The sequence below is a fragment of the Erpetoichthys calabaricus genome, chromosome 2, assembly GCF_900747795.2.
Source record: "Erpetoichthys calabaricus chromosome 2, fErpCal1.3, whole genome shotgun sequence".
In the NCBI taxonomy this organism is placed as follows: domain Eukaryota; kingdom Metazoa; phylum Chordata; class Cladistia; order Polypteriformes; family Polypteridae; genus Erpetoichthys; species Erpetoichthys calabaricus.
The window spans coordinates 30,513,071-30,653,870 of NC_041395.2; the positions used below are offsets into that span (position 1 = coordinate 30,513,071).

The window sequence follows — 140,800 nt, forward strand, 5'->3', positions numbered from 1 at the left end:
AGTGCAGACTTTAAGAAACCTGAGCCTTGGGAGAGGATTTGCAATGACCTCCCAAGCCTAAAGCCAAAGCTACATTGGAACGGCCTAAAAACAGAGTGGCCAGACATCAACCCAAATGGGAATTTGTGGCTGGACTTAAAAATCTGTGTGCAAAGACTCAAGGCTGTCATGTCTACCAAAGATGCATTTAGTAAATACTGACTTGCAGGAGGTAACTACTTAAGTGATCGGTTTTTTGTGTTTTGCATTTGTAATTAATTTAGAGCAGTTTGCAGAGATTTATTTTCTCTTTGAAATGAAACAGTTTTTCTGTTGGGTCAAAAAGTCAAATTAAATGCATAGTGATTCAATATTGTATATTGTTAAAATGTGAAAATTTCCAAGTTTATACGCACTATAGTTTTTAAATAAAGTATTATGCATTACAGTTGGCTAGCAAGTATCATCATCTTTAACAAGAGTTCAGTGTTTAGATAGGCAGAAATACACCAACTTGTAAATTCATTTAACGATACCTCATGCCACAGATGTGAATAATCTTTGAAGAACTAATAAAACAAAGAAACCGTATATTACACAAAAACAGCAAACTCATGGCTACATAAACCTTCCTGCTGCCAGGTAATTTGCTGAGGAAACACTTTTGTATTTCTTTAATATATTTACCTAATTTTCTGGAACAGTAAACTGAAATATATGATGCACTGTACTGACATAAACAGTTAAGGTTTAAAGAGAAATATTCATTTTAATTTAAACTTAAATATAACTAAACACTTAAGATTAATTGTGAAGGTTGAATAGTTGTGCTTTGTGTTATTAGTTTCTAACATTAGTTTATACTAAAATAAATAATCGATTTTTACGAGGACATACATTAGGTTTATTATTGCTGGTAGTAATATACTACTTTTACACATCATGATACTGTAAAATGAACAAGCATAGAATAAGGATAGACTGCATTGAGTACTTCAGATCAACAACAACAGCAACACTTATATCTATAATACTGTAGCGTCCCGGCCGGGGTGAAGCCAGGAGAAGAGGTGGCTGTTGGGTGTAACATGGAGGGCGGAGAGCAGCGCGGAGGACTGACAGCGAAAAGGAAGGAAAGGGGAGGTACCCTGAACAGAGGGGCTGGGAATGGAGGTGGGGATTTCTAGATGGTTCGGGTGTGGGTTAGATAGACAAGGGTTGAGCTCAGGACTTGAGGTTGGTTATGTGCATTGAATCGGAGTTTCTTTTGACAGCTTCTCTTATGGACGTAATATTGACAGGTTCATAGATGATTGTAAATAGTTTAAGTTCAAGTTCTTTTGTTTGGGTTTTTACATTCGTGTATTCTTTTTTTTTTTTTGACTGTTGACTGAGTAAAATGTTCTGGAAGCACGTCCTTTCCCTGCTCTGTTTTCCTTTTCAAACCTGTTACAGTGGGGTTGTTAAAATGCATTTTCCTACAAGGGATTTAGGTCAAAGTGCTTTACAAGATGAAAAAAAAAATAACAATACTAGGAAAACACATTAGAAACCGATAAAAAATAAGGAAGAATAAATGGCATACCAAAAATAATAGATAAGAATAAATCAGTACAAGTGTAAGTGTGAGAGAGAACGATAAAAGAGAAATACAGATATTTTGATGGAAAGGAAAAGAAGATGTAACTTTTTTGTCCCCAGTGGAAATTTGGCTTTTTACAGAAACTCTTTAAATAAATTAATAAATAAATAGATATAACCATCCATCCATCCATCCATTTTCCAACCCGCTGAATCCGAACACAGGGTCACGGGGGTCTGCTGGAGCCAATCCCAGCCAACACAGGGCACAAGGCAGGAACCAATCACGGGCAGGGTGCCAACCCACCGCAGAGATATAACCATAATCTATATATATAAAATCCCTTTGTGTGTCCAGGTGTCCGTGTGTGTGTGTCTTCTGGTGAAGTGCGCATGCGCGGGGCACGGTGCTATGCGCGATATTACTGTCAGAGAAAGTTACAGGCATTTTACGGAAATACAAACCAGTATTACTGCGAGAGGAAATTAAAGGTACACAATACAGTGACGCATATTACAGCCACATACAAGCCAGTATTACTGTCAGAGGAGATTAAAGGCATATTACCGACGCGCACGCCTGTATTACCGCCAGAGAAAATTAAACGTATATTATGGACGTACAAGATGGTATCCTTCAATAAGGACGCGCACAAAAAGGCGAGCCTAAAAAGGACGACCTCAATTGGGCGCAGCAAATAAAGGCGCGCGTAAATAAAGATCTGCACCTGTTGCTCTTCACATATTCCAGAGCCATTTGAACTAAATTATCTACGCGCCCTTATTGAATAGAACCGTACAAGACAGTATTACTGTCACAGAAAATTAAAGACACACAATACACGGCGGCAGCCCACGAAGAACGGTCAGCTCAGCAAGTAAACATCAACAAAAGAAAGGCTGAAAGAAAGAAAAATACGACCAACAAAAAGAATGAGGTCAAAGTCACTTGCCATTTAATATAGACTTCCTACTAATGTTTATGTACTATTGTTCTAGTGCCCGTTATTGTAACGGGCTAAATGACTAGTAATAATATAATATTAATCTCTCTATTATATTAAAAAAGTTTTCCGCCGTGTCCATGTTATTCAGCCTTGACCACTCCTCTCCACAACGCTCACCCAATCCTTACTTCTACTGCGCACATCCTCTCTCCAGACCACCCCGTGACACTCTCAGTGCTAACTCACCCTTCAAAGCAGTCAGTTATAATGCCAAGCAGAAAAGCAGATTATCTACTCAAGAACATTGAATTTTAGATCTTGACAGAAAAAGGGCAGCAAGAGCTGAGAATGAACTGATTGTCTACCTATGATAACTAAGGACCAAACCGTCTTCCTTCACATGCCCTGCATACTCTTCTATCTACCATCTCTTTAAGTACAATCTCTTTCTCTAATGGTTGAGCCCCCCTGATGCCCTTTAAATGACTCAGCCCCAAGATAACGGGCACCCAGAGGATGCCCCTGGGAGTTGGCGAGTGAGGCAAACTGGGGGCGTAGCCCCCTACTATTACTACTACTACTACTAATAATAATAATAAATAATTTATATTTAGATTTCACTTTTCTCACTACTCACATCACTTTATAGCAAGTGGGGAGTCACTTCAACCAGACCAGAATGTCTAATAAGTAAGAAAATGAAAAAGAAAGAAAGCTTCTGACTTGGTGGTCCAAGTCACAGTGAGATGTTTATTATGCAGATGTATTGCTGTTGGCATAAATGAGCCCCCATTGTGTTTCTTGACACACTTCTGCTGAACGATTTGTTGCCTGAAATTCCTCAGCTTCAGTGTGTCAGAAAGAGGATGTGCAGCATTGTTCATAATGGCACTCAGTATTGTTTTAATTCTCTCCTTTACTACGACCTCCATGGGGTCCAGAGTGTGTCCCATAGCTGAGCCCGCCCTTTTAATTAGCTTGTTAATTTGGTCGGCCCCTGATGTTACCAGCCCAGCACACCACAGATTGGCCATCACAGAGTTGAAGAAGATGTCAAGGATGTCACTTCACACTTTAAAGGAACACAGTCTCCTGAGGAAGAAGGGTCTGCTCTGCCTTTTCTTATTGTGTTCCTCTGTGTTCTGAGACCAGTCCAACCTGTCATTAATATGGACCCCCAAGTACTTGTTGGAGTGCACCACCTCTACATCCACCCCCTGAGCAGTGACAAAACAAGGGTCCTTGCTGCTCTTTGCTAAGTGGTATTACAAGCAGAAATAGTTGTCATTTAACTGTCTAGTGAGACAACATAATATTCCATTACTTATGAAAAGTATTCTCTACCCTCCACAATCCCAAATACACAAAACAGAATTACAGAACCACCTTTTTATAGTAGGAGACCTGGTCATCATCTCATGGTTTTGGATAAAACACAAATGGGTGAGTGTCTGCATGAAGCTCTAGCTATAAAGTGTTGATCAAGATCTTTATTTTGTTAAATTCCACTATGCTTATAACTATTATGCTTCTCAAAGAAAGCATTCCTTATAAGACTGCCTGTCTTTCTGAAGTAAGAAAAGACACCACCATCTTTTAACTGCAGCCTGTATTTATAAGAAAGGCAAACCAAGCAGTTACAATTGTAATTAATTTCTTCTTGAAAGAAACGAACCCTAGAATTAAACCAGTGATCTGGATGAAATGTTTTTTTTATTTTCAGAGGCTATGTAGAGGCCATAAAATAAAACAAACCAAGCTATTATTTTCAATCATTATGACCATTTAATTTTATTACTGGTGTAATGCCCTCAAATTACAATAAGCATAAAGATCCCACAGTCCAAGCTGTTAATTTGCTTGTGAAGATTTAAAGGGCTGATTAACAAAGGAGCTTTGGGATTTTTCCTATCGCAGAAGCAAAAAGATATTGAGCCGTATCCATTACCTTGTTCTGTGGCACTTTCCAACGGTACTTGCTAAACAACAACAACAACATTTATTTCTATAGCACATTTTCATACAAAAAAATGTAGCTCAAAGTGCTTTACATGATGAAGAAAGAGAAAAAAGACAAAGTAAGAATTAAAATAAGACAACACTACTTAACATAGAATAAAAGTAAGGTCCGATGGCCAGGGAGGACAGAAAAAACAAAAAAAAACTCCAGAAGGCTGGGGAAAAAAATCAAATCTGCAGGGGTTCTGAGGCCACGAGACCACCCAGCCCCTTCTAGGCGTTCTACCTAACATTAATGACCTCAATCATTCCTGTATTCTGGGTTCTCATGGACTTCTGGCCTTTAATCCATCAATGTAAGAACATCACGGTGCTTTAATCAGGTGGTGGTGGCGCAGGTCGCCACAACAGAAAACCGGAAAAAGAACAGAAGAGAGAGTAGGGGTTAGTACGGATTTTGGAGCCACCATGAATAGTAATGATAATTAATTGAATATGCAGAGCATCAGGATTAAACTAAATTGAAGTTATGAGAAGGCCATGTTAAAGTAATGTGTTTTCAGCAGTTTTTTAAAGTGCTCCACCGTATCAGCCTGACGAATTCCTACTGGCAGGCTATTCCAGATTTTAGGTGCATAACAGCAGAAGGCCGCCTCACCACTTCTTTTAAGTTTACCTCTTGGAATTCTAAGCAGACACTCATTTGAAGATCTAAGGTTACGATTTTGAATATAAGATGTCAGACACTCCGATATATAAACCCGGCTTAACTCCATCATGATGTTTTCTACTCAGTAAACTAACAGACTTCTCCTATAAACTGACAAGTTGTTAATTCAGTTTCAGTTAATGATGACAATGGGCATAACAGACCTGTTGGAAGTGACATCGGTGGATGCAGGCTGCATCTATTGTTTTTCTATATTGTGCATATAATTCCATATTTCTTTTATGTTTATATTTCACTGTCATTGTTTAGAATAATTATTACAGTTTAATCATGCTATTGTTTCTTTAGTTCAGTTCTTTGTCCATGTTTCATTTGAACAGTTCTGAAAGCCGAGTCATGTGGTACATTTGGTGACATTGATCATATTTGAGAAAAGTGGTATCTGAATAGATTAGATTTGTGAGCCACTAATATTCATTTTCATATGTCCATGCTTTGGAAGACAAAGAAATATAAATCTACCTGATGGTCTTACTGTTACTACTCTACACTCCTCTTCTTCTCAGATTCCCCCTCCTGCAAAAGACATCTGCAGCTTATTCAAACAGCAAAATATTTAAAAAGCTGCAGGTCCGGACCTTATTTCTCCTTCCACACTCAGGCACTGTGCAGACCATTTGTCTACAGTATTTGCTGACATTTTCAACCAATCTCTGGATCTGTCCCCTGTTCTTGACTTCTTCAAGACCTCCACCAACATTTCAAGATCAAAAACAATTCCCTAATTCAAAGGTCACTGTTGCATTTTAACACTTAAACTAACAGTAAACTAGTATATTATTAAAGACAGACACAAATGCAGCAATTATCAAACTTCCATCATTTTATGTGTGTAACAAGTTCCAGCAGTAACCTGCGCCTTAATACCAAGGTGCAGGCACATCACACATTCAATGCAATTATTTGTAACATTAAATAGACCTTATATTTAGTCTTAAATTCTTAAATATACATAACAGTCACAGACCTAAATGAATACAGACAACCACTGTGGTAATGAAGACCTTTGAATGTCTTATTCTGAATTACCTCATAAGTGCTACAAAAGACTTTCTGGACCCATTTCAGTTTGAATACAGGGCCAACAGGTCTGTGGATGATGCAGTGAATTTAGATCTGAGCTTTATTTACCAACACCTTCATAAGCCTGGGACAGATATGAGGGCCTTATTTGTGGGCTTTAGCTCTTGTGAAAGAAGTCACCCTCGGACACACAAAAAGATTTGGGGCAGCCACCCATATATTGGACCTAGCTTCAAAGGTTAATTGAAATTGCACAGATGTGATCAAGACAAGATCTCAACGTGAACTGATGAGTAGGGACAAAGATGGCGGTTTTAAAGGCCATCAAAGGAAGTGGAACCGGAAGTAACATCACTCTTCAGGCTGGAAACCGGAAGTAACGTCTTTTTTAGGCCTGGAACCGAAAGCGACATCTTATTGGGATTCGGAACAGAAAGTGACATCACTCTTGGCACCGGAACCAGAAGTGATGTCTTGTATGAGAAATCAGGCCGGTTTTCCCGTGCGTGGTCTAAAGAGAAAATAGAAAAAGGTTTAGTGCACCCCTGGCCTGGCTTGGAATTGCCTTCTTTCAGTCCACTCAGCTTCCTCCTACTCGCACTTGTGTGACACTCTGCTTTCAAAAAAATCATCCCAGAACTCCTAGAAAAGAAACTCACCTTTTTAACATTTAACATTTTATTGAATTTATTCAAATTAAATAACATTCATTCAAGCAAGTCACATTTTATAAAACTAGGTTCAAGTCAAGTCACAGACTTTCTTACAGATAAGAAACAGTAGTGTGGTTGAGCACATACATGTCTGGCCCATTAACTCTTAGTACTGGTGCATCGCAGAGATGTGTTCTTTCCCTGCTACTCTTCTCACTTTATACAAATGACTGGACCTCTGGTGATTTGTCTGTCAAACATCTTAAATTTGCAGATGACATAACACTAATGGGCCCCATTTCAAACAATGATGAGTCCATATACGGACAAGAGGTGGAAAATCTGACATTGTGGTTCAGCCATAATAATTTGGACCTTAACATTCAAAAAACTCAGGCCATTGGAGTGACAGAATCATTTAAGTTTCTGGACACTCTGCCGTCACAAAACCTTAAGTAGGACAATAACATCACAGGCATTATTAGGAAAACCCATCAGAGAATGTTCATTTAGCGCCAGCTGAGGAAAGTCGATCTCCCACAAGCAATATTGGTCCAATTCTATACAGCCATCATCGAGTCCATTCTGACCTCATCTATAACTGTCTCGTTTGGTGCTACCTCTGTTCAGACTAAGGCCAATCTGCAACAACAACAACAACAACATTTATTTTTGTAGCACATTTTCATACAAACAATGTAGGTCAAAGTGCTTTACGTGATGAAGAAAGAGAAAAAAGACAAAATAAATAATTAAAATTAGGGAACACTAATTAACATGGAATAAAAGTAAGGTCTGACGGCCAGTGAAGACAGAAAAAACAAAAAAAACTCCAGACGGCTGGAGAAAAAAATAAAATCTGTAGGATTTCCTAGGCCACGAGACCACCCGGCCCCCTCTAGGCATTCTACCTAACATAAATGACCTCAATCATCAAAGTCTGTGAAAGGATCATAGGCTGTAACTTACCGCCCACTGAAGTCCTATATGAGCCCTGTGTAAGGAAGAGGGCCACACAAATCATTACTGATCTGACTCACCCAGGGCATCACCTGTTCCAAAGACTTCACCCTGCAAACGTCTTTGTAAAAGCTAAAACAACCCGCCACCTTTTTTCCATTCTTACTAATCAGGTCTGAGCTTCTACTCAGTATCTGTGTATACCTGCACACCAGACAGCCTAAGCATTTTAATCCTACTGTCTGTTTATTTTTTTGTATTGCCCTTGTGTGCTGCATATTTTATCATTTTATATTTTATCTTTTGTATTCCGTGTTGTTCTTGAATGTGTGATAAGCTGCCCGGACACAGACAGACGGACACCATATTCAAGTCCACCACACGTTTATTTACACTAATATACAATTCAATAAAGTGCACCAACCCAGTGCCAAAGCACCAATCTCCCCCAAAGTCCAGGCTCTCACACTCTCTCTCTGCCTGCTCGTCAGGTCACCTCCTCTCTCCTGCCTCCAAACCTTGTCCACTCCTCACCCGACTCCAGTCCTTCTCTGCAGGGAGGCGGCCCCTTTTATAAGTGCCCGGATGGGCTCCAGGTGATCCCCGACACTCCCTAGACACTCCCTTGTGTGGCAGAAGTGCCGGCTGTGTTCCCGGAAACCCTCCGGGTGTTCCCAAACTTCTTCCCCCCAGTACTTCCTGGTGTGGCGGAAGTGTTGGGGTTCCGGGTCCTTCAGGCATGGGGGCGCCCCCTGGCGGAGACCACGGGCCCCTACAGGGTTGGGCTTCCAAGCCCTGCACCCGTGGCCCTCAAAGGAACCAGGGCGGCCGCCCCCTCGTGGTCCGGAGGAGGAATGAGCCCTCCTCCTGTCCTCCTGGGCATCCCGGCTGGGCACCACCCCCAGCCACGTGCCACAAATGTTGCACCAATACTGTCAAGATAAATTCCTAGTACACATTAGTGTGCCAGCCCAGTAAAGTGGATTCTGATGTCCACTGTTTGTTCACATACAGTGCATCCGGAAAGTATTCACAGCGCATCACTTTTTCCACATTTTGTTATTTTACAGCCTTATTCCAAAATGGATTAATTTCATTTTCCATCCATCCATCCATTTTCCAGCCCGCTGAATTCCGAACACAGGGTCACGGGGGTCTGCTGGAGCCAATCCCAGCCAACACAGGGCACAAGGCAGGAACCAATCCCGGACAGGATGCCAACCCACCGCAGGACACACACAAACACACCCACACACCAAGCACACACTAGGGCCAATTTAGAATCGCCAATCCACCTAACCTGCATGTCTTTAGACTGTGGGAGGAAACCCACGCAGACACGGGGAGAACATGCAAACTCCACGCAGGTCCCCAGATCTCCCAACTGCGAGGCAGCAGCGCTACCCACTGCGCCACCGTGCCGCCATTAATTTCATTTTTTTTCCTCAGAATTCTACACACAACACCCCATAATGACAACGTGAAAAAAGTTTACTTGAGGTTTTTGCAAATTTATTAAAAATAAAAAAAACTGAGAAATCCCATGTACATAAGTATTCACAGCCTTTGCTCAATACTTTGTTGATGCACCTTTGGCACAATTACAGCCTCAAGTCTTTTTGAATATGATGCCACAAGCTTGGCACACCTATCCTTGGCCAGTTTCACCCATTCCTCTTTGCAGCATCTCTCAAGCTCCATCAGGTTGGATGGGAAGCGTCGGTGCACAGCCATTTTAAGATCTCTCCAGAGATGTTCAATCAGATTCAAGTCTGGGCTCTGGCTGGGCCACTCAAGGACATTCACAGAGTTGTCCTGAAGCCACTCCTTTCGTATCTTGGCTGTGTGCTTAGGGTCGTTGTCCTGCTGAAAGATGAACCGTCGCCCCAGTCTGAGGTCAAGAGCGCTCTGGAGCAGGTTTTCATCCAGGATGTCTCTGTACATTGCTGCAGTCATCTTTCCCTTTATCCTGACTAGTCTCCCAGTTTCTGCTGCTGAAAAACATCCCCACAGCATGATGCTGCCACCACCATGCTTCACTGTAGGGATGGTGCCAGGTTTCCTCCAAATGTGACGCCTGGCATTCACACCAAAGAGTTCAATCTTTGTCTCATCAGACCAGAGAATTTTCTCTCTCATTGTCTGAGAGTCCTTCAGGTGCCTTTTGGCAAATTCCAGGCGACTGCCATGTGCCTTTTACTAAGGAGTGGCTTCCGTCTGGCCACTCTACCATACAGGCCTGATTGGTGGATTGCTGCAGAGATGGTTGTCCTTCTGGAAGGTTCTCCTCTCTCCACAGAGGACCTCTGGAGCTCTGACAGAGTGACCATCAGGTTCTTGGTCACCTCCCTGACTAAGGCCCTTCTCCCCCGATCGCTCAGTTTAGATGGCTGGCCAGCTCTAGGAAGAGTCCTGGTGGTTTCGAACTTCTTCCACTTATGGATGATGGAGGCCACTGTGGTCATTGGGACCTTCAAAGCAGCAGAAATTTTTCTGTAACCTTCCCCAGATATGTGCATCGAGACAATCCTGTCTCGGGAGGTCTACAGACAATTCCTTTGACTTCATGCTTGGTTTGTGCTCTGACATGAACTGTCAACTGTGGGACCTTATATAGACAGGTGTGTGCCTTTCCAAATCATGTCCAGTCAACTGAATTTACCACAAGTGGACTCCAATGAAGCTGCAGAAACATCTCAAGGATGATCAGGGGAATCAGGATGCACCTGAGCTCAATTTTAAGCTTCATGGCAAAGGCTGTGAATACTTATTTACATGTGCTTTCTCAGTTTTTTTATTTTTAATAAATTTGCAAAAATCTCAAGTAAACATTTTTCACGTTGTCATTATGGGGTGTTGTGTGTAGAATTCTGAGGGAAAAAATGAATTTAATCCATTTTGGAATAAGGCTGTAACATAACAAAATGTGGAAAAAGTGATGCGCTGGGAATACTTTCCGGATGCACTGTAAAACCCTCATCTACTAACCTATGTCATAGCATGATCATCTTGTTTTCAAACCAGCTTATTCATCACGCTTTTAAAAGAATATCAATTTCTTGTTTTATTTATAAATATAGTGTTTAGGCTGTGCTCTGGGCGGCACGGTGGTGCAGTGGTAGCGCTGCTGCCTCACAGTTAGGAGACCTGTGTGGAATTTGCGTGTTCTTCACGTGTCTGCGTGGGTTTCCTCCGGGTGCTCCGGTTTCCTCTCACAGTCCAAAGACATGCAGGTTAAGTGCATTGGCGATCCTAAATTGTCCCTGGGCTGGCGCCTTGCCCGGGGTTTGTTTCCTGCCTTGCGCCCTGTGCTGGCTGGGATTGGCTCCAGCAGACCCCCATGACCCTGTAGTTAGGATATAGCGGGTTGTATAATGGATGGATGGGCTGCACTCTGCTTATATTTCTAGAAATTATTATAATGAGAACTGAGATGGAAAACAGAATTAACACACGGAATTGATAGTTCAGCCCTTCCTCGGTTAAATGAGAGTGTTCCTCAACCTCTAGACTTCTACATGAACATCCCTGCTGGTAGTGCTATGGTCAAAATGGTTCTAAACAACCACAGGAAAGCATTCCATCTGAACGTCTTTACTGACTTAACACTGTGGAAGGAGATGTCCGAGGAAGATGGGAGTAGTTCAATCAATCAGCTTTTATTCAGTCACAGATGAGTACATGGATTCATGCTTTGCAAAGTAGAAGAGCATCTTACTTTTCAGTTAGCTTATTTTATATTGTCTTACCTTCCTCCCACCTCCTTCTCCTTACTTACTAAACAGCATAATATTGTTTATCTAAGCATTTCATCTTATCTTGCAGAAAATCGACCATCTGTTTCTTTTTTTGTGTACTTGTCCTAATAGACACACTCCTAATGTTTGGAAATTACCCTACAGTATGTCAACTTACTTCACCATGTCTTATGACAGGCGCCCGTATAAATAACCTTTTACTATAGCAAAACAGCTTTGTTCAGCTTTTAACCCTTCATAGCTTGCAAGTCATTTTTCTTTCACAACACATTCAACGGTTCTTCAAACTTGCAGTCTCTCTCCCATTAAACCAGTCAGCGTCATTAAGCAGTTCTCTCTTGTAGGATATCATAATGCCAGACTTTTTGTAATCGACACCAATACCAGTGAATATTCATGACACTTGATAATCTGTTCAATACCAAAGCAATAACAGGGGTGTGGAAATCAATTTTTTTTCTACTTGTCCACGGACAAGTAAACTTAAAAAATCCTCTTGTCCGCCAGTTAAATTCACTTGCCCATAAACAAATAACAAAAGTGAAAAATAGTGTATTTTTTCTGATCTCTTTTATTGATACCAAAACTGCCTTCCATTTTAAAACTGAAAAAAGTTCTTTCAGGGAGTAGTATTTTACCATCTTGCTCTAGAACATTATATAAAAGATTCCCTTATTATTTTAACTCACTAATAAACAATGCCTTCATTATAGCTACACTAGTTCTGTTTCACATACTACAGTTACAGTGAAGATTTTTATAGATATTTCATAACATTTGGAAACCGTTAGAATGTTTTCTTCTTTATTTTTAATAAACTGACAAGCGCGAAACTAACTTGTTTTATATGAAACATTCTCTAATCAAAAACGATCTATTGACAGCTCATCAAAATTGATGTTGTCACGCAATAAATTTCTTAACTCCTCAATATATCACAACCTACACAAAATCGCAAATTTCAGGAAAGATTAACTACCTAACAAGCTTTGTTATGTGGTGAAAACATTTGCATTGTAAGTAAAATGACTGCATTTTTATGTAGAAACAATGAATTTTATAAATCTTCTTCTATAATACGCTACCGTGGCTGTTCATTTGTCTGTCCAGGATTTTAAATCACCTGTAGCTTGCAAACCATTTCACTTTTTGACTTGAAATTTGGTACACATATACTACGTGACGTCTACTATCCGCTTTCGGGATGATGATATGTATTACTCTTTATTTTTATTTTATTTTATTGTTGAATCAACTCTCGGCACCGTGCAGCACGGCGGGCGTGCGGCACATACGTATGGGCGCCGTTCTCGTTCCCCACCACCTTCGCTAATCATTCTTGAGGCAGACTGAAGACTTAAGTGCCAGCTTAAGTGAAAAATTAAAGAAAACGTACTAAGTAATTGCAACCCAAAAACTAACTTAATCAGTTTTAATGCGAAAAGATAAAAGAGAAGCAGCGGGCCGCTAGGGTGGAGAAAAGAAGAGCTGCTCAGTAAGCAGCAAGCACATCAAACTCTGAGCAAACGAATGATAAACATAACAACAACAACAACAACATTTATTTATATAGCACATTTTCATACTAAAAGTAGCTCAAAGTGCTTTACATAATGAAGAAAAGAAAAATAAAAGACAAAATAAGAAATTTAAATAAGACATCATTAGTTAACATAGAAAAGGAGTAAGGTCCGATGGCCAGGGTGGACAGAAAAAAAAAAAAAAAAAACTCCAGAAAGCTGGAGAAAAAAAATAAAATCTGTAGGGGTTCCAGGCCACGAGACCACCCAGTCCCCTCTGGGCATTCTACCTAACATAAATGAAATAGTCCTCTTTGTAGTTAGGGTTCTCACGGAGTCACTTGATGCTGATGGTCATACAGACTTCTGGCTTTTAATCCATCCATCATTGTTGGAACATCATGGTACTTTGGGCAGATGGTGGTGGTGCAAACCACCACCAAAAAGACACCGAAAAAGGAAACAGAAGAGAGAGTAGGGGTTAGTACAGATTTTAGAGCCACCATGAATAGTTATTATAATGAATTGGATATACAGAGTATCAGGATTAAATTACAGTGAAGTTATGAGAAGGCCATGTTAAAGTAATGTGTTTTCAGTAGTTTTTTAAAGTGCTCCACTGTATTAGCCTGGCGAATTCCTACTGGCAGGCTATTCCAGATTTTAGGTGCATAACAGCAGAAGGCCACCTCAACCACTACTTTTAAGTTTTGCTCTTGGAATTTTCAGGAGACACTCAGTTGAGGATCTGAGGTTACGATTTGGAATATAAGATGTCAGACATTCCGATATATAAGACGGGGCGAGATTATTTAAAGCTTTATAAACCATAAGCAAAATTTTAAAGTCAATCCTGAATGACACAGGTAACCAGTGTAGTGACATCAAAACTGGAGAGATGTGCTCAGATTTTCTTTTCCTGGTTGGGATTCTAGCAGCTGCATTCTGCACTCGTTGCAAACGATTTATGTCTTTTTTGGGTAGTCCTGAGAGGATTGCGTTACAGTAATCTAGTCGACTGAAAACAAACGCGTGAACTAATTGCTCAGCATCTTTCAATGATATAAGAGGTCTAACTTTTACTATGTTTCTTAAGTGAAAAAATGCTGTCCTAGTGATCTGATTAATATGCGATTTAAAATTTAGATTACAGTCAACAGTTACCCCTAAGCTTTTTACCTCCGTTTTGACTTTTAATCCTAATGCTTCCAGTTTATTTCTAATAGCCTCATTGTATCCATTATTGCCAATCACTAAGATTTCGTTTTTTTCTTTGTTTAACTTGAGAAGGTTACTATTCATCCATTCTGAAATACAAGTTAGACATTGTGTTAGCGAATCAAGAGATTTGGGGTCATCAGATGCAATTGATAAATACAGTTGTGTGTCATCAGCATAGCTGTGGTAGCTCACGTTGTGCCCTGAGATAATCTGACCTAACGGAAGCATGTAGATTGAGAAGAGCAGCGGACCCAGGATAGAGCCTAGTGGAACACCAAATAGGATATCATACAGAGAAAGAGGATGAAAACTGGAAATGATCAAGTCAAGTGTATTCACTGTATGTTATCGTGCAGTACGCCGTTACTGGTAATATATAAAAGTTATTGATTATAATGAAAAATCATCAGATTACATCGTAATGGTGGCATGAAAAAAATGACCGCATCTCCAAGCGTGTAAATATTAGGGTAAAATACTTATGTAAGACCGTAAGAGTGCTTCCCCTTTGAAAAACCAGCTGTCATTTTATAAACAATATTGAAGACCAATTTGAGACATGAAGAACATGCCTAAGTAGACTGTTTCCGCACTAAGTACGTACCCAAATGTGTAAAACTTGAAATTAGTGGTAAAAATGTGCCCTGCACAGCACATATAATTCTTTTTTCTCCAGAAAATTGCACTTGTCCGCGGACAACTGAAACAGAAAAACACGCTTGTCCGACGGTCAATTTACCCGTGTCGGACGAGTCGGGCGTTGGATTTCCAAACCCCTGAATAACATAAAAATTCCATTTATCTCATTAAAAGTACTGTAGCTGTCGCAAAATATAGCATATGTGTGTGCATAATTGTAAAATATATTTTGTAAATTATATTGTAGGCTATATCATAATAGTTGTGGTGCAGTCTTATTGTTGATATTAATTGCTTTTCTAATTGGAATTTTATTGATTTTATAATCTCAATGTATTTGTACATAAGTTTACAAAGTTTGTCTGAACAGAAGGGCGCAGTGGTCACATGATAAGGTTCATTGGTGGAGCGGAAATGCACATAGTGACACGCTTAATGGACGCTGAGCTGTTTAGTTTTAATAAAATAGTAAGAAGTGAAGTAAGAGAGACTGTAATAGAGACTTCTGAATTTCTGGTCAGAAGTCACACACGGTATGTTTTAATTTTGTTATCCTTACACCTGTGTAATTCATTAATTGTTTAATTTACTAGCTTTATTTTATTTTAGTTTTTCACGGTGTTTGAGAGCTGTAAAAGAGAGAGAGAGAACATAAATACTCTTCAAACATCAGTCGGAGCGTGGTTTCATCTGTACCAGGAGAAAACTTTCAGGACCAGCTTCAAGTACTTCTATTATTCAAGTGAACATTACAGTTCCTTTTTCTATAACAGAATATAAAATTCATAAATACTAAGAGCCCTGAGGTGGGCTGGTGCCCTGCCCGGGGTTTGTTTCCTGCCTTGAGCCCTGTGTTGGCTGGGATTGGCTCCAGCAGAGCCCCGTGACCCTGTAGTTAGGATATAGCGGTTTGGAAAATGGATGGATGGATGGATGGATGGATAAATACTAACAGTAACAGCAACTTTAAAATATTGATATATCCATCAAGTAGTTACCCAACTATCATTTAAGTAGTGGGGAGTATTAGTATTAGCAATCGTAAAGATCAAAATACAATACAAGGCTTGAATTTAATTTGTGATAGACTTGGTGATTCCGTCAGTGTAATAACAAGTGGGAGGATGTTATTTATGTTGTGGGATTTTTCCATATAAGATTTATAAAGAACAATATGATCACAAAGGACTACCTGATTTATCTTACAAAGTGCACATTCTAAATTTATTCTCTGACATTTGGTTTCCAGTAACTGGAAAATACTGATTAAAATAAATAAACATTCAAACATTATTATATGTGTACTGCTGAATTAGTTTCAATATAATGTAGGATATTTCGTTTTAAACAAACTCTTTAAAGCCACTTTTGTAGCACCATGCTTGTTAATTCTGGTTTGTCAGCTAATTACTCTATTAGGCTTGTAACCCTTGCTATTGTAATATTTACATGTGTGTCTTTAGCAGGTTAAAAGACTTACTGAGTAATATTTAATGGATAAGTCAAATTAATTCAAATGTCTCAGACTCCTGGTGCTGTAATTGTCCAAATCTCTACTTCCTTTTTTATATTTGTTCCAACTTCCTGTGTGAAATCAAGCTTGTCAGTTTTACATTAATCCGTTATTTCAGAACTCCTATAAACAGCATGTGTTGTGCTGTTTTCAAGGCGTCTTACATGAGTGCTGGATTTTGCTACTGCTTTGCCAGTGTACAAGTCGAGAATTATAATATTAACTGGACTGAAATTGCCTGTAGTTGATTAATCGTAACTGAGGGACTGCTCTACGTTCAATAACGCACCATTCAGAAGTGTGACACGTGCTTCCATTTCATTGGTCACATGTTAGGTGGTAACACAATGAAATTTAATTTGCCTTCAGAAATCAAATGACTAACAGTAATTTTCTGCTTCTTGATTTGTTCATCCATTAAGTATGCTATTTTGTCTGACCTCTTAAGTCAGTGTTTTGCCGATTATGCATTTCTTTTAACAGAGTACATGTTATAATAATAAGGAGATGTGCTTTGTGATCTGAAGCATTGAAAAACTAAATATGTTTTATTTTGGCATTAACAAATAGACCAACTCATTTCATTGCTGGTGTAGATAATCCAAACAGCCGCTTGGTTTGAAAATTGCCTGGATTTTTACTTGCTACAACATATCAGTGGATGCATGCTTGTTTCCTCTGCGACCCTGAGCTGTTTACATAGTTAGAAAATTGACAGATGCTTGCAGGACGGACCTTTGCTGACATTCTCAATGTAATCAGAGAGTGAAGGCAAACTCTCTGTTCATTTATCAGGTCTGCGCAAGACACTGTATTAAAACGTGATTAATCTCACCATCCCCGTGACCCTGTAGTTAGGTTACAGCGGGTTGGATATTGGATGGATGGATAATCTCACCATCATTTCATCTCCTCTTAGAAATTTACAAATTAAACAATTACAGCTCACATTTACTTGGTCAATCAGTACACTCTCAGAGTATGCACAAATCATATTCTAAGCTAACTCCATAATAATAAAATAATAATAATAATGATGATGATGATGAAATGACAGACAGACAGACAGACAGACAGACAGACAGACAGACAGACAGACAGACAGACAGACAGACAGACAGACAGATAGATAGATAGATAGATAGATAGATAGATAGATAGATAGATAGATAGATAGATAGATAGATAGATAGATAGATAGATAGATAGATACTTTATTAATCCCAAGGGGAAATTCACATACTCCAGCAGCAGCATACTGATAACAATATTAAATTAAAGAGTGATAACAATGCAGGTATACAGACAGACAATAACTTTGTATAATGTTAACATTTACCCCCCCCAGGTGGAATTGAAGAGTCGCATAGTGTGGGGGAGGAATGATCTCCTTAGTCTGTCAGTGGAGCAGGACGGTGACAGCAGTCTGTTGCTGAAGCTGCTCCTCTGTCTGGAGATGATACTGTTCAGTGGATGCAGTGGATTCTCCATGATTGACAGGAGCCTGTTCAGTGCCCGTCGCTCTGCCATGGATGTCAAGCTGTCCAGCTCCATGCCTACAATAGAGCCTGCCTTCCTCACCAGTTTGTCCAGGCGTGAGGCGTCCCTCTTCTTTATGCTGCCTCACCAGCACACCACCGCGTAGAAGAGGGCGCTCGCCACAACCGTCTGATAGAACATCTGCAGTATCTTATTGCAGATGTTGAAGGACGCCAGCCTTCTAAGGAAGTATAGTCTGCTCTGTCTTTTCTTACACAGAGCATCAGTATTGGCAGTCCAGTCCAATTTATCATCCAGCTGCACTCCCAGGTATTTATAGGTCTGCACCCTCTGCACACAGTCACCTCTGATGATCACGAGGTTCATGAGAGGCCTGGTCCTCCTAAAATCCACCACCAGCTCCTTGGTTTTGCTGGTGTTCAGGTGTAGGTGGTTTGAGTCGCACCATTTAACAAAGTCCTTGATTAGGTTCCTATACTCCTCCTGCCCATTCCTGATGCAGCCCATGATAGCAGTGTCGTCAGCAAACTTTTGCAAGTGGCAGGACTCTGAGTTGTATTGGAAGTCCGATGTATATAGGCTGAACAGGACCGGAGAAATTACAGTCCCCTGCGGCGCTCCTGTGTTGCTGACCATAATGTCAGACCTGCAGTTCCCGAGATGCACATACTGAGGTCTGTCTTTAAGATAGTCCACTATCCATGCCCCTAGGTATGAATCTACTCCCATCTCTGTCAGCTTGTCCATAAGGAGCAGAGGTTGGATGGTTTTGAAGGCGCTAGAGAAGTCTAGAAACATAATTCTTACAGCGCCACTGCCTCTGTCCAAGTGGGAGAGGGATCGGTGTAGCATGTAGATGATGGCATCCTCTGCTTCCACCTTCTCCTGGTGAACGAACTGCAGAGGGTCGAGGGCGTGACGGACCTGTGGCCTCAGTTGGTGAAGCAACAGCCGCTCCATGGTTTTCATCACATGCGACGTCAGAAATGGTCCTTAGTCAAAAACACTTCACAAAAAACAGCTTTAAAACGTTTAGAACAGTACAATGAGTAATGTCTGCAATGAAGGGAATAAGATCTGTCAAGGCCATGTCTTTGTTTAGTCATGTCCTTCTCGTGCCATCATTTTCTTTCCTTGTGTGTTTTATTATTTGATTTTGTGATAAATAAAATATTGTTACATAAATCATAAATGACTTCTGTCCATCTTTGGTTGTGGCTTTGTGCCCATTACTGCTGACAGAAGCTCTGGCTTTCTACTACTTTTGATTAAGTGACTGAAGAAATGGATGGATAGTCATGACCTTATAGCCCCTGAGGGATCTATTGAAAATCCTAAGGAGAAAGGCAGATCGCCAACATTCACAAACTAATTCATTTCACACCTGTTGTTTTTCTCTTCAAAATTTTATACCGGGTTTGATCATTCTCATTGAAGTCCATCTTTCAAATGTAAAGTGTATGTTTACTCAGCTGACGGTCTTCTGTTTTCCTTTATGTCTCAGTGCCTCTGAAGAGTATTTCAGTGGAGATTTGGGCCAAGGACTTTATCGCGGATGTTGTATCATCTCTCGACTATGAGAACACACAGTCAAACCCTGTGGAGGCTGAGTTTATCTTTCCCATCGAATTTGGAGCTTCTATCTACGACTTGCATGTAGACATTGGCGACACACAGATCAAGGCCACAATCAAAGAGAAGCAAGAGGTAAGACTGAAATGCTGGCGTTTGTAACCATATTTATTTTGCATAACTTTTAAAAATGAAACAATAAAACACATGTAAGGAGGAACACTTCCACAAAAACTTATTTAAGCTCAAGCTCTAACTTTATTTTCAACTGTACTCAGTACAATAAAAGTCTTGCCAGCATATCTTCTCAGTAGACAATAATGCATTATCAACAGACATACACACATATTAAAAAAATATAACTAGTATGCAACATATAGATATATTTTCCTTAAGATAAGATTCCTAACTAGCTTAATATTCTTTCCCTAAATAACTAGTTGCTCACAAAGATTTAATTGATTCTGAAAATCAACCTTGGATGAGGAATGCTGGCTGTTGCCATTCTCGAATAGTCACCGGCGGAGGACATCACACATAAGTTGTGACTCTTGTAACCCAAAACGAAATGCAAACACTGCAGCACAGTAACATCACAAACAAACTGAAAAATAACTTTCACAACTCCCCAGATTTCCCGAAGTGACATTAGTGAAACGAATGCAAAAGCCTAGGGGTATGAATATCTAAATGGAACCACCAATAATCCAAAGAAAATTCTGAGGAACCTTTGCTGGCATGAATTCAACTTCTTTTGAATTTCATATTCTAGTTTATCATTCACTTCAGCTGGTGAGGATGGTACAATATTCCTACAAAATGGACTAAAATGAATTACTTTTAATATCTAAACATTTAAAGTAGGATTTGTTTTTAAAATGCAGGGAGGGCCAAATGGAAAATAACCACATCAATATTATCTGTTGACATGAAATTCTGGGGCAGTTGTTCTTTTGCAGTCTTTTCAGAAGTGCATTCTATTTTCAGGTTATTCCTTACTAGTTTCCAAGTAGCTCTTACATTGGTGAGATACTCCATTAAAGTCAGAATGGATGAGCCTATTAAATGTAGTACAATCACGGTTTAAAATCATATAGGCAGGCACTTAAATGGTGGTATATGTAATGAACAAGAACAGAATTGTACTCAATCTTGAAATATTTTTACTGTGCATTGAAGAAACTTCTAAATCTTTGTTAACTCATTCTGTTTAAAGATTTAACTCTGCTTGATAACCTAATGGAAACTTTAAACTGCAACTAATTTTAGAACAAAGGAATTGCTTAAAATATAAAACATATTGTAGTCCACAATCATAGCAAAGCTATTGAAATGAAAGCCCTTTTTAATAAATACACCAGCAAGTTCTTCTGATTGTGATAATTTGGAATGGTCTACAGCAGAGGTCCCCAACTCCCGTCCTGGAGGGCCCCAATGGCTGCAGGTTTTCTTAATTAGCTACCTGTTTTTGCTGCTAACGTCTTTTGAATTAATTTTAATTGAATTGTTTTTTTAAGATTAGTTAAAAAATGTCTTCATCGTTCCTCTGAATTGCTTCATTTCTTTCATTAATTGACACCCAAACAGAAATGAAATGTGAACTGAGTGAGCCAACAGAAGTCAGGGCCTCAAACTCCAGACAATTTCACTCCACCCAGTTTCTTAATTAGGTGCAGGGTCTTGTTGTTAATTGAACTCGTTCTTTAATTCTGTGGGTCTCATTGTGCAATAGCAGACATTTCTGAAATTGTTGATTTTCTCTTTTCTAAGCACACTGTTCAAATGTTTTTTATGGGACTTGAGCAGATCAGCATTCCTGAGACCTTCGCCTTTCTTTATTTTCAGATATTGTATGATCAACACAGTTTGCTTGTCATGTTTTGGTTCATTTTGTATCTCATTATTGTTTGTTTGCTAATTAAGGAAAAAGAAACAATTAAGGGGTCTGGGCGAAAATGGAGACCAGCAGCAGAGGCAATATCTTCTCTCAAATATGCTGACATTGTGGGGAATGTTCAGCATTGAAGAGGAGGCCTTGGCCATACAACTAGCCGCCCAGCCTGGAATAAAGCCACTGCTCTAGCACAGAGGAGGATGGTGGTGGAGGAAGTACGTCGTCAGGAGGAGGCTGCAAGGTGGGTGAAGGCAGTCTCCCTTGGCAGACAGGGGCAGTGGACACGGTGGGACAGTGTCGAAAGGAGGAAGCTTAGCTGGAACGATGTGTGGGCCATGGAGATGAGGAGTCTGAGCTTTACCATCAGAGCCACTTATGATGTCCTGCCAACACCAACCAATCTCCATCAGTGGATTGGTGAAGATTCACGGTGTGCCCTTTGCTCCAGGCCAGCCTCCCTCCGACATATACTCAACAGGGTGTAAGACCAGTCTCACCCAAGGGCGATACACTTGGCGCCACAACCAGGTCATAAAGAGCCTTGCATCCACAATGGAGGAAAAACGATCTTTCATCAATGCCCTTTCACCACCAATATCTAATCACCCATGGACGATTGCCTTTGTCCAAGAAGGTGCTACAGTTACCAGGAGCAACTCCACACCATCGGAGAGAGGTTAGCTGTGCTTAGCACGTGACTGGAAACTGCTGGTAGATATTGGCCAACACTTGGTGTTTCCTCCAGAGATTGCCACTACTACCTTGAGACCTGACATGGTGCTCTGGTCGTTACATTATCGAGCTCACCGTACCCTGGGAAGATTCCGTGGATGAGGCATATGAGCGGAAATATCTACGCTATGCTGAGTTAGCTGCTGAAGCGCAACATCGTGACTGGACCATGGAAGTTCACCCAGTGGAAGTTGGATGCAGAGTGTTTGTGGCAACATCTACCATCAAACTGCTGAGAGACCTAGAAATTAGGGGCCAGAGCCAGCGTGCAGCCATCAAAGCTGCATCAGAGGCAGCGGAGAGAAGTAGCCAGTGGCTTTGGATGAAGAGGAATGTCCCCTGCTGGGCCCCCAAGTAACAAGCTTAGGCTGCCATACATAGGTTCATGAGATGTCAGTCATTTGACACCAAAGCGATTCTCATGACTAATTGGGAATGGGACGCCCAATAGCTGGCTGCCTCTGTTGAGGGTGTATAGTATGAAAGGCCGAAACACCCAATGAGCCAGAGGAACACTACTGATGATGCGTCCCAATATTCTACAAACTTCTCCAAGTCTACCATTCACCATTCACCGACAAGTGTAACTGAACCTATTGTACGTGCTTGCACAAGGATAGTAACATCTCATTCTGTGTTTTGTAATCTGAGTTTTCAAGAACAGGTCAATTAAAATGAATTCAAAAGAAGTTAATTAGCAGCAAAATGAGGCAACTTGTTAAGAAAAGGGTTAGAATGAAAACCTGCAGACACTGCGGCCCTCCAGGACCCCTGGTCTACAGCCACTAAAATTATAGTGAAACCTTAAGAAGACAGTAAATCCAGAATGAAATCCATGGTGACCATTTTCAAGGGGCAATTGAGAGGAGGAATAGGTTAGAGAAGCCCCTTAGGGTAACCTTGACTGGGCTTAGCTCTATTGCATATCTTGCATGCCAAGACAAAATTGTTTATGTCCTTGTTCATCATTTCCCACCAGATATGGGGGGTATTTTCCGTACGTCGCTTAAATCATCCGAGATCAGATGCCTCATCTTGGATAAGTTAATGCCGGTAACACTCACCCGGGATAGGTCGGTTTTTCAAACGCAGTCGTGTATTAGATTAGTCTAGCTGGATCTAATCATACGAGATGAATGCGTGCGCCCGCGCTGAGTGAAAAGCCCATATATATTGAGTCTAGAAAACATGATCAGTATGTCTTTGATAGGCTGTAACAAAATGACGAAAGAACGGGCGCATTTTTTTTTCACACACGCGGCGCAAGACCTTTTATTCGAAGGACATGAAGAATTTCAAGATTTAATATGCACAAGGGGTAACACTGCAAAAGCAGCCCAGACCAGAAAAGAAGGCTGGCAAAAAAGTGGCCGTCAAATTAAACGCTAAGTAATGTGCATTGTACTTACTGAATGCAGCGTTTCATTTCCTATGTGTCAGATTAATTATTATTTAATATGTCATAATTCCAGATCAAATGTGAGCACAAGGAGAATATGGGAACAAGTTAAAGTGAAGTACAAGAATATACTTCAGACAGGTAAATATTAGATATATAACTATTTAAAGAATTGTTGACATAAAGAATCATATATAATATAAAAAACACTAATTTTAAAGCTAATAAGGAGGCAGACAAGCAAAAAACAGGTGGAGGTCCACGCGGCCCAGACCTAACCCCTGTCAGAAGAGTTGGCTCTCCAGCCAAATGCCCATCGCCCTGTTTCTGAGGGCATTCCAGGGGGAAGCTCCTCCTCAGAGCCAGTGGCAGGATGCAGTGGTCACTTCATTTCAGGTAAAGGATGGTCATTGCATATATTTGTCCTCCATGTGTGCCATATGTATGTTCCATATAGCCCTCTTTTTTTGTTGGGTCAGTTGCAGGGAATGTCATATCCCTTGAACCTGTGTCTGACTAACGAGATATTGACGAAGGTCAAATATTTGATGAAGACACTGTGTCTGATTATTCATCAGGAGGAGAGGTACATTTTCCAAATAATGTTTGATCAAACTCCACTCTGATCATTCCCATGTGCCCCAATCACATTTGGAAATCCTGGTAATGAGAATGTTAGGCTGATTGAGATTCTTCATGGAACTGTGGGTGTTTTAGCCTGTGTATTACCTACCTGCAATGGCATGAAACGCCTCTTTTATTGTCTGCACACGCAGGTGTCCAGGAAACACAATGAAAACCTGAAGGAAATGTTTCAGAGCCAAACAGACTTTACGAATTGCCTGGCAAACTGCACTTTTAGTTAGATTTTCCGCATCGCCTACAGTATATAAAAAAGTGCCGCTTGCAAAAAACCTCAAAGCAATGCATACTGTCTGTGTGGTTGTCAGAGCCCGACTTCGCTGAGTTTGACTTCGAATATACGGAGCTAATAAATCTTTGAGGTACAATATTCCCCCTCAGCTAAAGCGGTATCTTTCATACAGAATTTCCTCTGGGAGCAATAAAGGATCTTGCTGATCGCGCAAAACCTTCTCTATATGAAATTCTCTTCGTTTAATTTGTGCACCAATATCAATTGGTCGCTCATTCATGAACGGCGAAGCCATGACTGGATGACTTCCACACACTGACACTGATTACGTGTGTAAACTAATCCTTGTTTACGCAGAACAAACCTGCTCCGATCAGGTTTGAGGATTAGGATGTGTTGCTATAACAACACTTCCAGCAAGAGTTTCGAAAAACTGACAGATCCAGGATCAGGCCAAATCGTCAACAATTACATCCGGCTAAGCGAGTAATCCACGTACGAAAAATACCCCCATGGTGTTGACTTAATTCAGAAGTTTGTGTATGCCAGCGGGGCCAAGAATCAGTGAGCAGCGAGACCAAAAATCTTAGTTTCAAGGAATTTCTCCATCATTATCAGACTGCTGTGACAGAGCATCTGCATTTTATTTTTTAATCTCCAGCTGCCTCAGTTAAAGTCATCTCTGATTGAGGATCACAGGGATCATTGGGTAGAGGGGTCCTTTCATTGGATTGGCTGGCCCAGTACTGACTCAGCTGTGGAATGGCCAATGGAGAAAGGCAATTTGATGGCCAAGGTCTCCAGGACACTGGACAAGTCCAAATCATTTTATGTGATATCATCTACTGTTCAATTCTGCTCTGTACTTGTAATATTTCTAGTGCACTATTATACTGTATTGAGGATTACTTGTGTTCTGTTCTGTGTATTTTATTTTATTGCCCCCCTTCTTTTTGACACCCACTACACGCCCAGCCTACCTGGAAAGGGGTCTCTCCTTGAACTGTCTTTCCCCAGGTTTATTCCATTTGTTCCCTACAAGGGTTTTTTCTCTTTTTTTTGGAGTATTTCCTTGTCTTCTTAGAGAGTCAGGGCTGGGAGGCTGTCAAAAGGCAGGGCCTGTTAAAGCCCATTGCGGCACGTCTTGTGTGATTTTGGGCTATACGATAAATTGTATTGTATTGTATTGGTATTCTATGCTGCAGTCTCCTAAGCTCAAAGGAAGCACAGTGCCTGAATAAACAAATCAGGAAAGCCTACTCCATAACAGAGTGGACCCTGGACACACCGGAAGCTGTAGTGGAAGGGAGGATGGTTGCAAAATTGAATGCCATCATGAAAAATCCCCTCCATCCCCTCTAAGAGGGTCTCTCTTGGAGCACTTTTAGCCACAAGCTTATTCTACCACGGTTTGCTAAGAAGTACTTCTGGGGGTCCTTTCTGCCCATTGCTATCAGGCAGACTAAATGCTTCTTCCCGATGTACTCTATAAGTTCGTTTTGAAATTTATTTATATACTTTTTGATTGATTGATTGGCTATATTAATGTTCCTGTCAGTCTGTATCCTTGATTTTTATGTTTCTGCTGCTGTTTTCATCTTTATTTCCACATGGGATTAATAAAGTTTACCTAATCTAATGGAATCTAAATATCCACAATATCTCTGAACCTGTCATTGATAAAGACTGGAATATGGCTGTGCATTGGCCAAACCATAGGGCATAACTCAGTATTTGTAATGACCTGCGGTTTTGCTAAATGCCATCTTCCACTTGTTCCCTTCTCTTATTCTCTTATGAGAATATCAGCACTCCTTAAATCTCACTTAGTGGACACAGCAACTAGATTTAAAAACAAAGCAAAACTAAGGGAAGGGAATAACCATTCCTAATAGTAATTTTATTAAGTTCTCTATAATCAATGCAAGGCTTTAGAGATCCATCTTTTGACCGTACTAAGAAAAAGCCAGCACCCACCAGACTGCTGGAGGGTTGAATAGAACTATTCACTAAGTTTTCATTTATATGTCCCTCCATTGCACGAGCCTCAGGCATACATTTTCACTTTATATAATGAGGCCTCAGGTCTGCTGATTGAATAGGGCGACATTATTTTAAAATAAGATGGACTGAAATGAAAGACTGTATCTGTAATAGCCATTCAAGGGTGTAACCAGGAGTGCAGGAATTAAATAAACAAATACCAGGGATTGAGACAAAATTGAAGATCGAGAAACATAGTGAAAAGTCAGTGACTTTCATGCAGAGATGTAAATCAAAGTTGAAGAACAGAAAAGAATTTGTAATCACAGAGTGGTTTGAACAATAACAACTTAAGGGTTTTATTTAGTTTGGATTGAACCACAAACTTGGAGAGCCAGGAAGTATGCGGTGCTGACTTTTAAATGGTTGCGGTAATAATGTCACACATCGATCCACAGTACAATGTATTTGAAAAATAACACCTTCAATAATATTCTAAATGAGAAAAGCAACCTGACTATTAAATTTGTTGACCTTTAAACCTTCCAAATGATGTACTGTATACATTTACTTAAGATGCCAAGCAGAAAAATATATAATATAATATCTCGATCATGACATCAGATGAGATCTCAATAGCACAGGCGTATTCATGATGCAGTGGTAGTTCTAATGACTCTTATTCATTAAACCTTCAGGAAGTCCTGATACTGAGCTTCTACCAAAAGAATGAATAATCCTTTGAGCTACTCTTTGCAGATAATTATCAAAACAATACCTGTTATACAGTAACAAGGGGGCTCTGCCCCCTGCTCGCTTCGCTCGCCTACCCCCGGCGTTTTGAACCTGTGCCCGCTGGGCAGACGTAGTTTCAGACGCGCGTTGTAGGAGCTTGCGTTGTTCTGAACCCGTGCTTGCCCTGCTTCTGCGGTTTGAGACGGGCGTTGTAGGCGTATATCCGTCAGTTGAGCTCGTTCGGTTTGAACCCATGCCTGCTTTGCCTCTGCAGTTTTAGATGGTGGATAGGAAGTAAAGAACGCATTGTATGGTAAATCACAAAGATTTATTGGAATATCTCTTTATATACAATATTTGTAGTAAAGATGGTTTGTTGTACTTGAATGAGTTTTCCTTGGTATTGGAGTATTAATAACTTCAACTTTAATGTCAGATGAACGCCTAACTCATGAGAAGGCTACATAAAGTTGTCCATGTCCAAATACGCGCTCAGAGAGGTATATGCCAACTTTGTCCATGGTCTGTACTTGGGATTTGTTGATTGTCATGGCAAATGCAGGTTTACTGTTAAATTGGCGTCGCCCAAGTGTAAATGGCAATTCAGGGGCAGAACTTGTAAGCTCAATTCTAGGAATTAAAACAGTATTGTGAGTATGTGATCCTGTAAGTATTTTTGCTTCAGTAACATTGTTTGTCTTGGTGTTGATGACTAAACGTGCACCGTTGCATAAACCCTATTTAGTATTAAGGTATCTTAATAGCATGACAATTGTTCCGATTTTATGGTTAAGATTGTGTTGTGGTAATCCGGCTGGGTTAATAGTGTTCAGATATTGTAAAGGGAAATTAAGATGTTCAATGTCGTCTTCAGAATCAATTTTGTCAGTACTTAGAAAGAGGCGGCTTTCTCCAGGAAGTAATGCAGTTGGTTATTTATGTGATCAACATTAATATTCTTTGGACATAATATAGCCCGTCGCGTTAACAGTGGTATCTATTGTTTTGGAGGCGTGAGTGCAATTCCATTAGTTCTTCCTTGTTTAGCGTTAGTAATATGGATAATGGATTGCACTTACTGTTAATACGTAGCGTTTTCTGTGGTTGAATTGTTAATAATGTATGACTGTAATGTGATGATTCACTTATGCTGTATAGTCTTCACGTGTGAGGATGACGAACCTTTAATACGGAGTGTTCGTTTATTCTTATTACCCATCAGGTGTTGTGCCTGTGTCTTGTGTGGTTGCACTGTTAATATTGTATCACTGTAATGTGATTCAAATATGTTGTGGAGTCCGTATTTGTGGGGTTTCTGTACTATATCGTGTTTTTGCTTGCGGGTCATTAGAGGTGCGTGGATCAAGCTGTGTAGTGTGTTTGCGTACTATCTTGCGCTTTCCGTACTCCAATTGATTTGTGACCCTTTCTGGAATCCGTAGTCTGTCCCGTTTTACTCTGGGGTGGCGTATTATGTCGGGTTTGATTTGTGAACCTTTCTCGACTCCGTATTCTGTCCCGTTTTACACTGGGGTTGGGTGCTGACTCGTGTTGTTTGTGTGGTTATGTCGTTCGTAGTCTCCATGGACTCCGTAGTCTGTGGGGGGGTTTGTGTGGCACACCAAGCAGCACATTATTTCTAACTTCACTCAGCAGTAGTGCCACGCACAATATGGCGGTGACACCTGCGCCCTCACTACGCATTAGTGCCACTCACAATATGGTGGCAATGCCTGCGCCTTCTGTATTATGTCGGGTTTTACCATCCTGTGTAGGCACCTTTGCCTTTCGTACTTTCCCAAGCCTTCCGACGCGCGATGTAGGCGCCTGCACCTTCTGGGTCTGCCTCCGCTGCGTGGTGTGGACGTTTAACTGTCGTTGTTTCCGCCTTTATATTCCGTCCCTCGCTGTGCATATGTTTCGTGCCTAGGTTTTTTTGAAGCTGTTGCATTCCAGTTTTCATCATCTGTAACCCGCTCTCCATGTGTTTGGCCCCATTCTTTAACCTCTTTATGACGTTTTACTTTGTTTCCTACTTTGTGTTTTATTTCTGACCTCGCTTTATCCTGCTTGCGGCATGTCAGACGGTTCCTAGTCTCTCCCGTTTCGCTCTGGGGCCGGGGGGCTTTGTGTGGCGCCTGCACACTATGTCTCCTGCGTCCACGGGCAGGTCCCTGCGTCCATATCCGGTTTACCATTCTAGTTTAGTAATGGCATGAAAAGTTTGACCTACTTGTAAATTACCTTTTTCTTCTTTTTCTGTAGCTATTCCCATTTTTAAATCAGGTCGCTATGTGTTGTTTTTGACTAGCAGCCATACTACATGAGCTTCAGAACAGATCATTTACCTGAAGCTAAGAATTTTCAGTGATGGCCAGTACATGAATGGGAGACCATCTAGGAAAAGCTTGGGTTGCTGCTGGAAGAGATGTTGGTGAGGTCAGCAGGGGGCGCTTACATTGTAGTTTAAATGTGGATTCCAATGCCCGCAGTGCAGTGATGGGGACACAGCTGAAAAATTGGCGCCATCCTTTAGATGAACCGTAAAACTGAGGTCCTGACTCTCTGTGTAAAGAGTAAAGAGTAGGGTGTATCCCGATGTCCAAGCTAATCTGCCCACCATAGCCTGGTCATTCTGGCCCCCTAATTACCCCCTGTCTCTAATTGGCTAATTGTCTCTCACCACTTCGCTACCTAACAGCTAATGTGTGGTGAGCATACTGGCACCAAAATGGCTACCACTGCATCATCTCAATGGACGCTGTACATTAGTGGTGGTTGAAGTGGCTCCCCACTGACTGTGTAAAGCAGGCATGTCAAACTCACTACCATTGGTGAGCCGCTTCGACTGCCATATGTGCGTCAGTGGGCCACACTATAACAAATACTATACTATTATACAAAGTTACTGTAGCTTTCTTTCCAATACTGAAAACTTTAAAAAATGTAACATTTAAAGTTTAAAGTTTAAAGAAAAGCAATTTATTTCATTACAGTCTCCATACAACAGTATAGAATTAGAGTCTTAGCCTCTTAACTAGGTCCTTATTATATTATATTCATTATATTATATTCATTGCTCATATAGGAGCCTTACAGCGTGAGATTTATTTCTTTTGTCCCGACTCTTGTCATCTCTTGTTAGTAACCAGTTCGTCAATATCAGGCTTGAAATCTTGTGCAGCTGCAACTTTTATGAGGGATGAAAGATGCTCGACGGTAAGTCTTGAGCGATGTGGGGTTTTGGTAGCTTTCATTAACTAAAACAATTGCTCACAAAGGTAAATGCTTCCGAGCATTGACAGTACTCTCGATGCCAACTTACGGATCTGCACATATGAGGGTGGCAGGTAAGCATACAAGCCTGGCACAGCAACTTTGTTGTATTTTGCCTTCAGAATAGAATCTGACTGCACTTCAGTCAATTCCATTTGGATATTCTCAGGCGCATTCTCAACGTTGTAAGAGAACAACGCAATGCCCTGTTTGTGTGAACTGACATCACGAAAATGCTCACTGAATTCATTGCTCAGAAATTCAAGTTGGAAAACAAATCCTCCAAAAATCAAATTTTACTTTGCTAAGTTTACTTCAAAGTTTATATTGTAAAATAAGCCGATATGCAAAAAGCCACCTGACCTACACTAATTATACAAACTCAAAATCACAAAAATATGTTAATAAACAACTCACCAACTTCTCGCGTCCACTTCAGATCTTCAGCTGTAGTCTGCACTAACTGTTCGTTACAATACTAGCACAAAATTACATGAAACTAAAGCAAAAAAACGTGAAAATATGCGGGCTATTACTACTCGTGATGTTCAGTTCTGCCCAGTGGCCAGTCTCAGCAGCCCAGTCAGTAGTGTAGCCTTAGGCTCTAGGCTCGTGGCGGCCCTGGGCAGAGAAAGAATCGGTGGCCCCTTTGCCTGGCAATGTCAATACGGTATCTTATGCACGGCAGATGGCCACATCCATTACGGACACTGCATAGCCGCCTCGTGCTCATGACACGCTTCTATATACGCGTGTCCGTAACTTGAAAACCAAGTGGCGGCCCATGATATTCTCATTACGGCAGAACGTTATAATACTACATATAGCTTACTGCTCCGACTCTAGTGACATTTGTAACTACAGCGTACTAATTAACAAGAAACACAATGTTTTTCGGCCACATTGCCGTCAGCTGTGTCGTTATTTTCTCTTTCTGTTTTATATTCAACGAGCTGTATATACCCGGCGTTGCCCGGGGCAGAAGTAACGTAATCGGTCAAACACTTACATATATACCAAAGTAAACGTAATCGGTCAAACAGTTACATATATAAAAAAACCGAACCTAATCGGACAAACAGCTTCATATATACAGAAGCGAACCTAACGGACAAACAGCTAATCTATATACATAAGCAAACCTAATTGGTCAAACAGTTACATAAATACAAAAGCAAACCTAATCGATGAAACAGCTTCATATATACAGAAGCGAACCTAATTGGTCAAACAGTTATGCATGTGGAGAATGATTTTACAAACATTATGCGTGTTAACAATCATTAAAAAGAAAAGATTGAGGAACTGTTCTTCTATATGTGATGAAGCCACTAATAAGACAGATTTTTTTCAGGACCCAGCTGTTTCATAACTAATTTACTGCCACCCCAAAGTAATGCCTAATAGTGGTTTTTGGGGTAGCTGTGGAATAAAAAGGGTGTTTTTTAGTCAGTAAGAATCTGACACTACCCTTCAGTACGGGCTGAAGGGTGCCTATGTAAGGTTTTACATCCTTCCCGTATGGAAAAAAAAACATACTAAACTTTTTTTTCATCATTACAGATAATCTCAGTCAAATCGAAGTACGCATTCTCAATTTATTTTTATCTAATTTTTACTTTTTCACAAAGCCATCCCATGCCAATTTGTATGAATAAACTTTTGCTAGAGTTAGCAAAAGTTTATTCATGCACATATTTTAATACGGATAATCTATCTCTAATCAAGGTTCTCATTTTCATTCTAATTTAAAATAATAATAGATACTCATTTTTTTCTTCTGTTTTAGAAAAACCAATCTATGCCACCTACGTCTTCGTCAAGTCAGCTTCATCCAGCTTCATCACATATAGAAGAAGAGTTCCTCAATCTTTTCTTTTTAATGATTGTTAACACGCATAATCTTTGTAAAATTATTCTGCACATGCATAACTGTTTGACCAATTAGGTTCGCTTCTGTATATATGAAGCTGTTTCATCGATTAGGTTTGCTTTTGTATTTATGTAACTGTTTGACCAATTAGGTTTGGTTATGTATATAGATTAGCTGTTTGTCCGATTAGGTTCGCTTCTGTATATATGAAGCTGTTTGTCCGATTAGGTTTGGTTTTTTTATATATGTAACTGTTTGACCGATTAGGTTTACTTTGGTATATATGTAAGTGTTTGACCGATTACGTTACTTCTGCCCCGGGCAACGCCGGGTATATACAGCTCGTTTCATATAAATATAAATTATTAAACAGTAAAATCTTCTTCTGTAATTTGCTACCGTGGCAATTTGTGTGTCTGTCCAGGATTTTAAATGACCTGTAGCTCGCAAACCGTTGCACCTATACACTTGAAATGTGGTACACATATAGTACGTCACGTCTACTATCCGCTTTATGGGTGATGATTGTTTTAGTCTTTTTATCTTTATTTTATTTTATTGTACAATCAAGTCCTATCTGCGCACAGCAGGGCAGCCGTGGGCGGATGCGTATGGTGTATTCACTCCATGTTATCGTGCATTGCGCTGTCAGTGGTATTTTGATAAAAGAATTTGAACAACATATAAGAAGCGTATAAATTATTAAACAGTAAAACATTAACATTTAAGAAGTAAAGTTACATTAAGTACTACTGCTGTGCCTTCGGGTATACCTCATTTTTTGTTTGCCCATTACATGCTTAAATGTATAAATTTTTTGGTGCACCTACCCGAGAACACGCGACATATAACCGAGCGTGGGAGAAGCATGGATTTTAAACACGCGTTGAGTTCATCTGCTGGTCTCCCTCGTGGAATAACTGGTAATGTTTGACTAAAATCTACAGCGAGTAAAACGACATTAGCTCCTATTTTTTTTTTTACGATCTCTGAGATGTTGCTTTTTTCGGTTCAAGGCTTCATAAGCTCTTTTATGTTGTATGGTGTACTTATCCCAAACCATCATCTTTGAATGTTGCAAGACTTTCGCCTTGTATGTAGATCGGGGTAATTACATTCATTGCATTCCTAGTCTGAATCACAATGTGATTGTATGGGTGGTTACCTGGCACTGTAGGGTTGCCACCCGTCCTTTAAAATACGGAATCGTGCCGCGTTTGAGAATGAAATTGCGCGTCCCGTTTTGAATCAATACTGGACGGGATTTATCCCGTATTTTTTTTATCATTTTTTTTTTAAAGCAGCGTCTCATGCAAATCATCCCACACACATTTTATGAAGATGCCTCCTTTCCTACTTTTGATTGGGTAATACTTGATGTCATCGTTAGTTTGATTGGTGTTTTAACTGTCCAGTGAGTAGGGCGTGTCTTTCAACCGTAAGCAGATTTTTTGCACTGGTATCACTGACCTCGACGACGGCGACGTTATACGTCAAAAATAAATTACGATAAATGACGATTTTAGCGATACTTTATTACGACGGCGGCTACATAGACACGATCAAATAAAAACAAAAAAATCAAATAATCATTCTACATTTTCAAAACGTCGAAAAAACGACGGAATGAAAAAAAGGCCCACCCGACGACCCACCCATTCCATTTTTATATATATAGATATATATTGGCGTGGCGGCCCCTGGGATTTGGCGGCCCAAGGTGCACAGTTTGAACATGCCTAAGGCCACCTCTGCTGCCCGCTGCTGCAGCCTAGCACTTCAGTTGTGACACTGCGGCTCATTAACTTTGGTCAAGGCTCGTGGCCATACTAGCAGATGACGTTTCCGGTACCGTAATGCCATGGGAAAACACGCTTTTGTCAGAAGGCAGAAGTAAGAAAAGTCAATAAGTAACACCGAAGATGCAGAATGATTCAATCACAAACGATAGTAATCATTTTGTACAAGTTCAGTGCTAACTAGGATCTGTCATGCGGGCCGCATGAGGCGTGTTTGACATGCCTGGTGTAAAGCACTTTGAGCAGGGAGAAAAGCGCTATATAAATGTAAAGAATTATTATTATTATTAGACTTTTCTGACAAAGGTTTTGGCATGATTTTTATAGTCAGATGCTTTTCCTGATGCCAACCATCCCCACCGACTTGTAAATGAACAATTTATAAAAATAGACTTTCATAGTCTCTGAAATAAAATAATTTCAAATCACATGTAATACAAAAGGGTGCTGCCTCAAGTGCTTGCTGATGTACGTACTTAAGTGCAAAATACAATTGCAAAGAAACACAAAACTAGATTTTAGCAACACAATTTCAACTGCTAAATGAAAGTTGGCAATTGCTAAGCAATCCACATATGCGCTGCAAATGGCTATTAAGGAATTTGAAAAGCTTATTCGTCACACTTGGGGTGGGAGACATCACACACTTTCACATGCAGCAAACACCTAGAGGAGCTGACGTTGTGTTGTGAAGCTGTCTTGTTTGTTTGATTTGGTAATCATTCCTCTCCTGACTGTGTTTGCTTAATAACTTGAATGTTTTATATAATTTGGATTGACTGGCAGTGTGGCATAGTGGTTAAGGCCCTGAAGGTGTGTGCTTACATCCTGCTACTGGCACTGTGTGACCCTGAGTAAGTCACTTCACATGCCTTTGCTCCAATTGTCAAAATGCAAAAGAAATGGAACCAATTGTACTTCTCAGATGTTGTAAGCTGCCTTGGATAAAGGTGTCAGTTAATTTTTTTTATCTTATCAATAACTGTAATAATGGCCTCCTTGTTTTCATTATGAGGAGAAGACTTACCAAACAATACCTCCACCCTTGAAAACATATTACATATTTATACCAAGAAGTACATTTTTAAACTCATATTGTTGGGTATTTACTCATTATACAGAATGCCATACTGATTATTGCCTCATGAAAATTATGCCCTAGTTTTTCAAACCTGTGCCCAGTATGTTCTCCAGTACTTGGTTCTCTAATTTTTCCTCCGTAAAGAAGTGCATCTTACATTCATTGGCCTTTTCAAACTGTTGCCATGTCAGTGTGTTGAAAAGTGGGCCTGGAATGGACTTAGTTCTGTCCACCTTGCGTTCAATGCACCCGGCATATGCCCCAGACCATCCTGCTGCCCTGAATTGTGTTAAGCCAAAAAACCTTATGTCACACTGATTATTATCTATTTTCTTCACAACATACTAAATATGATATATAAACATTAGTATTATATATAAACATTTGCTGCTCTTGTTAATTGCACTGCTATGTTTGGTCATCTTTGTCTGCTGCATTATGTCATTGTTGATGTGCTGTACATATTTGATGTTTGTATGCCAGCTGCACCAGAAAATATATATTATTAATTTTACAGCAAGATATAATGACAATAAATTAAATTTATAGTCTAAATATTCAAGCCATTTCATAAAATAATATCAACATTGTTGAAGTTCCTCCAATGAAGATATTAATTGCTGAAAAAAATCACCCAGCACTGTTCAGGATACATTTTTCTTCCGATGAATTACATTATGTGAAAATAATAAGTGACATCATGCTGAATATGATTTATCTTGGTTTCAGGCAAGAAATGAATATGACAATGCCATCAGCAGCGGCATGCAAGCCTTTCTTCTAGAAGAGAGTGAGGAGAGTTCTGATATTTTCCAACTCAGGATTGGCAGCTTGTCCCCGGGTGAGAAAGTATCAGTGTCCCTGTCGTTTGTTATGGAGATGGACGTGCAGGTAGATGGAGCAATTCTTCTCCACTTACCCACTTTGCTTTTTCCAAGGTATACTCCAGAAGGTGAGAATATAACTCTTTAAACATGGTCAGTGTTTGTGCATAGTCAATGTCTGGATGGTGTCTGCGAGTTTTTGTCTGGGTAATCTGGTTTTCCTCCCAAATCTCAAAGTTTTGCATTTATTGGCAATTTAATCAGTGTAAGAGAGCAGTTTGATGGGCTAGCATCTAATCCAGGGTTTGATAGACAGATAGATAGATAGATAGATAGATAGATAGATAGATAGATAGATAGATAGATAGATAGATAGATAGATAGATAGATAGATAGATAGATAAGAACTTTATTTATCCCGAGGGAAATTCTTTTGTCATATACATGCTCAGTGCAACAAGAGGAATAAAGATAAGGTAGTAAAGAGTTTAAAAAGAACAGTAGTAATAGTGCAAACAGAATAACAACTCTAAACAAAGTAATAAATAACTATAACTAATAGTTTGTATTATAACTGTATAACTAATTTGTGCAAAGCAACAAACAACTATAACTAAAACTATAACAGATATAATAAAAGAACAGATTATTAGTGCAAGTGGTTATGAAAAGTGACTTAGTGTTTGTGCCATGAATAAATGAGATAGCAGCATGTGATGATGGGATGAAACAAACATTCAGTAACATACAGATGAGTAAATAAAAAAAAACAAAAAAAAAAACGAATGACACCTAATGACAAAAATTCTGAAAAAGATCACCTACAGAATGAGGAAGAGTTATACAGTCTTATTGCCACAGGTAGAAAGGATTTCCTGTGGCGTTCGGTTCTGCATTTGGAGGCAATGAGTCTTTTGCTGTGTGTGCTCTGATGACCCATCAAGGAGGCGTGCATGGGGTGAGAGGGGTTGTCCATGATACCGAGAAGCTTTTTCAGCATTCTCCTCTCAGACACCTCCACCAGGTTCTCCAGTCTGACACCCAGGACAGAACCAGCCTTTTTAATCAGCTTGTTCAGCCTGTTGGCATCAGCTGTCTTCACCCCACTGCCCCAGCACACAGCTGCAAAAAACACCACGCTCTCTACCACAGAGTGATAGAACATAGTCAGCATTTTCCTACAGACATTGAAAGACCTGAGCCTCCTCAGTAGGTAAAGCCAGCTCTGCCCTTTCTTGCAAACCGTGTTGGTGTTCTTGGACCAGTTCAGTTTACTGTCAATGTGTACCCCCAGGTACCTGTTGTCCTCAACCACCTCAACATCCGTTCCTCTGATGGTGACAGGGGTGGGAAGAGGAGCCTGCTTCCTAAAGTCCACAACCATTTCCTTTGTCTTTGTGATGTTTAACTGTAAATGGTTCAGCTCACACCACTCCACAAAGCTGTCCACCACACTCCTGTATTCATCCTCCTGTCCATCCCTGATACAGGCCACAATGGCAGAGTCATCAGAGAATTTCTGCAGGTGACATGACTGAAACCTGTACCTGAAGTCAGACGTGTAGAGGGTGAAGAGGAACGGTGATAGGACAGTTCCCTGTGGCGCCCCCGTGCTGCTCAGGATGCTATCAGAGCAGCAGCTCTTCAGCCGGACATGCTGTGGTCGATTGGTTAGATAGTCCGTAATCCAGGCTACCAATGGGTCGTCCACCTGCATTTCCGTGAGCTTATTCTTGGCTTATTCCGTGAGCTTATTATTGGTTCCTGACTTTCTGTTAATACTGCCAACTCATGTAGTTGAAGCAGAAACCTTGACAACCTTAAAGAGGTATGTGGATAAAATATTTGGACATCTTAGCTATTAGCTCAACAAATGTGCTTGATGCGCTGAATGGCCTCCTCTGGTCTGACAAATTTCTTATGTTCTATGCCAAGCAAGGCTCTCACTCTTTATGGGCTTGAAAATGCTATGTCATGTGCTTCAAATCCTATTGTATTATGGAATAAGTTACCACACCACCTGGAAACATCTTCCATATGCTTGTACGTCACATTGTGAAGAAAAACTACCTAATAGTGCAAACTTTACTCTTAACAGTTTACTCTTACAAACTATCCTTATGTGTCCAAGAGTTCTTCTTGAAGAACTTGTTTTAAAATAACATGCCGGAATACACTGTGCTAGTTCCTTTCATATTGTTAAAAAAACTTTAAATATATTACCTCTTAATCTTCATTATATTAAATATATTAATTTTTTTCCTTGTAACTCATGTCTTGTTGTCCTGGAATCTCCATAGTCACTCTTCTCTGGACTTTCAAGATGCAAGATACAAGAAATTTACTGTCATGTACACAGTAAAAATACATGTTAAAACCATGTAATGAAATTCTTACTTTGCTTGCTCACCTTCATATACAAAGACAGAAAGAGAAAAGAATAAGGCGATCAGTGCCTGATGACATACCGCAGCAGTCAGTACCATTTATGAGGCTATGAGTTGTGGTTTGTATTGACTTTAACTTTTAGCATTGTTGAGGAGTCTGATTGATTGTGGAAAAAAAACTATGTGCCAGTCTTGTAGTGCTTGATTTCACACTCCTGTAGCGCCTCCCTGGGGGAAGCAGCGTGAAAAGCGTGTGTTGAGGATGAGTATTGTCTTCAATTAAGTTGCGTGCCCTCCTGATCACCCTACTAGTGTAGATGTCCTGTAGGGAGGAGAAGGTTCCTCCAGAGATGTGCTGTGTAGTTTTAATTACATGCTGGAGTGCCTTCTTTTCCTGCAAGAAGTAGTTACCGTGCCATACAATAATAGAGCAGGTGATAACACTCTCTATTGTACCCCTGTAGAAACTGGTGAGAATTTTGGTTGGCATGCCAAATTACTTCAGCTTCCTCAGAAAGAACAGTCTTTTGTGTGCTCGGTTAATGAGTTGTTGTGTATTGTAAGACCAAGTCAGGTCCTCGCTGATGTGGGTTCCATGGAATTTGAAGATTTTTCTCTCTCCACCATAGTCTCACCGATATAAATGGGAGTGTGCTGCAGCTTCCTCTTCCTTGGGTCGATAATCATTTCCTTGGTTTTATCTCTATTCAGGGAGAGGTTGTTTTCCTGACACCAGGCCATGAGTCCTGCCACCTCTGTCCTATATTCTGCCTCCACCCCCCTACCCCCCCCCCCCCCCCCCCCCCCGCCCCCAGTAATCAACCCTATGACTGTAGTGTCATCAGCAAATTTAATGATGCTGGTGTTGTTCTGAGAGGCCACACAGTCCTAGGTAAACAGGGTGCAGAGCAGCGGACTAATTCTAATCTATTGTTGCTATGTCTACTTTAATTTATGGAGACCAAAACTGAAAACAGCCCTCAATGGGAGGCCTCTCTAGTGAGTTATACAACTTAAGCATAGTCGCCCTTGACTTGTACGTCACACATTGTGATATGAAACCTAACATCCTGTTAGCCTTCTTAATGGCTTCTATACAACATCCAGAAGTAGTCAGTGAAGAGCCCACTACAACTCTTATGTTCATCTCATATGTTTGCACTGCCCATTTTCAAACCTCCCATAGGGTATTCAAGTGTAACATTTTATTCCTATAAGAATATTTAATATAACATATAACATCATTTAAATTTACATTTACGTTATCATAATTTTCATTTGCCACAAATTTATCCAAGTATGCATTCTGTCCAAGTTCATTTAAAATGATTTAGCTAATTTCAGATTATCTGCCATTTCGCCTAGATTGGTATCATCTGAAAAACTGGCTTATTATTAATATTAATTAATTATTAATATTAATATTAATATTATTATTAAGATCCTTTATATTGAGAAATGCCCTTAACCTGAAATTGCCCGAGGGGTGCTGTACAATGGCTGACCCTGCACTCTGACCTCCAAAGGTGACACAAAAAGACAATTCCCCCTCGGAGATTAATTCAGTGTACCAAGAACATTAGAATAAAACTAGCAGCGGACTCAGCAGTTATCCCAGAGCAGCAGCACTTTTAACTTCAGAAGTACTTTGTGCTATAAACCTTTGCTTGCTCTATCTAAGCCACATCTTTTAGTTTGATCATAAGCCTCTCATTCAGTACCTTATGAAAAGCCTTTTGCAAATAAAGTTAAATAATAATGGTATGAAATTTATTGATCGTATTGTTTTGTTGCTTCCTCATTGAGTTTCAGCATATTAATGAAATACAATCTTCTTTTACCAAAACCCACACTAACTGCTCACTAATACACCTGTTCTTGCCATATAACGCTTATCACATATTTTTATTTATAATTAGCCATGGTATTTGTCAAAGACAAGCAAAAGCATAATTAAAAAATATTTGTTACCTCTTGCCCAACATGTATCTTCAACTCCTTTCCTCTGTATTTGCATGTGTATGAATGTCTCTTAACCGGCGCTCCTTTTCTCAAACACGTACCCATTAGATAGATAGATAGATAGATAGATAGATAGATAGATAGATAGATAGATAGATAGATAGATAGATAGATAGATAGATAGATAGATACTTTATTAATCCCAAGGGGAAATTCACATACTCCAGCAGCACCATACTGATACAAAAAACAATTTTAAAATAAAGATTGATAATAATGCAGGTAAAAACAGACAATAACTTTGTATAATGTTAATGTTTACCCCCTCGGGTGGAATTGAAGAGTCGCATAGTTTGGGGGAGGAAAGATCTTCTCAGTCTGTCAGTGGAGCAGGACAGTGACAGCAGTCTGTCGCTGAAGCTGCTCCTCTGTTTAGAGATGACACTGTTTAGTGGATGCAGTGGATTTTCCATAATTGATAGGAGCCTGCTGAGCACCCGTCACTCTGCCACAGATGTCAAACTGTCCAGTTCCATGCCAACAATAGAGCCTGCCTTCCTCACCAGTTTGTCCAGGCGTGAGGCGTCTTTCTTCTTAATGCTGCCTCCCCAGCACACCACCGCGTAGAAGAGGGCACTTGCCACAACTGTCTGATAGAACATCTGCAGCATCTTATTGCAGATGTTGAAGGACGCCAGCCTTCTAAGGAAGTATAACCGGCCCTGTCCTTTCTTACACAGAGCATCAGTATTGGCAGTCCAGTCCAATTTGTCATCCAGCTGCACTCCCAGGTATTTATAAATATTCACAAAGATAAGTGCATTAAACCTGCATCTCAGAATCTTTTATTATTTTCAAGACACCTTTCACACTGTCTGTCCAGTTTTATACTTGCTGCCTGAAGACGACTCTCTCAGCATGCCTCATATGGCTTCACTCTTCCTTTTTCATCAAATCACCAAAGCCAAACTGACCAATCAGATTGCTCAGAAGGACTGGACACACAGACCTTAGTGTTTTATTATATAACAGACAGATTCCATCCATCCATCTTCCAACCCGCTGAACACAGGGTCATGGGGGTCTCCTGGAGCCAATCCCAGCCAACACAGGACACAAGGCAGGAACCAATCCTGGGCAGGGCGCCAACCCACTGCAGGACACACCCACACATACACCCACACACCAAGCACACACTAGGGCCAATTTAGAATCGCCAATCCACCAAACCTGCATGTCTTTGGACTGTGGGAGGGAACCGGAGCGCCTGGAGGAAACCCACGCAGACACGGGGAGAACATGCAAACTCCATGCAGGGAGGACCCGGGAAGCGAACCCGGGTCTCCTAACTGCGAGGCAGCAGCGCCACCGTGCCGCCCAATAGACAGATTGCTTCCATTAATTTACCCATAATGCCTGTTAAGCTTATTTACCTTGTGGACAGGTAGATGGAACACAAAGTGAGTCCAGAGAGGTATTGGGGTGACAGTCGGGTTAGCCCTTTAATTTTATTTGGAGCTGTTAAACCACTTCTGGCTTCTGAAGAAGGTTGGCTCTTAAGAGCGGGTGTGACTTGCGGAGCTCAGTCCTCAGCTAACCCTGGGTCCAAATGAGATGTCGACATTCATGGGAAGTCGTTTTACAAAGGTCTCTGACTGGAAGCGGCGGAGTTATTTTCCTTCAAGGGGAGTTTTCTCAGTGCTGTGGGGAAGAAAAGAGATGATACTCTTAGTGACATCACCCCTCTTGCCCCAGTGGGGTATTAGTTACCTTAGAGACCGCGGAAGGTGCTCTTGTGATGCACATACATGACAAGTTATAGATAATTCAATTAGCTTAATGATCTTTCTTATATAATGCACTAATATTTGCTAGATTCCAATCTGTAGAAATATCCTTCATGTGCAGTTATTTTTGAAAGATATGCATCAAGTATTTAAATATGTACTTAGTAACCTCCTTAGGAATTCTAGCACAAATGTTATCTGGTTCCGGCGATTTGTTTGATTTCAGCCTTTTTAATCCCATCAGCTCTTCTCTCATTAAAATTTCCAAATTACAAAGCACCTCCTGGCAGTGCCTGTAACTTCTGGGAGGTTATTAACTTCTTCATATGTGAAAACATCAGAAAACGTGAATTTAAACCAATTTCACTGTCTGTATGTTTTAGCTCACATTTATCATTGAGAATATATTTTACCTCCTTCGTGACTGTTCTTATATTACTAAAACAGAAATAATCTCTGTTGGTCATTTCTTCTGTTTCTCTCCAAATGTTTTAAAACTGTAATGTACTTTTAACTATTAAAATTATGCACCCTATGGTTATTGATGGAGTTATCTTGTTATTCCTTTTTAGCTCCTGATTTATCCCCTGCAGACTATTTACTTACTCTCTCAATGCTTCAAAATTTCAAGATGTACTTGGTTTGCAACATGTGTAAAATAATTCACTGCTCCACATACTTTATCTGTTTTAGACTTTACTGCATCTGCTAAAAATATACCCTTATTAAAGTTAAACTTGACAGGTGTTTTTCTACCAAAGCACTGGGAAATGTTTCATATTATAGTCAAAAGTACCTAATGGTTTAATCACCGCTATACCCTGAATTTTATTTCTTATTATTTCCAAACACTAAATCTAGATAGTCTTTCCCTCTCATTGGTGCTTTAACATGCTATGAAGTCACCTCTACAGTATGTGGCCCTGTTCTTGTTTTCCACTACTTGTAAGGTTAGCCAGGTTTATACTTAGGTAATTGCAGTACACAATGACTATGATTTTCCTGTGAACTTTTTTTTTAAATAATTCTACAAAAATATGACTCTCTGCACTAGGGGATCTCTAACACACTTTCAATATCAGGCCTCTGTCCCTGAGATAGGACACTTGGCCAGTGAATAAGGGGAGAGGCAGATGTCTAGTTCATAAACTCAGTCCCAAGGAGACGTGCATCTCCTGTTTACAATGTGCACTGATTTTCCTGGAAGTATTTATTTAACAGTATTTAGTAAAAAAGGAATGTATTTGCATGTTTTGAGCATACAAGTGTAAAACTGACATGCAGATTATGCAGCACAAGCTTTTAGTTTTGTAACAAGGACATTTTTCACACATTTACCCACTGTTCAGATTGGTCACTTGTGTTACACTAACCCCTCTATATTTGCAAACTTGACATTGACGAATCTGTGGTGAGCTGGCACTCAGCCCGGGGTTTGTTCCTGCCCTGCACCCTGTGTTGGCTGGGATTGGCTCCAGCAGACCCCCGTGACCTTGTGTTAGGATATAGCGTGTTAGGTAATGACTGGCTGACTGACTGACTGACTGACTGACTGACATTGACGATTTCAGTTATTCACGAATTGGCCACATACAATTAAATATTTTTGGAGCTTGCCAAAAGATGACAGAAATTTGAAGATGTTGCAGAAGCCAAAAATATATAAACAAAACTGAAACTGAAACTGAAACTGAAATCCAACGTATGTCTGTCTGCTTTTCGCGAGAGAACTACTTAACAGATTTAGATTGGATTTATTTCTATAATTTGCTTGAACATTCCGGTTGATTTTGCAACTTCTGTCATCCCGCTAAGTATCATAGTTCACTTGTAGGAGCGATTTATTTGCTCTATTCTGAGACAGAGGGGCCCTCTTCACTCACTTGCCAGCTTCTGTTTGAATCGCTCTACCTCTCACCATGTTTTGGAGTGTAATTTGCCTCTGCTTAAGCTAGTGATACCTGTTTACTTATTGATTTTTAAGGTTTGTCCTGTTTCACTACTACTCGGGTGGAGCCGCGGGGGATACCTAGTCGTAAAATATATAAATATTCGTGTTATTTAATATTTGTTAGTATAATATTTGTTAGTTTCTCAAGTAGAATTTGTTAGATTCTCAACTCTTGTCCTGGAGGTCCACAGTGGCTGGTGGTTTTCATTCCAACCAGTTTCGAAATCGGAATGCAGGCCTAGCAGATAATGAAGCTTGGTATTTAATATTATGACTTGTTAGTGCTTTCATTTCTCCAAGTCAAATCTTTATCGCATTGCAGATTTTTCATTTTCTGAGAACATTATCCATGTTTTGTGGACCTGAACAGATTTGTGGCTCTTGGTCCTTCCCTTCGCTTTCATTTGTTTCAAAACATTTTATTAGCAGAGATGAACTTTATGATGCAAATACACACATACTCCTGCTACAAACCTCAATTTGAATGTGGCACTGTTATAATAATAATAATTACTATTATTATTATTATTATTTACAGTCTCACTACTCAAAGCGCTTTACATAGTGAGTGGTGAGTCACTTCAACCACCAATAATGTGCAGCACCCACCTGGATGATGCAATAGCAGCCATTTTGTTTCAGTATGCTCACCTCACATTAACTGTTAGGTGGTGAAGTGGTGAGAGAGAGATAGCCAATTAGAGACAGGGGGTGATTAGTGGGCAAGAACGACTAAGTCATGGAGGACAATTTAGCCTGGACATTGGGATACACCCTACTCTTTACAAAGGATGCCCAGGGATCTTTAATGACCACAGAGAGTCAGGAACTCAGTTTTACATCTCACCTGAAGGAAGGCCTCCATTTTTACAGCACAGTGTCCCCATCACTGCACTGGGGCATTGAAATCCAAATTCAGACCATAGGGCAAGTGCTCCCTGCTGGCCTCACCAACACCTCTTCCAGCAACAACCCAAGCTTTTCAAAGATGGTCTCCCATTCAAGTACTGGCCAGACCCCAAACATGCTTAGCTCCAGGTGGATGACCTCTTCTGAAGTGCATGTGCACTATTGATAGGCTGTTCATTGTTTCACACAATCATCATCAGTCACTCAATTTTAGAACTGCAGTAACAGGTTATCAGGTTAGGTTGACTCTCAGTTGCAACCTGACTCCATTAGTAGTGCCACTGTGGGTTAGTGTGTGTGGGATTGGCCCCTGTGTTCGACTGGCACCCTATGCAGGGCTTTTTCATCCTCAATGCCACTCTGAACAGGAAGGGGATTGAGAATGATGATGATGATGATGAGTATAAAATATCAATCCTAAGTGAAGGTTGAGCTCCATAATGCTCAGTGAGACACATTCACTGGAGAATGTGATTCAGAAGCACTGCATAGGTGTAAATAAATAAATGAAATTAGTTTCATATCATCTGTTGTGCAACTTCTACATCAAAACCTCCAACAGACAGGGTGGCCTACTTGTTATATTACTGGATTGTAAAGTCTTTGGTTGCTGGTTCAGTTGGCACCTCACTCACTGTGTGATCTTGAATGTTCCATTTAACCAGCCTGACCTTCAACTTAAAAATAAGTAAGCATATAAAACACAATGAGATGTTTTTTTCCATATAATATAAAGTTGAAGCAGCTTTTCAAAAGTTTTCCTCAAAGGTCAATGAAAGCTTTTCACCATCTCTGTCTCTATTTCTCACTTTCTCCTAAAGGTGTCCAGTCTCTGACCACTGAAATTCCTTATGTCCCTGTTGGCTCTGTCCCCTACACCCTGAATTTAAATGCCCACCTGGCATCACTTAATGGAATCGCATCTGTGCAGTCAAACTGTGGCTTGTCTCCTATTGAATATCTAAATGAGGAGAAGACTGAAGCAAAGGTTTGTTCGCTTTTGTTATAATTTGTTACACTTTTGTAACACTGTGGACTCAGTTCCTGGCCTGGTCACCATCTCTTTGCTGTTTGAACATTTTATTACCATTTAGTGCGGGTTTGATTTGAAGTCTCTGGTGGTTTTTAAAGCAAGTGGAGAAGCTCTCCTATTGTGTGGTTGGTGTGTGTAGGACAAAGAGAGAGAAGGGCAAGACTCAAGAGTGAAACCACTTTGAACGGGCAGCATAGTGGGTGCCCCGTATACTAACATGAGTTTACCAGGAACAGCAATTTTTCTGCAGTTTAATCCACAGGGGAGTTATGTGTAGTCATCCAACAAACTTCCAGTCATTCATAGCCCTGTGGTCAGAAACAGGACTGTCGATGAAAGGAGATAATGGAGGCTGACTCAACTTCTGGAGAGTAAATGATGGGCCACAGTCAGGTGTGAAGGAAATGTTCTTCACTCCTTATTTAGCAAGAAAGAGATGACAATCTTTAATTAACACATTGACTGCTGGACTACTTACTACCAGGACATTGAAGTGTAGGTCTATGCATATATGTATGATAAATACTGCAACGAACTCTACCAAAACCCATAAAAAATATAAGGAAATGTATTCGAAAGCAAAAATTTTATTATCAATATTAATTCTGTCAATAATGGAAAGAAATTATTGATTACTTTATTTTCATCAGTACACAATACATTTGGTATTTGTTGACTGTTTGCACTCAGTGGATGTCAGAATGTCCATTTAGTGCTGCCTGGACAATTGTGACAAGTTGGGCTCCTTGTGATGAAGAAATGCCCAGCTATCCACATCAGTGCCAGAGCCTACAGGCACCACATCATCCAATTAATTGTCACTATCTCGATCACAGTAATTGTCATTAAAATATTTATCTTGTAATAAATGTAGTTATTTCAGAACATCAGCAGCTTTATACCTCTTTCTCGACAACATAAACAAGCGTTTGTGCCTATCTACTAGATGGAAGTACTATAGTGAGTAACTGAGATGCTTCCTGTGGTGCTTGATTGAGATGCTGCGCCCACAGAGCTGTATAAGTACAGGCCGGCACAGGAGATGGAGGGAACGAAAGAGGAAAAATGAAACAGAGAGAGAGAGAGAGAGAGAGAGAGAGGGGCTTGCAGAATGATAGTGTGCCATTGTGGCAGAGAAAGACGATGAGCCAGCTGACTAGAGAAAGAGAGAAGGCAGTGCAGTCAGTGGTCCTGCAGCGGAGAGACGGATCGAACCCACTGATTGTGCTGAGGAGTGGGTGCGATCGAGGTGGTGCCATCACCAGGGATCTGAGGGATGACTGCGTGGGCGTGAAGGTTGACAAGAGGACAACCGATCCTGAGCAGTCTGGCATAAGCCGATGGTTTTAAACATTTGGATTTTTCTGTTTTTATGGATTATTTATGAACTTTGTGATCTCTACTTCTGGACACAAACTGTTTTGAGTCTTTTTTTTTGTTTCTTTAATAAAAGCACATTTACATTTTATATCTATCTGCTCAATCAGTAACGTTATCGACAATACAGGAAGAGGGCACTTGTAGCCAGACCCGCACAGTCACACTTCTCTAGTATGCTGTGTTTTGACAGGCTCAAGGACATACGACTTAACTCGTACCTCACACTCAAAATGTTAAGGAACAGGAAAGAACACAACAAAAAGAAATCTTCAAGTAAGGCACAATTCAATCAATTTAAATTTAAATCAGTTTATTTTTCTATAGCACTCTTCACTGTATACATATTCAAGCTGATGTAACATTAACTGATATACTTTCACTAAACTTCAAATCAGGTTAAATGCACAACACAAACAGTGTAATTTCAGATTGATTAACATAAATAAATTGTGACATTAGGTAGATGGATGTAATTGCAGATGCGTAACATTAACAGTGTTGTGGGTTTGTACCCCACACCCAGATGTTGTCCATCTATCTATCTATCTATCTATCTATCTATCTATCTATCTATCTATCTATCTATCTATCTATCTATCTATCTATCTATCTATCTATCTATCTATCTATCTATCTATCTATCTATCTATCTATCTATCTATCTATCTATCTATCTATCTATCTATCTATCAAGTCTGCACCTTCTCTCCTTGTCAATGTGGGCTTTTCACTGATTTTCTTATTATTTATTAGGTGGATGTCCTACAATATTTGACAAAGAATTGGTTACATTTCTTTTGTTTTTCTAATTGAAGCACAAGCAGATGGTGCAACTTTCTCCGAATCACACAGTGTCAATAGTGGGACTTGAAGTCACAACCTAGGGTGTTGAAGGCCAAAGCCTTACCCACTGTGCCACACTGCCTATTCAAATCATTTCTTCCCACATCCCCAAAGATGTGCAGTTTAGGCTTATCTGAGATTCCATACTGGCATCCCTTACAGGGCTGTTTACTGCCTTGGGTCCATTGCTGTTGGGTTAGGCCCCACACCACAACAACCCTGTATTAGATTAAGTGTGTGTAGAACATGATGATGATGATGGAAAGTCCAGTAATATTGTAATGTCGGTTTCCAGGATGGATAAATAAACTATACTAATGAGTGGATGCAACAATCAAAATGTGTTTATTGCCCCTCTTATTATTTTAACAAACAAAAAAACAGTAAAAAAGAAACAAAAATCTTTACAATCCTCCAATTGTTTTGGAGGAGAGGAAAACAAAAGCTCAAGTCAGAAGCTTTTCTGGGAAATATAAACCTCAGGGGTCCACATATATTGGAATATTTCAGGTTTAATGATGATCAGGATTCGGAACATAGCCAGCAGCCATTGAAAACAGTGTATAAATTTAAATAGTTAGGATTAGCGGTAAGTGCAGCGTGAATGGAACAGTTGGAAGAAGGTATCAGGAGTTGTAGAGCTGTGGACGTATACCATAAACCATCTCAGTCTGCAGTTGTGCACTGTGGTTAACTTCTGGTAGTCAGCTGAAAACCTGCAATGCATGGCTTAAAAGGAGTCATCTTATCGGGTGAGCTAATAGGAGAACTCCCAGTCTCAGCTGCATAAACGTTGCTTCTTAACACTGAGAGGGGAGAGCTCCTCGGTGACGTCAGCTGAGATCTTACTCTCTCTGACCCTTCTATTTTCTGCACAATACTCCACCTGTCCATAGTGTAGAGTCCTTCCTTGTTGCCAAATGTATTACTGTGGACTCACACCACAAAGGAACAATATGAAGACTTGCACTGTGCTCAAATGCCAGCGGTCAGCCACAAAACCATAGCATCTGGCTCAGTAGCAGTTCCAAAATGTACGATGTGCTCATCTTGGTTCATGCTGTAAGGAAACTGCTTCTGAGCCAGACATTGCAGGCTTGTAGCTGACCACTGGCACGTTGGCACAGTGCAAATCTTCAAACTGAGATGCTTTGTAGTGTGAGTCCACAGCAATATAGCAGTATTGTGTGATCAAAGAATCAAGGCAATGGGTTTTAAGACAGTGGTTAGAGCAGGAATGATGTATGGAGCTGAGACATGAGCTGTGAAGGGAGCCAGAGGAAGAAGTTGGATGTGACAGAAATGATAATGTTGAGATGAATGTGTGGATCTACAAAAAAGGACTGAATAAGAAATGAGACAATCAGAGGTGCAACAAAAGTGGGAGAGACATTTAAGAAAGTACAGGAGAGCAGGCTGAAGTGGTATGGACATGAAATTAGGAGAGACAAGGAATATGTGGCAAAAGTGATGGGAATAAAGTACAGGTAAAGAGAAAGATAGATGGTGAGAGTGAAGGATGACTTAAAGAAAAAGGGTCTGAGTGGGGAGGAGGTGTAGGACCAAGTTATATTGAGAAGGTTGTCAAACACATCAAACAAACATACAAGTGGCAAGCAATGAAGAGGAATAGGAAGAAGGGATTTTTTATACAAAAGAAGAAAAAGTAAGGCATGCTTTTCTAATGCAATCACATTGTATAATAAGTAGACAAGTAAATTTTTTTTGTAAGTAATGAATAATGTAACTGTTTTTTTTTTAAAGTGACATTCCTAAACACTGATGGTATTGCTATGAAGAATCAGTTTGGCACCTTTATTTTAAAAGTGTTGGCTGGGGCTCCACATGATCCTGAATAGGATGATCACAAATTTAAATAACTGACACATGGACAGTTTACCAATATAATCTCTGAAAGCAATTTTTTCTTAATTTTCCATCAGATCTCACTGTCCCCTGGCTTCAAGTTTGACCGTGATGTGCAGCTCCTGATCTACTACACCCAGAAGCACAAGCCAACTGCCACTGTGGAAGCTGGACTCATATCAGCAGCATCAGGTAGATAACAGCACAACTCAGCAATGCCATCTGGTGAACGACTGGCATCGGGCCCTAATAGGAAAATACTTCTTTATTTTAATCTCTTCTTTAAATGTTTTAACAAAGAACAGATACATGTCATTAAAATGTTTTTAGCAGTGAAACAAAGTTTAGAAAAATAGCCTTTTAGAAGGGAAAAATGAAATATCTTACACCATAAAAAAACAACAACTGACAAAACTGGGTCTCAAGTTATTTAATCAACAGGAGACAAAGAGCACAGATAAGACAAGAAGACTCCATGTGTAGTGAGGTCATCAGTAGAGTACGTCAGCAGTCTGTCTTGGGCCTGTTACTTTTTTTAATTTATATTAATGACACTGATTCCAGTAGATTTATTAAACTTGTGAAATTTGCAGATGACACTAAAATTGGACGAATGGCAGACACCAAGGAGGCAGCAAAAAAATTCAAAAAGACCTGGACAAGCTTCAGAACTGGGTGAACACCCGGAAAATGCAGTTTAATGTAGTGCTACATTTGAGCAAAAGGAACATCACTTATAAATCTCTCTCTCTCTCTCTCTCTCTTATATATATATATATATATATATATATATATATATATATATATATATATATATATATATATATTTGCAGCTGGAGATCCACAAAGGGAGAAAAAATGAATCACGTATCATAAAGTAGTTTTTATTCCCGAGCTTTCTATGATACGGAGAGGCAGTTAAGGCGTGCCAAAGCTTGGGTCTGTGATGACACTAGCATATACTCAATTTAGTTTAAAAATCTATTTTCAAAATTATAGTAACAAGCAAGAAGGCAAACCTTAACATTATTAATTAATAACATTTGTTGCAAAAAGTTTATCGAAATAAAGAGAAAGAGAGAGAGACCATCTGTAAAAAGGCTGTTGCATAACGTGGCACTCAGAAGTATACCATTAAACATCTATTTGTGAAACCACAGTAAACTAGAAAACTCTAAAGAAGTAGTGTTCATGGTTCCAACCAAAGAGTTGCTGCAATTATGGAATCCAGTCAAACAAACAGAAAAATTTTCGACTCATAACAGCAGAGAAAATAAAGAGGTAGTGTGGTAGTGTAGATTATAGTACATTTGCATTTCATCCAGGAAAGTCAACATTTAGAAAACACAGACATATTTCCTCTCTTATCTTAGCCCTTTATACGAATACAACTGGGTAACACCTCAGCCTGTATTAGCATAAAAATCAGAACAATCGAACAGGGCAGAATTGTAATGCTAACTCTGCTTTCCAATTTTATCTACTGTAATAAATTAAATAGTATTCTTTTGCTGTTTAGGCTCCTTAATGGTGGACCCTCTTGTGATGGTCAGTTTCTTCCCTGAAATAAATACTGACCAAAAATCAAAGTATGGCGAGTTTATCTTTTTGGTGGATTGTTCAGGCAGCATGCAAGAAAAAATGAACAATGACCCCGAATCTCCTACACGTGGAAAATGCGTCTATGTATGTAAATTTACAATTCTTGTGACTCCTTCAATGTTCATTAAGGTTGAGATTAATTTTGGTTTCAATATGATGATTCTTTTTTTAATTACAGATTATTAAGAAATGATAACATTCTCATACCCTCTTAATCCAATTCAGTGTTATAAAGGGCTTGTGTATGTTGGCTAAGAAGTGCAAAGAGGCTGCGCTCTTTTAACAGAACAAGCACGCTGTCTATGGTGTGTGGAAGTGGGCGGCAACAATTCAAAGACAGGGTGTGGCAAACCTCAGGGAAGAGAAGGGGTGTGTTTAAAATTCAAGAGAGGCGGGAACTTTTTAACTCACGTTCTGATAAAAGCGCGAGCCTCTTTGCACTTCTCAGCCACAATACTTGATCCTATTCTGGTGCCATGAATCTTAGTTTGGAAGAATGTTGATTTAGTTTGAACCAGTTGTGTTCATTTTTATTAAATATTTCTTATTGTTATAAAAATAATTATTAGGTTTGTGGTTCTCATTTAATATGATGATAATCAGGATAGCAAAGTTAGGATATAATGTTTTAAAAGCTATCTTTGAAAGGGAAAAACTACTAGACAAGTTTTGCTATGCATCTTCTCACTTTTTGATATTCTGACTGTTCAGCCTTCATGTACCACAGGTCTGGCATTTAAATTTAATAAAATGCCCATGCCTTTAATGATTCATATAATGAGTTTTATTACAAATAACATATACAAAGAATACAATAGAAAAAAATATGACTCATCAAGATGTCCGTTAGTCAGTCAGTCATTTTCCAACTCACTATATCCTAACATAGCGTCACGGGGTTCTGCTGGAGCCAATCCCAGCCAGCACAGGACGCAAGGCAGGAACAAATCCCGGGCAGGGTGCCAGCCCACCACAGGGCACACACACACAACAAGGGACAATTTAGGATCGCCAATGCACCTAACCTGCACGTCTTTGGACTGTGGAAGGAAACTGGAGCACCTGGAGGAAACCTCTCCTTATTGTGAGGCAGCAGAGCTACCACTGTGCCACCCATGTCTGTTAGTATTGGATTCAAATGAACTTCTCTGTGTGCATAAAAACCAAACAAACAAACCTTCCAGAAACCAGTGAAATCATATTCAAACAATGTAAAACAAAATTCATTAATATAAACTCATAAAGCCATAACACATGGCAAATCAAACGACACAGTGAAAAGAGTAAAGAAAACCAGAACAAGGCCCATTTTCTTTGCATAACAAATGCATTGAACATTAAAATATATATATGTACACATATACGCATTTCAAATCCTCATAAAAAGTAAAACCATTTAAATAATTAAATCATATACCATATAACAATAAAACATTTCAGGCACATGGATTTTACTTCCTTGCTGCTCAACAATCAAACACCCAGTTAGCTCCTGATCTCCTCGCACACCTGCCTTCTGACCCTTTTCGTGGCCATTTTATACAGGTGGTTGAATTAGTCTTTTAAAGAGACAAACCCACCTTGTTTACAGACCATGTGTTGCTATCTGGGTATTTATCCATTTTTACACTTTCAACATTCAACATTCATTTAGAGCTTAGTCTGTCTCCTGCAAACACATCTGCCAGCTTCTAAAACAGATTGTCATTTCCTAGTGTGATTCTCAAACCTTTGATTGCGGCTCTTTTCACCCACAATGTGTTCATTATAGTCAGCAACATTGACTACAAGGCAGAAACAAACACAGGTCAAAGTGATGATCCATCACTCAGCCCACATACACACACACAAATGTGGTCAACTGACAATGACCTAACCTGCATGTGTAAGCAAAGTTGGTGGAGAACTACACTACCATGTAGGCAACAAGTTTGAACCAAGGATGACAGATCCATGAAGTAACAGTGCTGGCCGGTTTCCCAGTGTGCTGCCCTGTGACGATGCGGGTCCTATTTTAATAAAGTATCTATCTATCTATCTATCTATCTATCTATCTATCTATCTATCTATCTATCTATCTATCTATCTATCTATCTATCTATCTATCTATCTATCTATCTATCTATCTATCTATCTATCTATCTATCTATCTATCTATCTATCTATCTATCTATCTATCTATCTATTCCACACTCCCACGTCCACATCGGGAGCCTCTCCAACCCAACACTGTTGGTAATATAACCATTTGAGCTGTGCAATGAGGACAAATCAAACTGAGCAAGGGGATGGTGCAAAAGGTGCAAGTGCTTCTATTAACAACAACAAACAAAACAGTGTCCAACTATAGTGCAGTGCTCCAAAATATTCCAATAAATAGCCCATAAAAACCAGTGAAAAATCCAAATGTCTAAAACCAGGCTAAAACGAGACTAAAAACGTGCAGCACACACTGGTATCAGACCAGCCAAACACAGTTCCTTCTCAGTCTCTCCAGCTCACCCAAGGCTTGCTCAGCTGACATGATTTCAGCGGATGCGGTCCTCTCGCTACCGACCCCCATCCTAGCTGCTTCTGCTGGTGTCTGCTAGACGTCTCAGGATCAGTTGTCCTCCCATCTTCCTACTCACACACGCAGTCATCCCTCGGATTCCTAGGGTGGACTCATCCTCAATTGAACCCTCTTTTCCACATTGTCAGTGGGCGCAATTCATCCCTCAAGCGCTGATTCTTTGCTCCGACCTGGGACCACTCACCATGCTGACCTCTCTCTTTGCTGGCTGGCTCGTCCACTCTCTTTCACCCCGATGCTGCTCTCGCTCTCTAAGCCTCTTTTGTTTCTTTTCCTCCTGATCTTCTGTGCCGGCCTGTACTTATACAGCTCCGTGGGTGCAGCGCCTCAATCACACACTCACACACCGCAGGAAGCTGATTAAGAAATTGAGAACGATCGCACCCTCACATGCAGGAGCAACTCGCCCCAATTACCTCATTGACTCCCCGCGGCTGCAGGATCGGGCCCACGGAGACTGACACGGCCAAGTGGATTATTTAAAAACTGGCCTTTCATTCAGAGCCTTAGACCCGCTACATCACATGCCCCAGTACTTAAAATACTTAGTGGAATTTAATAACAAATGTAATATGTACAGTAGTATTCACTTCATTTTGTGGCACAGCCAGCGTCAATCATACATGTACTGATGCGCAGACTTAGATACATCATCAGTGTTGTTTCCTGGAGCCATTGGGTGTTTAGGGTCTTATAACAGACACCTTCTCCCAGGTAGCCCAACCAAGGAATTGAATGACTTTATTGATTAACTGACTAATAGCTTAGTTCATTAAATAAATAATAGCTCATCTGAGCAGTCTTGTGATGGCTTATTTAGTCAGTCAACCAATAGAAGGATTTTTAACCAGATTTACATCTGCAAGTGCGGGTTATCTTATGTCTAATTAGCAGAAAGAACACAAGAACATTACAATGATTTTGACAAAGACATGCCATACATTCAAACATGGCTCGTTAAACTCAATTCATCTAAAGTCTACAAAACAGAACAACAGTAAGAGCATAAACTTAAAAGATAGTTTTTTTATTTTATTAATTTTATTGTAATCATTCATACAAATCAATCAATTTTTACAAAAAATAGAATTGAAATTGAAAAACAAGTCGACCCCCACCCAAGCATGGCCAACCGGGTAAAACTTAATGCTTGTAAAAATACGTAAATTGATGAGTTTAATAGGCCAGTAGAGATAAATGGAGAAGAAAAAGAAATGCGGAGATAATTGCTTCCTCGGTGCTTTACGAGCTTATTATAAAATTTTATTGATTATATCCTGCCAGGTTTTAAAAAAATTCTGTACAGATCCTCTAACTGAATATTTGATTTTTTCCAATTTCAAATAGTGTAAAACATCGGTTTCCCACTGACTTAAAAGAGGAGAGTTAGGATTCTTCCAGTTTAGCAAATTAAGTCAGCGTGCCAAAAGTGTAGTGAATGCAATCACAGTTTGTTTGTCCTTCTCCATTGTTGCCGGCCTTCTTGACATTTTTTATCTTGTGGCTAAAATGGATCAGTGTAACAACATATTAATATCAGTGGGAGGTCTAAAACTTAAAAGACTGTTTTATTTGAAGGACCCGTTTACATCCTGGTAGAGTACAAAAGCCATCAAGAGAATTAATAGGATGTTAGGTTATACAGTATATCATAAGGTGGGAAATATAAGAGGTTATTTAATTAAGGTTATTCTTAAGTTATAAAATGCATTAGTGTGCCCTCACCTGAGGTACCATGTGCAGTTCTGGTCTCCATATTTACAAGAAAGACATAGCAGTGCTAGAGAAAGTCCAGCGAGCCTGAGAGGTATGAATTACTGAAGGAGATGAACCTTTTCAGTTAAGGAAAATGAAGACTGAGATGAAACATGACTGAAGTGTTAAAAACTATTAGAAGATTTAATACAGTGGATCCTTATTATTTCTTTAAAATAAATTCTGCAACAAGAACACATGGACATGGTTGTAAACTTGTTAAGGAAAGCATTTGCACAAATGTTAAAAGGTTTTTCGTCATACAAAGAACCACAGGCACAAGGAATAAATGACAAAGTTCTGCATAGGATAGAAGTGCTCATTTGGGTGAATGGCATGTTCTCATCACAGCTTTTCTAATGTTTTGATACATCAAGTGTGTATCAAAAGAGGAAAATGGGTCTAATCAAAGGCAAAGGGAATTTAACTTCTTCTTTCATATGACAGGGGTGTTGTAACTCGGTAAAAAATCATCTTTACTATATTGTAGATTAAGAAAAAAAAGGCTTATCACTCTCAGATAGTAAATGAAGTGCTTTTGGATGCCTAAGAATCTCTGTCGACTTGAAACGCCTCTTCTAATGGTCCACTTCATTCAGAAAATGTGTTTTCTGTCACAGGGAAAGTGACCAAAGTTTACATATCTGTCACATTTATTGAACATCTTTATTAGAAATAACATTCTTCTCCTTTTTCTCATTAGGACACGATGAAACTTCTCATCCAGAGCCTACCGCTTGGCTGCTACTTTAACATCTACCTATTTGGTTCAGTTTTTGTAAGGTTTTTTCAGTGAGTATTTCTTATTTATTCTTTCAATGGACACTAACTTGCCTAACCATCTTTATCTCAACTTCCTAGCCACCTCTAGGTTTTTCATTCCATTCTTTGTTTCTTTTTACTAGTGAAAGTGTGGAGAATAACAAGAAGATGATGGACATAGCCATAAAGAACCTAATTAAAGTTGAAAAATACTACGGGGGTTCAGAGATTTTGCCTGCCTTGTGTGACATCTACAAGAAGACCTGCAGACCTGGATACCCCAGACAGGTAACAGATAGGAAACAAAAATTTCATACAAAACAAAACTATAATTTCCAGTTTAAAGAAATTTTACCATAACTATCACAGTGCCCTCGAAAACATTATTCCTATACTAAATATTATTTTAGAATTATGAATATTATGAAATCAAAAATTTATGATTGTTATGTCAGTAAGCTGACAAACATGTTTAGTGAGCACCAGGAGATAGACGTGAGGCAGAAAAATGGTCAAAATGGGGAAATCTAAAGTTTTGAAAGCCAAGCTAAGATGTGAGACCATAGTGAAAAGTGAAGTGAATAGGTCAGTACCACAAAAAAAAAAAAAAACTAGTAAAATTTAAAGCATTTTTAATCCATAACTCAGTTAAGGAAGTGACTATTAGCTGACCTTTTAATCCGTTACATCGATTACCCACAGGTCATGACCTCTGAGGACACACCCTTGGAAATTTAAAGTGCTGTTCTAACGGTCAGCATCCAAAATAATGGTGATTGTTAAAATCAAACATAGCAGCCAAAACTCACCAAAAAATCAAACAACTCGTAAAGGAAGTAAAAGAATTAAAAGTAATGTCAGGAATGAAATTTTCAACTTCACAAAATCCTAATAGAAGTATAAGATCATACAAATTGGTTGAGAGAAACACATAAAAATATAAACAAAATCCAAAAAAATAACTGATAGATCACTAAATCAAACAGCATATTACTGCAAACACTAAATCACAAAAAGTAACGCACAATTCCACTAATTTGCAGGTTTCATTTGACCAATTTGAGGCCCACTAAACAAATATAAATGGAACAGAGCTATTGGTGGGCCGCTGTCTTGTGGAATGAAATTTCAGAAAATTTGCAAGAATTATGAAATGATAATTTTTTCAATGTTATAAATACATTTTTATTTAAATTGCTTTTTAAATTGTAAATGTTGATTGATTTGAGTAAAGATTAATATAGAATTGTAACTGGTCCCCCATCCAGGGGTGGACTCCTGACTGTGTCCATTACTCTGGCTTATCTTCTGGATGAAAAAGTTGCAGAAAATAAACAGCACTTACTAATTAAAATAAAAAAGACCATTTTTGTTTCTCAACCATTGAATTGTTATTTAATTGATCCTAAGCAAACAATAGCACTGTGACGTGACCAAAGACTTGAAGCATTATGTACAAGGTCATGGATTGTACAGTTTTTAAGTGAATTTAAGGGAGCCTAGAAACAGAAAAGATTAAATGAGTTCAAATACATTTATAGTTATACATGTTTCTAATGTTTGTTTATTGTTTTAAAAAGTTTTGAATTTTTCTTTATATTTAATCATTATTAAGGAGACCTCTCTGGATCACAGTTTTATGTATTTATCTCACAGGGTTGTGTTTGTTAATTTCATGGGTGGCGCCATTTTGTGCGTCTGATCATTATGATGCTGCATGGTTGACAGGCCCGTGATGCATGTACCATGTGACCTGTGTCATCAAAGCACCTATGATATAATCAGTGAACTCTTGCATAAATTATTTAAATCAATCAATTAATCAATGCTTTATTGTCATATATACAGAGCAGAGGTGGATCCTAAGTCCATGGGTCCCTGTGCCTTACAACACAATAAGGCCCAGTCTACCAAACCCTGCCACCAGCCAGAACTAATCTGCAGAAACATTGAATAAGAATGCATTATTTAGTAGAATGTTGATACTTATTCATATTTAAAACATATACAACACGATCTAATAACTTCATTAAACTAGCTGAGCAGATAGTGCATACCACATAATTTACACAATAAATATTTGCATTGGGTTTAGCATGCTTTACAAGAAAACTTGGTAACTGGGTAAAAATGCAATAGCCTTTATACACTTTTTAGACTTAATATTTCCTGAAAGCCATCACAAAAGTCACAGTCACTAGTGTGCTCAAACTAAGGCTGCCCTCGCTACAGCCGACTGAATGGTGTTGTGAGAATGAGACCTTAATAATACTTGTGCTCTATAAGGAATCCTTACTGTATAAACCCCATTTCATCCCCCCTTCAATTTCTTTTTGGAATGTAATACTTGATAATATAAATTGGAAATGAGCTTGGACCATTCCAAATAGGTATTGTATTGCAAATAAGGTTGAAACGATCACATTTAAATTTTTTATCAGTTTTAGTAAATTGAATTAGTGCTTTGTAAGTTTAAACAAGATTAATGCTCTTTTTATACCACTGAAGGGGAATCTGTGGCCACTCATATTTCTTTGGTCAGTGTATGTTCTGAAAACCATTGTGGACTGATTTGCAAAATTTGCTTTAAAAATAATTGAAGCTTAGGGATTTTGACATTTTTATGTATTGTGTGAGAGAAAAACATAGGAAAACATGGTGTGGAAACCAGGGGCACTCCAGCTGCCTCAACCCTGACAAAAACAGGCAGAGACATGAGTTCCAGCCGAGCATTCATTTATTTACAAGTGGGGAAGTGCTTTTTCCTCGCTCCCCACAGCAGTACAATACAATAGAGCACCAAATACAAAGTCCCTACTGTCTTCTTTTCCTCTTCTTTCCACCTCCACTTCTCCACTAGCAAGCTTCGTCCCTCTTCCTCTCGACTCTACATTCTCCCAGCTCTGACTCGCCTGGACAAGAGAGTGCAGTCCCATTTTTTGAGGACCTGGGAGTACTTCCACTGCCAGGGCCACTGCCCGATGGAAGTACTTCTGGGTCATAGAGAAGTCCCATGAATTGGGGAACACATCTCCCTGCAGCACCTCCTAGTGGCACTCATGGACCCCAGCAGGGCTGTGCTACCGGACTACAACTACTGGCATTCCCTGTTGGATCTTGAATGGGTGCCGAAATTTAGGGCTACTGCCATATAATGCCTGGGGGGGATTAAACATCTTCAAGAGACAGTCCTTCTCTGTCTTCTTTTCTCATGGCCAGGGAAGGTATTAAACCCATGTCCACTTGGGACGTCTGTCCATTTATTTGAGACTTCCCACCCGGGTAAAGAACCATCAGTTCTATTTGGGATGTCCGTCCATGCGTTAGGCCCACCTAGTCCAGGTGCAACCTCCCTCCCTCTCTTGGCCGAGATGCCTTTACGTTTCCTCCCATCCTGCTAAGGGATCTTCCTGGTTCATAGCCGGGATGCCCATCCATCCCGTGTGCCACCTATAATGGAAAAAGAATATTCATTTATTTGTGGTAAAGTTCATATTCATAAATCAAAATGATCTAAGAATATTGTCTCTTCCAGAAACTGTGAGGTGGATTTCAAATATTATATTATTTAATGTCTATTAAAAGACTGAAAAAGCAGAAGCAAAAATAACATTTTTGTATAATAAGTATAATTCGGTTATATAAATGTTTAATTTCTTACCGTTGTTTAAAAAAAACAATAACGTTATAGCCATCAACATTATCTCTGTGTTACATACTAACTCAACCACCAAATACACACAAACACCTAGCACTGTATCTATATACCATAAAGAACTCAACAGTAAAATAAGAATTAATAAATCAGTTGTCCTTCTACCTTATGGAGACTTCAGAAGACCCAAAATCCTTACCAGTGCTCTTGTATTCAGATTCCAAAACTCAGCTGGTTTCATTTTCATAAGCCCCCTAGCCAGGGACCAACAGACACATTTCATCTATGATACAGAGTACGTTATACAAGTATAATGCAATTCTCATTTGAGTGTCTACCTCGCAGAATGCAACCAACAACTCATAACTAATGGTACAATTAACAGTACAGTAATGCAACAATACAGAGCAATAAATGTTAAACCACAGAGTACAAAATACTGTGCAATAGCTAGCAACAAACAGTCTTCCTTTTGCACAACAGTCTCTGTCAATTATGCAGGATATGCGCAGCCTGTAATATCATCAAATCAACGGTTTAAAGTTTGCCCCAAACATCTCCAAAGCATCAGAGTTTTATGGATAAGCCTTCCACACAACTCTTCAAAACCTACTAAGCTAAAAACTAAAAAATTAAAACGTGGCACATAATGGAATCTGTACCAACATAATCAAACTAGACACATAAACTGAGACTACACTGACCACACATGACTGAGATGTACACAGTTCATCAGTGGTAACCTACAAAATATTTTAAAATATTGCAGTGGCTGTGCGGGAACAACAAACAGTCCTTTTAAGGATAGTGAGATACCTAAAACAGCGATGTAAAAAGTGAGAACCCCCTGGCACTTGACGCGGTAGAGCCCCACGATGGCGTGGTGGTACAATGTTTTTTCTAGGTCATCCTGGCAGCAAACACATATAACCAACAAGATTACATGACACATTAACAGATCATTTTATGTATTTTTAATAATAAATGAAAGTTAAGGCATACATTTTGATTCCTCGCAGTATTCACTCTCACTCATTTTGTCACTGTCTTGATTGATTTTTGTGGTTATTTGTGTTTAATTTGCTCTTGTGACGACCATCATTTTGTGCTCTGCTGTTTAGATGGTCACCACCATTTTGTGTATGGTTGCCAGTGACATTGCAGAAAAAACCTCAAAACATGAAGTACTGTAAGTTTACTATATAAGTTTACCAGTAAAGCTCACCATTCTTATTCACCTAATTTCCCCCAAGATAAAATCAAATCTAGATTTGAAGGTCCCCAAAGTCCTACTGTCTTCCACACTGCTTGGTAATGTATTGCATGTGTCTATTTTTTTCTATTTTAAAGTAACAGCCTGTATCTAATGTACTAATTCAATTTATAATTTTAAACACTTTAATTATGTCACCTTTTAGTCTACGCTTGCTTATACTGAAAAGGTTCAATTAACCAAATGTCTCCCCATAATTCTTATTTCTGGAATCAGCTTAGGTATTCTTCTCATCTCACTTGTCAAATTTCTTACGTTCTCATGAGGTGTGTTTTTAATTTCAAACTTCCTATTGTAGGTGGCACAGTGGCATAGTGGTAGCACTGCTCCCTCACAGTAAGGAGACCAAGATTCACATCTCAGGTCCTCCCTGCATGGAGTGTGCATGTTCTCCCTGTGTCTGCATGGGTTTCCTCCGGGTGCTCCAGTGTCCTCCCACAGTCCAAAGACATGCAGGTTAGGTGAGCTGCTGATCCTAAATTGGCCCTGGTCTGTGTGTGCTTGATATGTGGGTATGTGAGCCCTGCAATGAATTGGCATCCTTTCCAAAGTTTGTTCCCTGCCTTGTATCCTATGCTAGCTGGGATAGGCTCCAGCCGAACCCCACGACCCTGTTCAGGACAGAGAGGGTTACAAAATGACTGACTGACTGACCTCCTATTGTGTATTCAAATCTAGCATTTTTATTTCCTGATCGACCTGAGAATTTACACATTGTCTAACCTTCCCTCCCTGTCAACTCCCTGTATCTCTTTATTTCTCTCTTGTTCTGAGAGTCTGCCTGTATTTCTTCAGGGTCATCAGGCGCTGTTCTCACCATTTAGAAAGATGGTAGTAGCACTGATAGTTGAACAGATTTCAGGGTTGGTGCCAGGAAACACAAATATCTTTTCTGTCATTCCAGGTCAAGGCATTAACATTCCCTGCTTTCTCTTACAAACTGTCCCAGTAAGGGAGACAAAATGATCCCAATTTTGACAACTGCTTTACTAACAAGGTCTTTAATTCATATAGCTGCTATACTCCCTAGCCTTATCGTTCTATTTAAATATTACATACAAAGAAAAATGTTTTATTTTCTGTCAATCCTTCACAGAAAATAATGCATCATAATGCATTTACCTTATGTCACAAACTCTACAAAGAGCCATAACAAGGTTTGGAGCAGCCACCCATATATTTGGTTTCCTGGCTGCAAACTACAAGTAAATGATTAAATAAACTGATGTGCACAAACTGGAGTCCAAAACAGAACTGAGGGGATAGGGAAAAGATGGAGGCTTGTAAAGGTCAGGGCAGGAAGTGATGGCAAAGCCATAGGCACAAGCCCAGACGTGACATCAAGGGGACCGGAGCCGGCAAGGCCTTCCTCTATAGGTCCGGACCTGGAAGTGGTGTCAACAGGGCCAGGTGGAACTTCCTGTGAATGGTCTGCAGGAAAGTAAGAAAAAGAGTCAGTGCACTCTGCCAATCCCGGTCTGATTCGGAATTGCCCTAACAATATAAAACGTGAACTTTCAACCTTTTTTCAAGATTGCTTATTATTTTAAAGACCTATGTAATATTTTGAAAACAGTCATTTTTGCTCCCAGTTCATTATCCATCTTTTTTCAGTTATTTATATTTACAGATGGAGAAGTTGAAAATACAAAGTCTGTCACTGATGAAGTGAAGAAAAATTCTGCCACCCACAGGTATTTTTTGTTTTACAACAAAAAAATCTTAGAATTAACAAACTGTGTTTATTGGTAAGAAATTCATGTGATAGTTTGGTTTAAAAGTATCCCATTTATCAGGAGCTGTGATAGCATGCTGGTTAAAGTATTTACTTCAAAAACTTCAAAAGTTACTCGTTTATGTGGCCATTGAAATGTGTACATGAGTCCTTATACAAACAACCATCCTTTCTCACATTCACGATTTTTATCCAGCCATGGTCTATATTGGTTCCCAGCTTATCTTTTCACTAAAGACAGGCAGTATACATGCTGACAGTAGGTGTCAATCCACTCTTTGGAAGACGTCATCACTACTCTCATGAATGCAAGTCATTGGTCCTTTTCAATACAATACAATACAATTTATTTTTGTATAGCCCAAAGTCAAGGGATACATTTGAATCACCACAGTTGTAGCCAAGCTTATTACCGATGTTAAAATCTTCTGCCGACAGGTGGGATCTTTGGTTTGTATCTGGGCTTTTCAATTCACAAACTGCACAATCTTAGTCACTCTTTGCATAAGACTCTTCATCTCTGTTGTGCCCAATTATTACTTTCTGTGGCTATTTTCTATATTACTTAGGCACAAGAACTCATTATGTTAATTATTTTTTCTGCATACCTACCAACTTCTGTTAGTTTAAACTATATCTCTATTTTAATAGAATTAAACATTTTGTTTTTAAGTGTCTGAGGTGATAATAATTGACACCAGACATCATAAAGGTTTGGGGCAGCCACCTGTTTAATAACTTTAGATAAAAACAGAGTTGTTCACAAGACTGAGTCCAAAACAGAACTGATTAACTAGAAGCAAGATGGTGGCTATAAAGGCCCGTAGAGGAAGTGATGTCATCAGAAGGGATGGAACAGGAAGTGATGTTGTCGGGACCGGAAGTGGTGTCATCAAAGGGGGCGGAACCGGAAGTGATGTTGTCGGGAACCAGAAGTAAGGTCATCAAAGGCATAGACATAGAATTACTAGACACCGCATGAGCAGCAGCATCGTACGTCAATGTCGTCTCCATATTGCGAGTGGCACTGCTGTGGAGTGAAGTAATGGATAAAGATGCCTCACGCATGTCCTGCTTGGGATTGTGCAAACCACTATACACTCTAAACCAGATTCCGGGTGATTACATTTCATAGGTAAAGCTGAACAATTGTTTTGGTTATATTTGGCCATTAGAAAATCCCGTTTTATAATCTTAACTTTAGCTACGTCAGGCTAAGCTAGCAAAGCTATGCATTTATGTGCGCAAGTGAGCCTCCAAACAACGTTTTGGCTAAACGTATTTAGTCACTAACTATGTAGATTGTTGTTAGCTGTTAACATTTCTCAAACTCTGGAGGTTTCCCAAAGAAATCCACCTCAGGAAGTGTGATATCCCATGTAGGATAGGTAGCCAGGACGGGATTTTGAGAAAGCTGTCCTGTGATGTGTGCCGTGCTAGTTTGGTAACAAATGCTGTACCAGCATCATATGATCAAAGCTACCACTTGCTCACATTAAAAAACAAAGAAGGTTTGATGATTCCTTCTGAGGGTACAGTCAAGGTGGTCAAAGTAGCTGAGCGTGTTATCCGACAATCGACATTAGGGCAAGCTGTCAGTGTATCTTTGATCAATCAGTTTGTTCGGGCTGAGACTGGTTCAGATAATGTGTTTTTTGTCAAGGAGCACATTGAGGAAACACAGTTTGAAATTGACAACCATCATTTTATGCTCATGTCTTTAATTGTGTCTGTCTTCCACAAACTAAGATTGCACCATATTGCCAGACTGAATACTCTCAAATTACAGAGTGGCAACACACGGAAAAAGCCATTTAAGACAGTTCTGTTATATGGATTTTAGATCCTGTCCTGCATATATTTAAGTAACCACATTGTGTGTGTGTGTGTGTGCGCATGTGTGTGAGAAAAAGAGAGATTGAGAGAGGAATCAGTGAAATGTTTTCAGAAATTATTAAGCCAATTTGTATACAATAAAATTGTTTATTTTTGTCACTGAGTGTATCATTTCACTGTTAAAAGAAAGACCAGACGGCCAGTTGCAGTCTTACTAGTTTGACTTTCAGACATTGGTCAAGTTTTCGTCTCAATAATTAATAATAATAATAATAAAACATTTTATTTAATAGTTGCCTTTCTTAGCACTCAAGGTCACCTTACAATAAAATTAAACAACATTAGTAAAATTAAAACAAGAGAATGGTAAATCAAAAAGCAATGATTAGCAAACAAACAAAGATAACAGGCACTGTATTCACAGCGCATCACTTTTTCCACATTTTGTTATGTTACAGCCTTATTCCAAAACGGGTTAAATTAATTTTTTTTCCTCAGAATTCTACACACAACACCCCATAATGACAACGTGAAAAAAGTTTACTTGAGGTTTTTGCAAATTTATTAAAAATAAAAAAACTGAGAAATCCCATGTACATAAGTATTCACAGCCTTTGCTCAATACTTTGTTGATGCACCTTTGGCAGCAATTACAGCCTCAAGTCTTTTTGAATATGATGCCACAAGCTTGGCACACCTATCCTTGGCCAGTTTCGCCCATTCCTCTTTGCAGCACCTCTCAAGCTCCATCAGGTTGGATGGGAAGCGTCGGTGCACAGCCATTTTAAGATCTCTCCAGAGATGTTCAATCGGATTCAAGTCTGGGCTCTGGCTGGGCCACTCAAGGACATTCACAGAGTTGTCTTGAAGCCACTCCTCTGATATCTTGGCTGTGTGCTTTGGGTCGTTGTCCTGCTGAAAGATGAACCATCGCCCAAGTCTGAGGTCAAGAGCGCTCTGGAGCAGGTTTTCATCCAGGATGTCTCTGTACATTGCTTCAGTCATCTTTCCCTTTATCCTGACTAGTCTCCCAGTCCCTGCCACTGAAAAACATCCCCACAGCATGATGCTGCCACCACCATGCTTCACTGTAGGGATGGAATTGGCCTGGTGATGAACGGTGCCTGGTTTCCTCCAAACATGACACCTGGCATTCACACCAAAGAGTTCAATCTTTGTCTCATCAGACCAGAGAATTTTTTTTCTCATGGTCTGAGAGTCCTTCAGGTGCCTTTTGACAAACTCCAGGCGGGCTGCCATGTGCCTTTTACTAAGGAGCGGCTTCCGTCTTGCCACTCTACCATACAGGCCTGATTGGTGGATTGCTGCAGAGATGGTTGTCCTTCTGGAAGGTTCTCCTCTCTCCACAGAGGACCTCTGGAGCTCTGACAGAGTAACCATCAGGTTCTTGGTCACCTCCCTGACTAAGGCCCTTCTCCCCCGATCGCTCAGTTTAGATGGCCGGCCAGCTCTAGGAAGAGTCCTGGTGGTTTCGAACTTCTTCCACTTACGGATGATGGAGGCCACTGTGCTCATTGGGACCTTCAAAGCAGCAGAAATTTTTCTGTAACCTTCCCCAGATTTGTGCCCCGAGACAATCCTGTCTCGGAGGTCTACAGACAATTCCTTTGACTTCATGCTTGGTTTGTGCTCTGACATGAACTGTCAACTGTGGGACCTTATATAGACAGGTGTGTGCCTTTCCAAATCATGTCCAGTCAACTGAATGTACCACAGGTGGACTCCAATGAAGCTGCAGAAACATCTCAAGGATGATCAGGGGAAACAGGATGCACCGGAGCTCAATTTTGAGATTCATGGAAAAGGCTGTGAATACTTATGTACATGTGCTTTCTCATTTTTTTTATTTTTAATAAATTTGCAAAAACCTCAAGTAAACATTTTTCACGTTGTCATTATGGGGTGTTGTGTGTAGAATTCTGAGGAAAAAAATGAATTTAATCCATTTTGGAATAAGGCTGTAAAATAACAAAATGTGGAGAAAGTGATGCACTGTGAATACTTTCCGGATGCACTGCATGTGATAAAACATTTCTACTAAAGTTTAACCTAATTACAACTAAATGTATACCTTAAAACAGAGAGAATGATGAGGTAGGTCAAAAGCCAAATGCTTGGGGTGCCAACTGGGTAAAACCCTGTTTAATTCCAACAAAAGGAAAAGCATTAAATAAAATACACACTCAATTGTGCTCTCTGGCTGGGACAATTCCCCTGGAATAGTGCTGTTTTTAAAAAACACACTCTTTCTTTCTCTCTCTTGAACTTTATGACAGTCAGGTCTGACATGAGACGGTACCTTCCAGAAGTGTCTCCCTTTTATACTGAGCAGACCAGAAGGAGTGGGGCTTTCTTGGCATCTCTGTTCTCTAGGGGTGGTTTCTCAAGGCTGTGAGGGAAAGAGGAGATAAGAATGTTAGCAACAGCACCCCCTCTCATCCCAGGGGTGGTACCACACTCCTTAGGTGAGCCTAGTAGATAATCCACTGGCACACATGCGTGACAACCTATAGCTTTTGGTGAATTCCTGTCAATTGGCAGCAAGGTATGCTTACACTTGATCTGTTTCTCAATAGTTGTCATTTAGCTTTCAGCGACTGGACATGATTCTCAAAGAAGGATACACATCTGGGGACAGGCCGTTAAAAAGTGTGTAGTGAGTAGAGGCGAAATCCTGCTCTGCAAAAGCTACACTAACAGGGCTTTTTCTTAAAATGCCTGCCCTGAATTTATCCATTCCATGAGTTTAAAACAACCACCAGTGTATCAGGGACACCGAAAAAGACACTGAACAAAAGACTTGACGCTGAGAGAAAACAAAAAGCTAAAATTGCTGTTATCTGTTCAGTAACCTAGTAGCACAAGGTAACTGAAGCGTAATTATCAATTTTATACACACATGTAGATCAATGCAGCTATTGGGCTCCACACATTTGAGAAATGTCTCTGACTGCTACAATATCTTTCAGTCATTTTAACTATTGCATCACTATATGACATAACAACAGCAAATAAAGTTTAGATAAGCATTGTGGTCTATGGATATGCGATGTGTTAAAATGCTTTGGCTATTTTGTCACAGCATGTTTGCACTTCCAATTAGATAATATTATTAGCTTTCTTTAGTTATTTGTTTAGATGTGCAGTCAAAAGGTGATGTTGTGCAGCTTCATCTGTGCATCTACTGGTGTCGTTATGTAAATTTGTTGATTCAAGTGTTTTGAGTCCTGAAATCTGCGTCTCCTGCGGCTCTTTGTTATCCGCTCTCTTAACGGTAGTCCTTTTGTTGGATTCGGACACACCGTTGACTTCAAATGCATATTTCGCAGTTCATATTTTCATGAATATAGCTGCCAGTTTTCTCAAGCTTACATAAATTCCTACACTATTGTCGCAACTCTGAACAACAGAGAGCAGACACAGCAACCTCATTCACGTTTACCACTCGTCCGTCGATGCAGTTGAATGCCAATGTATAATCTGATGCTACAAAAAGGTTTTTTTTCTTGCATCAGGTTATGTTTATTTTTTAAACAGGTTCTGTTTATTTTTGAAATGTACAATATTCTCTCTGCACACGTAATACACATTTATACATCTAATAGGGTTTTGTTAGAAGACTTTTCGACTATAGACAGTTCATCGTAAAAAGTTTGTTGTCAGTCGGATCAGGTTAATGTGAGAACCTCTGATCTTTGCAGTTCAAAATGACCACCCCCTACTTTGAACGCCACTTGGAGTGGTTTTAAAATTTGGCATTTAGTGAGCCTTCTAATTTGTTGAGCCCAGTTTTAAGCACAATTCACTCATGGTTGGCTCTTGGTGTATACAGTATACATCCGGCTTCAGCAAGACCAGCGAGACCATTGTTCTCTTTAGTTTTAATGAGCTGCTTTATCAGGCAGTGACTTCTTCTAAAAATGCTTCCAAAACAATCTTTCTTTTCTTTAAACCGGCATCTAATGAGCATTATCATTGATTTCAGTGGAACAAATATTTGGCTGAAAATGCTTGAAACCTGCTGCATGTACACTGTTAAAATGTTTAGGTAAGAAATACTGTCATTGAAAATAACAGCAAATAACTTTTTAAACCGTTGAGGAACAGTTCCAGGGTTCAGTACCCCTCACTTCCTCCACCTGGGGATTTTTTGGGGGTTTAAAAGTTTTCTCCCATATCTTAATTTGGCAACTTTAAATGGCTATAGATTTGGTGCATGAGTGTACCGTGCATTGGACGGCCATTCTGTGTACTGTGCACCCAGTGCTGCTGGGTTAGTGTTCGGGTTTCTTATATCATGTCTTGCATGAAATATGTTAAGAAACTGGACAACCTGATGAGCATTTAAGTAATCACCATATGCCGATAATTCCGATAATGGGTAACCCTGCAAAGTCTAAGTCGTTTAAGTAGTGTGATCGCTCCGTGCTGGGCCAAACATACCATGGCCTGGCGTGCTTGGAAGAGGTGGGCCCGTGCACAGTTCAGTAGCATTCAGGAACAGGGTAATCACTAAATGTGCCCGAGCACAGAAAACAGATATGACGTCAATGATCCGACAAGTCAGATAGTACAATTCTGATTTCATTCAATACCATTTGAGTTAAAAACAGGTTTTTATGCTCACCTTAGATATGAATGTGAACTGTACAACAACAACAACATTTATTTATATAGCACATTTTCATACAAAAAGTAGCTCAAAGTGCTTTACATAATGAAGAGAAGAAAAATAAAAGACAAAATAAGAAATTAAAATAAGACAACATTAATTAACATAGAAAGGAGTAAGGTCCGATGGCCAGGGTGGACAGAAAAAACAAAAAAAAACTCCAGAAGGCTGGAGAAAAAAATAAAATCTGTAGGAGTTCCAGGCCACGAGACCACCCAGTCCCCTTTGGGCATTCTACCTAACATAAATGAAATAGTCCTCTTTGTAGTTCGGGTTTTTCACGGAGTCACTTGATGCTGATGGTCATACAGACTTCTGGCTTTTAATCCATCCATCATTGTTGGAACATCATGGTGCTTTGGGTAGATGGTGGTGGCGCACGCCATCACCAACAGGACACCGGAAAAGGAAACAGAAGAGAGAGTAGGGGTTAGTACAGATTTTGAATGAATAGTTATTATAATGAATTAGATATACAGAGTATCAGGATTAAATTATAGTGAAGTTATGAGAAGGCCATGTTAAAATAATGTGTTTTCAGTAGTTTTTTAAAGTGCTCCACTGTATTAGCCTGGCGAATTCCTACTGGTAGGCTATTCCAGATTTTAGGTGCATAACAGCAGAAGGCCGCCTCACCACTTCTTTTAAGTTTTGCTCTTGGAATTCTAAGGAGACACTCAGTTGAGGATCTGAGGTTACGATTTGGAATATAAGGTGTCAGACATTCCAATATATAAGCCGGGGCGAGATTATTTAAAGCTTTATAAACCATAAGCAGAATTTTAAAGTCAATTCTGAATGACACAGGTAACCAGTGTAGTTACATCAAAACTGGAGAAATGTGTTCGGATTTTCTTTTCCTGGTAAGGATTCTAGCAGCTGCATTCTGCACTAACTGCAAACGATTGATGTCTTTTTTGGGTAGACCTGAGAGGAGTGCGTTACAGTAATCTAGCCGACTGAAAACAAACGCATGAACTAATTTCTCTGCATCTTTCGATGATATAAGAGGTCTAACTTTTGCTATGTTTCTTAGGTGAAAAAATGCTGATCTAGTGATCTGATTAATATGCGATTTAAAATTCAGATTACAATCAACGGTTACCCCTAAGCTTTTTACCTCCGATTTGACTTTTAATCCTAATGCATTCAGTTTATTTTTAATAGCCTCATTGTATCCATTATTACCAATCACTAAGATTTTGGTTTTTTCTTTATTTAATTTGAGAAAGTTACTATTCATCCATTCTGAGATACAAGTTAGACATTGTGTTAGCGAATCAAAAGATTTGGGGTCATCAGGTGCTATTGATAAATACAGCTGTGTGTCATCAGCATAGCTGTGGTAGCTCACGTTGTGCCCTGAGATAATCTGACCTAATGGAAGCATGTAGATTGAGAAGAGCAGTGGACCCAGGATAGAGCCTTGTGGAACACCAAATAGGATATCATGTGTCTTTGAGTTATAATTACCACAACTAACAAAGAATTTTCTCCCTGCCAGGTAGGATTCAAACCAATTTAAGACACTGCCAGAGAGGCCCACCCATTGACTAAGGCGATTCTTAAGAATATTATGATCAATGGTGTCAAATGCGGCACTCAGATCTAAGAGGATGAGAACAGATAAATGGCCTCTGTCTGCATTTACCCGCAAGTCATTTACTACTTTAACGAGTGCAGTTTCTGTGCTGTGATTTATTCTAAAACCTGACTGAAATTTATCAAGAGTAGCATGTTTATTGAGGTGCTCATTTAACTGTATAATGACTGCCTTCTCTAGAATTTTACTTAAGAAAGGCAGGTTAGAGATGGGTCTATAATTTTCAAGAGCAGAGGGATCGAGATTATTTTTCTTAAGTAGGGGTTTAACTACCGCAGTCTTAAGACAGTCTGGGAAGACCCCCGTATCTAATGACGAATTTACTATGTCAAGAACATTATCACTAAGCACGCCCGATACTTCTTTGAAAAAATTTGTTGGTATTGGGTCAAGGGCACAGGTGGAGGGTTTCATTTGAGAAATTATTTTATGTAAATCAGGTAAATCTATCCTAGTGAAAGACTTTAATTTGTTTATTATGGGGTACTGGGGTTTAGGAGGATCCTTAGTGTTGGGGAGATATACTATGTTATTTCTAATATCATTAATTTTTTGATTGAAAAATACAGCGATAGCCTCACAGGTTTTACTGGAAGTACTTAGGAGGTATTCCTTTGAGTTACCTGAGTTTAACAGATGATCAATTGTCGAAAATAAGACTCTGGGATTACTAGCATTGTTATTTATAATCTTAGAGAAATAGCAGCGCCTCTCAAGACGGACTGTGTTATTGTATTCTGTTATTTTAACTTTTAATATTTCATAGTCAATAGTTAGTTTAGTTTTCCTCCATTTACGCTCAGCTCTACGGCATGTTCTCTTTAAATCAGACACTCTTTGGGTCTTCCATGGTATAAAATGCTAGAAGATTTTTTAACTGTCTTTTCAGGTGCAACTAAGTCAACAGCAGCCCTCACTTTAGTATTAAATCTTTCCATCTTACTATTTACATTCTCCTCGCTATTATAGTTGGCACTATAAACGGACTGATTGGTTAGAATGTTTGAAAGTTTTAAAGCTGCTGTAGTTGGCAAAAAAAGCTGCAAATTCCTCCCTTAACATCATTTGTCTCCGTAAAAATCTTCTCCTACGTGCAGCATGATAAACAGCAAAATGCTGTGCTGCACACTCAATAAATCTGTAAGAGGGTAGAGCGTTATCCTGACTTACACAACTCCAAAACAACCACAAACTAAGTCAAATCACTTTGACATGCGTGCTGTCACTCTGTATTCGGATCTTGTTTTAACTTTACACAAAGTCGCATGGTGATGATGAAAGTGTGCCCAGGCCTAGAACATTAAGTTTGATGTGAGTGCATGCCAGTGGGGATATAGGGAGGAAGGACAATGATGCTTGGACACAGTACAGAACAAACGTGTCTAGTGTGAGTACACCCTTACTTAGGGTTGCTTTTGTCCATGTCATCTATTGAGAACAAACTTTGCACTTGTGAAGTAGTCTGACTCTGCTGGGCGCCTTCATTGTGGGTAATACTAGCACAAGCACAAGCTAGTATTATCACTTACTATCACTTATCACTTATTAACTTCATTCTGTCACCAATCAGGGTTCTTCTGGATTGGATAGCAGAGGCTTTTCCAATCTTGTCTGTAATAAAAGTTACAGGGGTGATGATGTGTAGTTTTCAATATTTATTACTGTAATTTTTGAAAAACAGTTCTCCCTGATGTCTATGTAATTATTAATGATCGGTCCAGAATTGATTCATGTCTTGTGTTGGTTGCTGTTGAGATAGGCTTCAGCTTCTCATAACCCTATTAAGTAGGTTTGAGAATGTTAGGTTGATTTAATATATTCTGCGCTTTTATACCTATAATTTTAGTTTAAGTATTGCTCTAAGTTTTTTGTTTGGACTTGAATTGAAACAGATTTTATTTTTAATGCCTTCCTTTCAGTATTTATGTTATGATGTGACCTATTCAGTCTAATGAGGTCACGGGATATAACCACACTCACAGCTCTCACTATCCCTCGATGAATCTCTCGAGAACTTAGCATTAATTAGTTTTCAAGTTGCCCCAAGTTCAGATCTGAATGAAATGTATCTCAGTTGGATTACATTGTTCGATTTCTAGCAATGTACAGTGAGCTCACGTTCCTTAGTTGACTGACTAAGGAAGTTGGAGTTGTTTTTCCTGTCCTACAGCATTGACTTTGATTTGCATACTTGGGGCACTTAAATCTTTAGCTTTAACTTTGTAGGCCAGAGACCTTTGGCTAAGTTTTAATTAGAATATTAGCCATCTGCTCAAACTGCAGTAGACCAAAGTTTGTTATCCAATGTGAACTGAGAGAAACTCTTTAAATGTTATTGTGTTTTATTGTACTATATATATTTATATTAATTGTATTGTTAATTGTGGGAATATTTTTTGTTGTTTTTGTTATCATGTTTCCATATTCTTTGGTATTTTAATCATGACTTTAAATGGGTGCCATCACATTGTTTATTGTATTGGCACTCTGTAATAGTCATGCAAGTCGACATCAACAGGAACCAACATGTCATTACGACACTACTATATAAGATAGTAGCGCAGTCAGGCAGGAGTCTGGACTTTGGATAAAAACACAGAAACGATATATTTCAGCTTAGTTTAGTAGCAACTTAGTTTCAGATGTCAAGTGTGAGTTTACAATAACAACAATTTATGCCTTCTATATCCCAAAATCACACAAGGAGTGCCTTAATGGGCTTTAACAGGCCCTGTTTTTCGACACTACTCCATACTTGACTTTCTAAGAAGGAAAGAAGAAACACTCAAAAAAAAAATCTTGTTGAGAATAAAGATGAAAGAAATCTTGGGAAACAGAATTTTCCAGGTATATTTGGCAGAAAATGGGTGTCAAAAATCAGGTAAATACAACACATAAAATAGAACACTATTTTGGTCTGTCGTGGTGAAAAAGGAGCTGAGCCGCAAGGCGAAGCTCTCAATTTACCAGTCGATCAATGTTCCTACCCTCACCTATGGTCATGAGCTATGGGTAGTGACCGAAAGAACGAGATCGCGAATACAAGCGGCTGAAATGAGTTTCCTCCGCAGGGTGTCTGGGCTTTCCCTTAAAGATAGGGTGAGAAGCTCAGTCATCCGGGAGGGGCTCAGAGTAGAGCCGCTGCTCCTCAGCATCTGATCAGGATGCCTCCTAAGCACGCCCGATACTTCTTTGAAAAAATTTGTTGGTATTGGGTCAAGGGCACAGGTGGAGGGTTTCATTTGAGAAATTATTTTATGTAAATCAGGTAAATCTATCCTAGTGAAAGACTTTAATTTGTTTATTATGGGGTACTGGGGTTTAGGAGGATCCTTAGTGTTGGGGAGATATACTATGTTATTTCCATCCATCCATCCATTCTCCAACCCGCTGAATCCGAACACAGGGTCACGGGTATAGTGGGTAGCGCTGCTGCCTCGCAGTTAGGAAAACCAGGTTCGCTTTCTGGGTCCTCCCTGCGTGGAGTTTGCATGTTCTCCCCATGTCTGCGTGGGTTTCCTCTGGGTGCTCCTGTTTCCTCCCACAGTCCAAAGACGTGCAGGTTAGGTGTATTGGCAATTCTAAATTGGCCCTTGTGTGTGCTTGGTGGGTGGGTGTGTGTGTGCCCTGCGGTGGGCTGGCACCCTGCCCGGGGTTTGTTTCCTGCCTTGCGCCCTGTGTTGGCTGGGATTGGCTCCAGCAAACCCCCGTGACTCTGTAGTTAGGATACAAATTGAGTCAAGGCTGGGGGGCTGTTAAGAGGCAGGGCCTGTTCAAGCCCATTGCGGCACTTCATGTGTGATTTTTGGGCTATATAAAAATAAACTGTATTGTATTGTATATAGTGGGTTTGATAATGGATGGATGGATCTTTTTAATTGTTTATGTAACTGTTGTAACAAGGCAGAGATGGACATGGGAGGCACGTATATAATAAATAAACTTTTATTGTTCTTCACCTGTGGGGTACGTCTTCCCCGTAATCCCCACAGGCACAACACAGTCCCAAGTGTACAAATTAAGCACTAAAACACACCACACTCCTCTCTTTAGGCACTACCACTCCTCCTCTAAACTTTGTCCTCCTCCTCCTGACTCTGGCCAATGAGTGGTGGTCGCTGGCTCCTTTTATTAGGCACCCGGAAGTGCTCCAGGCGCTTGATTGCCGACATCCGGCTGCACTTCCGGGTGTGGTGAAATTAGTACCCAGAAGGGCCCAGCAGCTCCTGCTGCAGCACCCCCTGACGGCGCCTGCGTAACCCAACAGGGCTGCACCAAACTTCAACCCCCATGTAGCCCTGCGGGAGTCTGGGGCACCGCTGCAACCCAGGTAGGCTGCCATCTAGTGTCCAGGGGGAGATATTGGGTTTCCCATGCTTGCTCCCTTGGAACATATGCTGCAGGGGCGTCCCGGCGGAGCATGGGCCCCGGCCATCCGTCACACTGTACAGTGCTTTATGGCCTTTGCCTATGAAAGGCAGTTTACAAATATAGTTTTACATACTTACTAGTATTCAGTTTTGTTAGTTAAGAATTCTTGTTTTGTTTTGACTGTTCACTTTTGAATCAGGTTATCATTTTTGGTTCTGGTAACAGACCCATGCTTCATCACAGCCCCTAAATGAAAACATTTGCTCATTTCTGTTCCTGTTAAAATGATCATTTAACCAGACTGTATAATTGAAGCGATACACCTGGGTTCTGATTTCACCTCCTCCACTTCCTGTGTAGTTTTTCTCTGGATTCTACAATCATCTCCCCACGTCTTAAAGATGTTTGTTTCTGGTTAAATGTTTTTATCTTCCACACCTCACTATTTTATGGATTATTTATTGAAGATGTTATTGAATTGCACCACACTTTGGACACTTTGTTTATTTGTAATAAACAGCACAATACACTTTGTACCATAACTTGTTTGTGACCTCACTCTCATAGTCCACCTCAGTTATGACTGTCAATATCCTGAGGAAAGGGAATGAGGAGACACAGGCCACAGGAACCTGGGGTATCACATACGGACAACTAGCAGCTGGGCTCAATGCTACTCCTTCCTAGTTTATTGTACTCATTTTTAGAATTAGAACATTACAACAATCTAGCAGTTCTCTGTGTAAACGTCCTAATGTTTGTGTGAAATTTACTCTTAACAAATTTCCAGCTGTGTCCCTGTGTTCTTGATGAACTTATTATACTTGTACTGAAGTATTTGAGGTAATTAATCATGGATGCAATATTTCTACTACAAATATGCATTCACAAGATTTGATTTTATAAGAACATTGTTTGTGGCCTTTTAATTTATAATAAATTATTTCATGTATCTCACTTCAGATGCTTCACTTTTGGAATTGGAGAAGGTGCCTCTACAGCTCTAGTCAAAGGCATAGCAGAAGCATCGTCAGGTCATTTCCAGTTCATTTCAGGGGAAGACAGTCTGCAGTCAAAGGTAAGCAACATACAATATGTAAAGTGTATTGTTATGAAAACAAGCGACTGTAAATAACATTTTCCCCTATTTTTTTAGGTAATGCAGAGCCTGGAATTTGCCTTACAGCCAGCTGTAACCCAAATTGTCCTCAGATGGGATGTTCCAGCTGGTGTGGAGGTGGTCCCTGTGTCTGAAGCTCCAGTCGCCTTATTTCACAATCAGAGATCAGTCTTCTATGCACAATTGAAAGGAAAGGTGAGAAAGGACTGACTTCGACTGACAACACATCTAGTTGTTTTGGTGCATTTTTTAAAATTCTGCTGCGGTTTCCACAAATATCTCATTTGTTTAGGTAAATGTGAACACACCAACTGCATTCTGGTGTGGACCAAAAAAACTGGGCCGAGACCATTTGGAAAGGTTATCGGTGCGATATCAAGCAAAACCTGTAGTGGTTCACATGAGGTATGAATGTGATCCGACACAGGACCAATCTAAATACGTGAAATACTTTGTGCATTATGTATGCAATTGTGTGTGTCTGCTGTCATTAATTGGGGAACCTTTTGCATAGCATAATGAGTGGAGGATTACCATGATGCATTAAAAACAATAAAAAGTTAAAAATAAACACAAACACAGGTACAAATGTAATACGGTTCACATAAAATGACTTACCTAATCAGAGCAGCACCTGATTCAGGCTCACTGCCTCCTGATTGCACAGCAATTGACCGCGATAAAAAAAGGAATAAGTTGACATGTGATCAGCTCAATTAAAACACAGAGGTGATGAGAAACAAATAGCTGATGAGACCGACAAACAAATGTGCTAATCTTACACAACGAAAGTGATGTGCTCAGGTGAGGTGTCCTCTCAGTGCGCACACTAACTTTGACATATGTAGTAAATATTAATCAAGCATTCCTAAATGAACATTATTACCAAATATTTACAAGAGTTAAGACAGTAGACATGTGATCTGAGGCTATATTCATATGGTGGCTACTGGAGAGTAAATACAACCATCACACAGTTAAATGAAGCTCATTTGATATGTCTACTGTCATAAAACTGAAGCACATCAGTGTACGTCCTCAGTAGAACTTGCCTTTTGTAGCAGACTCGGCTTATTGAAACATGTCCTTTTTGTACCATGCATAGAAGTGCATAATTTTTACTTAGTCTTCCAGTTGTTCAATAATAGGCATTTTGCTCATAGTGTAGCTGTGTTTGGTAAATAAACCAAATAAGTACAGAAAATGTGGTGGTGCACAAACACAACTGTTTTTGACCCTCGATGATATTTTATCCTGGTGAAAATACTGTTTCTGTCCAATGAAACAAGTCCACAATACACCCACTGGGGTTTATTTAAATGTTTAGTTCACGTGAAAGTTTGCAATGTGAAATGCAGCTGAACCAACTGTAAATTGAAACAAAGCACTGAAACAGAACAAAATAAATGGACTGTGTGTAAATACCTTTAGACAAACTCTGGATTATTATTATTATTATTATTATTATGGATGCAAGCTAAATGTATGATACAGTAAGTGATCAGGATGTAGGAATAATGTGATTTATAAGAACTGATTGATTGGTGTGCCTTTGGCAATACAAGTAATTAGACATTTCTGTAACGTTCCTACTTTAATTTACTTACTTTTCTCTGTAAGTGGGGTTTCCAGCTGTTAGACTTATAATTTTAAGAAAACAAGTAATAAAATTTATTAACATACACGAGGATAACAGAAATATGATAACTACTTTATGTCAGCATAAAAGTTAGGATGCTAAGGCAGAACAGACAAATATTGAACACAGAAGACACTGGCTATTCTTAGCTTATTCAAAAGTTTTCTAAAGTTTCAGTTTTAAAAGCTTTATAGTTTTTGAGATTAACTTTTGTAATTTAAGTTTGATGTCACAGTCAGGTTGCCTTGCTCAAACGCTGAGCTGTGGGTGATGGTGGCTAAATCATTATGTTGCGACTGAAGGCTTTTGTTTCCAATTAGACCCATGCTAGTAAAGGCTAGAAGTTTATTGTAGACTGTTATGAGCTTGTTACTGTTATGTTTCAACCAGGGTTGTTGTCCCAGCTTAAACCCCTTCAAATTTCTTTGTAAAAACAATTAAGTGTTTCTCAAAGCTGTTATGACCTGATGTGAAGTGTTAAGCAAGAGTAACACTTGAGACAATATTTATTTAACATTTAGTGGAAAAATATTACATCATGCACAAAAAATCATGAATATTTTTTTTTGCATTTTGACACACTGTAGTAATTCATCATTATTCAACCAATACAAACAGCGTGTAAAAGAAAATCTGTAAAGCTAGTTTTAGAACAAACTGAAACTGAACCATTAGTTGTCAAGTGATAGTGTCAATAATGTGAACTGGTCATCAGATGTTAACAGAGGAAGCGAAACTGATGCATCATACGGCACTGCATGACTGAACTGCTGAGATATGCCTGGTGAGTTCAGTTGTGTAAAGCTGCATCAAGTATAGTATTTATGTGACAAAAGGACAAAATGATTGCAAACAAGTAGAAGGACCAGAAAGATGTTAGCCCCTAAGCACAGTTAATGTCAGTGTCAGGTGGAATGTGGAAGTCACTTATCCTTGTGCTGTGGTAGGCTACAATAACACAATTAGCTTATTTATAATGTAGATCAGGCACTGGCATACCTTCTCATGCTCAAGCAACAGAAAAAATATTCCAAAAAAACGCTACATGCCTCTACTGCACCGATTGTGATGTCAGGCGGTGAGCTGGCAACTGTTTTAAAACATGTCACAAGAAGGACGTGCACCAAATCAGCATCAGTATAGCAGTGGACACAAGACAAACCTTTTCTATTGAATTTATGTTGATGTGACGGTATTTATGACTCTGTTGCACGTAGTAACATTTGTTTCTTGTTGAAAGAAATTCAATGTTTTTGGCTTATTTATATGAGTGTAAACAAATTGCTAAGGATGCTACATTTACATAATATTATGATGTTTCTTAATTATTTTGTAATGCAATTAATTAAGTTGTCTGCCCTGCATCCTTTGTGTAGAGCCTAAGGAGGTGGGGGCATGTGATCATTCACCTTGGGTGCTGGGTGCTGCCCCAGCAAGGACTTAAAGGGAAACTCTAGTTACTTTGGAGCTTCAGCAATGGTGTCTAATTTTGATTCCTATTTGTGTTCTAACATCTATTTTATTTGGATTTATTGACCTTGGCCCCTGCTTCATTTCAAGGCATTGTTTATTTGATTCTGTATTTGGATATGTTTGCTTTCTGTTTTTGCCTTTTAGGCAATACATATCTTTGCCTTTTTGTCATTCATTTTTTTTCTTCAAATGAATCCTTTCATTTTTAACAAACTTTGTCTTTGTTTTTCATGGGACCAGACATTTATGGCTTTCCTCAATTTCTTTTTGAGACCTTTGATTTTGTAAAGGATTTGTCACATTTTTGAGATCAACCAACTGGATTTCATGTTAATATCATTGGGTTTAGTCAACAGTCATTATTATCTGAGTCAGATAATCCTCCCCTAACTATAACCTTAACAACAGTATAATGTAACTAGGTGCATCATGTAACACGTATCGTGTAACATCATCGATGTATAAAGCAGAGCATCAACCTCCTCAACAGAATGGAGCCCCAGAGGTCTGCAGATAGACTCTATTGCATTTTCGGACCTGTACAGGACTCAAACGTCCTTTCAGAGAATGAGGTGAGCAAAGCACGAAAGTCTCAAAAAATACTCAAAATGCCAACTAGAAAGGGAAATACACTCAAAAACCTGAAAAGTCACACAAAGGGCAACATTGAGTTTTATTTATAAAGATTTATTTTCGAAAAAGCTAGTTAAACAGTGAAGACCATAAAGGGCACAGCAGAGAATGCCTGAAAAGACAAAGGCAAACCAAGGCAAACAAGTCACAATACTCAAATTCAGCAAATGAAACCAAAAACAGAACATAAGGTGAAAAATCCAGTAATTCACAAAATAATCAAAAAGCAAAATAAACAAGAAAACTTACCACCACCACAGGCATATTCAGTAAACCACAAGGGACTATGGGTTGTTCCTGCCTTTATAGGGCTGAGGGCAGTTCATTGATAATAATGGGCAGGTGGTCCCGCCTCTTGGGGGACTACTCACTAAATATGAGGAACACAAAAAAATACACAATGACATAAAGAAACAAACTAATGAACACTGTTAGCATAGAGTATGATCAAAATCAGTAAATGTGACCAGATGAAAATAACAGTCATATCACTTCTTAAATAGTCTCCCAGCAGGTCAATGCATTTCTTATATTGTTCCACTAACTGCTGCATTCCTTAGGATGAGAAGCTTTTCAGCTGCTCACAAATCCAGATCTGCATTGCTTCCTTAACCTCATCATCAGTGGTGTACCTGGAAACATGCATAACCTCTTTAAGCAAACCAAACATGGGATAGGTGCATGGTGCTGGAACAGGGAGGTAAGGAGGATGTGGATGATGTTCAAATCACAGCTGTTGCATTACCTGAACTGTTATGGCTGCTGCATGATGACATATGTTGTTTCTGACAGCATTCCTCATCTGGTGCTGAGAATTACAACTTTCAGTTTCTATCTAAGCATAGCATAGTACATTCCACTGGTCACTAATTGTTTGTGTTCCTTAAAATGCATCAGAATAAGACCCTTCATGTCCCAAAAGAAGGTTATCATGATTTTGTCAGCGGAGGGCTGTCATTTGAATAGTTTCTTTATTGAAGAAGACGGGTGTTTCCTCTACATACTTTGTCTATTGCTTTCCGGCTTAGCGATGGACCCATGTCTCATCTGCGATCACAGGTTGTTCCAAAACACACGGATCGTCTTCATAATGTTTCAGGAATTGCTTGAGTATTTTCCTTGAGTACCCCAATTCATCATACATTCTGGCATGTGCAAACCCATAGTTGATATCGAAATATACAGCAACAGCAGGCAATGTAATCAGTCGGTCTTCTCGGATGAAGGCATTCGCCATGTTGATGTGACCTTGTGTGCACGATATTGATGGTCGACCAAATCGAGTTTTGTCGGTTACACTTGTTCCTCTCTCTTTGACCTTCTACTTATTCATGAACTTTTCGTTGCGTTATGCTGTTTTCACTTCTGTAGTGAGTCAACATCCTACAGTGAATTTTAGCAGGTTTCGCTCCCTCTGCCCAAAGAAATCTCATTACGGCACATTGTTCAAAATTGGTGCAATCCCGAGGTGAAGCATTCATGCTCATTTGACCTTGGCTTCAACTAGACTAATGCCAAAGCACTACATTGTGTGTGTTCAAACTACCCATAAGCCATCACAAACATATTGTATTGCGTCTGCTTCTATCTATTGCAGTTACTGCACAATTTACTTTTTAACTTTCACTCATATGTTATATTTCATTGGTGCTCTGCTGATATTCAACTATTGTGATGAAACATCAACAGACTGGTAAAACTAATGTATCTGACACTGAGCTGTAGTTATCAATTAAACTGCATGATGATCCTCCATGTATGTCATTAATTTACTACAATAATGTATTTACGAAGATTAAATAGTGGATGTGCAAATATTGTCTTCAAATTCAAAGGTAGCAGGTGTTTTGGTTGGTAGTAATTTTGCAATTCGCAGAACAATACCTGTGACTCCTAATTCAAAGAGCCTTTCTAAACACCGTTTTTTCAGAGATTATCTTGTCTCCCTTATTTCCTCTCTTCATCCTAGTCACATTAAAATACTGTAAAATAATAAAGATTTGGGGCATCAGCTGGGAGATCCCCATTTATTGCTGTTGAATTGTGATGGAAAAAAAATTATAAATTTAAATTGTGGCAAATGACACCTATTTTGAGAATCAAAAAGAATAGCTTGGAGTTTTGGTGTTTCAGAGGTTTTCCATTTGAATAATGACCTGTTCATCTCTTGTCCATCCTTTTATTTCAGTTGGGCAAAAAGAAAGTGCTGGAAGCGGTGTACAATTGATGACAACAACCCTTTTGCAATTGGTATTTCTCAATTCTAGACAGGGAAATGAAGATTTCTTCTTCTTTTTTCAGCTGCCCCATTAGGGGTCGCTACAGAGACTACTTCTTCTTTCGGCTGCCCCGTTAGGGGTCGCCACAGCGGATCATCTTCTTCCATATCTTTCAGTCCTCTGCATCTTGTTCTGTTACACCCATCACCTGCATGTCTTCTCTCACCACATCCATAAACCTTCTCTTAGGCCTTCCTCTTTTTCTCTTGCCTGGCAGCTCTATCCTTAGCATCCTTCTCCCAATATACCCAGCATCTCTCATCTGCACATGTCCAAACCAACACAATCTCGCCTCTCTGACTTTGTCTCCCAACCGTCCAACCTGAGCTGACCCTCTAATGTCCTCATTTCTAATCCTATCCATCCTCATCACACCCAGTGCAAATCTAAATATCTTTAACTCTGTTACCTCCAGCTCTGTCTCCTGCTTTCTGGTCAGTGCCACCGTCTCCAACCCATATAACATAGCTGGTCTCACTACCGTCCTGTAGACCTTCCCTTTCACTCTTGCTGATACCCGTCTGTCACAAATTACTCCTGACACTCTTCTCTACCCATTCCACCCTGCCTGGACTCTCTTTTTCACCTCTCTTCTACAATTCCCATTACTCTGTACTGTTGAACCCAAGTATTTAAACTCATCTACCTTTGCCAACTCTACTCCTTGTATCCTCACCATTCCACTGACCTCCCTCTCAATTACACACATATATTCTGTCTTGTTCCTACTCACCTTCATTCCTCTCCTCTCTAGAGCATATCTCCACCTCTCATGGGTCTCCTCAACCTGCTCCCATCTATCGCTACAGATCACAATGTCATCAGCAAACATCACAGTCCACAGGGACTCCTGTCTAATCTCATACGTCAACCTGTCCCTCACCATTGCAAATAAAAATGGGCTCAGAGCCGACCCCTTGAATGCATCCGTCACTCCTACTGCAGACGTCACCATGGTCACACTTCCCTCGTATATATCCTATACAACTCTTGCGTACTTCTCTGCCACTACCGACTTCCTCATACAATACCACAACTCCTCTCGAGGCACCCTATCATATGTTTCTCCAGGTCCACAAAGATGCAATGCAACTCCTTCTGGCCTTCTCTATACTTCTCTATCAACATCCTCAGAGCAAAAATCACATCTGTGGTGCTCTTTCTTGGCATGAAACCATACTTCTGCTCACTAATCATCACCTCACTTCTTAATCTAGCTTCCACTACTCTTTCCCATAACTTCATGCTGTGGCTCATCAAATTTATCCCCCTGTAGTTATTACAGATCTGCACATCCCCCTTATTCTTAAATATCGGCACCAGTACACTTTTTCTCCACTCACTTTCCAAGATTCCATTAAACAATCTGGTTAAAAACTCCACTGTCATCTACCCTAAACACCTCCATGCGTCCACAGATATGTGATCTGGACCAATGGCTTTTCCATTCTTCATCCTCTTCATAGCTGTCCTTACTTCCTCCTTGCTAATCCGTTGCACTTCCTGATTCACTATCTCCATATCATCCAACCCCCTCTTTCTCTCATTCTCTTCATTCATAAGCCTCTCAAAGTACTCTTTCCATCTGCTCAACACACTCTCCTCGCTTGTGAATACGTTTCCATCTTTATCCTTTATTACCCTAACCTGCTGCACATCTTTCCCAGCTCGGTCCCTCTGTCTAGCCAATCGGTACAGGTCATTTTCTACCTCCTTAGTGTCCAACCTCTCATACAACTTATCATACGCCTTTTCTTTAGCCTTCGCCATCTCTTTTTTTACCTTGTGCCTTATCTCCTTGTACTCTTGTCTACTTTCTGCATCTCTCTGACGATCCCACTTCTTCTTTGCCATCTTCTTCCTCTGTATACTCTCCTGTACTTTCCCATTCCACCACCAGGTTTCCTTTTCCTCCTTCCTCTTTCCAGATGTCACGCCAAGCACCCTTCTTGCTGTCACCCTTACTACATCTGCTGTAGTTTCCCAGCTGTCTGGTAACTCTTCACTGCCACCCAGTGCCTGTCTCACCTTCTTCTTAAACTCAACCTTGCAGTCTTCCTGTTTCAACATCCATCATTTGATCCTTGGCTCTGCCCTCATTCTCTTCCTCTTCTTGATCTCCAATGTCATCCTACAGACCACCATCCTATGCTGCTTAACTACACTTTCCCTCTGCCACTATTTTGCAGTCTTCAATCTCCTTCAGATTGACTCTTCTGCATAGGATGTAATCTACCTGTGTGCATCTTCCTCCACTCTTGTATGTAACCCTATGTTCCTCTCTCTTCTTAAAATACGTATTCACCACAGCCTTGTCAATCCTTTTTGCAAAATCCACTATCCTCTGACCTACTTCATTCCTTTCCTTGAAACCATACCTACCCATCACCTCCTCGTCTCCTCTATTCCCTTCACCAACATGTCCAATGAAATCTGCTCCAATCACCAGTTTCTGTCCCTTGGGTACACTGTTCATCACTTCACCCAGCTCACTCCAAAAATCTTCTTTCTCATCCATTGCACACCCAACTTGCGGTGCATATGCACTAACATTTATCACCACACCTCCAATTTCCAGCTTCATAATCATTACTCTGTCTGACACTTTTTTACCTCCAAAACACTCTAGAAATACTGTTCCTTTTTAATAACTCCTACCCCATTTCACCTTCCAACCACACCATGATAGAACAATTTGTATCCACCTCCGATCCACCTGGCCTTACGCCCCTTCCATTTAGTTTCTTGCACGCATGATATATCAGCCTTCCTTCTCTTCATCATATCTGCTAACTCTCTCCCCTTACCAGTTATACTGCCACCATTCAAAGTTCCTACCCTCAGTTCCACTCTCTTTACCTTCCTCCTCTCCTCCTGCCTCCGGACACGTCTCCCCCCTCTTCTTCTCCTTCTTCTTTGGCCAACAGTAGCCCAATTTCCGCCAGCACCCTGTTGACTAACATTACTGGTGGCGGTCGTTATTAACCTGGGGCTCGACCGATCCGGTATGGAAATTTGTATTGTTGTCCGCATATTGATTTGCAAAAATTTTATACCAGATGTCCTTCCTGACATAACCCTCTCCATTTATCCGGGCTTGGGACTGGCACAAAAAAACACACTGGTTTGTGCATCTTCTGTGGCTTGGTTTGACAGGGAAATGAAGACTGGAAGGAAAAAATGTTCCAACCCATCTGTTCACCTCCATGTTATGTTAAAAATAACCTGGGTAAAAGATTCAACATTCTTGTGTGTATGTGACAATATTTAGCGATGTTCCCTTCATTTGAAGAGTGCTTCCTTCACAACATATTCACAGTGCACTCCCATGACAAAAAACCTGGTTAACATCTCACGTGGAGTGTAAAAAGTAGCTACCATAGCTAGGAGCACTCCATCAGCTCAAGTGACTAATTGGGTTCTGATCATGAGGGTCTCTCTTCCTTCCATCTGATCTCCACAACTAATGAATAAACCTAAATGTTTCTGTATTGTTCTTTACACTTCAGTGCAGATTACTTCATATTAAATTAAATTTATATTAAAGGAGAGTTAGTTGATTCTAATACTGAGCTGTTCAGTGTAAATCATCTAATACTGTAGTAAACAGCGTTGCACTTACATAAATCGGGGGCACCTGTGCCACTATTCTGAGCTAAGGACTCACCAACCGGCATCTGGGGAGACATGGTCACTAGCAGCATCTTCTCTTTCACCCTAAGCTCAGAAATCAAATCCCAGTGACATCACTTCCAGTTTGGCCCCAGAGGTCCTGCCTCTTCCACCCCATGGGCTATTTAAAGAAGCATCAGACATTGACGTTCGTTAGCAAACAGGACTCGACAGAGGACACGGCTCCAAGAGGTTGAAAAAGAAAAGTGTAGGAAAAGAGGCAGAACTGGATGAGCAACGTCCACAATTTTTTTCATATTTTTGAACTTTGTATTTTGACACACTTTACTGCACTAAATATTGTACTGGCTTGTCCCAAACCTTTCATCATTTCCCTCTTGTTTTTTTGTTATTACAATTCCAAAACATGAAAACAATTTGATTTTAACAGACCATTTAGTCCTAATAATTTATCAATTCCTTTTCCAAAAGAGTTGAGATTGAACATATTACTGTATACTACTACCTATTGCACTGCTTGGTAACATGTATAAAATAACTTTATGTGAAATTTCCAATTAACCATCTTTGATCTGTGTTCTTTGTTCTAGTTGAAGAAAACATTTTAAAGTAACAGTTGTACTCCATTAATCTGTCTTCATCAATCTATGTATTTAAATTTTTCCATCATACCTCTGCTAAATCTCTGCTTGCTTAAAATAACAAGATTTAGCTCCTTGAAACCGACCACGTTGCTCATAACTCACTATTCTAAGAATAGTTTAATAGCTCATCTCTGAACTTTCTCTAGCACTGTTATGCTGTTTTATCAATATGGAAACCATGAATGCTCCAAAATATTTCAAATGAAGTTTCACAAATATCTTACATACAGTAGTTTAAGAATCTACATAAATAAAATTGTCTGCCGTTTGGAGGTCTGTTTGTTTGTTAATCACGCAAACTGATTTTCACTACATTTTGCACATGCCTTGCCATTGGTCTGACTGTAAACATAGGAGAGAACGGTTATAATGGGTTTGAAGCACTCCAAACACCAGTGTCAAAATGGGGACTACACTTCCCATCAGGCACCAGGAGTGCACTACGGTTCATGAAGGACAAAGTTTTCTGCCAGCCAAAGCACGATCTTAAAGACCACAGATGTGCTGTATATGGTGTTTTCTTCACAACTGGAACTGGAAAACAGTTAAATTTTCTTGTTGGATTACAGCTTTCGTCTAAGAGTATGTCTTTTTGTCTCATCATGGATTGTGTTTAGCCATGCTGAATTTCCAAAACAAACTTTTTCTCTGCTTATTTATCCCTACGTGATGTTTGGGACAAATACACATTTTTCCTTGATTTAGTCCTCTGCTCCACAGTTTAAATGTACAAACCAAACAATTCAGAAGTGATTAAAGTAAACATTTTTTACTCATTCATACATTTTGGTCATGGCATGTAAACATGACAACACTTTTTCTACATGGTCCCCCCATTTCAGGACACCATAATGTTTGGGACAATTGGCATCACAGGTGTTTGTGATTCTTCAGGTGTGTCTCATTGCCTCATAAGATACCTCAGCTTGCTTCCACCCTTTGAATTAGTGGTTGCCATTGCTCAACATGAGGACATGAGCTGCATCAAGTCAAGGAAGCCATTATGAGGCTGAAAAACAAGAATGAAACCATTAGAGACATCAGTAAAACCTTAGAATTACCTAAATTAACTGTCTGGAATATTATTAAGAAGAAAGAACTCACTTGTGAGCTCAGTAATTACAAAGGGACTGATAGGCCAAGGTAGACCTCCATTGCTGATGACAGAAGAATCCCCACTATGGTAAAGCAAAAGCCCCAAATGCTTGTCTGACAGATCAGACAGTCTTCAGGAGGCAGATGTTGATGTGTCAGAGACGACTATCAGCAGAGAACTTCATGAACAGAAATACAGAGGACACACTGCAAGATGCAAACCACTAGTTAGCAACAAAAACAGTATGGCCAGATTACAGTTTGTAAAAAAGTCTTTAAAAGAACCTGCCGAGTTCTGAAAAACGGTCTTGTGGACAGATGAGACAAAGATGAACCTGCTTCAGGGTGATGACAAGAGAAAAGTGTGGAGACAAAAAATCTGCCCAGAATCCAAAACAGACCACCTCATTTGTTAAACATGGTGGTGGGGATGTTATGGTGTGGGCATATGTGGCTGCTACAGGTGCTGGCACACTTACCTGCATTAATGATAGAACTGCTGATGGCAGTGGCACAATGAATTCAGAGGTGTATAGAAACATCCTATCTGCTCAAGTTCCAGTAAATGTGTCAAAACTCAATGGATTGTGCATCATCCTACAACAAGATAATAATCCAAACATACTGCTAAGGCAATGCAGGAATTCCTAAGTGCTAAAAAATGAAAAATTCTTGAATGGCCAAGCCATTGACCCGATTTAAATCCAATTGAGAATACCTTCCTTATGCTGAAGAGAAAAATTTAGGAGACAAGCCCCCAGAATAAGCAGGAGCTGACGATGGCTGCATAAGAGGGTTGGCAGAGCAACACCAGAGAAGATTCTCAGCACCTGATGATGTCTATGAATCACAGACTTCAGGCAGTCATTGAATGTAAGGAGATACGTGACAAAGTATTAAATATGATGGCTTTAATAGACCTGCTATTGTTGTGTTCCAAAACATTATGGTGCCCTGAAATGGGGGGACCTTCTACAAAAGGTGTTGTCATTTCTACATGGTGTGACTGAAATCCAAGCAAATACACTTAAATGAAAATCTGCAATGTGCATTTTAATCACATCTGAATTGTTTGATTTGCATTTTTAAACTGTTAAGAAGAGGGGTAAATCAGGGCAAAATGTGTCTTAATCCCAATTATTATGGAGGATACTGTATATTAACCAATATCCTATTAGCCTTCTTAACTGCTTCTGTACACCATGTAGATGTGGACAGTGATGAGTTCTCTGTCACTTCTAAATCCTTCTTATAAGGTGCATTTTCAAGTGTAATTGCTTAGTTTCATATATTTAACATCAGTATTTCATTAATGCAAAATATTATTTTCTGAAATCTGAATTCTGACCATGATAATGATTTAAGTGTTTTTAGGTTATGTGCAATCTAATTTCCTTAAAGAGTTTTCTGTAGAAACTTTAACAACTTGAAAATTACTTTTTAATCAAAATTGCAGTATTTGCATATGTTAAAATAAGAGCAACCCCATCATGTTTAATATCCCCTAATTCAGTAGAATGTTCTTCACACCATAACGCTTTTCATTCTGTGTTTATATTTCACGCAGTTTGAAGATGACGCCGTGGGATGCGTTTCTCTGCAGTATAACATATGTGATGAGCAAATCACAACCAAAATCAACTTCAAGCTTCAACCTGAAGACAACTGCAGGTGCAAAAATGACATAACTATGATATAAGAGTAGTACTTCTAGTAGTAGTAGTTTAAACTTCATTACAAGACGAATACTTCTAGTACAATTAATTATGTGGAAACTTGTGAATTCTCTGTGGAAGATTATTTGTGCCAAAATGAAATGCAATCCAACGTGTTAACTACACTGCAATGACAAACTTTAAAACGCATCAAACAAATGATCGATTGCTTGTTCACTATGGCATGCAGTTTTCATGTAAGTTTAAAATGTAATGCAAAAGCATATTGAATTTTAATTCATGACCATAGATCACATGTCATAACTAAAAGAAAAGCTTAGTGACTACTCTAAATGTAATGCATTTTGGTTCAAGACCACACTTTAATTATGCCTAAACTGAAGGTAATCCAATGACCAATCATCATCAAAAGTTGGGGCAAGTTAGTGTAGGAGGCGTTCGAGTCATGAGTGTGTTCGTTCACCGCTAAAGAGTTGATAAGCTGGAGATCCAGCGTTTCATTAAACAGGTGGAAGCTTGCAATGTAAATGGCGATTTCATTCTCTTCTGTGTCGACTGGTTGCTAGAATGGCTGGTGAAATAGAAGCAGCAATAGGAGAAGAATTTCCAACTGCTACAGTAGCATCCTTAGAAAAAATTCAAGAGCTAATGTCCTGAAGAGCTATAGCATACGATTATGTAGATTATCAACCTGGATGCATGTACACCAGTATTCCTCTAAATGTGGTTTGTAACTAACTGAAGATGGGAGGATCAGACCGCCAAGGTACCCGCCTTCGGCCACCACCCTACTCACACTGCACCCGACCTCCTTGGCCCCTCCCATAGGTGGTGAGTCCATGGGAAGGGGGACCCACATTATCTCTTCGGGCTGTGCCCGGCCAAGCCCAATGGGTGCAGGCCCGACTACTAAGCGCTCGTCATCGAGCCCCACCTCCAGGCCTGGCTCCAGAGGGGGGCCCCTGGTGACCCGCATCCGGGCAAGGGAAAACGTCGTCCAAAGTTTTGATTCATCATTGGAGGTTTGTTGAACCGCTTTTTGTCTCATCCCTCACCTAGGACCAGTTTGCCTTGGGTGGCGCTACCAGGGGCATAAAGCCCCAGACAACAGAGCTCCTAGGATCATTAGGACACGCAAACCCCTCCACCACGATAAGGTGGCGGTTCATCGGTCTGTCGTGGTGAAAAAGGAGCTGAGCATTAAGGCAAAGCTCTCAATTTACCAGTTGATCTATGTTCCTACACTCACCTATGGTCATGAGCTATGGGTAGTGACCGAAAGTTCGAGATCGAGAATACAAGCGGCTGAAATGAGTTTCCTCCGCAGGGTGTCTGGGCTTTCCCTTAAAGATAGGGTGAGAAGCTCAGTCATCTGAGAGGGACTCAGAGTAGAGCCGCTGCTCCTCCGCATCGAGAGGAGTCAGATGAGGTGGCTTGGGCATCTGATCAGGATGCCTCCTGGACACCTACCTGGTGAGGTGTTCTGGGCATGTCTAACCGGGAGGAGGCCCCGGACACACTGGAGGGACTACGTCTCTCGGCTGGCCTGGGAACGCCTTGGGATTCTCCCGGAAGAGCTAGAAGAAGTGGCCGGGGAGAGGGAAGTCTGGGCATCTCTGCTCAAGCTGCTGCCCCCGCGACCCGACCTCGGATAAGCGGAAGAGGATGGATGGATGGATGGATGGATGAAGATGGGAGTTGATAGTATCAAGGTATTGCTAAACTTCTTGATGGATTGGTCAGGATTATCAGAAGAATAGAACAAAATGATATAAGAGGTAGAACACCTCTTACCTCACCTTGTGATGCTGATTGGTCATTTCATTACATGCAGTTCTGGCAAAATTAATATGTGGTCTTTAATTGAAAAGCTATACAGTTGGAAGAGCTGGTAAGCGAAATGCAATATATTTGCTTTGCTTTTAGTTATGACATGTAATTTATGGCCACAAACTAAAATGCTTTTGCATTGCACTTTAAGCTAAAGCAAAAATTGCATGCCATAGTGAAAAAGCACCACCCTCTGCAATTGGACCCTGGACTTCTTGACAGAGAAGCCACAGCCAGTTCGGATGGGTTGCAATACTTCTAGCAACATCACACTGAGCACTGGAGCACCGCAGGGCTGCGTGTTTAGTCCACTGCTCTTCACCCTGCTGACTCACGACTGCACAGCCACGCACAATACCAACCATATCATCAAGTTTGAGGATGATATGATGGTTCCTGGGACTAATAAGCAGGGATGATGAAACAGCATACAGAGATGAGGTGGAATGGTTGTCTGCATGGTGTGAAGACAACAATCTATCTCTCAATGTTGACAAGACAAAAGAGATAATCATGGACTTCAGAAAATCATATCCTGCCCACATCCCACTCAGCATCAACGGTTTAGATGTGGAGACTGTTAGGAGTACCAAGTTCCTCGGGGTGCACATAACTGAGGAACTTACGTGGACGCATATCATCTCATCACTAATCAAGAAAGCCCAGCAGAGACCACACTTCCTGAGGCGGCTGAAGTGAGCAAGTCTTCCCCCTTCCATTCTCACTATGTTCTACAGAGGCACCATTGAGAGTGTTCTGACCAGCTGCATCACTGTCTGGTATGGCAACTGCAACATATCCGACCGCAAGCGCCTGCAAAGGATAGTGAAGACAGCAGAGAACATTATTGGGGTGCCTCTCCCTTCACTACAGGACATATTTTACAAACACAGTGTGCAGGACCCCTTACACCCCTCACATGGACTTTTCACACATCTGCCATCCAAGAGAAGATACTGCAGCATCAGAGCCAGATCTGCCAGGCTGCAGGAGAGTTTTTACCCCCAAGCTGCCAGACTCCTTAACACCAGGCTGCCCCCTGGGATCTTCCACAAGGCCTCAACCACCTCTAAAAACAGAACTTTTATACATGTGAGCCACTGTCCTGCAAAGAAGGAAAAGAACTGAAAATCTCATACTGACCTTTAAGGATTTTGACACTCTGGATATTCTTCTGCTGTGAAACATTCTGACCCGTCATTGTTTACACGTCTTAAACAACTATCATCATACATGGATAATTTCTGTATTATATATATATATATATATATATATATATATATATATATATATATATATATATATATATAATTTATTTATTTTTTTTATATATATATATATATATATATATTATTTGTTTATTTATTTATTATTTATTTTTTTAAATATATATATTATTTATTTATTTATTTATTTATTTATTTATTTATTATATTACATATCTATTGACTACATTTATGTATCCAAATTGCAAATACCATACAATACATCAATGTTCATATTGCTTACTACACATCAGTATTGCTGCACTTCTTTGTCTTGTCTTTGCACAATGTCTTGTCTTGTTTGTGTTTTAATTTTTAATTTTAATTTTAATTTATTATTTGCACTTCATGTTGTTACACTGTGGACCCTGAGCTTCACAATTTCGTCTATCTGTATTCTTGTATATGGTTGAGATGGCAATAAAGTTTGCTTTGACTTTGATTTGGTTAGTATATTTTTAAGTATGACACAAAACTATGCCAAAATGGAATGCACTGTACAGTTATGCATTGCACCGCAATGTAGTTAACATATTGGTTTGCATTTAATTTTGCCTTGCATAATTTTTCAATACATAGCGCCTATTTGTCATGTTATACTAAATGACAAGACTTCGACCAGGCTTCGTTTGTGTAACATAAGAGCAGGTGACTAGTTAGTGTCCCTTATTTTAAACCTATCATGCCTCCCTTTAATCTGAGATGACAAATATAATCATTAAATTCCCACAAAACATTTTCCTTCATAAAAGACTTTGTTTAATCCATTACTTGTTTTGAGTCCATTTTTTCAAGTTATTTGTCCAAGGCAGAAGGAACTTATTTTTAATCTACTAATAAGAGGTAATATTCAGAGATCTTGTTTATGAATTGCTGCGGTGGGTTGACACCCTGCCCGGGATTGGTTCTTGCCTTGTGCCCTGTGTTGGCTGGGATTGGCTCCAGCAGACCCCCGTGACCCTGTGTTTGGATTCAGCGGGTTGGTTAATGGGTGGATGGATGGATGTTTATGAATTGTGTAAAGACAAGTTGAACTGTGGTTGTTTTATCTCCTTTTACAGGCTAATGGCTCACAGACTGGCTGGAAAATCATTGATCACACATTTGGAAGCAGAAGAGAGGCTGAACCGTAACAATGAAAATGAACAGAGAATCATCAGCATTAGCACTGAGGCAGGAGTCATCTCAGCTTACACAGCTTTTGTCGCCGTCAGGAAAGACAGTAATGTGGCAGTTCAGGGGCCCATGATTTCTATACTAATTCCCAGGGCTCACTTTCAGAGAAGCAGTGAGTGCTTGTTTTTATTTGGTTTTTCAATATCAAATGTTTTGTGTAACTGCTTTAAAAGAAATTTTTTAGAGAGGAAATTCTGCCAACTTGCTGTGATAATGGGGTAGAAAGAGGGATTCCTCAGTGCAGGAGGACCTTCTGCTTAATGAGTTTGTGCAACACTCACACCACAAAACATTAATGTTTATGTCATTGATCCATTATCACTGCTGCAAAAAAAAAAGACATTTTTGCAGTAACTCATTTATTGCGATAGGATTTGGTCTCAAATGAACTTACTGAGGTCTGTTTAAAATGACTTCAAATATAAGGATGTCAATTTAAATAGTGTAGGCTATCCACATGCAACATGTGGTACCTAAAATTAGCCAGGCTTAGAAGGGTCACAAATGTTACTATCAAGACTGGGTTAGGCCTCAATACTTACAGAACCCTCCTTAATGTTTGGGACAACAACACATTTTCCTTAATTTACCCCTATGGCGTGTCTATTAAAGCTGTCATATTTAGGACTTTGTCACTTATCACTTGCATGCAATGTCTGCTTGAAGTCTGTGATTCATAGACATCACCAGGTGCTGAAGATCCTCTCTCGCGATGCTCCCATAAGCCTCTAATGCAGCCATCTTCAGCTCCTGCTTGTTTTGAGGGCTTGTCTCCTTAATTTTTCTCCTCAGCAAATGGAATGCCTGCTCAACTGGATTGAAATTGCTGTGTACAACACCTTAATGGTCTTTTCTTCTCCTCCAGTTTGGGATGAAAGTGATATATGTCATTGTTCACAACCAGCCAAACCCAAGGATCCTGGGACTACTCTGTACTTTACTAACGATGTCCTGGGTGAAATGGAGCAAACTCAGAGTTGTGGTAAACATTTTCTATCTTCATTTAATGCATGTCAAAATTTAGAGCAATCTGTATTGCAAAGGATCAAAATACTGAAGAAAGAATTTTATATCTGTTGTGTTCAGTGTATCACACTCTGTGTTACACCCTGGCACCTATCTTAAGATGACTGAAATCACTGCTATCAGTATTAAAGAGTATTTGGGACAGTTTCACAACTTGGTTTCTTCATGTTTCAGGATTTCCTGTACCAGTGTTTAGTTACTTTATATCAAGCACACTTACATTAAAATACAATACAACATATTTTCAGTATAGTGCTCTTCACTGAGTGCAGGCAAGGACCACTGTGTGCAAATTCTGAAGTAAAAAACAAGTTTAGATTATAATAGTTACTAAATACAGAATTAGTATGTAAGAAGATACAGATTTGTTAAAACACATAGAAAACAAAATAGAAACTGATTAACAAAAATGAAAAATTAACAACATTTGTTCATTAATTAATTATTGAAATACTCCTCGAGTGGTGGAAATGAAAAATTCTAAGAGAAAATGAAAGGCAAGTCAGAGACCTGGGGCCTCATGTATAAACAGTGCATAGGCACAAAAATGTTGTGTACTCCCGTTTCCACACTCAAATCGCGATGTATAAAACCTAAACTTGGTGTAAAGTCACGCACAATTTCACGCCAGCTAAATGCTTGGCATACACAAGTTCTGCGCTCAATTTTGCAAACTGGCAGTACCCAGCGTGAAAGCAGTGCTTTTGTTGGGTTACTGTTCGTGCTGATTGGGATTTATGGAGCGGAAGAATGTGGAAGTTGGCGAACGCACAGATTTATGCATCTGGATTTTTTTATGCATACGCACATTTCTGCTTTTGTCCGTACGCCATGTTTTAGTGTGAATTCTACACACGGCATTATGCATGAGAAACGCATGTGCACATCCCTGCTGTTCCGCCCCGTCTCTTCCCAGAATTATGCCTCTTTGAATATGCAAACTTATATAAATATCTCTTAAGCTCAGCGTTCTGTGAAAAGGCAATGGCAAAAGCATGGGGGAAAATAGAAGAATTTCAGCGAATACCAAGTGGAGGCAAAGAAAAACGTACTATTTGTTGGTTTAAACAGTGGCATGTACAACAAAAGGAAGTTGATTGCGTGACATAGAGTGTCAGAGAAAATTGAAAGTTCAAGTTCACAAAGTCGCACAGTGCCCGAAATAAAAAAGAAGTTGTCAGATATCAAAGTTGCCGTGAAAAGGCGAGTTGTAGCCCACTGTCTGAGTGTCATATGAAAGCTTATTATGGTACAGAGTAAAGAAAAAAAAAATAGGGACACAGTGGGGAAAAAGCTTGAAATGTCAACTTTAATCTCGAAATTTCCACTTTAATCACGTAGTTTATTTTGTCATTAAAGTAGAACATAGTTTTATTTACTAGTTTTTCAAATCCCATCGTAACTAAAGTAGCACGTTAAATGCTTTGTGTTGTATGTGTTCTTCTATGTGCTCTGCTATGTGCTTCTTAAACGGGCTTTCTCTTCCTCCGACAAGACACAGAATCCATTACATTCGTGATATTAAAGTTCTCTGAATAATTTAAATACTGAGATGTATACTTGATATCATTTCAGTATTCATATCAATTAAGGCATGTATTAAACATGGGAACATGGTGGCGCAGTGATAGTGACAAACTGGCGCCCCATCCAGAGATTGTTCCTGTCTCACGCAAGATGCTTGCTGTGCCGTGCGCAACCTTCAATTAAATTAATTTATTGCAGCAGTAGTGTCTCTTTCAAAGTACTAACCCTCAATTCCTGTCGTTCCTTTTCTTTCTCCAAGTACCCAGTCGCCACACAATCAGCTCAGTAATAGACATTAAGCCATTTGTAAGCTTAGAACTCCGATTCTTCAAATCTTTTAAGGAACACTGAAATATCTTAGTAGTACATGTTTAATTATTCTATCCATCTATCCTTCCAGTGTTGTGCCAGCCCCAGCAAGAATACAGAGCGAGGCAGGGACAATCCCAAAACGGGGCGCCAGCTCCTTTTTAGCGCTGCGACACCGTGTCCTCACATGTTTAATTATTAAAAATACAGATTATTTAAATGATGTTAACATTTTATCTGTATAATGTAATAAACATATTTTGCTGCATTTCATCTTAAAAATGATATTGTCATCATATGTAAATATGTGCTAAAGTGGCTCAGGTTGTGCAATATTATAACTGTATCACAAGTTTACAGTAAGGTAACTGTACTTATACTGTAAGTACAAACAGTTCTACAAGGAGCACTTGATGGACTGATTGAGTGTGTTTATAGTTCTTGGGATGAAACTGTTTCTGAACTGCGAGATCAGTACAGGAAAGGATCCGAAGTCGTTTGCCGTATGAGAACAGTTCAAATAGACAGCATGGCTGAGACAGCGTGTGCTTGATGCTGTATACCGATAATTCTCTTTCCGATCAGCTGCTCCGAGTGGTGCAGTGAGAGTAATATGGAAAAAGATGATCCGCTGTGGCAACCCCTAACGGAAGCAGCTGAAAGAAGAAGAAGAAGAAGGTGCAGTGAGAGTAACAACACTAAAGCAGCTATTGTATTTGGAATAGTTTAGCTATTCCGTGGACCATTATATTGTTACAGGTTAATTACAATCAGATGCCTTAAACTAATAAACAATATGTGGTTAATTTCAGTGTAAATGATAAAGCCGCATCAGGAATATGAAACTAAAAAAGAAAGGGAAACCTCACTGGAACAAAATCACTGCTTTGACGCTGGGTGCCGCCAGTTTACAAAACCGAGCAGAGAACTTGCTTACACCAGGGTTTGACCTAGCCTGAAAATGTGCGTGGCTTTACGCCAAGTTTAGTTTTTATACATCGTGATTTGAGCATGGAAATGGGAGTACACAACATTTTTGTGTGTATGCACCGTTTATACATGAGGCACCTGGTTATTTTTCCAATTAACTCTGACACCTTTTTGGTTTCCAATTTATTTTTATGGGAAGGATTTGAAATAATCTATCCTCTTAAAAAGCCTCCAGAGTTTCCCAGAGTATTCCTGCATAGACCTCTGGGGAGATATTTGTCTCAGAAAAACAATCAATTTGTTTGGAGGTGAATTCTGTAAAGTGCTCATCTGCTAGTGACAGGGGTTTAAGATGCCAGTTGCAAAATCAGTGTGTAGTACATTGTGATTTAAGTTCCATGGTCAGAAGAGCGTGGTCAGAGATAACAGTACCATCTTACTTACAAGATTTGATAGTGAGTAATTAATTATTATCAATAAAGAAAGTAGCTATGATGTACTGGTGAGAAGAAAGACTATGCTCTTGAGTTTGGATTTAAGAAGCTCCATGGGTCTGATAAGTTATGATCCATTACAATTTATTTGATTGTTATTGCATGTTAGATATTATCACCATTGTAGGTGAATATCTGTCCTGGCCTAGATTTTAAAAACAATTAAAGTCTCCAGCCATATATAATTGTATGAGTGTTCATATTGGGGATACAATCTCTATCATCAACATTAGGTGCATAGATGTTTATTGAAATTACTTTAGATTTAAATACATAAATTGCACTTCACCATGACATATAACCTTTCAGGCTCAGATACTAAGTCTGCTATAAATGAGATTGTTTTGTGTATTAAGATTCCCTCACCTCAAGTTTTCCCTGTATAGCTGGAGTGGAAAATTTGGCCAAAACAGTCTCTTTGAAATCAGTGTGGTAAGGATTAATTCTGAGATATCTTATAGATAGTACAGCTAAAATGCCATAAACCTGATGATAAGCAGTCCCTTTAGGAAAAAAGAAATAGTGGATGAAATTTTTAAGTGCAGTGACACTTTAAATTACTAGTTACTTAATGGTTAACAATATATTTAATAGAATAAATTTCAGTATAGTAATTGAAAAAAGTAGCCAAAAAGTAAATAGAATGTATAGTTATGGCAAATGTTACATTACAGATAGACCAATTTGCATTACCAGGACACAACATGACTCATGCTAATCTTTTAGATTATGTTGGGATCAGTCTTTTTAGCTCTTTTTCTGTTTCTTCAGAAAAACTAAAGATGTTGAATTGGCCATCAACAATCACTTTCAACTTAGTTGGAAATAAGAGGCTGTAACTCATTTCAGCTTTGCGTTACAGCTGTTTAATGCTGTAGAGTACAGCTCGTTTGACAGTTGTTGAAGGAGAGAAATCAGGGAAAATATGAATGTGGTTATTTTCAAATATGATCTCCTCTTCTTGCCTGAGAATCGACAGCAAATTTTCTTTATACCATAGTTTGTTGAATTGTATAATCATACCTCTAATTTTTGAGGCATTAGTTCTACGTATGCTACAAGCTGCTGTAATCTCAATGTCTGATATAAAGTCCTCTCCACGTATGTGAATTTCTCCGGGTTTGGACTATCAAGGTTTTCATGGAGAACTTCGATTCTGATGTTGCTCTTTCTATATCTCTCTTCAAAAACTGCTGATTTATCATTGACCAGTTACTTTTTTGTCAGTGGTGGATGTCAAGTCATAAATGTTTGCTTAACTTCTTCCAGGTGAGCACCAAGTACCCTTACTTTATTCTTAATTTTTCTCATATTTTCCTGTATTTTTTTCAATTCCTGCTAATTTTATTTTAAAGTTTACATCAGAGTTATTGCTTAAACATACCTCTAAGTATTTTGTATCCTGAAGGAGCTTGTCTATTCTGTTGTCCATTCTGTTGTAGTAGTTGACAGCGAGGATTAAGAGCTCAGTTCTGATATCCTGCCTGAGATGTGCAGATTTTTATCGACCACCTTACTCGCAGTTTTGCTCCCAGATTCACTGTCAGCTGAAGCAGATGCTGCAGAATGAGGTCCTGCAGTGTATGCCAAATCCTTAGGGAGTTCTAAAAATTTAGGGTTCCTTTCTTTCTACCCACTCTTAAAAATAAATAAATAACAATTTAAAACTCCCAAACCCAAAAATCTTTTTTTTTAGTGAGTTTGGATTTTGCAGAATCCTATGCAGTACATAATATATTGAATTGGAAAATCAACTGCTTTGCTCGTCATTATTTACTGTGTTTTTTTTTTTTTCAACATAATCTACATTGTCATATTTGGGCCTACGGACAGAGGCAGAGTGATGCATTTGCTCAAGCATGCACATTATTTTACGTAAAGCTGAAATGAACTGATTACACTACATTTTTAATCAATTCATAGCCTAGTGTTTTTGAAAAAGCCAATGCTGTTATCCACCTGCAAATCATCATTAAGTTTGCAATACAAATCAACAATTAGTGAAACACAAATTAAGTGATGGAGCTAAGTCATGGTGGAACAGAATTGATCAATCTTTTTCTATAGCTGAAGGAGATGTTTTTCAAAATGTGATGGAAAGTGAACAGTGGAGGATGGTGCTTTTGAATTAGTAAAAATAACTTTTATTCATTTTTTGTTGATAACCCACTGTAATGAGGTAGTGCTAATTTTAGGCTTTGGTGCCAATGCAGAGTTTAGTCTTTTAGCACTTTTTATCTTTGAATGAATCAAGTGTAAATCATGTTTGTAATATTACCGATTACCACTATAGATGATGTCTTGTAATATGGAGTTCTACTGCTATCTCTTCCAATTCCTCCCGTGCCTTCTGGACCCTCCTACTGTAAATGCTTTCTGCAGTCCATGGATTAGAACATTATACAGTACTAGTTGTGTAAGCCCATTCGGTAAAAAGCCGTGGGTCCTAGAAACTATGGATTATGGCACTACAATCAATCAATCGCATCGGTTGTGCATTAGCCGCTAAGGAAGATTCTCTTTCCTCGGCGGTTTCGTTTTGCCGATGTGCTCGCCTCTGTGGTCTAACAGCGGCAAAACGAGTTTCACTTTGGCGAAAGAGTTGATTTCTTTGAGCTTCTTTCTGTACCCTTGCACTTCTGGGCCGGACAGACAGACGCACACATTTCCACGCATAGACGTTTATATATGAGTTATGTAGGAGCAAGATGAAGAAGCCAAAGTGACTGGAGTACCACCAATCCTTTTTTTACACTTCAGCTACTGCTCTTCACACTTTAATGCCGATTGGTCAAAGGTGAATAACTGTGTTGTCTGTCTAGTCTGCCTCGCATCCCATCTTTTACATTGATATACAGTACCGTCCATCATGTTTGGTTCAAACATTTGAATATTTGTCCCTCTGTTCCAGAGTTTAAAGTTACAAATCAAACAATTCAGATGTGATTAAAGTCCACATTGCTGACTTTCATTTAAGAGTATTTGCATAAATTTTGGTTACACCATGTAGAAGTGAGAACGATTTTTCTACACGGTTCCCCCATTTCAGGGCACCATGATGTTTGGAACACAGCAATGGCAGGTCTATTAAAGTAAAGCTGTCAAATTTAGGACTTTGTCGCATATCCCTTGCATGCAATGACTGCTTGAGGTCTGCAATTCATAGATGTCGCCAGGTGCTGAGGATCTGAGGATATCGCACTTGAGTGATGACTCCTTAATCTAATACTCTGCACAGAATGCAGCATGGAGTTATAAAGTGAAGATTCAGTGATGTGGTGCATAATGCCTTCTGGGAGGCAATCCTAGTAAAAGTGTAACGACACAGTCACAAGGTGTCAGAGGTACCACATGGCGATGTAACACATCCAGAAATCAACAACAAAAACATCTAAACTGGTTCATAACTACATCCATCCATCCATCCATCCATCCATTGTCTCCCGCTTATCCGAGGTTGGGTCGCGGGGGCAGCAGCTTGAGCAGAGATGCCCAGACTTCCCTCTCCCCGGCCACTTCTTCTAGCTCTTCCGGGAGAATCCCAAGGCGTTCCCAGGCCAGTCGAGAGACATAGTCCCTCCAGCGTGTCCTGGGTCTTCCCCGGGGCCTCCTCCCGTTGGACGTGCCCGGAACACCTCACCAGGGAGGCGTCCAGGAGGCATCCTGATCAGATGCCCGAGCCACCTCATCTGACTCCTCTCGATGCGGAGGAGCAGCGGCTCTACTCTGAGCCCCTCCCGGATGACTGAGCTTCTCACCCTATCTTTAAGGGAAAGCCCAGACACCCTGCAGAGGAAACTCATTTCAGCCGCTTGTATTCGCGATCTCGTTCTTTCAGTCACTACCCATAGCTCATGACCATAGGTGAGGGTAGGAACATAGATCGACTGGTAAATTGAGAGCTTCGCCTTGCGGCTCAGCTCCTTTTTCACCACGACAGACCGATGCAATGCCCGCATTACTGCGGATGCCGCACCGATCCGCCTGTCGATCTCACGCTCCATTCTTCCCTCACTCGTGAACAAGACCCCGAGATACTTGAACTCCTCCACTTGGGGCAGGATCTCGCTACCAACCCTGAGAGGGCACTCCACCCTTTTCCGGCTGAGGACCATGGTCTCGGATTTGGAGGTGCTGATTCTCATCCCAGCCGCTTCACACTCGGCTGCGAACCGATCCAGAGAGAGCTGAAGATCACGGCCTGATGAAGCAAACAGGACAACATCATCTGCAAAAAGCAGTGACCCAATCCTGAGCCCACCAAACTGGACCCCCTCAACACCCTGGCTGCGCCTAGAAATTCTGTCCATAAAAGATATGAACAGAATCGGTGACAAAGGGCAGCCCTGGCGGAGTCCAACTCTCACTGGAAACGGGTTCGACTTACTGCCGGCAATGCGGACCAAGCTCTGGCACCGATCGTACAGGGACTGAACAGCCCTTATCAGGGGGGCCGGTACCCCATACTCTCGGAGTAACCCCCCACAGGATTCCCCGAGGGACACGGTCGAATGCCTTTTCTAAGTCCACAAAACACATGTAGACTGGTTGGGCAAACTCCCATGCACCCTCCAGGACCCTGCTAAGGGTATAGAGCTGGTCCACTGTTCCGCGACCAGGACGAAAACCACACTGTTCGTCCTGAATCCGAGGCTCGACTATCCGACGGACCCTCCTCTCCAGGACCCCTGAATAGACTTTTCCAGGGAGGCTGAGGAGTGTGATCCCTCTGTAGTTGGAACACACCCTCCGATCCCCCTTCTTAAAGAGGGGGACCACCACCCCGGTCTGCCAATCCAGAGGCACTGTCCCTGATGTCCATGCGATGTTGCAGAGGCGTGTCAGCCAAGACAGTCCTACAACATCCAGAGCCTTGAGGAACTCCGGGCGTATCTCATCCACCCCCGGGGCCCTACCACCAAGGAGTTTTTTGACCACCTCGGTGACCTCAGTCCCAGAGATGGGGGAGCCCACCTCTGAGTCCCCAGGCTCTGCTTCCTCATTGGAAGGCATGTTAATGGGATTGAGGAGGTCTTTCGAAGTATTCCCCCCACCGACCCACAACATCCCGAGTCGAGGTCAGCAGCGCACCATCCCCACCATATACAGTGTTGACACTGCACTGCTTCCCCTTCCTGAGACCCCCGGATGGTGGACCAGAATCTCCTTGAAGCCGTCTGAAAGTCATTCTCCATGGCCTCCCCAAACTCCTCCCACGCCCGAGTTTTTGCCTCAGCAACCACCAAAGCCGCATTCCGCTTGGCCTGCCGGTACCTATCAGCTGCCTCCGGGGTCCCACAGGACAAAAGGGTCCTGTAGGACTCCTTCTTCAGCTTGACGGCATCCTTCACCGCCGGTGTCCACCAGCGGGTTCGGGGATTGCCGCCACGACAGGCACCGACCACCTTACGGCCACAGCTCTGGTCAGCTGCCTCAACAATAGAGGCACGGAACATGGCCCATTCGGACTCAATGTCCCCCACCTCCCTCGGGATGTGGTCGAAGTTCTGCCGGAGGTGGGAGTTGAAGCTACTTCTGACAGGGGGCTCTGCCAGAACGTTCCCAGCAGACCCTCACAACACGTTTGGGCCTACCACGCCTGACCGGCATCCTCCCCCACCATCGAAGCCAACTCACCCACCAGGTGGTGATCAGTTGACAGCTCCGCCCCTCTCTTCACCCGAGTGTCCAAGACATGTGGCCGCAAGTCCGACGACACGACCACAAAGTCGATCATCGAACTGAGGCCTAGGGTGTCCTGGTGCCAAGTGCACATATGAACACCCCTATGCTTGAACATGGTGTTCGTTATGGACAATCCGTGACGAGCACAGAAGTCCAATAACAAAACACCGCTCGGGTTCAGATCAGGGGGGCCATTCCTCCCAATCACGCCCTTCCAGGTCTCACTGTCATTGCCCACGTGAGCATTGAAGTCTCCCAGCAGAACGAGGGAGTCCCCAGAAGGTATGCCCTCTAGCACCCCCTCCAGGGACTCCAAAAAGGGTGGGTACTCCGAACTGCTGTTCGGTGCATACGCACAAACAACAGTTAGGACCCGTCCCCCCACCCGAAGGCGAAGGGAGGCTACCCTCTCGTCCACCGGGGTAAACCCCAATGTACAGGCTCCAAGTTGGGGGGCAATAAGTATACCCACACCTGCTCGGCGCCTCTCACCGGGGGCAACTCCAGAGTGGTAGAGAGTCCAGCCCCTCTCAAGGAGATTGGTTCCAGAGTCCAAGCTGTGCGTCGAGGTGAGTCCGACTATATCTAGCCGGAACCTCTCAACTTTGCGCACTAGCTCAGGCTCCTTCCCCTTCAGAGAGGTGACATTCCACGTCCCAAGAGCCAGTTTCTGTAGCCGAGGATCGGACCGCCAAGGTCCCCGCCTTCGGCCACCACCCAACTCACCCTGCACCCGCCCTCCTTGGCCCCTCCCATAGGTGGTGAGCCCATGGGAAGGGGGACCCACGTTGCCTCTTCAGGCTGTGCCCGGCCGAGCCCCATGGGTGCAGGCCCGGCCACCAGGCACTCGCCATCGAGCCCCACCTCCAGGCCTGGCTCCAGAGTGGGGCCCCGGTGACCCGCGTCCGGGCAAGGGAAAACGCCATCCAAAATTGTTTTTCTTCATAGGAGGTTTGTTTAACCGCTCTTTGTCTCATCCCTCACCTAGGACCAGTTTGCCTTGGGTGGCCCTACCACTACAGTAAATCACTAATACAGAGCACACATGCACCAAGACTTCATGAGGCCCAAACCTTCCGAAGACCCACAACAAAGCAAATTGTGAATAAAACGATGTTTTAATGGGGTCCTAATTCATAACAGCAAAGAACTGTTTCTTAAAAACAAAGCAGAAGTGCTAAATAGAAAAGAGAAGTGTTTTATTAAGCTATTTTCTTAAATTTTTTTGCTTTCCCTATTATATCTGATTACATGTTATACACGGAATATGGGGCTTTGCAACTCAAAGAATATGAATTTTAAATATTTTTCTTGTTCCATCCAATATTTAAAAGTTGAATTTTGATTAGGGCACTGCCATTTTGTAATGACAGTGCCCTAATCAAAATTCAACTTTTAAATATTGGATGGAATCAACCGAGAGTACATGATTTATGATGTCATCCAGCACATACATTTCTGGAGCATTCTGTGTTGGCGTGTCTTGATTTATTTTTGTATTTTCTATTTCTGGTTCTAAACTAACATTATTTGTTGTACAAGTCTTTTGTGTCTAAACTTGATGATTGGTCGCCTGCCTTTTCTGGTTGCGACTCTTGCCTGTTTTCTCGAAAAAGTCTCCACTCCTGATCCTGTTCATTTAACGCACTTACTGTCTTGTTCTAAGTCAGTACAAGAAGTTGGTTATCACAGTCTTGTAGTCTGAGTTAACTAAGTGGGCCTTGGTCGCTAGACCTGTTTTTCTTAGTGGCAGAGATGAGACCAAATCATCACAGAAACACAGAATATGTTCAGGAAGTTAAGTCAAGGTACTCTAGATATGCTCAGAGAACCAATAATGGGACAAAAGAGCCACAACACTTGTGAAGTCATAATACCAAACAAAATAAATATACCCTTCTTACATTTTCCAGGGAGCTCCTATTCAGTACAGAATGCTCAGGGCCCTATCACTAATAAAGCACAAACAATAAGTTAAGGTTTATTTTTTCTCAAAAAAAAAAAAAAATACAGTAATATTTCACAAGAAACACATTATCAAGTTGTCCCATTAAATTTGGTCATAGTTATGATGCTGTGGCAGAAATCAAGGCAAAAGTATACTTAAATTAAGGTTGATCACAATAATTAATTCCATAACACATATTCAAAACTTAAAATTAATGTTATATAATGGCTGCCTTAAATTGCTAGCCACATGGTGCATCAGGAGTTGCCTAAGAAAAAAATTCAAAGTAAAATAATGTCAGAATGTTGAAACCAAGGCAAAGCCACAGTCTTAAAACACATAAAAAACTAAATAATGATGAATGTAAACATCTGCTATACTACCCCAAGACCACTCCTCACAGTTTATGAGGGTTCATCATATCTGTCATCTAATGTATTTAGTGCATGATCTTGAATTCATTGTCTTTTGTTGGTATTATGCTACTGTCCTCATGCAAAGATATCTTTGCAAAAAGACGAAGGTCCAAGAATTTACAGTCCTGGTGCTTCCTATTTTGCTATATGGTTGTGAGAGAAGGTCACTATCCAGTGACCTAAGACAAAGGCTGGACTCCTTTGGTGCTGTGTCTCTCTGGAGAATCCTTGGATACTGCTGGTTTGACTTTGTGTCGATTGAGCATTTGCTCATGGAGTCTCGAATGAGGCACATTACCTTCATTGTGAGGGAGTATCAGTTGCAGCACTACTTCCATATGGCACTATTCACCAAGGGTGATCTGGTTCACAGGATCCTCATTGTTGAGGACCTGAGCAGCTGGTCTAGGCCAAGGGGATGCCCATGTAACACCTGGCTGAGGTAGATAGGTGGTCATTTCCAGAGGGTGGTACTGGACCACATGTCTGCCTGGGGTTTTTGTGTCCGTGTGGTGGGTGCAGCAACGTGCAGTACCAGTGCATGCTCCTCCAGCTTGACCTGACCTGACCTGACCTATGGTATCGTTAACAGTCTATTGGATATATTCAGTTAAGAATTTCATTTTATAATGCACACATAATAATAAATTTGAATATGAACTTGGAACTCTAAGTATACCGATGAATCATATGCTATGTTTCCCTTCTCCCCCATTCATTGGTGAAGAGCCCTGTCTTCAATTCTAAAGTTTTGATATCAGTGTAAATATGGTTTCTATTTTCATTTTGGAAGTATTTATTTAAAAATATATTTGCAAAAATTGCATGCACTTTGAATGTTGTGAGTTGTAAAAATGAAGAACAGAAGCATACAAAGCTTTGGGGCATAAATGTTGACCCCCATTTAATACCCAGTGCTGAAAATGATGAATTTTTCTTATACATCTCTAGCAATGATGTATAATGCTGGATCTTCATAGCTTTCTTAGGTTGCGTTTCGTCTGGGTGGAGATCCTTCTTGGTCAGAAGTCTGGACCAGTTTGTCATTAGACTTCCTGGAAGAGCAGGAGCTGATGAGCTGGTAGAGGAAGTGATGTCGATAGTCTTCTGGAGAGCTCTCTTCCATTCAAGAATAAATAGAGATTATATTAGATGTTGATCATTCCCCATTATATTTCAAATGGACCCAAAAATGTGTAACACGTCCGATGCTCACGTGCTTGACAGAGCATACAACTGAATGACTGATGTATGGATTATGATTTTTTTTTTTCATGGAGGTTTTAATATCTTGCTGTTGTTCAGTATTGACCTCCATTGAAGTCCAATGTATCATAAACTTTGAGATGAACATTCACCTTGAAAACATTACAGCAAAAATGTTTCTCAGCCATCACTACAAAATATAACAGACAAATGTGATAGAAATTGAACAGTGGAGGGCAGCGCTTTTCAGTAGTCAGTAAAAGTAACTTTTATTGTTTTTTTCATAGGTATTCCACTGTAGTGAGGCAGTGCTCATTTTAGGCTTTGATGCCAATACAGAGTTTAGATTTTTAGCAGTTTTTAGTTTTGAATGAAGTAAGCATAAATCAACTTTGTAATATTACCAAACACCACAATAGGAAATGTCCTGAAATATGGAGTTCTGTTGCCATCTCTTTCACACCATATTTACTGCCCCTTCAGGATGTTTTCCACACTCCATGGCCTCGACATTTATACAGTATATATAGGAGTAGGATGAAGAAGTCAAAACGATGGGAGTACCACCAATCCTTTTTGCCCACTTCAGCCACTGTTCTTCCCACTTTAATGTTGATTCAAAAGTGAATGACTGTTGTGGAACAATAACTTTAATGGCGTTCTGGAACTAATAAAACCACTATAAATCACATCCACTGTTTGAGCTTCCCACCTTAAATAAAATGAACTTCTGTTGTTTCATCAGACTTAACACCCAACGCGGAGAGCAACAATAAACAAGTGGAGACTGATAAAGGAATTCAATCACATCATCCAGGTAAGAGAATTGTGCATGGAACTTCATTCTTCGTAGGACAAGTTTACAATATGTCATATCAAATACAAGAAATATATAATTTAGAATCAGGTAATTATTTAGATGGGTAACAACAAATTGCACATGACTTGTCCCCTCGTTCGTATGATTTACAGGTTCTCATGGTTAATCCCCATGTAAGACTGGCAAGTTTTAATGACTTCTTGAAATTACAGCACCTACATGCTATATTTCAAATGAACACAAAACTGTGAAACACACCCAAGGCTTACATGCTTGACACAGCATAGACTGAATGACTGACGTATGGATTATAAGAAAAGGGGACTTGAGATTTTTTTCCTAAACATTTTAATATGTTTGCTGTTGTTCATATTGGCCTCCATTGAAATCCATTGTATCAGAAATTTTGAGATCACCAGTCACCTTGAAAATAAGACAATACTAAAGTGTTTTTACACCATCACTAACAAAATGCACAGGGTAAACAGCAAAAAAAAATATCCGTATTTGGGTGGAAGGGTTCCTTTAAGTTAACAAGTGATTATGATAGACCAGATCTGGATGGCCATGCTAATATCGGGCCTGGATAGGATGATTTGCATGTACCTTGATTTTGTTTTCCCACATATCACTGGTGAGAGCTACATGGTTGTATTTCTACTATCACTGTTGATCTTGGGTGTTGATCAGTTTTCTATAATCTTTCTGCAGTACTCAGTCACTGGTGTGGATTTTCTTGGTGGCACACTGTATCAAGGCTGTATAAGGCAATTAAACAAATTATGCTGCTCAGTACGAAGAACACCGACTCCTGATGATAGCAAAAGCACTGCAGGTAATTTTTTTTCCTTTCATTTGCTACTTTTACACTCTTGTTTTTTTATTTTCAGTCATTCAGTTCTCTTTTATTAGAGCCCTGATGAATCAAGACATGAGGAACATCAATCCATCATAGAATTTAAAAAGGTAAGAGTGTAAGAGTAAAAAGTCAAACTTCAATGTAACAATCTCTAATCTCTGGTTAATCTCTAAAGCTAGGCTCAGGTACTTTTCAGTATTCTTCATCTGTTTCCTACATCTGTGTAATTTCAATTGGAATTCAGGCATTTAGAATTGGAAACCAGCCACTAATTGTGTCTGGGCTGTCAGCATTTCACACATTCTTCAATAAAACAAGAGAAATCATTTGGTATCACCAGTAAACCTGGCAGCCAAGCTTTGGGAGATAACAGGATAAAATATAAGGAGGGAGAACAATAGAGACACAGAATATACCAACATACAAACTGTAGAAATACAGACATACAAGTTCCACATGCAGAGTGGCCCCACCACAGGTATGAGTCAACACTATTTCCTCTCCGTTGTCCAGTAATCCAGTAATCCAGTAGTTCACCATTTATACAGAGTCAATGTAAGGCCACATTTTAAGGCAGAGATGCTCTTCTATGGAAGTTATTACAGTTTATTGACATTTGGTGATCTGCATGTTGATAATGTATTTTCATCTTTGAACAATTATGCTCCAAATTTAATCTTTATAATTTATATATATAATACTATATATATATATATATATATATATATATATATAGGGAAGAGAAGGTCTGTGATACGGTTTGCATATTTGCAGTTGGAGATCCACAAAGGGAGAAAAAACGAATCACGTATCATAAAATAGTTTTATTCCTGAGCTTTCAACCCCTATCAGGGGTCTTCATCAGAGGATAATGCTTAGACTTACAAGAATCAAAGGCAATATATACGCAGCACATTCAGGGGGGGGGTGGGTGGAGGTGACTAAGTCCGTACACACATTCAACTGGGACAAAGTGAAAGTAAAATTTAAGGCCAGTACAAAAAGGCGCCAGAGAGTTGGCCGAGTCTTGGCTATCAGATGAAATGCCATCAACAGACACTTGGACATAAACCCAGCATATGCCAACTTAAGAAGGACATATGCACTTTAATTTAACGATAACCCCCCCCCCCCCCTTTTTGATCATACGGACTTAGTCACCTCCACCCACCCCCCCCTGAATGTGCTGCTATATATTGCCTTTGATTCTTGTAAGTCTAAGCATTATCCTCTGATGAAGACCCCTGATAGGGGTTGAAAGCTCAGGAATTAAAACTATTTTATGATACGCTGATTCGTTTTTTCTCCCTTTGTGGATCTCCAACTGCAAATATACTATATATATATATATATATATATATATATATATATATATATATATATATATATATCTATATATATATATATATATATATATATATGCCATGCCAAGAAGTCTGGAGGTGAGTGAGAGAGAAAGGAGTAACAGAGAAGTATATGAGGATTGTCCAGGGTATGTATGAGAAATGAGGAACATCAATGCATTGTAGAATTTAAAAAGGTTAGAATGTAAGAGTTAATTTCAACCTCAACCTAACAATCTGGTTAATCACTAAATCTCTTAAACTGAGCGAGGACTCAGTTAAAATCAGTGTTGGGGTAACAAATAAGATCCCAGTAAGAGGAGGTCTGCACCAGGGATGTTATTTAAGTCCTTACCTCTTTGATCTGGTTATGGATGTATTGATTGGTGGGAATTAAGACCAGTCCCCCTAGTGCAGGCTTTTTGCTGATGACATTATTGTGTGTAGCACCAGAAAAGAGGAAGTTAGAAGAATGGAGAAGGGCTTTGGAAGATAGAGGGTTGAAGATAAATAGGAAAAAGACAGAATATCTGAGGTTTAATGACAATAAAGATTCAGAAGTTAGCCTGCAGGGAGAGCTACTGACAAGAGTAGATAAGTTTAAATATCAAGGATTAGTGGTAGCTCAAGATGTAAAATTAGGTGCAAAGTTAACAGTGCAGTGTGGATGAAACAATTGGAAGAAGGTATCAGTGTTGTGTGATCGAAGAATTAAGACAAAGATTAAAGATCAGGTTTTTAAGACGCTGGTAAGACAAGCAATGATGTATGGAGCTGAGATGTGAGCAGTAAAGGGAGCACAGAAGAAGAAGTTAGATGCTGAAGTGCTATAGACATGTGATGAGGAGAGACATGAAATATGTGGGTAAAAGAGTGATAGGAATAGAAGTACAGGGGAAGATAAAATGAGGTAGGCCAAAGCGGAGGAGTATGGATAAAGTAAAAGAAGATCTGAAGGAAAAGGGCTTGACTGGCAAGGCGATGGAGGACAGACCTGTAAGAAGGTTGATCAGTCACATCGACCCTCACATAGAAGTGGGAATAGAATGAGAGAAGAAGAAAACATTAATTCAGAAATTCATGTTAAGAAACCTACCCCAACTCCCTTATCTTCCAGCTTCATGTGGTGTATTGCCTTCTTGGTACATAGGAGGGAGTACTTTCCTGGAGAGGTCTAGTTGTTACTATCCATAACAATGAACCGAGCAATGGGCCCTTAGTCTTTTTTAGATATGTTCTCCTTGGTTCCAAAGATAATACCTGGGTTTCCATGCTTGATGTAACCTAATCCAAGAGTAAAATATAGAAAGAAAAGAATATGAGGCATGGAAATTAGGTACTGTTTGCAAATTTGTGAGCTAAGAGTTACTGTTTAATTTGTTATGCCTTATTATAATGTATACAATTTGCCTAAAGAATATAAGGATTTCACTGACATAATAAGCCACCATTAAGTTATTACAATTGTAGCCACACAAGAAATTAAAATCTGCAATAGATATTGATCTGTAGTACACATTGCCTAAGGTGAGACTTTATTCTTTATCCAGAGCATAAATGCTTTTTCATCAAAAACAAAGAGGTTTTCCCAGACCTTACCTTTATACACCAGTAATTTTAATTTCATTACCACAGTCAGCCTGAAATTGGTTCTAACACTGGCAGTCTTAAATCCCACTCTGACACCAGTGCTGTAGAAACTTTAAAGTATTTACCAATATGAAAAAAATAAATAAGACACTTTCCATAACTGATCATTTCTGAGCAAAGTTTATTGCAGAAACACACACCCATCAGAGATCGCCTGAGGTGTGGTGTGCGTTTGTGTGTGTTGTGTTTTAGGCAAGTCTTTTTTTTTAGCAGTTTAGACTTTTAGCTGAGTTAGCTGATTTAACACTTATCATTATGTTATTTATCAAATACAGAAACAGTCACTAAAAAGCCTCACACCACGCGTACACATTTTCCTGCTCAGTTTTGCAAACTGGTGGCACCCAGAGTCAAAGCAGTGCTAGTGTTTCTGTGTCGTTTCCCTTTCTTTTTCATATTCAAATCAAAGGATGTGGGTTTTATCAAATACACCAAAATTAGTTGCATATTGTTTACAAATTTAATTCACTTCATCGTGTAACAATATAATGGTGCATGGAATGGACAAAATATTCCAACTAACATGGCTGCTTTAGCGTTGTTAGAAGACATCACAAAAGGAAGAATTAGAAGAGCACACGTATTTATAGATGATGATGTTTGGCTTCTAAGTCGATTTCCATTTCTGAGAGCTATCCTCTTGGCGCTGTGTGCTGAATTGGCATCGGCTTTACAAAGGCAGACTTTGAGGAATTGTGCTCTACTTGCTCCTTTCAAAGTTCAGTCCACTCTTGAATTTTTAGCCACAGGAGCTTTTCAATGTGAACTTGCTGACCAACTGGATATTTCACAAACATCACAGAGTCGTGCCATGCCAGCTGTATAGGATGGTACTGTCCGCTTGTCATCCAGATGTATAAGATTTTTTTACACTGTGGTTGAACTGAGAAACATCAAAATGCAATTTTCAGCAACGTCCAGTTTTCCAAATGTAATTGGAGGAGTCAACTGCATGCTTATTGCTATTGCAATGGCACTGGACAAGTTACATCAGCCAGGAATGAATCACCAAAGGAATCAGCTGGCATTACATAATATATCGCTGGAGAACCTATAAAAAAGCCAGCCTTGCACAATCACAGGTGCTTTTTCCAACTAGTACAGCAAAAGGCAAGCAGTCCTTAAGGATAGTGAGTCACCTCAAAGAACCATGTAAAGAGCAGAGAATCTGTCAGTTGTGGTGCTTGGTGCCAACGCTACACTATAATGGCACTTTCAGAGAATGAATTTGCTGATGTAAAAAAAGCATTTCCACTCTATTAATGTGCTGCTGTATAGTGCACAGAAAGTGTGTTGCATTCTGCAAGCATGTAGCATGCTGCATAATATGGCACAGAATTGTGGCTTGCACAAACCTGAAGAGATGTGGTAAGATGAACCTAACCCACCAAATAATCAGTCAATTCGGACAGCATTACAACTTCGTTTCAATATAATTAGCTGAATATATAAACAGGTAATCAGATGCAGCATTTATTTTTTAACCAATTCTTTTAATTTGTGGTCAGTATCACAGAGTACAGACCTTATATTTCTTAGTTCATTGGCCACATCTCTTACAGCATCCACTATTGCATTTCTGACTCCAGAACAGCATCTATCAGCACACAGCCAGGGGGTCACCCAGCGATTTCCGAGACAGAGGTGTGTGTATAGCCAGCGTCTGAAGATGTGCTGGGCACAGCAGCACAATCACTGCCTGGAGCTGCATCCTCGGCATGGAGGTCAGCTTTTGTAATATTGTCTGAAACAGAATAAACAGACAGTGTACTGTGACGCGACTTTTCACATTGACTGTGATATCTGATGACTTTTTTTCTTTCAGCCACTGTATGACTTTCTGAACTTGAACATTTGAGTGTCTCTGCCATACTGAATCACTATATCAACTTCCTTTTGTTGCTTACACCACTGCTTAAGCTAACAAATAGTACATTTTTCCTTGCCTCCACACTGCATTCGCTGAAGTTCTTCTTTTTTCCACGTGCTTTTGTCATTGTCTTTTAAGAAAACACTGAATGGAAGGTGCTATTTATATTATTTCCATATTCAAATATGCAGAATTCCTGGAGACGTCAGATGGGGCTGTAGGCACGTGCATATGTGTTAAATTTCACATTCATTGGGATTAATAAAGGGAAAGTTCATGGAACTTGGCTTACACAGTTTTATGCATCTGGATTTTTTTTGTGCGCAGACATATTTCCAGTTTTGTCTGTACGCCATGTTTAAGTGTGAATTTTACGCTCGGCGTTATACATGAGGCCCCTGGTCTTTTTTTCATTAAAAAATATGCTGTCTCTCTTTGAGTCAGTAGGCCCAGGCCTGTTTCAGCCATTTGCAAGTAACATCTTTCATCGTGTTCTTGGGGTTTATTTTTGGTATCAATACACTAACATTAGTGCGTCGGTTGTAATCTGGGTTGTTTGTTCATTCTTCCTTATGTTTTATTTGTGTTGTTTCTTTTAACATGTACAATTTGATTCTATTGTTTATTTTTTAATAGAAATTTATGTAAGATCATTAAAACATTTTTTGCATTTTTTTCTGACACCATTAGATTTGTGGTTGCTTCAACATTGTTATGGAAGATTGAAAGTGTGCAGCGTGTGACATCACTCTCAGTATAAAAGTCGGTGCCGAGCACTTCATGATTGTCTGAGAAATTGGATAAAAACTGATTGTAGGTGTGTGGATTTTATCAAATACACCAAAATACACCAACATTTTAACCTCCTATGTTTAGAACTCACTGCTTCAAATCTTTAACTGTGAGTGAGATTACCGTTTAGGCTTTGATGAAAGATAGGACTGATGTTTGGTGTAGAACTTTAGCTTGTCTTCACTTAGTAAAGGCCTGTCTCCTTACTTCGTAGACAGAATAATTTCAAGCTGGAAAGATGTGAATTTCAAAAATCTTCATTTTTATTTTTGGTTATCGTGTTTCACAAAAAGAGCTAAGCATTGATCACAATGACTTCCTGATACGGGGAAGTTCTTCCCTAATGCATACTGTATTTTTGGAAAAAAAAATGTTAAAAGTATGTTGTAAATACTTGTGTACTATTAACAGTGAATTGAATTGTGGAAAAATGATGCTGTGGCCAGGCATGTCATCTTCCAGAGTTACCAGATACTATGATTTGAGATGATCAGATGTTTGCTGACCTTATGCAAGGTTTCAGTAAATTGTTTAAGATCTGGTAATCCTCAAGTGACCCTGGCAGTGGAGGACAATTACATCTGATTGGACTATATGAGACATCATTTCAAATCTTCTGTACATCCTGAAGACATAATGGCAGTGTCAGTGACAGAACAATTAGGGTCAGGCTCCATACTGTTGGTCTTAGAGCAAGCAGACTTATCAAAGACCTCTGCTCTCAACTCTTTAATAACACCCCCACCTCATCAACTGCTTCTGTGGTCACAACTATCCTGAGAAATGCTGGATTGCAGGTTTTCCCTTAACCTTGGCCTTCTATCCTGTTCATAACCCCCATGAAGTAGCTTTTGCATGGCGAGAATTGCAACATATGGAAATGTGACCCTCTAACTGGGAACAATCAGCAACTTGTCAGCCACCCTGTACGGGTATGAATGTGTCCGTGATTGGACCCCGAGAGACAGTGGAATGCAATAAAGTTCATTCCATCAGGAAATGTCCATTGTCCAATCACTTGCATACAGACTGATACGCTTGTCTGCTTGCTAGGTTCTTCTACTGCTTCCATCAAAGTTCAGAAATGTAGTCTTCATGTTCTTAGTTCCATGTTCACCACAGATAAGTGACAGTAATACAATATACAACAATACAGACATTACACAAAACAGTCGGGGTTTGTGGCTCTTAAAAGCTTTATGACCTGACAATGAAACTGTGGAATGTGTGTAAGTGGTTCTAAGTTTAGGAGGTAGAAAAGTAACTGTGTAGGATATTAGAGATGTTTAATAACAATGCTTTACTCTGTATGGCAGAATGTGTTAGTTATGCCAGGATGGGGAGGGAGGCATATGTCAGTAATTTTCAGAGTTGATTTCATTACCCTGTCATGTTTTTTGGTTCTGAGTTGAGCAGGTGCTGTTCCAAGGGTGAACAGGGGTTATGGACTTCACTATCCACAAGTGTACGTTAGTATGGATGTTAGGTTAACTGGTGATTACAATTTGGCCCTGTGTTAGTATTGATGTGTCTGTGAGTGGACCCCGTGATTTTTCCTGCATTGTGTCTGACCAGACATTAATTATTTCTGAACATTTCACCAAAGGAACTCTTGGTTGAAAGGAAAATGAAACAGTGTACAAAGTAAGTACAGTAAAAAATTAATTCAAAAAATCTTTTTTCAGAAAATGAATTCCACGTCTATACTTCTCATTTCCCAGAAGGCTGATGGATCATGGGATCTTGACAAATCATTGCTATCTGTATTTGATAAAACAGAACAAGAAGTGCTAGAGAAAATGCCACCACAGGTCAGTTCACAGTTGTTAAGATCCTTCAGAGCTGTGCTAAATCTCAATTCTGTCGTAGCTTATTAGATCTGAGTGTGTGTTAATTCTCCATTTCTGTTTTCATCCATTAGTTTTTATAGTCCTCTTCATTCATTTATGAGGTGCATCAGCCTATCATCACTCACTGGGCTCAGATTAAAAACCAATGTAGTCCATTGAAGGCTCACCCACACATATATCTATAGTAGGAGAATAGTAGGAGAATATAGAGTGACACATTAATATACAAGGGGTGTTCAATAGTTTATCAAGCTGAACATTACGTTTGTGTTACAAATCTGAAATTGTCACTAAAAGTCAGGACATGTCTTGGTGTGCCACACATGCACTTTGAGGTCATTTCATATCAAGCAGTCAGAGAGAGAGAGAGAGAAAGAGGATGGCAAACATATCTCTCTGCGAGTCTATGAAAAAACGTACAGATCGAGAGCATTGCTCCATCATTAAATTCCTTACAATGAAATGGAAGAAGCCAAAGGAAATCCATGTGTTGTGTATGGTAATGACACACCTTCATACTATGAGGTTATGGGCCAAGCAATTTAAATGGGGACAGGAGTCGAGTGAAGGTGAACCCCACAAGGGATGTCCTATACAGGTATCATCACAGGAAATGTGCCAATAAATGGAGACCATGACTGTGGAAGATCTTTGTGTTAACGTTCATCTTATAGCACATGGACTAGGAATTTAGCTGACATAGTCTCCAATGATCATCCATACTCATTTGATGATGTCAAATTACTGATGGCTTCACTGAATACTTACACCAGATCAGAAAGCATATCAACAGGAAGTTAGTCATGGGAATTTGGACCTTCTTAGAGAAAGTCCCTCTTCCTTTTTCTCATGATTTGTTACTGGAATGTGGGTTCACCACCATGATCATTAGACCATGAATGAGTCAATACAATTGAAGCATAAGGGCTCCCAGAACCCTAAGAAATTTTTAGCGCAGTAATCAGCCGGAATAGTCATGGTGACAGTTTTGTGGGATAAAAAGGGTGTTCTGCTGCACTTTCCTGATGGCTCATTTTGTCAGTATATAAATGAGATGAATGAACATGAAGAAAATATTCTGATTTCTAACAGCAGTGTGTTCAGGTAATGGGATGTACCAGTACAAATAACACGGGTGTTGTGGAGCGGTTGGATAATTCAGAAGAAACTTGTGGCGACACTGAACCTGAGTTGCAGTTTTTTATTGAATTTACAACCGCCAAAGGTTGCTCAGTAAAAACGGTTCTGAAAGTGAGGATGTCCTTTATAAAATTTATTAAAAATATAAATTCAAACCATTCATAAATCCAGATATTCAGGATTATGTTTAAATAGATGCAAGATTATCCATCCATCCATTATCCAACCCGCAATATCCTAACTATAGGGTCACGGGGGTCTGCTGGAGGCAATCCCAGCCAACACAGGGCACAAGGCAGGAGCAAGATTATTATTATTATTATTATTATTATTATTATAGATGGATCAATTATGGTGATTTGTGTGTACGTGTGGTTTCCTTTGACAACACAGAAAAAAAGGAAATATTCGCTTAACAGTAATTACAATGGCAATGCAAATAATAAGAAAGAACATCAATGTACTAATATTCAGTAATAATACACAGTAGAGAACAAATTGAAATGAACGTTAATATAACTGATAACAACTGATGTGATACTATTTGGAATATAAATATAACATTATGAACACGACGCTGTCGCTAAACAAGTCTGAAAGTATTGACGTAGTTTACACAAACATTACGAACTGCACAATTCATGAACTACAGTATTGCTGGTTTAAAAGTAACAATACGTGTTAAACTACAATGGCGTGAAGCAATGCATAATGAAATAATTATGAAAAAATATAAAACTGCTTAACAATTAAAGTATATATATATTTAGGAACAAAAATAAATCACAGGGGGCGAGATCTGGCAGTTACAAGGGATGTGAGGCAGCAAATTACATTGTTTTTAGTTAAAAACTCTCTGACCAATGCCGCAGTGTATGTAGGTGTGATCCTATGGTTTCTCCTGATACTTTCCCATTGATGCCCCAGCAGTTCAACTAATATTACGTAATGTCACTGATTAACAGCCTGTGCATGGGATACAACCTCTTCATGAACAAGTCCTTCAATGTTGAACAACGCAGTCACCATTGCCTCTTGAAAATCTTCCTTGATGGCTTGGAGAAAAAAAATCACTGAAGTCTACAATTAATAGAATTAAAGGAAGAAATACATGGCCAATCAGCTCAGCATAATGCCACTCAGTGATTAACCAGACTGTAGAGATACGATGCCTAGTGGCATATTCGAGAACTACACCCTACTCCTGTGCTATTGACCAATTCTGGGCAAGTTTTGGGTTCCCCAATTGTACACACATTATTTTTGGACAGTTACAAACTTATATTAAATGAACATAATACTCACTTTTTAAGGATGAACAACAATTCAATTTCAGGGATGTTCTTGTATGTGACGAATGTGATACGAATCACGAGAAATTCTACAAAACGTCTAGAGGAAACCTCAATGATAAAATTTAGAATGAATTCAGCCTGAGAAGGGACCACAATGAGTCTACCATTTTCTCCAGAGCTGGAAAACACATAATTTCTGGGGTGGATCTCGGCTCCAGTGGAGGACAAACCTGCTAAGAAAACTGAAAAATTATGTTAGAAGATAACTGGCTGCTCAGTGCATATCAAACTATAGAGGAAACTAAGGGTTGAAAACCAAGAAATGTTTGTGGAGAATAACAGATCTTTTATACAACAAGAACCAAACTCTGAACATGCATCGAAGGGTACAATAATTCAAAGAGCTTTAGAAGACAAATGGAAACACCACGAGAAAACCCACACAGACCTTGTTAGGTGTCAAACCCAAGTCCTCGTGCTAACCACGAGGCCAGTGTTCTGCTTTATCAATGTTAGGTTTAATTCCCATAATGTCTTGCTCTGAAGATACAGTAGTCCTTTCTCTGTTCATCACAGGGCATGTGCCCCTTTTATGCATATTGGATCTTTGCAGAATCATCAGGCAATCACAGATGTGTCTCTGGGATGTGGAGGGAATCCTGAATGGCATAGTGCTGTTTCCTTGTGTGTCATTTTGGAAAGCTAATATCAGATGCTGAGTTGAAATGTTTGCTATATTTCTCATACAAGGTACAATGTAGAATTGTTTATATAGTAGTCGTAAATAAGTAATTTTTTTTTTAATTTAGCTGTTGTGGATCACAAGCCATCTCCAAATGATGACACCTGAGCCCAAAGTATAACACAAAAGAACATAAAGGGTAAAATAATATAGACTTGCACCCACGGGGCCTGCCTGCACAGAAGCAGTGTGATGCCCCAAGTGCCCTCGACTGTTTTCTGTAACACTTGAAATTTGGCTCAGAGGCATCCTATTTTGTTGATCATCACTGAGATGTTTCTACACCTTGTTTGGAGTCTACCTGTGATCAATTTAATTTATTGGACTGATTAGGAAAGGCATGTACCTGTCAATAGAAGGTCCCACAACTAAGCAAATACTAAAGCCAAGTGGTCAAAGGATTTGCCCGCAGAGCTTAGAGACAGGAATGTGTTGAGGCACAGATGTGGGGAAGGCTATGAAAAGTTTCTCCGGCATTGAAGGTCAGAGCACATTTGCCCTCATCATTTTTGAACGGAAGAAGGTTGGAACAATCATATCTCTTCCTTGAGACAGCCATGCAGACAAAGTGAGCAATTCTGGGAGAACTATGGTAAGAGAGGTAACCAAGAACCCAACAGTAATTCTGGCAGAGTTCCAGAGAAACTGTGTGGATGTGGGAGAAACTTCCAAAAGGATGGCCACAACTGTAACACTCCACTGATATGGGCTCAATGACTGAGTGACAAGATGACACAAGAAAGGCCACATGAAGTTTGCAAAAAGGCACTTAAAGAACACTCAGATTGTGAGAAAAAATATTCTGCAAGAAACTAAGGAACATCTCATTACCTGAGCAATACCATTCCAACAGTGAAGCATGATGGTAGAAGCAGCATACTGTGGGGTGGCTTTTCAGCAGTAGGATCTAGGAGGATAGTCAGGGTTGAAGGAACAAACAATGGAGTAAAGTAGACAGATATCCTTAATGAAAACCTGCTCCAAAGTGCTCTGGACCTGATTCTGAGCCAACGATTCACCTTCTAACAGGGAAATGACCCTAAGCACAAATCAAAGACAACACAAGATGGGGGTTAGGGATGATTCTGGAAATGTCCTTAAGTTGCAAAGCCAGATCCCAATTTTGAACCTATTACAACATTACTGGAGAGACCCGAAAATAGTTGTTCACCAATGGTCTCCATCCAGTCTGACAGAGTTTGAGAAGATCTGCAGAGAAGAATGGCAGAAAATCCCCAAATTCAGGTGTGTGAAGCTTGTCATGTGAGAACTGAAAAGACTACTGACTGGAAACTCTGTCAGAGGGGCTTCAAAGATGCACTGAGTGAAGGGTCTAAATACTTGTGTCAATGGGATATTCCAGTTTTTTTATTTTTAATACATTTAAAAAATGTCTAAAATCCTGTTTTCTCTTTGTCATTCTCGTTTGATATGGAGAGAAAAAAGGGAATTTAAATGATTTTAGGACAAGGATGCAACGTAACAAAAAGTGAAAAAAGTGTAGGGGTCTGAATACCTTCTGAATACACCATACACATCTAAACATTCATTGTGCTTTCATTTTTTTTTTCGTTCTTTGAGCATCTGAATTCAAATCTTTAAAAATAGTTAAATATGTTGTTTTTACTTCCTCCATAATTAAACATAAATATTAACTATGAATTAACAATCACATTATTTTATATTTACCTCCCTAATAGTCCTCCCTCTTTTTGCCATTTCAGCTGACAGATCCATCAGTCTGGGTCACTGTCTTGGCACTAGTCTGGTTTGACAATTTCACTTCTTATTTGACGGAGAAGCTGGAATCAATGAAAACAGAAGCATTCTTCTGGACCATACCACACATAAGTATGTCCTCTTAAAAGCTTTTCACTTGGTTGGGTGCTTGTGTTGTCCTGGTAGAATTCTATATTACTTGACTTTCCCCTTTTGTATTCTTTATTATGACGCCTTTGTCAAAATGCCTCAGATCCCATAGACTTGCCACTGTTTATAAGGTGTTGTACTTTATAACTTCTAACCACCTTCCCTTCTACATCTGTATCCTCAGGCAATTAGGTAGAGTAAAAAGACAAGCAGGAGTTAAGTTAGAAGTTTAAGTAATGTATTATTGATAATATTAATAAAATAATAACCATAAGCAAAGTACAAATGTATACTGGCAACCATACCACCTGATAAATGCTGATATGTAGTTTCTGGAGGCACACAGACTTATTAGTTAGTTAAAATGTCTTTAGTTAAGTCATCATTTCTTGCTTTCTTCAGGACTTGCCGCATGCCTGTCTCAATATAGCTGCTGTGCTGTGCTCTTCGGTGTGTTGTCCTTTTCATGATAATGGTGTGAGAGAGAAAGTGGGATGAGAAAAGCAACTAAATTTATACATTCTCTGTTCAAATCCTACGGCCAATAGGGCGCCGTGGTACAGAATGGCCTCTGATTCGAAACAAGACAGCCAATTTTAAACCAACAGAATTCTGGTGTGACATATCTCTCCCAGTTACTGGCTTATTTTCACACTCACCCCCAAAAACCATTTGTTGAGTGAAGCTTGCCAGCCAGGTAGTTTGGCTTGCCTGTGGGGGTTTATTGAGAGAGTACTGTATGTCCTGCAGAGAATCACTTTGCCAAATTGGTTTTAGGCACTTAACCCCCACCCTTGCAATAAGGGGGGGGAGTGGGGCACTTTAAACATCAAAGCATTGTTGTTCTCATGAATAAAACACTAATATTACATTTGCTTTGTCTGTCTTACAAGTAAAGACATGCAAAATATTTATCATCTTAAATACAAAATTTCACACCATAGCAGTGCTACAAACCTTCTAACAGTCTAAGAATTTTCAAAAGAGAGTATCTCAATTTTTAAGTTACTGCTAATGAAGAAACTGGCAGAAAAGCAGAATCTTGGAGCATATTTCACCAACATTGATTCCTCAATGCCCTTGGTATTGTCCATAAATTCTTGTTTTTAAGTTCTCAAATAGTCAGAATAATCGGAAGATTCAGTGCATGATTTTCTAACAGACTCTGTCAGGATTTTATATGACAGCAGAACAAATGCAAACACGTTTAAATGGGATTCATCCAAAGTATAGTCGGACAAGTTAGGATGAAACTGACTATCATGCCAAAGTCAAATGACAAAAGAATTTGCATGAAAACAACAAAAGAATTCAAACTTTGGGTTTGCAAGTGGTTTTATTAGATTGCTGGTTCTGAAATTACTTTCTGTTCACTGACTATTGTTTACATATTTCAGTTTGGCCCTGTTCCTTGATTGTCATTGGTCCTAAACGTGCTCTTTACATCTTATCTTCTTGGCTACAACCTTTATTTCATTTTAGTAATGGATCTATCTCCTAATTCTGCTCTTTTTCCCTGTGACCTTTGTGGTCGTGGGAAGGAACTGGAAATCCACAAAGAGTAAATGTTGGGGCATCAACCAGATCATCCCTGTTTAGTTAGGAAAATAATCCAAACTAAAGTGAGCACTCAATGGCGTTAAACAATATAAAAGAGTGATATATTACTCCACTTTCTCCTTTTGTATTATTAATGTGTAACCTTTGTCAGAATGCCTGAAATCTCACAGACTTACCACTGTTTATAAGGTATTGTACCATATAACTTCTCCCCACCTTCCCTTCTACATTTATTACCTCAGGCAATTAAGTGTAGTAAAAGACAAGTAGGAGATAAGTTACACTTTAAATAATATATTGTTGATAATATTCATAAATAATAAGAATATGCAAAGTACAGGTGAACATTGGCAACCATACAACCTGATAAATGCTGATGTGTAGTTTCAGGCAGCACACAGACTTTTAGTTACTTTAAATGTCTCTAATTCATTTGTGGTCAGCTTTCTTCAAAACAGTCCTGTCTCAATATGGTTGCCAAGTTGTGCTCCTCATGGCAATGGTGTGACAGAGAAATGCTTCTTCATGTCGATGGTGTAAGAGAAATAGGAAGGGTAATAACTGAATTTACACATTCTTTGTCCACATCCTTACACCAATAGGGCATTGTGCTACAGAATGGCTTCTGATTCAAACCAATCCCAAACAGCCATACTTCAGACCAATGAGGGCTCACAATACCTTTCACGCCTGCCCCCAAAATCATTTATTGAGCTGATGCTTGCCAGCTCGGTAGATTGGCTTTCCTGTTGTGGTTGAATGAAAGAGTCCTGCAGAGAATCACTTGCCAAACTGGTTTTAGGCCCTTCCCCTGACTCAGTCCTAAAAGGGGGTGGGGGGGGGGCTTAGGGGGGATGGAATTGGGGACAGACCATTGTTGTTCTTATCAATGATATAAAACTAATATTACATTTGCTTTGTCTAACTTACAAATAAAGACATACAAAATATTTATCAACTTGTATACAAAATTACAGACCACAACATAAGCCTATGATAGTCACAGCAGGACACAGCTGCATCCTGTGGTGAGTTCTCATATCAAGTGACGTGTCCTTTTTGCAATATAATGGGTGAACAGAAAGTGGTGGAGTCATTTGCCCACACTGGACTTCTTCTCAACACTGCGTAATGAAAAACAGAAGATAAGGTCAGCAGTGGCACCCCTTCTCAACCTGGATTGGAAGTACATATCTCAGAAGACACCTTTCAGTGTGGTCATTTCAGTTATCATCCATCCATCCATTTTCCATCCCGCTGAATCCGAACACAGGGTCGCGGGGTTCTGCCGGAGCCAATCCCATCCAACACAGGGCACAAGGCAGGAACCAATCCCGAGCAGGGTGCCAGCCCACCACAGGACACACACAAACACACCCACACACCAAGCACACACTAGGGCCAATTTAGAATCGCCAGTCCACCTAACCTGCATGTCTTTGGACTGTGGGAGGAAACCGGAGCGACCGGAGGAAACCCACGCAGACACGGGGAGAACATGCAAACTCCACGCAGGGAGGACCCGGGAAGCGAACCCAGGTCCCCAGGTCTCACAACTGCGAGGCAGCAGCGCTACCCACTGCGCCACCGTGCCACCCTCAGTTATCATTATTCGTTTTTTTTAGTCTTTCAGATTGTTATGTACTGAGGTTCTATAACAAGAATTCATTTCATTTTAGGAAGTCTTCAAGCTATTTTTACAGATATTTTGATCATTACGGCAATAATGTCACCTTAGTGACATTTTACGAGTAGTTGCATCTCATGGGCATCACTACTTTGTAGAGTTTTCTTGTGGTTTTGGTCAGTTTGCTTATAGTTGCTTTGTCTATTGCAGGTCATGCCATGGAGGTCACATGGTGTGCCTTGCCATCCTGCTCTGCCTTCATACGATGGCTGGTCTCTGCAACTTGTTACATTTATTTTTTTTAAGTAGATGCTTTTATTCAAGTGACTTACAAAAGGGGTCAGCATAATCAAGTAAACATTAGTCTAGGGGACTGTTTGGGAAAAAGTGTTATAGGACAAGGATACAAAGTTGATCACCACAAGTGAAGAACTCAGAACAAAATACAAGCGATTTACGAAAACCTAACAGCTAATGTCCCTTATTCAGGCAAGATGTATGAAGAAGGGGCCTGAGTTGCCTCGAAAGCTTGCATATTGTAATCTTTTTAGTTGGCCAACAAAAGGTGTCATTTTGCTTGGCTTTTCTCTAAGTTAAAAGAGCAGAATGCAAGCCCTGAATAAAGACATACAGTATATCCACATAAATACAATAAAAATGGAGCAGATATTCTTCCACGTGGCCTAGCTTATTGTGAAGTAACTGTATGATATTGTTTTGCATTGCGACACAATAGCGTGATATTGCAAAATACTGAGAAAGAAACACAATTAGTAGTCAGTGATATACTAATAAAAGGTGTCATTTTGCTTGGCTTTTCTCTACCTTCATAACGGCTAACACGGTACAACACCCTAGTACTACAGCTAATGTCAGAAAGTCATTTTTTAACGTACTTAATTCTGAACAGGGTTATGGAGGCTGCTGGAGCATATCCCAGCTTGCATAGGGCACAAGGCAGGGACAACCCCTGGACAGGATGCCACAACACACATACACATACCCCAGCGATCCCCTGTGGCTCTGCCCACGTAGTAGTGAAACAGAACAGTGAGGAGGGCCTTGCCCGGCTCCCCACTCCTGATGTCCTGTTCCCTATCCCCTCGGCCTGTAACCTCTGTCTCAGATTAGCGCAAATATATCGCTCCTGCAACCAAACTATGATACTTAGCGTGATGAGAGAAGTCGCAAAATCGACCGGAATGTTCAAGCAAATTTTAGAAAAAAACCCGATCTAAATCCATTAAGTAGTTCTCTTGTTCGCTAGCTAAGCAGAGGTAAGATACGCCCTGAGGCTGACATGTGAGTAAGGAGGGCTCTCCCTCAGGCCAGCATCCTGTAGTTGTTCCTTCGCTGTTATAAATAACATTTGGATTTGATGTGTATTTAATGAAGAAGCCCACATGAGGACCCGTAAGCTGTCTGTTTCTCACGCTACACACTCTGACGTCCTTATCCTCTTATTCAGTTGTCCATCTCGGCCGTCACCATCTTTTTCTGTCCTGGTCAGGTCCAATTCTTTCTCTTTTCTCAAGACAGTAATCGACAGCAATGTATGAAATCTTTAGCTACTTGGTAATCTGTCACATGGAGTAGCCTTCATTTACAAAAACCAACAGACTGACATGTTTATTGCGAAAGCTGTTTCATTTTGAACATTATTGAATCCAGAACTAAACCTTAGGAATGCCAGTACTTTGTAATCCAAGTAAACTGGATAACATGTTTTAGTGTTCTAATGCAATTTCAAAGGTTTCTCTACTAACCAATTAGTATTTGAACATGGCTAATTAAGGACAAGCTAAGGGAGTTGGACATTAGGACATTAAAGGAATTCCTGCTAAAAATGAGGCTTTGCAGCCATATACAATACAATAAAATACTATTTATTTTTGTATAGCCCAAAATCACACAAGAAGTGACGCAATGGGCTTTAACAGGCCCTGCCTCTTGACAGCCCCCCAGCCTTGACTCTCTAAGAAAACAAGGATAAACCCTTGCAGGGAAAAAATGGAAGAAACCTTGAGAAAGGCAGTTCAAAGAAAGACTCCTTTCCAGTTTGGTTGGCGTGCAGTGGGTGTCAAAAAGAAGGTAGTCAATACAATACAATACACAGAACAGAACAAATCCTCAATACAGTATAAAAATAAAAATTTTACAGGTATGGACCAGAATTTAACAGTAGATGATATCACATGATATGACTTGGATTTGTTCAGAGTCCTGGAGACCTCGGCCATCAAACTGCCTCCCCCATTTGGCCATTCCACAGCTGAAACAGTGCTGGGCCAGCCAATCTGATGGAAGGACTCCTCTACCCCACGATTCCTGTGATCCTCCATCAGAGATGACTTTTCCTTAGGCAGGCAAAACAACTTAGCAGGTGGGCCGTGGCACCAAGTGCTACATTTGAGTACCGAGAAGAGAAACAGAATAGGTGAGGGTTAGTAACAAATTATAACTATCGTATTATTTATGTTTTAGTGCTAATGACCAACAACAGAGATGCAGTCTGTACAGTTAATCAGCAGCTCTAGTCAGGATATGTTAAACTGAATTTGTGAGCCTTCAGCTGGGATTTAAAAGCTGAGACTGAAGGGGCATCTCTTATGGTAGCAGGCAGACCATTCCACAGTTTAGGGGCCCTGTAACTAAAAGCTCGACCCCCCACTGTTATTTTATTAATCCTTGGAATCATAAGCAGACCAGCATCTCGAGATCTTAATGTGCACTCAGGTTTGTAAATCATGATAAGTTCAGACAAGTAAGCTGGACCTCAGCCATTTATTGCTTTATAAGTTAAAAGCAGGATTTTGAAATCTGCCCTAAACTTAACCGGGAGCCAGTGTAAGGATTTAAGAACTGGAGTTATGTTTTCATATTTTCTTGTTCTTGCAATAATTCCTGCAGCAGCATTTTGGATTAACTGGAGGCTGTATAAATAACAATTTGAACATCCAGTGAACACCGCATTGCAGTAGTCAATCCTACTAGAAATAAATGAATTAATTAATTTCTCAGAATCCTGTTTATTTAGAAAGTGCCTTAATTTCCCAACATTTTAAAGATGGAAGAAACATGATTTGGACAACTTTGTAATATGCACTTTAAATGACATGATAGAGTCAAAGAAAACTTCTAGATGATTCAGTAAATGCATGGTGATTCCAACTGAGTTAAATGATGACAAAATATTGTTGTGATCAGCGTCATTCCCTCCAACAATTAACATCTCTGTTTTATCGGTGTTTAAAGACAAGTAGTTCTCATCCATCCACTCCTTTAATTCACTAACACAATCAATTAAAGATAACATTGGGGAAACTTCACTTAATCTAAATGAAAAGTATAACTGGGAGTCATCTGCATACGAGTGAAAATTAACATGATGTTTCCTAATGACAGATCCCATTGGAAGCATGTAAAGTGAAAACAGTAAAGGTCCCAGTACTGAGCCCTGCAGGACACCATATCTCACTTCTGTGTATAATGATGGAGTACTGTCAGCACATTTCTGTACATATTGGAATCGATTTGATAAATAAGAGCTAAACCAGGTGAGCACAGTGCCTGTAAGTCCAACATCATTTTCTAGCCTGTGCAGTAAAATAGAATGGTCGATGGTGTCAAATGCTGCGCTTACGTCTAACAACGTAATTACAGTGGAGTTTCCTTCATCAGAGGATATCAGAATGTCATTTACAACACACATTAGTGCCGTTTCTGTACTATGACCAGTGTGGAAACCAGATTGGAATTTCTCAAATAAATTGTAATGCGTAAGGTGTGACTGAAGCGGATTGGTGACTACTTTTTCTAGTACTTTAGAGAGAAAGGGTAAATTTGAAATAGGCCTAAATTGTTTGGTCAGAGACATTCACACCAGTGGCCTGCTGGAGGTCATTTTGTGGGCTCTGGTAGTGCTTATCCTATTCCTCCTTGCCCAAAGGAGCAGATACCGGTTAGTCCTGCAGGTGGGTTATGAACCTTCTACGGCCCTGTCCAGCTTTCCTAGAGAAACTGCCTGTCTCCTGGAATCTCCTCCATACCCTTGAGACTGTGCTGAGACACAGCAAACCTTCTGGCAATGGCACATATCGATGTGCCATCCTGGAGAAGTTGGACTACCTGTGCACCCTCTGTAAGGTCCAGATATCACCTCATGCTACCAGTAGTGACACTGACTGTAGCCAAATGGAAAATGAGTTAAAAAAACTGATGAGGAGGGGAAAATGTCAGTGGCCTCCCTCCACCTATTAAACCATTCCTGTTTTGGGGGTCATCTCATTGTTGCCCCTCTATTACACCTGTTGTTATTTTCATTAACACCAAAGCAGCTAAAACTAATTAGCAACTCCCTCTGCTACTTAACTGACCAGATCAATAGCCGAGATGTTTCATTGACTTGATGCTATACTCTGATTAAAAAGTGTTCCGTTAATTTTTTGAGCAGTATATATACTACGGTCCGAAGAAGCAGAGTGGTTGGCCTGGACTTTGGGGAAGATTGGGGTTTGTGGCACAATAATTGTAAATAACAGATAGTGTAAATAAACGTGTGGTGGTGAAATTAACATGCCTGCCTGTCTGTGTCTGGGGCAAGTTTACTGGCGTAGTCGGCAGGATGCTCCGCCTAATACAAGGTGGGGTCCTGTTTTCAAAAATGTTGTGGACAGCCCGGCGCAGCAGGGGAGCCCACCCACGTGCCGTAGGAGCGGCGTGCCCATAACCTCGCGAGACAGTCTCGCCCCACAAATCGTCAGTGGACCACGGTCACAAGGTTCTCTCCTGGTGCGGCAGAAGATCGACGGGCCTTACCTGGGTGCAGCAGGCTCCAAGGAGTGTGCTGTTGCAGACGGCGCCCGGGACGGCGCGGTGTCGAGGGAGGCCACGCCGAGGATGTTTCCCCAGACAGATGGGACCCGGGAGGTGAGTTCCCTGCTTGTCGGCAACCGGCCCTGCGGGGCCGCGTGTGTTTTGTGTTTAGCAGGCAGGGGCTGCCCGGATCCTTGTCAGTGGCAGACTCGTGCTGCTCTGTGGGGCTTTCAGGAAGTGGCAGCAGCAGCAGAGGCTGCAGAAAAGGAGACGCTGCAACTCAAAGAGCCGGCTCGTCACCGCACCAGGAGGAAAAGAGCCAAAATGGACGCGGGCCGGAAGTCCCGCCCCGTGACAGGCACAGGATTGGGTGGTGTGTCTTTTGTACCCGCCTATGATTGGATGGAGGTGGGACCAAGGAATGCCCATCTCGTGCCGGGGGGAGACCCGATTGGGCCGGAGGAAGAGGCCCACAGGAAGCAGTCAAAGCAAAGGGCTGACAGACAGGTAGGCTCTGCGCCAGCTGAATTCCTGTCCTTGCCTGTAGTTCTGCGTGCGCTGGAGGAGTTCCTTCAGGCCGTAGCGCCACTGTTGCAGGTGCTCAGTACGCTCCGTGCGGACCTGCAGGAGCTGGAGGTAAAGGCTGGCGCGTCATTACAGACGCTGCATGCTGCGGTGGAAGGGCGCGTCGCTGGATCCTTTGGCCGGAGCTGTATGGCGGGGAAGGTAGGTAAAGCCGACCCCGTAAAGCATAAGGGAGATCCAACCGAAGGGGCCCGTGACATTTGTGATTGGAACCGAGTAGGTGAGTCTTCAACAGCGGATGCGGCGGTGCAGGCTGTTCGCGAGGTGAGGGGAGCAACAACGAGAGGGCAGGCAGGACAGGGGCTGATGAGTGCTCTGGGTCCTAGCGCCTGACGCCCCCAGCCTGCGACAGTCTCCCGTCGGTCTCGATGGACACAGACGGGAACGGGTTTGTGTGTTTCTCAGGCGCGGATCCAAACCGTCGTGGCGTCCAAGAGTGACAGGAGGAATTGAGGAGTGTGCACGTCCAGAGAAGGGCCGATCCCCAAAGTCAGCGGAGAAGAAAAGAATGCAAGCAGTCCCGTCAGTGTCGTCATCAGGAGGGACACAGAACCTGCGGAGAGGGTGCCGAACAAGCAAGTTCTGGGGTCCCCGTCAGAGTGGGGAGAGCTGCCAGTGCATGGCACAGAGGGAAGCCAGGGAAGGGTGTCCAGGCAGCGGCTCTGGCCCCTTGTTTCTGTGTGTTGCAGGACCGGACCTGGGATGAGCAGTAAGACCTGCTTCGTGGGAAGCCGGCCCTCATCGGACGGACCGTCTGGCAGGAGGACACTTCACTGGCGATGGGGTGCCAGCTGGTGGAGGCTACAGAGGGGCGAGTGGCGCTAACAAAAGGGGGGAAGAAGAGAGGGAACACCTGGAGTGCTTCCGGGAGGACAGCAGGCACTTCAGCCACACTGGGGCGTGTCCGCGGGATTGCCAGTACACACCTGGAGCACATCCAGGTATGGTTAAAAGGGGTCGCCTCCCTTCATTCAATGCTGGAGTCGGGTGGAAACAGGACAAGGTTCAAGAAAGAGAGACAGAGGCGGTCCGAAGAGGCAGAGTGGTTGGCCTGGACTTTGGGGAAGATTGGGGTTTGTGGCACAATAATTGTAAATAACAGATAGTGTAAATAAACGTGTGGTGGTAAAATTAACATGTCTGCCTGTCTGTGTCTGGGGCGAGTTCCACAATATAGATAGATAGATAGATAGATAGATAGATAGATAGATAGATAGATAGATAGATAGATAGATAGATAGATAGATAGATATTTTATTAATCCCAGGGGGAAATTCACATATTCCAGCAGCAAAAATATTAAATTAAAGAGTAATAAAAAATGCAGATAAAAAAACAGACAATAACTTGAATAATGTTCAACGTTTACCCCCTCTGATGGAATTGAAGAGTCGCATAGTTTGGGGGAGGAATGATCTTCTCAGTCTGTCAGTGGAGCAGGACAGTGACAGCAGTCTGTCACTGAAACTGCTCCTCTGTCTGGAGATGACACTGTTTAATGGATGTAGTGGATTCTCCATAATTGATAGGAGCCTGCTGAGTGCCCATTGCTCTGCTACGGATGTCAAACCGTCCAGCTCTATGCCAACAATAGAGCCTGCCTTCCTCACCATTTTGTCCAGGCGTGAGGCATCCTTCTTCTTAATGCTGCCTCCCCAGCACACCACTGCGTAGAAGAGGGCACTCGCCACAACCATCTGATAGAACATCTGCAGCATCTTACTGCAGATGTTGAAGGATGCCAGTCTTCTAAGGAAGTACAGGCGGCTCTGTCCTTTCTTGCACAGAGAATCAGTATTGGCAGTCCAGTCTAATTTATCGTCCAGCTGCACTCCTAGGTATTTATAGGTCTGCACCCTCTGCACACAGTCACCTCTGATGATCACGGGGTCCATGAAGGGCCTGGGTCTCCTAAAATCCACCACCAGTTCCTTGGTTTTGCTGGTGTTCAGGTGTAGGTGGTTTAAGTCGCACCATTTAACAAAGTCCTTGATGAGGTTTCTATACTCCTCCTCCTGCCCACTCCTGATGCAGCCCACGATAGCAGTGTCGTCAGCAAACTTTTGCACGTGGCAGGACTCTGAGTTATATTGGAAGTCCGATGTATATAGGCTGAATAGGACTGGAGAAAGTACAGTCCCCTGCGGCGCTCCTGTGTTGCTGACCACAATGTCAGATCTGCGATTCCCGAGACGCACATACTGAGGTCTGTTTGTAAGATAGTCCACGATCCATGCCACCAGGTATGACTCTACTCCCATCTCTGTCAGCTTGTCCCTAAGGAGCAGAGGTTGGATGGTGTTGAAGGCGCTAGAGAAGTCTAGAAACATAATTCTTATAGCACCACTGCCTCTGTCCAAGTGGGAGAGGGATCGATGTAGCATATAGATGATGGCATCTTCCGCTCCCACCTTCTCCTGGTATGCGAACTGCAGAGGGTCGAGGGCGTGTTGGACCTGTGGCCTCAGGTGGTGAAGCAGCAGCCGCTCCATGGTCTTCATCACATGTGATGTTAGAGCGACAGGCCGGAAGTCATTCAGCTCACCAGGATGTGATACCTTTGGGACTGGGGTGATGCAAGATGTTTTCCAAAGCCTCGGGACTTTCCCCTGTTCCAGGCTCAGGTTGAAGATGCGCTGTAGAGGACCCCCCAGCTCTGATGCACAGACCTTCAGCAGTCGTGGCGATACTCCATCTGGACCTGCTGCTTTGCTGGCACGAAGTTTTCTCAGCTCTCTGCTCACTTATATATATATATAATGTATGTATATATACACATATATGAAAGATTAAAAGATTACATTTGGAGCATAATCCATCCATCCATTATCCAACCCACTGAAGGCAAACACAGGGTCACGGGGGTCTGCTGGAGCCAATCCCAGCCAACACAGGGCACAAGGCAGGGAACCAATCCCGGGCAGGGTGCCAACCCACCGCAGGACACACACAAACACACCCACACACCAAGCACACACCAGGGCCAATTTAGAATCTCCAATCCACCTAACCTGCATGTCTTTGTTCCAACAATGAAAATACATTATTGAAATAGAGATCACCAAATGTCACAATTTGTAATGACTTCCATAGATTGAATATTGGTTAACAAGGCTGAAATAAATGAGTAAAAAAGCAATAGATAAGAACATGTCTTCCTTAAAATGTGCCTTACATTGATTCTGTAGTTTTAATAAATGATGAACTTCTGGATTCCTGGAAGATGGACAGTAATTAGTGTCGAGGTGAGGCGCTCTGTGTGTGGAACTTGTATGTCTGTATTTCTACATTTTTTTCTTCAGTTTACAATGTAAAAGCTGCATCAGTTGTTCCTCTCAATGGCATAAAACCAAACTGCTCCTCCCCTATGGTGGTCTCCTCCCAAAGCTGTTTCTTCCTAACCTTCTCTCAGATTTTCATTGTATGTGATCTCAGTTTTATCCCTCTATAGTTTCCACAATCCCGACTATTTCCTTTCCCCTTATAAATCCTGCTGTTCCTCAGCTCCTCTGGTTTTTCTCTGGTCATTCATTTGGGTGGTCTTACACTTTATTTTTCTGGACCTCATTTCAAGTCAATTTTGAAATTTCAGTCTTTACCGAGATCCCAAGGAATACACTGCAGATGTTTTCTTCCTACAAACCCAGTTATAAAAAACAAGATAATTTCAAAGTGTCCGTCACCAGTGTTCATAAGGTAAGTTTACTTGTTAGGTGGGCCGAAGTCCCCAGTCCATGTGCTCCCTGTGTTTGTGCAGAGAGTGTTGTTTGAGTCCTTGATCTCGAGCTGAATTCTTTTAAGGCGGACGTGCCAGCCCTGCATCTCATGCAGTCAGGACAGGCACCGTATGATCATTGAAAACAAGGACTAGTTTGGTTCACCCTGCTGCACATCCAAAGGAGGTGGGATTCTTTTAACTGGATACAAATGTATTGGAGAGGCATATGAGCAGGTTAATCAAGGATTATTTAAACTATGGAGTGGGGAACAGGGAGTTTAGGACTGGTGTTGTCTAACTTTTCACCTGCCCACATTACAACACCGAGATGGCATTTTCAAAAGTATACAGCTCTGGAGTGCTTGTTGAAAAGTCTCCATTTTCAGGTGCTAAAAGAGCCAGAGCATTTATGACTTTAGATGTTACAGAGTGGCACTAAGATGTGGCTTCTTCTTTCTTTAGTTGTGTATTTATTTTTTCCTCTGTGATTACCTGATATCCAGTTTGGACGACTGAAAGAAAATTCTTTTTCCTTGATTTTTTTCAGGGGACAATGTGACGGATGTGGAAGAGTGTATGAAATCTGCCTATGAATTCCTGGGAATTGAGATGTCTTATTAATAGTCCTTGCCTACCTCATGATGCAGAAGATCAGAGGTTCACACTCACCTACTTCTACCAGCAAAATGCAGGAACCGTCTGCTGACAGAGAATTCCAAAAACCCAAGCATGTGTGCTTCTCCCTCAGCTATTCAGTGGGTCACTTTACATAGTGCTATGTTTTATGACTAATATAACTGATCCTCCACAATGCTTTAGCAGCTTGGTGTTGATGAAGACATCTGGATATTGTATTACGTCATCCCAACTGATTCACAAACTTGACTCATCCAGTTCAAAGTGTCACAAGTCCTGAGCCTATTTTGCTGCGTTATATACCACAAAATCGTCAATACCTGCTGGCCTAAACTGTGAATAAATATTCTATAGTGAATATCAACACACATTGTGTCCCAGAGCCCCATTCCAGCAATTGTTCTTATACACAGCGGCCTGTAGGAGAACTAGCATTTAGAATAAATGAAAAGAGTGATATATTAAGGCCTGGCATGTGAGTTTTATATATCGTGGTCAAACCACAACTCCCACTGCATGATAGAGTTGCCAGTCTTTGTCACAAGAGCAAGCCAAAGACATCAAGAAAGGTTTGGAGCAGCCACCCATATAATATGCTCTAGCTGCAAATAAGTAAATAGTTGTGAGATGTTCACAAGTCAGAGTCCAAAACGGAATTGAGGCAGGTTCTCAAAGATAAAGGCATCTTTATTTGCCGAGACAGGAAGTGATGACATCAGTGGAACCGGAAGTGACATCATCAGTAGAGGTGGAAATGGAAGTGGCGTCATCAGAGGCACCGGAACCGGGATTGAGAAAGAAAGTCAGTGTACCTCGCCAACTGGTCTGGTATGGAATTATTATTCAGGTCCTTTAGCTGCCTTCCAATCGCACGTGTGGGACATCTTACATACATGTACCTGGTCCAGATGGACAGTTTCACAGATTGACATTTTGCAATACAGAGTTTCCCATTCAAAAATACAATATGGCCACAGGCTTCTCAAAAGGTCAATAAATAAAAGAACTGTATTGCTGCCTCTTGCTATACTGTGCTTGAATTTGCATGAAAATAAAAAGGCGTAACTGGACACGCGGATGACTGAGAAGGTGAAGACAATTCAGTCTATTTTACATGGAGAATTGGTGGTACATAATCTGTGTAATTTACCGTTATGTGCATTTATTTTGCGTTCTTCCAGTAAACGTTTCCTAAGATACTTTTCTCATTAGTTGTACGTATGTTGCTATACGATAGTTAGCTTTTCGGAACAAATAAGGTGAAAATGACCATGATGACGTAAATACAATAATGACAATTTATTTTTTGTATAGCCCAAGATAAAAAAACGAATGGCTCAATAGGCTTTAATAGGTCCTGATTTTTTGGCAGCAGCCCCAGCCTTGACTCTCAAATAAGGTAAGAAAAAGCTCTCAAAAAACTTGTAGGAAAAAAAAAATGGAAGAAATCTTGGAAAAGGACAGTTCAGAGGTAGACTGCCTTCCAGGTAGGGTGTGAAAAAATGGGGTAAACACAAAAAAACAAACACAAGTAATCCTCTTCACAGAGCTAGATGACCACCTCAGAAATGCAATACAACAGTGCAGACTACAAGGCAAAATGCAGGAATAGATGATACCACTCATTAAATACAGAACTATCAAGCATGATGATACAGATTTGTTCAAACACATCAAAAACCCAGCGTTCAAAATCCAGGTGCTAGACTACAACATACTGAAATACAATAACAATCATCTTTCACTGCAGTTATGAGCTTTGAGTTTTATGCTAGAGCTCCGTTACCATGGCCTCCATGCTCTCCATCCATACCATGGATTCTTTCTACGCCTTAGGGTTTGTTTAAACTTCACGCTCAGAACGCATACGCGCAAGCATCATGGCCACCACGCGTTCCCAGTGTTCATTTGATGCGTCCTCTGGGCAGGTCCTCAGAAATTAACGCGACGTGTGCGCAAGTTGCAGTACCAGCAAAAAGTTGGGGGGCGCAGTGTGATCAAAGTTGGAATGTGACATCAGAGTCTCTGTTTACTATTTACATGTGACAGAAAGCCTCTATAACCTCTACTCACTAAATACAAAACTATCACTTAACAAAGTAGAAGGTAAATAACAGAAATGAAAACAAGAATATCTGCCCATCAGCTAATTGCAGAACCATGGCCAGATTGTAGAAAAGGAGTCAGACAAGCCAGACACAGTCAGAGTCCTGGAGACCAACAAAACGCCTCCTCCCTATTGGCTATTCCACAGCTGAGTCAGTGCCTGGCCAGCCAATCTGATGCAAGTACCCTTCTACCTGATGATTCCAGTGCTCCTTTTTCTGACATGACTTTTCATAGGCAGACAAACAATGTGGCAGTACAGCAGTGGCACCAAGTGCCACATGAGAATACCAATAAGAGAAACAGAACAGTGGAGGGTTAGTAACAGTTTCTGTATATCATCCATCCATCCATCCATCCATTGTCCAACCCGCTGAATCCGAACATAGGGTCACGGGGGTCTGCTGGAGCCAATCCCAGCCAACACAGGGCACAAGGCAGGGAACCAAACCCGGGCAGGGTGCCAACCCACCGCAGGACACACACAAACACACCCACACACCAAGCACACACTAGGGCCAATTTAGAATCGCCAATCCACCTAACCTGCATGTCTTTGGACTGTGGGAGGAAACCGGAGCGCCCAGAGGAAACCCACGCAGACACGGGGAGAACATGCAAACTCCACGCAGGGAGGACCCGGGAAGTGAACCCGGGTCCCCAGATCTCTCAACTGCGAGGCAGCAGCGCTACCCACTGCGCCACCGTGCCGCTTCTGTATATTATATTACTTATATTTTAGTATTAATGACTAACGGCTGAGATGCAGTATGCATGGCTAATCAGCAGCTCTTGTCAGGGTATACTAAAAAGAAGTAGTGAGTCTTCAGCCAGGATTTAAAAGCTGACACTGAAGGGGCATCTCTTATAGTAGCAGACAGACCATTCCACAGCTTTGGGGTTCTGTAACTAAAAGCTCGACCTCCCACTGTGGTTTTATTAATTCTTGGAATCATAAGTAGGCTGACAGGTTGAAATCTTTATGTGCACTCTGGTTTGTAAGTAACACCGAGTCCACTCTGTCATAAAATGGCCAGGCAGCCCCTGAGAGGCCTTGATAACATAAATGACAGTCCATGGGGTAACTCTGGGTGACTAAAAATCTTTTGTCTATATTCCTACTGGAAGGACACTCCCATGCTGCATCACTCTGGAATTCCTGCCAGTGCATTTTACAGTTGACCTCCAGTACAGGATACGGACATGAGACAAACTGTTGTGGGAAAAGGAAAATGAGCCAGGAGATTCTAAAATGCAACCAGGATCGAGGTCAAAAAACAGGCAGAAGGCAAAACTGTAAAAGCAAGAAGTATGAATAACCAAAACCAAAAGATGAAGAAAAAAGCGAAATTGAGAAACAAAAAAGAATTTCAGACAAATCTTACACTAGGGCCTACTTGAACTGAATGCTAACTGACGCTAAGACCTGTCAGGAATATCCATTAAGGGATAACGAAAGGTACAAATATTTATAACGTCATATCCAATGATGTCAATGACTGAGTTGGTCACATGATGCTACTCGGAGCGTTGCATATATAATGAAAACTAGACTTTAATAAAAACTAATTTTTTTCAATTTTAGTCAGAATAAAATTTGAAATGAGATCATAAATATAGGAAACTATAAACTGAATAAAATGATATGTATAAAACTGCCCTTAAACACTACGGACACCTTATTATAATTCCGGCCCTCAGCACAGTAATCTTTTCAGCACCATACATATGTTGAAATTTAAGCAATCTAAGTAGAGCCCAGTATTAACATTTGTAATGCACCATCTAATGCAGAATATTTTTTAATGTATGTAGTAAAATTGCATTGCATTTCTTATTCCAACAGATGGTGCATCATAAACATTTGTAGTAATAAAATGCATTACTACAAATGTTTATGATGCACCATCTGTTGCAAGGACAGAGACACAGCAGTCACTTGGACACACAGATACACACAGAGACATGTATGCTGGGTATCGTTCTGTCCTCTGCATCTTGTTCTGTTACACCCATCACCTGCTTGTCCTCTCTCACCACATCCATAAACCTTCTCTTAGGCCTTCCTCTTTTCCTCTTCCTTGGCAGCTCTATCCTTAGCATCCTTCTCCCAATATACCCAGTATCTCTCCTCTGCACATGTCCAAACCAACACAATCTCGCCTGTCTGACTTTGTCTCCCAACTATCCAACTTGAGCTGACCCTCTAATGTTCTCGTTTCTAATCCTGTCCATCCTCGTCACACCAAATGCAAATCTTAACAACTTTAACGCTGCCATCTCCAGCTCTGTCTCCTGCTTTCTGGTCAGTGCCACCATCTCCAACCCATATAACATAGCTGGTCTCACTACCGTCCTGTAGACCTTCCTTTTCACTCTTGCTGATATCCGTCTGTCACAAATCATTCCTGACACTCTTCTCCACCCATTCCACCCTGCCTGCACTTGCTTTTTCGTCTCTCTTGCACAATTCCTGTTACTCTGAATTGTTGATCCCAAGTATTTAAACTCATCCACTTTCACCCACTCTACTTCCTGCATCCTCAGCATTCCTCTGACCTCCCTCTAATTCACACATTCGGATTCTACAGTCAAATAAAAAGAGGAATAATCTTGGTGGTCAATCATCACCCCTAAAGCGGACAGTAGAGCTCACGTAGTATATGTGTACCAAATTTCAGGTCAATAGGTCAAACAGTTTGCGAGCTACAGGGGATTTAAAATCCTGGACAGACAAACGAACAGCCATGGTAGCGTATTATATAGAAAGATTCCAAATGACTTTATTCACTCTCTGTGGTGGGCTGGTGCCCTTCCCGGGGTTCGTTTCCTGCCTTGTGCCCTGTGTTGGCTGGGATTGGCTCTGGCAGACCACCGTGACTCTGTAGTTAGGATATAGCGGGTTGGATAATGGATGGATTTATTCACTCTGAGCATTGAGCGAGAAAGCGACAAACGTCATGAAGAACCATCACTTATTCAACTGTCAGGGAGAGGGGGCTCCCCGTGAAATGCCATGAAACTGGCAGAGCTGGTCAACCCATTTGGGAACCATTTAAGTAAAGGGGCTTGTGCCATCTGTTCCTATGGAAGGTAAAAAAAATTATACATTAAGCATAAATAGCATATTAGCATAAATAGCCATAAGTAATTAACAGCTTCTGAAGCATTAGATTTAGCATAATTTAGACATGACAAACTAATAAGATATGTCAAGCAAATAGTTAAAATAAAGATCTTAGATTTATTGCATTTTCTAGTTAAAGTTTGAAGGAAAATTATCAGTATTAAGAAAGGAAGGATGTGCAGAAACTACCTGAGGACAGAAGAAGGAGGGTCCAGGAGCACCTGTGTTCAAGGCTAGGAAGCTGAGGAACGATACCACTGACTTAATATAGACAAAATGGTTCTGGTAAGCACGTAAGAAGCCAGCTGGAACAGTGAGTCAGCAGAAACAGCAAAAGGAAGATGATGTAATGTATGGAAAGTAAAATTAGTATATTCATGTATTAGCATAAA

At 40.4% G+C, this 140,800-nt stretch overlaps 1 protein-coding gene across 1 annotated transcript; it reads left to right on the plus strand.

Moving 5' to 3' along the window:
• Positions 1-19,483: 19,483 nt before the first annotated feature.
• Positions 19,484-77,330, plus strand: LOC114642111 (von Willebrand factor A domain-containing protein 5A-like; the record flags this gene model as incomplete). The annotated part of the gene is made up of 10 exons (XM_051922119.1): positions 19,484-19,690; positions 35,931-36,153; positions 45,843-46,009; positions 50,221-50,335; positions 51,663-51,829; positions 56,776-56,864; positions 56,978-57,122; positions 63,377-63,456; positions 76,964-77,078; positions 77,157-77,330. Coding segments are annotated over 10 exons (1,482 nt in total), but the record flags the coding sequence as incomplete, so codon positions are not given.
• Between the last annotated feature and the right edge of the window lie 63,470 nt (positions 77,331-140,800).